The following is a 136,576-nucleotide window of genomic DNA, read 5'->3' as shown; positions in this document are numbered from 1 at the left end:
TGCCACGTTTACATGTTCGGTTGGGACCACCTTTTTAATTAATCGTTTATAATCTGTCCAGTCCCGGCCCAGAATCACTGGGTGTGGTAGCCTTTCCATCACCCTCACTACGAGGTGGCGTTTTATCGGACCTACTGATACAAATGTTTTTATGACTGGGTATGTCGCCGTATCTCCATGGATTCAGGAGATAGCCACCTGGCCTTTTGGCTGCCACAACACACCACGTAAGAGAGTTGACTGAATTAAGGTCTGCTTACACCCTGAGTCCACTAATGCCTTTGTACTCACTGTCCCTAGTACCGCATCAACAATACAAGGCCCATCCCGATCATTACCCCGTTTCTTGCCCACTTCCGATGCCAGATAACACATCGCCACGTTGCACTCCATTGCCGAAGGGCACAGCCAGGTGATATGTCCGGGCTCTTGGCACCTGAAACAGATAGGAGGGGCAGTGGGCACTGGGGCTACATATCTGTCCTGCTGCTGATAAAGCAGCAGGCCAGGGGCTTCTACTCTATCCCAGCTGGGGGCCAACTGTTGCCTCCATGGTAGGGAGGTTGGGCGGCCCATTGGGGTCGGATCAGTCCCCTGCTGCTCGGTGGAGAGGGAGAGGTCAACAACCCGGCTTTAGCGGAGATCACAGAGTCCTCTGCCACTTTGACTGCGGCCTCCAGGGTGTCTGGATTATGCTGCCGGATCCAGGCTTAGGTCTCAGCACCGACCACATGGCAAAACTGCTCCAAGACCATAGCCTCACCCATTTGCACCCCTGTCTTCTGGAGGGGACTGAGCCAGCGTACCATGTGGTCGCGCAGCCTTTTGTATTCCCGGAAACGCACCCGATGGGTTTCCCCCATGATGTTGAGTTGCCGGAGGATGGCCTGCTTGACCAGGTCGCATTGGCCGGCCTCTTTGTTGGTCATGGCCTGGTAGGCTGCTTAGACCTCCCCGATTAAACAGGGGCCTAGCTGGCTAGCCCAGTATTCCCAAGGCCATAACGTGGTGGTGGCCATCGCTCGAAGGTGACCAGGTATCCCTCCAGGTCATCATTTTCTACGCCCTCGCCTTAGGGGGCGTTATCACGGGTCCTGTTGGTATGTGGGGTGCGTACCTGATGCCGACCTTTCCTCTCTCTCTTCCTCTCCTCTGTATCCCTTTTATAATCCAGCACCTCCAGCAGCCGGGATAGTGTAGTGACGTCCATAATCCTGTGTTCTGACACCATGTGTGACAAAGTGGTTTGCAGTGCGCAGGTGTAGAGGTGATGCAGTGCTCAGGAATAACAAGAGAGTTCACGGTGAAAAACAGCTATTTTATTTGGCTGGTTGCTTGAAAGCAAAATAATAAATAACTACACAACGAGGTGTATGGCACAGTTAAAACCACAGGGTTCAGTCCCGAAATAATAATACCACACACTATACACACATGATCACAATATTCAACAGTGAGTGCTCCTAGTGCAAGTGGTGAATTATACAGCAATTAGTGAAACAGTAGAGCAGTGTAGTCAGGGGTTGGTGCTAGCTGATAGCGACAGCTCACGGATTTTAGTTGTCTATAAATTACAAATGTGACAATTAATAGACAGACAGAGATTACACAAAACACTCACGGTTATTTTTCATTTGCACGTCCTTTACAGGTCTTTTCACAACCATAACAAAGGAACAGATTGCTTCACCACATCCCCTGATATACCCTCAGTCACGCCCCCTTGGGTAGCAAATGCAATCGCTTTTCCTCCAATCTGCAATTGCCACATTGCTGACCGCATTAAGGTGAGGACTTCTGGTATTGTGACTCCGCTCCCTTTCTGGATGGCCGACTTCCGGCTTTCCCTGGAATGAATTGCCAACCCATCCAGTCCGGGGCACACTGTTCCTGTTATACTGCGCCCTCACAGATCGGGAAGGAGATTTATGACTTGGATTCACTCGCTCTCTGTCACTACTGGAATTCGCAACTCTAAACAGTGATCAAAATCGGCCACCTATCTCAGCCTTTTAACAGCATTCTCTTTCTCAACTGTTTCCCTTTTTTCAATGAAAATCAAAATGGACTAAAAAAAAGGTTATAATGAATAGAAAACAAATATAGCTGGATTTTTAAACTTGTGTATAACAAATAAGCCATATATATAACAAAGTTAAAGGACTGAAAGCATCAGTACATGGGCATAGGTACAGTCTTGTTTTTTGTAATTCCTAATAATTTATAATAAGTCATGTGTAGGGTATGTGATTGGAACAGAAATAATTTCACTCAGCTTCTATTAATCTGTGCTTTGTAGTCTTCTAGCCCAAACTGCACTAGATGACATCTTATAACAAGAGACATCTTGGGCTCCCGAGTGGCACATCCAGTAAAGACGTTCCGCGTGGAGTGACAGCGTGTGTTCGTCTTTTACCCTCCCAGTGCAGGTGGGCTGAGCCTAAGAAATAATTGGACATTACTAAATTGGGGAAAAAACAATACAAAAATAATTGGCGACAACTAAATGTAAAAAAAAGACACCCTAAACACTTGGTATTAACTAATAGTACAGCAGAACTACCCAGCAATTTTCAATGGCGTCTGAAGCAGGCCCAGACCATTTTGTTTGTGCCAGTGTCTGCTGAAGGTCTCCTTTGCAGTACAGAAGGCAGTAACATGCATTCGTCCCAATAATGGGTGGGTGCACATAAATGCTTTTTCTTACTGTATTCACCCAGACATTTTCATGCAACGCCTTTGTTATGCCACTGAGACTAGGTTGCCCTTTACCAGTTACAATCCACCTCAGTAATTTTCACACTTGAATGTGAATACACGTTAACTTCCAGTTTGACGCACTACTGTCTTACAGTTAGTTCCCCAACTTCCCATCTAGACCTAATCACCTAATCCAATATGCAATAACAATATGACCTCCACAAATAATGCTTCACATGGTGTAAAAAATATATAATATTCAACATTTAATGAACTGATATCACAAAAATACAATATATTTTATTATTATTTATTTCTTAGCAGACACCCTTATCCAGGGCGACTTAGAATTATTACAAGATATCACATTATTTTTACATACATTTACCTATTTATACAGTTGGATTTTTACTGGAACAATCTAGGTAAAGTACCTTGCTCAAAGGTACAGCAGCAGTGTCCCCTACCAGGGATTGAACCCCCAACCCCCCGATCAAGAGTCTAGAACCCTAACCACTACTCCACTCGTGTTGTTTAAGTTTCTGTCATTTGTTTTATGTTTACATCATGGCAGCTTTTTACACTTACACTTGCAGCTAGGTCTTTATTAAAGGTCTTTGGAACATGCTTGTCATGCCTTTCCATACAATCAATGCAAGATCCTCCTGCACCAATATTTCCCTTTGTTTCTAAACCTTTTGCAGCAACTAACCCAGGGGAACTATAATGTTTGCAACTGTCACTTTTAAGAATGAATTTCCAGCAGCTCACAGCGCCTCTGTGACTTGGGAGCAGATTCGATCTAAAATGAAGGCGGCATATGCATTCTGAGATACTGCAAGAATAATGCAGTTTTCCAGAAAATTAGGGCAGCGCAAAAAGGACGGGGACACATATTATTTATTAAATGTATTTATTGAATAATCACATTGTGTGTATGGTCTAGATTATTTTAACACTGTAGACAAATGTTTTTTGTTTGTTTGTTTTAAGTTAATTTAATCTCAATTAAAAAAATGACAACACAACATGGAAGATAGTAGCCCTTTGAAGGGAGGGGCAGGGGATTATATAACATAAGTTATAATGTTATCTATTTATAAATTCACATTTATATAAGCCTATTATAGTATGGAATGAATGAATGTCTTTTGCGGTACTATCATTTTGTTCTTTAAACATACCATTTATCCCTCCTTATCTATTAACACATTACATTTAGATCAGCATTTGCTACATATTATGGAATTTAGTGCTGCTAATGGTATACCATATTATTAATTTTACTTTTGTATGGTTCTCATCTCAAGTAAAGCCTGTAAGAAATTATAATGTATGGGTTTGAGTGTGGGGCACTGCAGAATTTCATTATTTTAACCTTCACTAACCATTTTAGTTTGGGAGTCTGTGCACTTGAAAAATAAAGGCATTCATATCTAACTTTTACTCCATACAGGTCATTGTATTATTCTAATGGGAATACGTATTACTTACGTTGAAAAAGAAAAGAACATTTTGACTGTGTTAGACAACAAACAAGACCATGTTTTATTTGTGACCAAATCCACACTTAAATTAAAATACAAGTACACTTGGTTCATATACAGAGCATTAAACAGATCTCATAATACAAAACATGTCTTTGTTAGGTACAATTATAAAACACTGCCTATATAGATTATTCTAATGAAAATAATATTTAGGGGTGCTTTGCCACTATATATTATATGTAAATCCTCTTGTTTAAAGTCAGATGAAGCCAGATCACATCTTAACACAGCATTAGCTACACTGGTCTCTCCATGTCATATCAGAGAGTATAATAGAACAGAACTTTATATTGTGTGTTTAAATAAGAACATCAAAATGGCTGGAAGATATACAAATAGGTCTGGGAAACCATACCTGGTGATGAATTTCAATAATATCCCAAAAGCAAAAAGGCGCACGTGGATCTGTTCTAAAGCATATGTTCAATTTTAGAAGACATTTAACAAAGATATAGTCATTTTTACAGAAACTAAAAAATAAAAATAAAACAAACAAATAATCAAAAAACAAACAAATAATTGAATTAATTAAAGGTGGCCTCAGCTTTCCACCTAAACACAAAAATAAAATGAACAAATGAAGAAATACAATCAGTTTGATATTGCTGAAACACAGACAAAAAGGTTTGTATTGTTTTTAGTATAACTATCATTTAATAGTTATACTAAAGTTTTGAAAGTATGAAATACATTCTTATGGTCAGAGTTCCAAAATAGTATTAAGTAACATTTGTTATGCTACCAGTAATTTTGAAATGAAAACACTTTCCATAAAAAAATACATCAGAGCTACAAACCTGTGCTTTGCGACAGTTCTTGTTATTTTCTTTTAATGCACACAAATGTGTTTTATTTATTTATTTTTACATAGAGGCTTTAGTGCCTAAACATTACGGCTATATTTAGCAAATATGCGCGCAGCTGTTTCTGTTCGGGTAAAAATGACAGCGTTAACGCATGGAAACATGATTTAGAAGTCGGGTCGCATGTGTGGGCTAACTCACATCAAACAGAATCATGCACCCAGCCAATCAAATCACTGTGGTGGGAGTAAGGTTACAACCAATAAGGATTTAACATTCTCTTTAAGAACACCTGTGCATCTGCGATAGCAAACTGAGGGCATTTTGAAACCAAAAAAAAAAAGAATTAAAAATGTCCAGCAGCCCAAGTGAGGAGGATGACCAAGCCCTTGAAAAAGGCTACGATTTTTTTTTTAAAAAAGGAATCTGTAAGGCTTTGTTTGACCTGCCTGGCACTTGTAGCATCTGCAACTTCCGCCACTGGGGCTTCAAGTTCAGCATCTGCTTCCCTCAAACCCTGTAATCTTTCCTCTGTAAGTTCAACATCACATCCATTATGGAGAGCTATGTTATGTAAAACACAACAAGCCAGGATGACATTGCTAACCTTCTGAGGAGTGTACTGTAGCGTTGCCCCAGAGCATCGAAACATCGGAGTCATATTTTGAGGATTCCAAATGCTCTCTCAATTACAGTACGAGCACATTTAAAGGTACGGTTATACCTCTGTTTGGCAGTGGCCGTGGGATTGAGCAGCGGTGTCAGTAGCCACCGCTTCAGTGGATACCCGTTGTCCCCTATCAACCAGCCTCTCAGACTGTCATCCCGCTGAAACGCAGCTGCCACCTGCGAATTAGCGAGTATAAACGAGTCATGAGCGGAGCCAGGATAGTTTGCATACACGTTTGTGTTGTAGTTGTTGGCATCACACACTACTTGCACGCTGACAGAATAGGTCCCCTTACGATTTATGTAGAGCTGCCTTGGTAATGGCTTCCAGGACACAAGAAAACCCATACCTCCCAAGAAAACCCTGCTTTGTCTTTTGTTGCAGCTTGTGAGAGAAAGGGAAAGGGATAAATTCTCCTGACCGCTTTACTAAAGCTGTAGTTACATCTCGCACTGCACATGATACAGCATGTAGCTCATGCCTGCAGTATAACCCACAGTGGAAAGTGCCAGTTGCATAAAATGTTAGTGCACTGGATACCCTTAGTGCTACAGGCACAGTGTGCTCTCCGCATGTCTCCTTCCAGGTCAGCCTGAAGCAGTTGGCAGATGTCAGTGATTATTTGTCTGTTGATTATTTGTCTCCTCCTCCTCCTCCTCTCTTTGTCGGGCCATGTAGAAATCCAGTGCGCACTCCATATTTATTTTATTTCTCTTTTTTCTCTCTCTCTTTTTTCTTCCCTGGTAGTTTCAGCAGTAGGCTATTTATAGTCGACCATGTAATTTGCACACAGTTTAGACCTGGTTTTCACATGTCAATTGAAATGCAAACGCTAACACTGTTGGTGGTTTGATAAATCACAACATTTGTAGTTAAATGAGGACACTCCCCTAAAGTTCAGCACCATGTCCAGCGCTAACGCTGATTTGCTGGCTGGGTACTAAAACACTGTTGCTAAATCATATAGGTGGGCAAAGTCTGTGCGCCTGATTCTGGTGCGCTAACTGATTGCCTTAGGGTTTTGCAAACATTACTAAATAGGGCCCCGAATGTATGATCTCAAGAACCACCATTTCATTCTCTTTTTAAAAGTTGATGTTTCCTATAGATGTGATTTATTGACCCTCTTGGCCTAAATGCAATATAGACCTGCAACTTACAATTAGGTATAACGTCTACAAGGATTGGTTTGCTTTCTATTCCAAAAGCAAATGGAAAAGTCCAGCATCCATAACTCATTCATGCACAATAACTAACCCGTGTTCTTTACAAATGAATGGGAAATAAATCAATCAATAAATAAATAGATACGTTTTTAAATCCACAATAAACATGTTCTTTATTCACAAATTATGGAATAATTGTTGGGTAAACTAAACGTGCATTAGTGTAAATAGCTTATTGTATCTTAAAAATATAGCGAGGAGGAACATATATTTTGTTCCCTCTAGGATTCAAATTATTTTTTTTTCTGTTTTTCCAAGGTTCGTTGACAACAAAGGTCCTTAATGGTTTTAGAAGATTTCTTTATAAGGGTTCTATAGGGAACTTTTCTGAAGATTCCAGATTTCCTTAACACGTGTTAAAAACATTGCATTAAAAATGTAAGTAATTAGTAATCATGCAAAGATTCAGTGAAGGAACCATACATATTGGTTCAGTGTTGAACCAAATAAGGCACCAAATGTTAACACATGAGACACAAAAGAGTTTAAAGTTCTCTGAACATCATCATTTCGTATCCCAAAAGAAGCATACATTGTACCCTAATGGGAAAGTACAGTTACTATATCTTGTTATTGTTGATCTAAGAGGATTTGAATGTTAAGATCTTGGCTTTCAACTTTCTATTTAAAAGAACATTGGATTAATATTACCTTGTCAGAGCTGAAGATCTATTGTGAATTAAATCAGCAAACCATACGTTTTTTTTTTTTCTGTCTCCAGCCATGTTACAATCTTTCGTTGGGCGTTTTTCTTCATTTTAGTAGGATGACCTTATTAGAAAGTCTCCCATAAAGGACCTAGGCACGACCAAGGAGAACTATTCTGACAACCATTCTAAGACTTAAAATGTAGGTGTTTAAAATATTAAGAATACAAATGAAATATAAGGTTCACAAGAAAGTTACGCGAAATAAAAAGCTGGTTCTTTACATTATTTCATATTTTACAATCTTTCTATAGTTTTTGTTCCACGGCACCAACAACTATAAAATATTCAGCAGCATAGAATCTGTTGTAACTGTAGGTTACCAGCTGGTTTGTGGCAGGTGGGTTACTCTGTTTTTTCATTCTTTCCATCTTTGGACTGTGTTTCCGATGTTTTCCGCAAGGGTGTTTTTTCAGAGTTGGAATTAATCTGGTTGGAGTCCGGTGTGCCGCCATTTTTGTTTGCTGAATGCTTTTCTAAGTAGTTGAGCATTTCGCTTAAAACAGTTTGAAAGGTGCTGAGTGCTGCACAAATTGCCGGCGTTCCGAATCCATGTGTTATCAGGCTGAAAAATAAATAAAAAAATAAAAAAAAACACTTTTACATTTTCATTATTAAATAGTCTTTTGTGTAAGCCTATGCAGTAAACTATATAGCTGAACAGGGATGTACTGTCAGAAAATTCTAATACATACATACATGTTTTTGCAAAATGCTGCAAAGGTTTTCAATGTAATTGCTAAGCATTTTGTTTTACATTTACCGTGTAAAACCTAACCTAAAGTAGCCCGCCATTATTATCGGCTGTAACGGTTCAAGAGGGGGAGGGGTCACTTCTGTAGTGTTCTGCAAAGTATGCTACGTGTATCTATACAATTAATATATACATGAGTATTTGAATAATTCTGCAGCTCAGTGCAATGTGCCTTTCGATGTAACCGTAGCATACTGGTTTGCAGTAAATGGCTGTACATGTACAATAAAATACTGTAAATTGGTAAATGGAAAATTAGACATTTTAAGAATGCAATACTGATGGATTAATATTGTACCTAAAATGTGTTAGGTGTCTCTGTATATCGAGGTCTAGGATTGGGGTTGGTCTAGAAGATCCAAGTGGCGACCTGTCCTGGCTTAACAAGTCCTGAAATTCTTTACAAACCTGTCTGACGATAGATGAAAAAGGAGACGCAATAATTAAAAACTGTATCACAACATATTAATCGTCAAAAAAAAAAAAAAAGAAAAAAGAAAAAGAAAAGCGCATACTTGGTCGCTAATATCATTTTCTTCCGGGCTGTCTGCTCCTTCTGTTCGATGTGCTGCCTGGCTAAAGTCTCACCCACTGCCTTGGTTGGAAACTCTGTTTCACAGGTGTAACCAAAATCCCGAGCTAAATGAAGAGCTTCACCTTGAAACAAAAGCACAAACAGAAATAATAATAATAATAATAATAATAATAATAATAATAATAATAATAATAATAATAATAATAATAATAATAACTGAGGTATGTCAACTTATAAATTCCCCGACTTTTTTACATCACTTTCATAAGTTTAATTCACAGCAAATATTACCCCAAAACTGTAAAAGCCTATATAAATGTATTTACCTTCTACTAAGGAAGTCAGTAGAGTGACGTTTGCTGCTTTCCTCCTTCCAGCTGGTAAATTCAGACCCAGTCTGTCCAGTTTTTCTCTTAAACAGCGACCTCCATTTTTTGATTTGGCTCTATAAATAAATACATAAATTATGATTATTCGTATATGAAGGCCTATAACATATGTATGTACACACACTCTTACGTGGACATAAGACGTTTTAGATTTATTTATTTATTTTTTTTTTTTAAAGTGGGTTTGTCTGTCAATATCACATTTTCGCTGCTGGAAGTTAGTCCACTTGTTCAATTTAATAATCTTCGTTTAATTGTGTATTCAATGCTAAAATAATCAAATGCAAATAACAATACAATAGGCTGTAGTGAATAATGTTCCAGTTGGAGCACAGCGAAAATATAAGAGGGAGCATCCTTCACCTGTCCGTTACCAGTAGCGATATTAAGGTTTCATTAAGGTTTTAATTCACAGAATTGAAAGGTTTCACGCTAAGAAAACTACATTGATAAATCAAACGAAAGTTCTTATTATCAGAGTAAGCAAGCGGTAGGCCTATACGTTGGGGTTAATGATCAACAATGCCCCAATCCAATCGTTGGCCATTTTTAGAAAATGGAAAACATTTTGAAGTAGTCCTTAAATTTTAAATCAACAAAGAAAAAGGGGAGCCGCACAGTCAAACATACTCCTAAAAGTTTTTAAAATGTATTGAGAAAGAAACCAAACCCTTCATCAGGGTATGTATAATTTGTATAAATCTGAAGATTTTACGGTTTAATAGATATATGAAGATAATCCTTTAAGCAAGCTGTCTATGTGTTAAAACCGGTAGCCTAAGTGTTCAACCCCAAGCAGAGGTATGCCAAGACGTTTTGCAGTGTAGGCCTATACGTATCTAAATACATGACCTTGCACAATATATAAAAAGCATACACGTATTTCTTTATTTTGTACCTTCTCAATATTCCTCCCAAAAGAGATGCATTGAGGCATTCTGGCGGAGAGAGACGCCTCTTGACTTCAGCAATCGTTACTTTATATTTTGAAGTTGAACTGAGTAGGGATAAACGTCCAGGCACTGAACAGAACAAATCAGTTGGATTTACGACACAGGTTCCTCCTAAAATGAAGAACAAAATATAATGATCACAATATGCAACTGAGTACGGGCAACAGAACACTTCCTACATAGAGTAACACAATATTGTAGTTTCCCAAGGACAACATGTAGTTCTGAAACAGCTTCCAGCAGCCAACATGTAACTCGAGTTCCATTACTGACGATCTAATATGTTCCCACCTTACTCAAAAAGAATAGAAATACATTGCTTAGCAAAATTAATAATAATAATAATAATAATAATAATAATAATAATAACAATAATAATAATAATAATAATAACAACATTTAAGATTATACATAACTGCTGGGTGTAATATAATAATGTGGATAAGAACTGACGTTAGATCAACAGAAACTAAGCAATATCAATAAAACAACATTGAGGTTAATGAGATGCTTAATTTGAAGTAATCAAAGCAGAGACCAAAAACTAGGCATTTAAATCAAATAAGATCTGATAGTGGTCCAACCTTAAACGTTTTGATAAAAAAAAAAAAAAAAAAAGCAACATAGTGACATTTGGCCCATGTCTTTTTTTTTTCTTTAAATCTTGATGGCAAACTCCTAAAAAAGCATTTGATTCGCTTTGTGATCATTCAGCCTCGCTGCCCCAGGCACATTTCAGCAGCTTAAATACTGCCATAGCCTCTGGGCCACGAAACGAGGACCAGACTACCGGCAATAGCGCTTTTTCGATTGCCCTTGGCAACATAAAATACAAACTACTTTGAATCAAAACATTTTGGGGGAATTAATATGATCTGAACTCTGCATGCTTTAAAAGATCTTTGCTTTGTGAAACCGCTTAGAGGTGACTGACATTCCAAGGCGCAGGCATTAATGCCTAGCCTAAAACAAAACCATTCAAAAGAAGATATCTTTTACACAATTAATGTTGTACACATAAATAAACACAGAACGTAAGAAGTGCGAGGTGGTACATTAAAGGATGAGAGTATACCCTGATCAAATTCTTAAAACCTAAGAGGGATATCTAATGATTAAAAACACAGACGACTTCTCGAAATAGGAGCCTCGTTTCTTGAGCGATTTCTTTTGAAACAGGGTATCTGAATATTCAACGAAGGCAAAGCTCCAGTCTGTATGAACAACATTAATATGATCTCTACTGAATTTGGGACTGAGAGACATTAGCATATCAAAGCAGGTGCCTAAGGCTAGAGAAGCTATCGATACAGGAGAACTAGGTAAAGCAAAGATTATTGGTTCTGATGGTTAGTAGTGGAGCTTCGGGCTAAATCGTGCACACCATTAACTGAAAGTGATAGCGCGGGGATCCCAGCATCAATCCACAGCAAACACAACACATAGATTGTATAACAAAACTTAGAGCCAAAGAAACACGTCGATTTTGAACGGATAACACTGATGTATACAACGTTTGGATAGCAATTGTATTTCAGTGTTTATTTTCTGGTTCACAGACCGCGATTGGCAATAATCTTGGACTACCTAATTTTACCAGCCATCTTGCATGAACTTGAGGGTTTTTTTCCTGTGGTTTTATACACTTATTTCTATCTATCTATCTATCTATCTATCTATCTATCTATCTATCTATCTATCTATCTATCTATCTATCTATCTATCTATCTAGGCTAAGAGGAAATACATCTGACAATTTTCAATTATTTTAGATAGGCTATTTATCACGATGTATTGATTTCATATTATAACACATTCATCTTGCTATTGAACATTTTTTGTTATGTTGGCCAATATGTTGTCAACTTGTCAATAATAATAATAATAATAATAATAATAATAATAATAATAATAATAATAATAATAATAATAATAATAATAAATAGAATGTACATCCCAAGTAAGGTAACATGTAAAAGAAAATATATTTGGCTTATAAGTAAATAATATAATTCACGATATTCACTTCGTTATTTAACGGAACATTCGAGATATATGTAGGCCTATCCAAGCCTATAAACACGATATTGCAGCATTATTATTATTATTATTATTATTATTATTATTATTATTATTATTATTATTATTATTATTATTATGTATCCCGCCGAATATATAATTTGTTCCAAAAATATAAATATTTCTTGTAGCAGCTGTTTCTTGTAACATCCCTGTCTGATCAACCCGATTTCAAGCGCGCGCCCCACCCTACAGAGCCAAAGCACCTTCACTGGCATTGTTCTCTAGCACAGGCTTTGCAAGCCAGAACTCTGTACCAACTGTAAGAATAAGCGATCGCTACATAAATACATACAACGATAAGTAAATAAATAAATACATGGAAACGGTTTAATTGTATTATTTAAAGACTTTATATTATTATGTGTTTAAACGCAATTACAATAATATACCTTGCCAACATTATTCATAACGCCGTTCATGTACCCGTAACATCATGACGTTTTTCAGTTTTTAGGCTCATGTATGTGTAATTTCTATCGTGATTTCTCATTTAACAAAGTAGGCCTGTGTCCACAAAGTTCCCCTCACCAAAAACAAAAACGGGGGATAATGTAACTTTAAAACATTTTGTTTAGGAATTCTATTTAGTCTTCATGTAGCTGTTGTCTATCAGTCCTACTTTTCAGATAAATCCTATAAACTATGCATCGGCTTATACACTGTGGATATGCGACAATTTGGCAAATTTAAACACAAAATATTGTATATAGGCCTCCCATATTTATTTACAAAAAATATTAAAAATAAAAATAACAACGTTGTTAATCATAGAATACTACATAATACAAATATCACATCATTTACTTTTGACAATCAATAGAAACATATATATTTAACTTACCTCTGCGTATAACTCCAGTTTGACCATTTAAGACTAATCCGCATTGAGCTTCCACAGATCCCTTTAAACAAACGTGGATAAAAAGTTCCATTCAGTCTCCACAATTCCATAATTTTATTCAAATAATATATATATACTAGGCAATGGTTTTTAATAATACTAAAACACAGACAAAAGAACGCGTTTGCACAATGACATTCTCTTTCATAAAATGTCTACTATACATTTTTATGGTATGCGTTTTGGTTATTTATTTATTTATTTATTTATTTACTTAATAAATGTATTTATTTATTTATTACAATTAATTATCCCCAATCAGAAAAACTAAAATTTTCCCTTTTCTGTATTTTAAATGTTTATTTGCGCCGTGTATTTAGCTGTTGCCTGTTTATATTGGCGTTGTCAGTGGTTAAAATGTGTTTTATTAGTTAGAGTAAACATATTCTTTGTTAAATAGAAGAGGTCTGTGAGAGTTAATCCTCTAAATAGACCGTGACCAGTTGTAAAGTGAACGTGGTGAGAGGCTACGCATACTAAAAACTGTTCACAAAAAAACTTTTCTCTTCTCCTTATTTCTCGTCTTTTACACCATATTGACGCCGCCTTGTAAACCTTTTTAACAAACTGGGTTCATTTTCCTGTTTTCCGAGGCTAAAGTGATTATAAAATCAATATACAAAACTCAGAGATCAAGCATAAATTAAACTGGTGACGGCGAAAAGGTATGACAGTTTCTTTTGTTGAGCATGGCAAATCTTTTTAGGAGGCTCAAAGATGCAACTTTGGCCCTAAGACTGCTTGCATCTGTTCATCTGCTTTTAGCGAGCGGAGGTTCACTTTCAATTCTACGTTGGAAAAATATATTTACATCTGTTGCATTTCAAGAGTCCCGGTCATGTATTTTGTTTTATTTTTATGAATATGGAAGCGACTGTGTTCGCTATGCACATTGGAAATCGTTTGTTATCAATTAAAAAAAAAAAAAAAAAAAAAAAAAAACAGTCAGATGTCTTTACAATATAATGTTAGTTTAGTTAATCTTTTATGTATTATTCTCCTACGTCTTGTCTAATTAAGCGTTCTCGTTTGATAAACTACGGTCGGCAAGTCAATCAAAACCATATAAATGTACACCGCAAAAGTAAATAATATTGGTAGAGCTATTATTTACTCTAGTTTTTTCTTTTTTTCTTGTTTAGGCAGAATGGGTTTCATCGGATGACATTGAATAAATAACCAGTTGAGTGACATTAAGGCGAAAATTGGATAAACTACGGTCCTCTTTTTGCAGAGGATTTTCCTTTTGTCCGGTCCTTCACAATCCCCTAATCCCTTCTTTTGGATGAAAAAAGAAAACTACGCTTTATGCTGGGCAAAGGAAAAAAAAAAAGTACAGATACAAACAAAATCAGCAACAGACGTGCTCTAAAGTATAAACAGATCTTCAGTTGTTCTGAGGAATTAATTGCAGCTTTCTAAAACTTAACAATCGGAAAACAGGTCGCCTCGACAGACGTTTATATTTGAACGGATGTACCTTTTGTACAGAATATCTGTAACAGAAAGTTTATTGAAACGAATCGCTTTCACTTTTTTTTTTTAAAAAAACTGATCCCACGTATAGCGTTTTTAAAGCAATATAATAGTCCCAGGGTATACATTTAAATACTAAAATATTTAATGCATAAAGCGTTGTTATTTTGAATTAGATTAACACATATATAACCTATACATGTCGGAAATATTCGAAAATATTAATATAATTCGTTAAATGGTTGTTTTTGTTATTGTTAAAAAATATTACGAATAACTTATGTTTCCTGTTGTTTGTATTAGCCTGTTCGTAAGTGTTAGGCGTTACGTGTCAGATCAGAAAGTGAACAGTTTGTATAATAATTCACTGTAAGAGGCTATAGACTACAATTATTATTATTATTATTATTATTATTATTATTATTATTATTATTATTATTATTATTATTATTATTAGTTGTAGTCGTAGTAGTCGTAGTATAGCATTAAAGGACAATACTAGATAGACTTAATAATGTTTTTGCTACTTTCATTTATGAAATGTAAATGCATTCCTCTTCAATAATTTCATAATTTTGCAGATGCGTTAAATAGTTTTGTCATATATTATGATGATAATGATGATTATTAATATTATTATTATTAGGCTACTATTATTGTTATTGTTAATACTACTACTACTACTACTAATAATAATAATAATAATAATAATAATAATAATAATAATAATAATAATAATAATAATAATAATAATAATACATGTATGTATGCATGTATTTATTTATTCATTCATTTGTTTATTTTCGGTTTCAGCTGTTCTGGGAGGTTATTTACCTGCAGGTCTTCGGCTCCCGTTGGTGGCAGCCCCAAACTGGATCCAGGCAAGAGTCTCTGATCTGGGTGCATGCCATACTGAGACCCATGACTCATTAGAGACAGATCATGCCGGCGGTAGGCATCCAGACACCCTAACTCTCTCCTCTGCTCATCTAGACATGAGGATTTTAATGCTCGGGCGTTATGGATGTTAATAAAATCTGCAGGTTCCCCATGGTGGATCTGCTGGTAGTACTGTTGGGAATGGTGAAGACTGTTCAGTGAGTAGGCATCTGGGTTAACAGCCGGGTGACTGTGTTGGAACTCATAGTGGAAAGACTGGTGATGAAGTGGTGTATACTGGTGATTAGCGGAAAAATAGGGGGAAGCAAACTCTGTGCCCGTGGTGGAGTAAGTTAGTGGAGACGTCGAGGAATAGGCGACAGACGAGTTGGCCACGGATTCCAGGCACCCAAGCTGCATCAAACGGTAGCTATTTGATCCATCGTGACGTATCTGAAAGGAGAAAACAAGAAAATCTGAGGTATGTCATTTAGAATACCTTGCAGCTACCAGTGTGCAATCTGTTTGCTGTGAAAAAAAAACGAATTCTAAAAAAAATGAAATCCAGCCTTCCAAACAAAACTCAAATCCCGCTTTAACATTACCTGATGGACGTGTCATATATCTGAAGCGTGGAAAGTACACGAGTAAAAAGCACTCTATGTATGACTCCAAAAGCCCTCAAGAAAATTGCACATGTCCATCACTCGATTTGAAGCGATTTAAAATACCATGCCATTCTACTTCATAATGTAGCTTAAAGGTAAAAACCAATAGTAATCCCCTCAGCAGCTTACTGTAACAGGTAAGTGATGCTTCTGAAGAATTTTACATAATAAACCCTTTTAATTACCGTGTGTCTTTCATTGTGTTACCTTAAAAAAATCCAGACAACCCTCAGAGAAAATCTGCGAGTGCTATTAGACAACATTACCTGACTAGTGCATAATGTCTTTCTTAATCTTTCCAAAATGGCTATTTATGGTTCGCGGGATTTATGAACTGTTCGTTATGGCAACTGTTGTACAGTAAAGAGCGGCATTCTTGGCGACAGATGTCATAACGAATTTCTCTTTTTGTTTCTGTATTTTATCTGAAGCAGATTTTAATTAAGAATAACGTTTAATTAAATACCTCCGCGTCGTGGACAAGTCCTGGGAAGGCTGTTGACATGTTTGCGTTCCAATAACCCGGTTTCTTGAGCTATCAAATAAATAACCTTACAAATCCGAAACAGAATCAAAAATAAGATTTCTTCCCTCAGAGTCCTTCAAACCTGGATGAAATAAATTTCCCCTCTGCTCAAAAGCAGCTCCCTGTTTCAGATTTTGTACTTGCTGGGTATTTCTTTAGCTGATGTCGTAGGTCCCTTGGTAATATAGAAGTTTTGAGAATTAAGCATCAGCACAGAGAAATAGAGAAATGGGAGGACAATAGATGGAAGAGCTTCATCCCAGGAGACAAGGAATAAATATTGTATCTTCGCCTAATAAGGAACCAAGTGCTCTTTCAACATTTTTATGAATTTTTTTTTTCGTGGTCATTTCTTTTTAGCTGCTGTATTTTCTTTGCAACGACGGTGCAGGTTTCTTCGTGTTATTGAAGACAAGGCACAACACGTATATTACATTTTGGGATTTTCAAAAAAAAAAAAAAAAAGTAAGTTCTTCTTCATGGAAACATTAATTGTAACAAGTTAGTATAAATATATATGTGTGTGTGTGTGTGTGTGTGTGTGTGTGTGTGTGTGTGTGTGTGTGTGTGTGTGTGTGTGTGTGTGTGTGTGTGTGTCCTTTGACACATAATACTTTTTTCTGTCTGAAGAATACTCTATTTGCTGTGTTTTTCGATCAAAGGCTATTTAACAAAAGTAAATATAATCTAAATTTAATTAAAACGGCATGCTGTGTTACACAAATGCTTTATATACGTTTCCATAACTGAACACGTTGTATTTTAAGAGAGTGACACTTATTTTTGTGATGTTTTGCTTTTATTTTATTTATTTTTTTTGCAATATATAAACTGTTTTTAGATAGTACTTGCATGATTTAAATTAGATTATTAGTCTATATTTAATTGTAAATATTTGTATTTATTCAGCAGTATGCAATTAACTTTGTATTTTAAATATAATGACCACGCCGAAAATGTACACTTGTCAACATACCATTTACAAAAGACACACCACAAAAGCACAGAATATATATATATATTTATATATATATATATATATATATATATATATATATATATATATATATATATATATATATATATATATATAATGAACTGCAAATCTGTGGACCTGAGGAAATATGGAGCAACGACATTATATTGTTTAAATATTCTTTAATTGGAACTTAATTCGGCTTGCTTTTGTGTGCTTACGATCCTTTTTGTATCGAGCAGCAGGCGACCAGACATTAAACTTTCTTGTAAAATAGAGTCTAAGCTTTTTGCGGGTTTGGTCTCTGTTCATGCAGGCTAACAAGAAGTGTCACCCGGCCCTCTTTTCTTTGTAAAGATCGACAATGGCACACGACTAGAATTTAACTCCATTGTGTGAAGTCGAAGTGTGATTATCCAGGCGTGCGCGGGGTCATCTCTCAACACTTTCCAACCAATTTTATTAGCTCGGTAGAGTATTATAAGACATAAATGACAGTGTGAACGGAAATACACGGCGTGTAGAGGACATTTCAGAACCGTTAAAACGAACAACAAACAGGGACAAAAACAAATATAGGTCTATATTTAAACACTTCAATTTTCACCTGGTCCATTTATACCTTTTCTGCACATACATCTTCTATTTATATGGAGCATGACGTTTGTGTTGGCATTACCCAGCGGTCCTTCATTTCAACAGGAAGTTGCGCTAATCAAGAAATGTTCGAGGTCAGCAAATACATAGTTCTAGTATTTAAAACTCAGAAATCACGAATACCTGTGTGTGTGTGTGTGTGTGTGTGTGTGTGTGTGTGTGTGTGTGTGTGTGTGTGTGTATATATATATATATATATAGGGAGAGAGAGAGAGAGAGAGAGAGAGAGAGAGAGAGAGAGAGAGAGAGAGAGAGAGAGAGAGAGAGAGAGAGAGAGTTTTGTTATTGTGCACAAAACGTTTTAAAATATGGAAATAAGATTAATTTTGCGCTGGTGCTTATAACCACAGTAAAACATAAATAAATAAACAAACAAACAAACAAACAAACAAACAAACAAACAAATAAATAAATAAATAAATAAATATGTATTTAAATTAATTAATAATACAATTTAAATAAACTATTGTGCCAAATAGAAATTAGTTACCCATTGGTCTTTTTTCAGTTTAATGCAAACGTCGGTTCTGTATACAAAGATTTCATCCTTGCCATATGCACAGTACTGGTCAGTATTCCCTTCCATCTGTTAGGTTCGTCTGCCATTTCACATTCTGTTATAGAAAATAGACTCGGATAAGCGGTTATCTGCATACTGTTTTGTTTTAATGAAGTGTTTTGCAGCTTGATGATTATAAACCCACGGTGTAAAGAAAAAAAAATGTAACTCGATTGTTTAAAGTAAATAATATATCCTATTGTTTCTGGGTTGTGTTTTAATGGTACCAGGAATTCTATATTTTACACAATAGTTTTGCACTCGTTTCAGTTTCTACACTTCTGATGTTTCTCAAAAGGAAGATTGACTTTCACTTGAAAGAAAAATGCTGTCAACAGATTCAAAAGCATTGTCAACACTGATTCGTTTTTTTTAATATGTTCTGAACTAAGACGACTGGCTTTGTTGCATACAACTGTAAAGATAAAGCCTATCGTATCGGTGTACTGCGTATTGTTTTATATTATCTGCGCTTTCATTGTAGTTCACCCACTTACGAGGCAAAGTTGGTGTATAGAAAATTTTAGTCTTTCAAACAACATTTCATAGACCTCTCTGAATGAGTGTGTGTGCAATATGTAGGTTTACAACGTATTACATCTACAGTCATTACTTAAAACCCTTTAAATTCTAAACACATTAATACAGTAATATTAATATTACTTTGTATGACAGGAAATGTAAATAGTACATACATACATACTTGCATTTTACTCCGAATAATTAAATTAGCAAATATAAACTTTTTAAATGATCTTCCTTTAAGTCTATTACTAAATATTTGATGCTTGATATTCAATAGCATGTTAGTTCGATCATATTGTTCAATTGTCTATCTTACAGTGACCCCCCCTCCCCCTCCGACCTCCCTTCCCCAACACACACATACACGCTTCCCCGCCCCACCCCCTATTGTGCGCCATCACAATCATAAACAGCAATATCATCGTGGTGCTGCCTGGTGCATGTTTTTCTTATTTCATACACAACAAATAATTGCATGTTCATTCAGTTACCATTTTATTAATGTTTAAGCTATGAAGTCAGTTTATTTCCACCTTCTTTCTATCAGTCTAGATATTGGTTATTGGCTGGCTTATCCAATTGATAGATGGATGTTTCATACGGGCTGTAGGCTGATGTAATGGAAGTATCTATCCCAAATTATCTGGGAAAAGAACATCATTTCTAATTATCATATTACGGAATACCTGAGCTTTTCAACTTTTTCCAAGTTGAAAACAATAACATCCCTTGGGATTTCCCACAGACCACTACAAACAATATGATACTTTAGATATTTTTTGAGAAACTATTATGTTCATTAAAACATGATCTTTGTAACCTCTTCAAACTTTTTTTTTCAAGAAAAAATACATTTTAGAGCAGCAGGGACTTACATTTTAGCAATAGGCCTAGGAAACTGATTCATTCTAATTGCAAAAAATATATTGGAACATATGGATAATTAACATCCCGGATGTGTGTGGAGACGTGTATCTTATTTGTTGAGATGTTGTATATTACAGCATATTAATTGTTTGGGTACCTACCTGTGGAAATGTGTTTTATTGACTCATTTAAGGAATTTGAGATTTATTTACAAATCACAAGTAGTCAAGGAGCCACTAGTTGCAAATCTGCAATGTTATCTGTTGTTTGTCTAGAAACAACAATAGCAGAAACTGTTTTCAAATAAAATATGTATTTACTTTCCAACATGGGCAGGTGTTTAGTTTGTAAGAAAGAGTAGGGCAATTCCTGCAGCTTGCTATTAATAGCAACTCTCTATTTGTTGTTTTGTATGCAAGTTGCAGACAATAACCATTTTCCTTTGCTCCACCGTACACACTAATGATCCATATTGTATAAATAAGATACTTGCATAGTATGTTTGTTTCTAGTTGTAAAAAGGGTAAGCTGTAACCGTCGCATTTGTTTCTGAATTGGCCATTTGAATGTCTCCAGCTGCTTACAATAGATCCAGACTTCAGTCCTCTATGTGCGAGCGAAACAAGAAGTGCTTTTGCTTTGTCCGCCCTTTTTTTTTAAAAAAAAATCTGGGACTCGTTTCTATATACCAGTTCGATTTTGTGTCAGTACGACGTCGGGAGCAGAAAATACGATAGAAGTAGCATTTCCATATAACGTTGCCATGTTATCTGTCGTATTCACCAATGTACCAGGCGTTTAATTACGACAGGAGGACCGAAGTCATTCCCCTCACTAAACTTTGAAACACACGGCTGCTCTAATATATGCTGTGTAGTGTATTTAAGACGTAAGCTGAGACAATTACAGCGACAGAGGGCATCAGAAGATGGTTTCTGATGAAGAAATGACAGTGAATCGCTTAGTGACAGACGTCCCAAATAGTCCAGTGACCCTATGTGTACCAGGGTGAAGGGTCCACCCCTTTCCACTTTTTCTTAGCTTGATCCCATGTTATGGCCCGCTAGAAGAATTTGTTTTATTTACAATGTTCAGTTACACGGTTTGGCAATTTTAAAAAATAATATTGCCTTATTAATGTGGACTTCTTCTAGCAGTGTCTGTACGCTAGTTGTGCTCGTATAATGCTTTCTTTGTGTTGCGTTTCAGTAGGTGCCAGTAGTGATTTGGCTTTCTGGTTTGTCTCCTAACACAACCCACAAGTTCCCTTAATAATTAGGCTCATTATATTTAGTTTTTTAAAATGTGTTGCATGTGTTCTAACACATTTAATAATTATTTAGTTAAATATTAAATTAGACTTATTAAATACCTCTTTAGTCTATGTAACACAATGATGTGTCTATGGTGCAGTTCCAAACGTGTTCATTACATGGGGAGATATAAAAAATTACATATACAGCATAAATTAGATAGACAATCCGGAGTTATCATTTAAACCTACATTTTCTGTCTCGTACATGTCTAATGATTACGAAAATGTGATTTCCAAGACCATTAAAATACATTTCTTGTGTTGCATGGTTCATGTATTTTCAGACATGGATGTGTTAGCTTACCCGTCATAATGAAACACGACACCAACTATTCGACTGGAATATAGAAACAGGTGATAACTGATGGAAATAGCATAACTGGTCTAAAGACAAATATATTTGAACATACGATAAGTATTTCGCAAAATAGAAACGAGCCCCAGGACTAGAGTTGGGGATCGGCTGATCCCGAACTTTGCTATCTGTATTTTTCTGTTGCAATTGGTACTAACAGTAGTTAAGGTACTAAGATGGTACTAAGATGGTACTAAGATGGTACTAAGCTGAGGGGTCATTCACAGATAGTACCTTACTAGATAATACTCACCTCAGTACAGAACTAATGACTGCATTTCCAATTTTGTTGCAATTCACCAATTGTGATTTTCCCCATTGGTGATTATTTAAAATCTACACGCCAATACATACCTAGTTTTCCAGCATGTTGTCACCTGTGCTTCTGATTGTCATAACAACCCAAAGTATTGACAAATCTAACCAACGATTTTCATCTCAATAGTTCTCTCACTGTATTTTTTGGTAGCAGATTGTCAGAAATGTCACGTGTAATACACATTGTGCATAACCAAGATTCCCAAGTTTCTACATATGTATTTTTGCGCATAGGATATATATATATATATATATATATATATATATATATATATATATATATATATATATATATATATATGCGCCTATAGTGTATTTATGTAGGCTATCGTAGCTTATTTTTAATTTTCCGACAGTTTAGATCGCGCTAATTAAATTATATAATATCAATCAAATAATCGGTCTACTTATAAAGTATGTTTCAGATCTGACAGTATTACTCGCAGTGAATAAAACATACCATACAGTGCAGCAATATTTACACAGCTGAAGGCTACAGCTGGAGAGAGGAAACTTGTTTTACAATTGTTATATTTCTATATTAGAATACTATGTATATTGTAATCTATGTCCTCAACCTTAAAACCTTAAAAATTCCGGGAATAGTGTTAACGTCAAATGTAACTTTTGCTGCAAGTACATTTACAGTAGACGTTATATATATAATAAATCAAAATAAATACAATTTAGATTTTTTTTTTTACCACTTAACTTCTATGTTTATACATTATTGGATTTTATAGTTATAGTTACGTTATGTTTCGCATACTTTCTGAATCAGAGAGACTTACAATAACTAAGCCCAGATCATGAGCTTAGACACAGATCCTGCAACACGTAACAATGCATATTAATGCATTACCGTACATAAACAGTAGTCAGACAATTAAATTAAATATTAAACTGCAATTTCTGTTTACGAAATAAAATGCATTTTGAATTGGTTATTATGAACAGTGTACATGTCGTTAATAGTTGCCTTTGTCCAGACTGATGTACAAGTGAATGCAACGGAAAGGACCTGTTCATTCAAAACCACGCAGCCACGTTCCAGCTGCGCGCCAAAAACAAAAGAGCTAAATACTGTAGGTCCTACTAATTAAAAAGGCCAATCTGCTCAATCCCACTCGTGCAGAGACTAACGGAAACTGCATATGCTTTTATTATTCATTCACTCTATAAGTCTTCATGAGGTCGATTAAAAGCTTTTCGAGGATGAGAGATTAGTCATTGAAAGGTGAACAGTTAGTACCGTTTATTAGCACTTCAACAACATATAAGAAGGTTTAAAAAATGGTTCTTAAAATGGATTCAAAATTGGGTCTACAGAAAATGTAACATACACTGATATTTGTATGTTACCGCTCATTAATGGAGCGGTAACATGTATTACAGTAGCGTATTACAGTAGCCTATATTTAAAGTATTGCAAACGGCACAAGTGATAATGCAACAGATGCCTGCTGTGCAGAGTAGGCTTGTCTTCAGAGATGTGCAGCACCAGCTGGCATAAACTATTGATTACACATGGGGACTTTTAATCTATTTTACTTTGGCTAAACTTGAATCTGTTTTAACTTTATTCAGCGAAACAACATTTACCAAACAGACATTACCGCGACATACTGTAGAGTGGCATGTGCTTCAATAGAAAATACATTTTCAGACAGAGAGGCTGATTGTAGGGAGAGTTCCTTTTTCTAAAAAAAACAGCAACACACAAAGCTTTAACTCATTAGCTAGTTAACATTACAGGTTTAGATTGCTGTTACTGTATTTAACAATGCTGTAGAAATGTGTCATACATAGCCGACACAACTGTACTACAGCCTTACCCATTTTTTTAAAATTGATTATTCAATGACCCGATGTGAAACGTCAACGTCTGCCCATAATATTAATGAGAATATAAATTACATTGGAATCACGTGTTACACCTGTGAAATCAAGAGATACTGCGCGCGCAACAGGTCCAGTCAGTGGACTGGGATGCTGGGCCCCGCCTTCAGGTTTAAATAGTTTAGTAAAATCAGTTCACGTTCATATTGGACATTATACATTGGGATGCAATGGGGGTGAAATATAATACAAACAAAATGATCCCAATAAATAAATAAATAAATAAATACGCAGAGACGCACGCTGAAACATCTGAGGACTGTACAAATGTTTTTGTTTTTTTTAATTGCATTTTCTCATTGATACCGTCAGCTTTTTGTTTTTTTTTACTAAATATATTTTTTTATCAGACTGATAATTGGTTGCCTTTTAAAAAATAAAGACGAGTTTATGGTTATCATAAGGAAATTATTGCAGCAGCTTGTGCTAAAAGCATGCATTTATAAACATACTTCACATTATTTTATTCCAGTATGCCACTGCATGGAAGATATGTGTGTTTGATAAAATTTTTAGTTATATCTGCCTATTATTTGTTTTTATCACATAATACAATGTTATTTTCAATTTGACCTGAACAGAAATTCTCATGATGTTAATTTTAAATCTTTTGTCTTTTTACAGGAAATATCTCGAATACCAGGACCAGTGCCATCTTAGTATTCTGACATTATTGCTCCATATTTACTCTTTTTTAAAATATTATTTATTTATATTAGGCTAGCCCTGTTTCTGAATGAAAAACCAATTACAATGGACTAAAAAAACACATTAAGCCACATTATAGTCCATAGTTGAACACACATGCAACCCGAAGACTGTTATATAGCCAACAAGGTGTCTTGAACTACAAATGAAGCTTTAAAATGTACTGTATATCTCTTTACTGTGCATCCCGTTTTCTATCAACCTAGTTGCATACTGTATACAGATAACACTTTCTTTTTTCTTTCTTTCTTTCTTTCTTTCTTTCTTTCTTTCTTTCTTTCTTTCTTGCAGTGCAATTTTCAGCCACCAGAGTGCACCTTGATGTGTGTTTACATCAAGGACCCTCAGGCTACAACCACTAGGGATAGGATTACCTATCACTGGAAAATGGATTCCAATGCTACTTATATTAATGACTTGTTACCATAATATGTAATATGCCACCAACATTGGTTTCTGACTAGTTCACAGCTAGACTTTACTAGATGAGTCAGAAACATAATGTGACATGTTACAGTGAAATAAAATTATAATAAAGTTAAAGCAACATTTATATACAGGGTAAACATAACAAGGTGTATTAGTCCTGTTAGTTATACTGTAATAATATACATAAGTGAATTGCAGCAACATCTGGGTTTTGTCTACATTGGTGGATAGATGTATTACCTCAATGTATTCTGTCTGTTGCAAGTGTGACCATTTTCAGTTCACTCATAATAAGGTAACTGTCCTGCACTATGAAAACCTAGCCCATTTCTAACTTTTGCTGCAACTGAAGGCAAAATCTTTTTTTTTTTCATAGTCAACAGCAAAAAAGACTGAGACACAAAATAATTATCAACATTTTACCCAGGCTTCCTTACTAATAAGTGGCTTGGCTATCCAACGATACATTTTACAAGTAGGCCTACTTGTCATTCCCTACTGCATTCTATGTATTTCTTCACAACAAGCAACTGTAAGCCTTCTGTGTAGGTCTTCATTAAACAGTGACATCTCAGGAAATCAGTATGGTGCTCTGGGATTGTTTTTTCTGTTATTACATGGAAATGTATTTCTGGTCTGAGGGTTTTCATCAAGCATACACCATGAGAAGATATTTGTTGGGAAGGGATGTAGCTTTCCTTAATACTACCTTTGCTTCCCTGGTAGCAATACATACATGCTACCAGTAACAGAAAGGATGCTGGACCAGGTCCTGCTGTCAAGAATAATGGCAAAAGCGTTGGTTATCTACAATGGACTTGGGAGAAGATTAGGATAGCCAAGAATCAGCAAAGAGCATGTCTTCATATGATTGATAAGTATTGGTTGGGTGTACAAACCAAAGACTTCTAGTGTGGATCAGATTTGACAAAATCGGAAGAAACAACAATTTAAATGTTAAAGATTTGAAAAACTTGGTTGTTATTGACCAGCAATAGACCATTCAAAGCTAAGATATATAAACACCTTTATACTTTCAATAGGTTGGAAAATAGAATGGTTTAGTGCACTGGCACAAAATGACTGACCTGTGCATATTGGTTATTAACAAATACAGCTAAAATAGTGCAGAGTTGATGGGGTTGGAACCTACATCAATAGAAGTTCTTTGGACAGCTGCATTAAGTAAACATTATCTTTTGCAAATTGTATCATGATTGTTAGGTGACACATTTATTTTTTAGTTCTTTATGAATACTATTTGTTTGTTCTTCATTATACTGGTATTCTAGGTTTTTTGATTGGTAGACTTCAAATTTATTTGTAAAGCAACAACAAAGGAAAATCGATGTTAAAAGAGAACCACAGGTAGAGATCAGAGCCATAAGCAACCATAGAGGCCTTGTTTTAGCACCAGTAATACATTCTTTATCTGGACTGATCATCTCATCTCTAATTGATGAATTCCACTAAACAATAAATCAAAGAAGGCCCATTGTGATAATTAATTCAAGCCTGTGGAGATAAAGCAACAGAAATATGGAGAAAAAGAGACAATGGAGAAATATTCTCTTATGCCATGCCACTCAGTTTGAAGATAGTACAAATAAGTGATCTCAGAATGATTTATTTTATTTAAAATAAAGAAGACCACTGGCATTTATTTGTAGTTCGATTAACATATAGGGCCTGTACAGGGTGATGTTACGTGTGTGGGTTGTCACTGAATAATGCTGAATCAGACACAAGCAGTGGGTGCTGACACGGCGCACAGGTACACAGATTTATTAACAACACAGGCTGTCACTGGGGTACAAGCAATGGTAGCCCTAGCGCAGATTTAATGAAGAAAACAAAATAAAATAAAGCTAAAAATAAAGGTTTGCCCACAAATGGCGAGTGCTAGTCCTACTAAAAGGAACGTCCCGCTCCAGGAACCTACTACACTACTAACCTTCACTGTACTTAGTTTGGGATTAAATCCCCTAAATTGACCTAATTCTGGGCTCCCGGAGTCCTGGCATCCTCACGGCGACTCCTGCCTCTTCAAAAGACCTCGGCTGGGCAATGCCTTCACAAGCACAATCTTGGAGTAGAAGGGTTTCGTGTAGTAGTTCTCTTCATGGAGCCGACACTCTCCTCCTCGACGTCAACAAGCGCAAGCTTTCGCTCAGCGTCCGTCTGTGTAGCTATGGCCATGCAGTAGCCTCGAGCTGTGGCACAGATACTTTTTAAGCTCTGTGCAGCCTCCCTGGGCATTCCTCCCAGCCAATCCGGACCTCCTGATGAGCTCAGTGCCGGGAGAGCCTAACTGCTCAATTGGTTGCCCAGCAACACGTCTCCTGTTCCCCGTCACAGCTACACACATTTGAGCAAGAACCAGCATCAGGGCTCTCCCTGTCACAAGGTCCTTTTCACAAAGCCAGTATCTGAATAGTTGTTGTTGTCTTATTGAACAGCAGCATAGAGTAGTTTATCAATTTCACACTTTAGTAAATTAGAAAATCAGACATCAAAGTTATTTGAATAACTAAATAACTCATGAGTAAAAGCTTTGTGAACAAGCGAACTGAAGTGGTGACTTTGCCAAAACTGGCAACATTACTGACCCATTTAAAAGAGAATGCCTTTATGTATAAAGTTTGGTCGTATCATGGGGTTTTGGGACACATTTGTAACGCTGTTATTTTATTGTTAACTTACCTGTGTTTCAATATGGCTATGCTTCAGAGCGGAAGGTCCCGGGTTCGCGTCCCACCTCCGCCCGTGAGAAACCCCTGTTTGCGGGAACCGAGGATCGCCACAATACAATAATAAGGCACACAATAACGAATCTCAATTATCGTAAATACAACAAGAATAAAATCAATCAACAACGAAAATAGGTATAAATTGCATTACAATGATTGACTACATCTACACAGCATGCCTTTCAGCCATGTTTTGTAATTTGGATTCTAAATTAAATCTCTTCCCAAACTATAAGGATATTTTAAAAAAACATTTTATAAACACTATCGTTTCATACCCTATTGTATAAAGATATCGTTCCCATCAAAAGGTACGCACAGTTATTATAAATCAGCTCAAACATGGGTGGTGCTGGGCCCACATTCCAGAATATTGGTGGAGCCCCGGGCACCACGGGCCTATACAACCCAGCACCTATGATTACACACCATCTTGATTTATTAGCATAAATGAGGTCAATCAGAGGTACGTGATTGACAAGTGACCATTTTCATATTCAAGTACAATTTAGCTTCCCAGTTTAAACAAATGTTTAATGTACAGGTCAAAAGACAGGGAAAACGGTAGATAGGTGGGAAGACTAGGGCAATGTGTTCTGAGAGTTACCTGGTAGCAGACTGTGTTATCTGTTGAAAATAAAGCAAATAGTTCTTCAACACACGGAGGTGTATTTGCAGTTATTTAAACCCATAAACAGGTGTTATGACATGGTGTGAGAAGTGTACTGCAGCATCCATAAGTGTTAACTGCGACTTTCGCAAAAAAAAAAAAAAAAAAAAAAAAAACCATGAGCAGTGCCGGAGTGGAGAGAAAGTAAATCCAAGCTGAAGAACAATGCCGGGGAGCAGAGAGAAGCAGCAACAGCCGCTACAGCCTCCTGAGCCCTCTGATTTCTCAAAGCCACAAGAATGGAAGAAATGGATCCGGAGCAACCTGCATACATCACAAGAGGAAAACCAGGTAAACACGCTAATCTATTGTATGGGAGATGACAGGGATGATATTCCTAGAGGCTTGAATATGAATGAGCAAGAACGAAAACAGAATGAAAGCGTGAAAAAAGGCTTTGATGGATACTTCATAGTGAGGAAAAATGTTACCTATGAAAGAGCCAAGTTTAATCAGAGAAAACAAGGAGATGGAGAACCGGCGGATTCCTTTATTACTGCACTGTATGTGTTGGCTGAGCACTGTAATTATGGAACACTTCATGACGAGCTCATACGTGACACATTAGTAGTCGGCCTGAAAGACAGAAAATGCAGCTCGACAAAGATTTAACTTTAGAAAAAGTAGTCAATATGGCCAGACAGTCTGAAGAAATTAAGACAACAGACTAATCTAAGAGGTGATACAAAAGAAGCAGCCCAGGAGTCATGCTCTGTTTATTTAGTGAAGTTTAAATAAAAGTTTAGCAAACCAAAACAACAGCACAGCAAGTTCAGTAAACAGCCAGCACAGACCAAGCCTGAACACAAAGCCCCAATACAGAAACAATGCCCCAGATGTGGTAAAATGCCTTCACACCTGAGATGGCAGTGCCCAGCAAATGAAGCCACCTGCCACTTATGTGGAAAAAAAAGGCCATTATAAGAAAGTTTGCAGGTCAGTGTATGAAATCCAGGAAGAAGACAGCATTTCCCTAGGAACAATTGAAGCGGGAGATGACCCATGGTTGACAGAAATATGCATTCAAAATGCAAAGGTAAAGTTTAAAATTGACACAGGCGCAGATGTTACAGTGATTCCAGAACAGACCTATCGTGTCTTACATCCAAAGGATTGCATGCTAAAATTGCGGACAGCCGAGAAACCTTTACTAGGCCCAGGTCGGATGCCACTAATGCTATACTAGGCTATGGAAGACATATATGTTGTGAGAAACCTTCACACAGCATTGCTTGGCAGACAAGCTATTATAAAACTAAACCTAGTTTTGTGTTTAGATAGTATAGATGGCCAGACGCTCAAAGACAGATATCCAAAGCTGTTCAGTGGACTTAGAGCAGTACAAGAGCCGTACAAAACAAAACTTAAACCAGATGCTGTGCCTTACCTCTTAAGACCCCAAGAAGGATTCCCCTTCCATTGATGCATCAGGAGAAAGAAGAGCTCCATCGCATGGAAGACATAGGCATAATCAGCAGAATTGAGGAACCAACAAACTGGTGTGCAGGCATTGTTGTAGTGCCTAAGAAGACAGGTGCTGTACGTATATGTGTGGATCTCACTAAGCTCAATGAATCTGTGTGTCGGGAGAAATACATTCTTCCATCAGTTGAGTAGACCCTAGGCATGCTGGCAGGTGCAAAATTCTTCAGCAAACTGGATGTGAATATGGGATTCTGGCAGATACCCTTGACAGAAGAGTCAGCTAAATTTACAGCCTTCATTACTCCTTTGGATGATATTTCTTTAACAGGCTTCCATTTGGAATAGCGTCAGCACCAGAACACTTCCAGAATCAAATGGTGTCTGAAGTCACTGAAGGTCTAGAAGGTGTTGTGTGCCATGTGGATGATGTGTTGATTTAGGGGAAAGCACAGGAAGAGCATGATGTTCGCTTATGCACAGTGTTGGAGAGAATCCAAGATGCTGGCATCACTCTCAACTGTGAAAAATGTGACCTAGGAAAACAGGAAGTTAAGTTCTTGGGCAACATTCTCACAGACCATGGAATCAAGCCTGATCCAGAAAAAAACAGTTGCAATCCTGGACATGTTGAGTTGAGAGGTTTTCTGGGAATGGTAAATCAGCTGGGAAAGTTCATTCCTCAGATAGCAGAAAAAGATAAAACTTTTCGGGATTTGATTTCAAAGAAGAACCAATGGTATTGGGATGTCGGTCAAGACAATTCCTTTGCACTGCTAAAAAAGGAGCAAACAGTGTTAGTGCTGTATGATCTCAATAAACAAACTAAACTGTCAGCAGATACTTCTTCGTATGGTTTAGGAGCAGTTTTGCTTCAGCAACGAGATGACAACTGGGAGCCTGTTGCTTATGCTTCACGATAGTTAACGCCCACTGAGCAATGCTATGCTCAGGTGGAGAAGGAGGCCCTAGGCCTAACGTGAGCATGTGAGCGATTTCGTGATTTTCTCATTGGCAAGCATTTTCACATGGAAACAGATCACAAGCCTTTGTTGAGTTTACTGGGTGCAAAAGAGTTAGATGCGCTCCCTCCCAGAATTCAACGTTTCAGAATGCAACAGTTGCAGTGCTTAATTTGTAAATCAGGAGGTCCCGGAACACATAGTGACCGCGAGAGGGGGGGTGTTCCGGGGGGCTCTGAGGTACCGGAACACATGACTAAAAAGTGACAAACACAATGTACAGACGTGCTCAAATTTGTTGGTACCCTTACAGCTCATTGAAATAATGCTTCATTCCTCCTGAAAAGTGATGAAATTAAAAGCTATTTTATCTTGTATACTTGCATGCCTTTGGTATGTCATAGAATAAAGCAAAGAAGCTGTGAAAAGAGATGAATTATTGCTTATTCTACAAAGATATTCTAAAATGGCCTGGACACATTTGTTGGTACCCCTTAGAAAAGATAATAAATAATTGGATTATAGTGATATTTCAAACTAATTAGTTTCTTTAATTAGTATCACACATGTCTCCAATCTTGTAATCAGTCATCCAGCCTATTTAAATGGAGAAAAGTAGTCACTGTGCTGTTTGGTATCATTGTGTGCACCACACTGAACATGGACCAGAGAAAGCAAAGGAGAGAGTTGTCTGAGGAGATCAGAAAGAAAATAATAGACGAGCATGGTAAAGGTAAAGGCTACAAGACCATCTCCAAGCAGCTTGATGTTCCTGTGACAACAGTTGCAAATATTATTAATAAGTTTAAGGTCCATGGAACTGTAGCCAACCTCCCTGGGTGCGGCCGCAAGAGGAAAATCGACCCCAGAGTGAACAGAAGGATAGTGCGAATGGTAGAAAAAGAACCAAGGATAACTGCCAAAGAGATACAAGCTGAACTCCAAGGTGAAGGTACGTCAGTTTCTGATCGCACCATCCATCGCTTTTTGAGCGAAAGTGGGCTCCATGGAAGAAGACCCAGGAGGACTCCAGTTTTGAAAGAAAAACATAAAAAAGCCAGACTGGAATTTGCTAAAATGCATATTGACAAGCCACAATCCTTCTGGGAGAATGTCCTTTGGACAGATGAGTCAAAACTGGAGCTTTTTGGCAAGTCACATCAGCTCTATGTTCACAGACGAAAAAATGAAGCTTTCAAAGAAAAGAACACCATACCTACAGTGAAACATGGAGGAGGCTCGGTTATATTTTGGGTCTGCTTTGCTGCACCTGGCACAGGGTGCCTTGAATTTGTGCAGGGCACAATGAAATCTCAAGACTATCAAGGCATTCTGGAGCGAAACGTACTGCCCAGTGTCAGAAAGCTCTGTCTCAGTCGCAGGTCATGGGTCCTCCAACAGGATAGTGACCCAAAACACACAGCTAAAAGCACCCAAGAATGGATAAGAACAAAACATTGGACTATTCTGAAGTGGCCTTCTATGAGTCTTGATCTGAATCCTATCGAACATCTATGGAAAGAGCTGAAACTTGCAGTCTGGAGAAGGCACCCATCAAACCTGAGACCGCTAGAGCAGTTTGCTCAGGAAGAGTGGGCCAAACTACCTGTTAACAGGTGCAGAAGTCTCATTGAGAGCTACAGAAAACGTTTGATTGCAGTGATTGCCTCTAAAGGTTGTGCAACAAAATATTAGGTTAGCAGTCCCATCATTTTTGTCCATGCCATTTTCATTTGTTTTCTTATTTACAATATTATGTTGAATAAAAAATCAAAAGCAAAGTCTGATTTCTATTAAATATGGAATAAACAATGGCGGATGCCAATTACTTTTGTCAGTTTCAAGTTATTTCAGAGAAAATTGTGCATTCTTCGTTTTTTGTGGAGGGGTACCAACAAATTTGAGCACATCTGTAACTATAACCTGTGTTAAGGTGTCATCTGTAGCCTTGGCTACAATGCTTGCTGCCGCTATATGGGCCTTGGTTCGGGCATGTTCAAAAACCTTTTTTCTGAGGGCTCTTTGTTGTTTTTTTACGTCGGAGCCAGAGGACGTTACTGTACATTCCACACACTCTTTGCTAGTTTCATCCCTCCCTATGATTAATACTTCGAAGTCATCTTGAGTAAAGTCAGCCAAATTACTAAATAATAATAATAATAATAATAATAATAATAATAATAATAATAATAATAATAATTGAGATATACACCTCATTTCCAAAATAAATAAATACAAACATCTACTGGTATTGTAACGTTATTGTACCCAAGGTTTAATTATATAACTTGTGATTAGATATTTGACCTTGAGGAATGAATGTATTTTATACATGACAATTTACAACTACGGTTAAATATTTTATAATTTAATAATGACGGCGATTCCCCTTAGTCAACAAGGTGACACGTAGTATCAGCTCCGATACAACAACCTTTTAGGAGGATATTGCACATTCCAATGGATGACGTTCTTAAACGTCGATTATATTTTACACGCACATTAAATATACATTTTCTAAATGTTATTTTACTGTGTTGAACACAAAAAATACTAAATATATACACGTTTAAACTTTGTTTATATAAAATGTACATGTTGCGGTTATAGGTGTGCTTCAACGTGTGATTGATCACATGACTAATCCCAAAGATTTACTGGATAGAAGAGGAATTGGGGCAAACAGCGTTTTGCTATGTGTTGAATAAATACCACGGATTAGTTCCACAAATACCACTCGTTCGAGGCTCTCTTTTTTGTTGTTGTAAAAAACAATGGGTGACTCCAAATGTATAGAAAAAAAAAACACATAAGAAATGCAATTGACTATTTTTTTTTAAAGATTAAATTAAATTAGATTAGATTGATACTGATGGCTAAACAATGCTAATGGTTCAAACTGTTATGTTATCTCCAGTATTTTAAATATATATTATTTTTTTTTGTCAAACTATATTTAATTTAATGTTTATGAACCAAGTCAACCAAATATAGATTCTCCCTAGCTTTTGTGATGTGTAGTTTGTGAACGACTCGTTCTTTCCGGTTCAAATAAACCTACGTAAACAATCTTAATGCAATCTACATTGATTGGTTTTGTGTCATTGAATCAGTGAATCAAATGAACGAAATGAATCGAGTCACCAAACTGAACTGAATCAAATGAATCGAGTCACTAAAAATAATCGAACTGCCCAACACTAGTCCTCCCCGACCCCGTCCCTCTCTCCCGCCGAGTCTGACTCACTAGTAGGTCTACTAGCTAGTGGAGGATGTGCCAGTGGTGATGCTGAACTGGCGGGATTAAGCGCAGACAGCGCTGCTTGCTAAGGCATCGCCATCAGGAGCAGTTTCCCCCTCATTTTTGATTTGGCTTTCCTTTCCCACGACATGTTTCAAATTCAGTAGCGACGACTAGCCTAGGCTACGTGACGTGATCATGTAGGGATCTCTCACTAGCTGACCACCACTGTTTCAAGATCAGTTACTTACCTCGCCGGCCCGCCCCATAACCTCTATGTACAAATAAGAGAGCAGGTCTGGAATCGGGGTGGCAGGATAGGATGCGCTTTTACGGGTGGCGGGAGAAATAACGAGGAGGCAGAAGCAACTTTAACTCTGATCGCTTTTATTAGACTGTTTACAGTGCAAACAGTGGAAAAAATAATAAATCATGCCGCGAGAGGTACCGGATCCGGACAAATTAGGTGCCGGAACAAAAAAAGTAAAATCTGAGAGGTGCCGGATCCTGTTCCGGCAGGATCCAGCTCAAATTAAGCACTGAACTGTTGAGATATTCATATTCAGTTTCACATGTGCCAGGTAAGAACCTGACCACAGTGGACATACTGTCATGCACACCTCTAGCAGTGAGAAACACCTGTACTGAGACTGAGATGATGAAGGACACCAATGTCTATGTAGACTTTGTCATGGAAAATCTTCCAGCAGGCAAAACGTACCTGAATGACATCAGAGTTCATTTGAAAGAAGTGTGTGTTCTCAGGCCATGACATTTTGCATCAAAGTTGGCCAGACAAGCAAAGGCTTGACGAAGCTTCGAAGCTGTATTGGACAGAGCGGGCGTTCCTAACAGTGCATGAAGGACTTCTACTAAGAGGAACCAGACTTGTTATTCCTGCAGCAATGAGGAACAACATCCTAACTATCATCCATGAGGGACATCAAGGTGTGGTTAAGTGCAGAGAACAAGCAAGACAAGCTGTATGGTGGCCGGGTCTTAGCCAGCTACTCAGTGAGCTAGTTCTGAAATGCAGGACATACCTCAAAGAACTCACAAATCACACAGAACCTCTAATGCTATCTGAGCTACCTCAAAGGCCTTGGCAGAAGTTAGGAGCAGATTTGTTCAAGCTCAACAGCAACAGCTACCTCATTTTAGTTGACTGCTTCTCTAGATATGTCGAGATAGCTAAACTCACATCAACAAGATCATCAGACGTCATTAGTTAAAGAAGGTTTACTGTAAGTCAATCTTTGCACGTCATGGGATTCCAGAGACTCTTGTGGCGGACAACGGACCGCAGCTTTCTGGCTATGGCTTTGCTACATTTCCAAAAGATTACAGTTTTAGCCATGTAACCAGCAGTCCCAAGTTTCCACAAAGCAACAACGAAGCCGAACAAGCTGTTCAGACTGTGAAAAACCTGCTGAAGAAAGCTAAAGACCCATACCGCACACTTTTAGTGTACAGGTCTACACCTTTGCGGAACAGCTATAGCCCAGCTCAACTGTTGATGGGACGTCGACTTCGCACAACATTACCAACCCTTCCTTGTTAAAGCCAGAGCTTCCAGACAAGCCTACTCTTAAAACTAAAGAAAGGGAGAAGAGGGTGAACGACAAGAAATACTTCAACAGACATCACAGAGTCCAGAACCTGAGTAAGATGATGACAGGAAGCCAAGTTTGGGTGACCGACACCAGAGTACCAGGAACTGTGATTTCTAAGCATTCAACTCCATGTTCATACTCGGTGGATGTGCCTCAAGGTAGGGCAGCAGTGTGGAGTAGTGGTTAGGGCTCTGGACTCTTGACCAGAGGGTCTCAATCCCAGGAGGGGGACACTACTGCTGTACCCTTGAGCAAGGTACTTTACCTAGATTGCTCCAGTAAAAATCCAACTGTATGAATGGATAATTGTATTTAAAAATAATGTGATATCTTGTAAGAATTGTAAGTCGCCCTGGATAAGGGTGTCTGCTAAGAAATAAATAATAATAATATTTTATGTTGCAATCATAGTGCCAATGAGTCCACTCACCAATGACATCACCCAAGCTGACAATCAGCAAGAGCAGTTACAGTTGACAAACACAGTTTTGCCATCATAGTCTAGTCCTGTAAACAGGCTTACTCCTGTGACAACCCAACCGAGGACAAGATCAGGAAAAGTAAGCATTAAACCTCAGAGAGTGAATCTTTAAAGGCCTGTTAATATATTGGTGACTACTACATTCTTGTTCTCAAGAAAGGGAGATGTGGTATTAGGTTAAATGCAGTGTTGTGTATTAATATATGTTGAACCGGATGCTTAATATACAGGTTAAATGACAGGGGAAATGGTAGCCGGGGGGGATTAGGGCAACGTGTTCTGAGAGTTAGCTGGTAGCAGACTGTTGAAAATAAAGCAAATAGTTTTTCAACACACGGAGGCATATTTGCAGTTATTTAAACCCATAAACCAGTGTTATGGCAGCCGGTAGGGTATGAGGAGAATCAGTTCCCGTTGGGTTTTGCCTCTCTAACCCGCATGAGTGCCAGAGCCAATGCAATGCTCCCTCTGGAATCCACAGCAAAGACCAGCAACTTCGTACAGCCAGGATACGAACATGCGCTCCCCTGGATGTATGACTCACCCTGCATACCATGCGGCCGTGCTTTTACCAGGGGAGCCACTCAGAGACCCTGTCTGCTATTTTTAACAATCTGCAAAGTACTGAAATGCAAAAGAGTAAATAATAATACTAATACTACTACTAATAATAATAATAATAATAATAATAATAATAATAATAATAATAATAATAATAATAATAATAATCTCTGACCTGGAAGTAACATAGTTAAAAGTAATGCATTACAAAACATTGCAGGAGTTTCACCACCATGGAACAAGCGTAAATTATAGAACATTATAGAACAAAATGTGACATGAGAGCTTACCAATGGATTGTAGCTATTTACAGGCTCTATGTTCCTGCATGTGGAGTTGCCATGGTAACACATTAATCTTGTAGTTGAGGAAACTTGCAGGCTCTCTGCAAGCACATTGATAAAGCTAACAGCAAATGAGAATTACAAATTAAAATAGTATAAATCTAAACATGTCATAACACCTGTTTATGGGTTTAAATAACTGCAAATACGCCTCTGTGTGTTGAAGAACTATTTGCTTTGTTTTCAACAGATAACACAGTCTGCTACCAGGTAACTCTCAGAACACATTGCCCTAGTCTTCCCACCTATCTACCGTTTCCCCTGTCTTTTGACCTGTATATTAAACATTTGTTTAAACTGGGAAGCTAAATTGTACTTGAATATGAAAATGGTCACTTGTCAATCACGTACCTCTGATTGACCTCATTTATGCTAATAAAAACAGCTAATATGTTTTTATTAAAAAACAGCTAATATGCATAATGCTTTTCTTTAACAAACACATTGACATCTTGATTCAAATTATGTTTTATAAGTATTTCAAATGCTTTTCCTGACATGCTATAAGAGAATCTGGAGCACTATCAGAATTCTTATCAGGGAGCATCCAGCATTGTGTAAGCTATCAAGGATTTCCTTCTGGAAAAACCTGATGATGGTGTCTTGCATGTGAGAAATCATGGCTGCAACTCTATGGGCACAGCAGCCCACACAACTCAACACAACTCATGCAACACTGAACAGCTGTATCAGCAGGAAAGTAAATGACCTGCATCAGCTTGATATTCTATCCAAAGAGAATTTGTCTAGGATGTTACGTACAGTGGCTTGGCAGGACTTTTGCACAGACAAGACCCAGGTGTGCATAAAATTATCAGAACACACTCTTGGATATTCTTGCCAAATGAATACTTGTGTAAGGTTTTTTTATTTTAAATCTACTGCTTAGCGTTGCTCTGTCTCTGTAGCTTTGCACACAGCCAAAGATGCCTGCCTGTCTGAAGAGTCATGATTAAAAAACTGTTTCTTCAGAATTTTCAAGAGCAGTTGTGACCTCGGGCGGATGACCCTTGTTTATGCATGAGTTGTTTATTTAAAATGCTGATTTTGATCAATAGGTGCTAACCAGAATCAACCCACATAAAACTGGTTCTAATCACGGGGCGCTGGCTTGCACGCCTCCAAGAAAGGGGGGCTAACTGTGTTATTGGTGGGAGTAGAAGATTACCATTACCTGGGGTGTGTAACCTGGCCTGTATATTAATGTTTGTAAACTGTATTTCGTTGAAAAAGAACATCAATTAGGTGCAAAAATCAACAAACGACATGACTAATACAAAACAATAAAAAAAAAAAATCATAAGTAATTATACAAAACAAATTAAAATCACACAAAAAAAGAAAAAACACCAAGAAAATACCCAGTGTGTGGAAACAGCTGTTGACATTTACCTACAGCTTCTGCATGTGATTGTGTTCTGTACTGTCTTTCGGATTTGCTTTGTTCCCGAATTAAACTGTTTTGATTGAAGTTACCTGAAGAAGATTGACTTATTATTTTTAAGAAGTAAAGAAACCTTCACTTGACACAGTAAAGTACAGGATATTGTCGATAATATAAACCAAAAATATGTGAGGATTTTTAACTGGCTTACTATAGTTCTTGAAATGCATTCTCTGTTTCAGTTCCAAGATTATAAGCTTATTGTGTATCAAACAGTGAGATAACAACCACTGAACTAGTAGCATGATTGGCTACGAGGATCTCCTTTGGATCCTTACTGGTGCAGGGGTCTTATTGAGTAAGAGTAAGAGTAACAGTAACAGGATATCACATATTTTTTGTCATTAGTAGGTAGCCAATGTTTCTGTATTTTTAAGTGGCTACTTGAGGAGCTGTACTGCTCCCAGAGAAAGGTCTAAATAGTCCCTCCTAAAAAACAAACTCAGAAACCCAACCCAGTCCAGACTGACAGTTTTTAGCCTTCTCGCAATTCCAACATAATCAAGTCAACTTTCTAGTTACTTTTTATCCTTCATTTTACCTAGCACCTCTTCTCTGTCTGTTGACTTGAAGAGAAGCCTCAATGTTTTCATTGAAACTGAGGGCTTAAACTAGTTGGCTACTTTTGAACAAAAATATATCAAATCTGGCATCAATTCGAGCTGGATAAAGCAGCAAACCATTAATTCAAGCAAATCAAAGGGTGAGTCCTATTGCTAAGCCTTAATGAAATTTCAAACCCTTTTAGTTAATTGAAGAATAATTCCAATAGGTCAAAATAGACGCACACACCTTATGGTTATAGATATCAACTGCAGGTCTGACCCCATTCCCAGTTGAAATGCCTTGGGAGGGCTCAGCTCAAATTAGGAAATAAAGGATATTTATTTTCCATAGTTATTTTACATTATTGACCTCCATTGTACTGATTTTTCTCTGTAGCTTTCTCTGTAGCATGATATGGTACCATACCATATCATGAGTAAAATAATATAAAATAAAATAATGTAATATATTGTAGTGCCAGGGCAGCAGCCACACAAGGTCCGTTATTGAGACAGGACTTAAAAATGGACTGGGGAGCGCTGTGCCTGTCTATGTTAGAGCGTGTAGGCTTGAGACTGTCAAGTGCGCATCCCTCTCTTTCGCTCTCTCCCTATGTGTGCAGTCTTGTTTTACTTGCTAGTTTGTTCGAGTCTGCTATCTCCTTGTGTGGTTTCAATCCACTATCTTGAGCGAGTGAGCAGAGCATGGTGGCGCTATAAAGAGCACTGTCAGAGTGAGTGTAGTGTGTTTGTGGTATACCTGGTGTTAAATCTATTTCAATAAAGAGCTCCCTAAAACCTGACTCCTGACTGCTTCTTCCATTCTTCCACCTTCCTCCTACTGAACCTGCTGGATACTTTATTCCTTTGAATATAAGACACACATTTTAAACTATTTATTTCTTCTCAAACATAGCTTGCGTCTTAAATTCGAGTATAGTATAGTGTTGCGTGTACTAAAATAGTGTACAAAAGACGTGACTACCCAAACACACAAACAGCAACGTGACTGACTGCTGAGAAAAGACGAACAAAGACATCGCTGCCCGAATACACAAACAGCAACGTGACTTATTGACGAGAAAAGATTAACCAAAACGTTACTGCCTGATCTCGAATCATCCATACAGGCAGACATTTTCAAAGAAGAGTCATTAGCTTTCTGAGGCATTCGAAGAGACGCTTTTACAATTTCAGGGTTTCGTTAGGCTCTGTTCTAACAAACAGCACCAGCTTGGACAGATCAGAAATGTGTATTTTTCGACATGCCAAGCAATACCACAGTTCACAAATTGGGAGAAAAAGAGGTGTGAGTAATCACGACTGGAAATGAGAAGCAGCGCATAACTGTAATGCTCTGTGTGATAGCAGACGGCTGCAAACTGCCTCCATATTATTATTCAGCAGACGCCTTTATCCAAGGCGACTTACAGAGACTAGGGTGTGTAAACTATGCATCAGCTGCAGAGTCACTTACAATTACGTCTCACCCGAAAGACAGAGCACAAGGAGGTTAAGTGACTTGCTCAGGGTCACACAATGAGTCAGTGGCTGAGGTGGGATTTGAACCGGGGACCTCCTCATTACAAGCCCTTTTCTTTAACCACTGGACCACACAGCCTCCATATGTGGAATTGAGGTTGTGTCTTTGCATATTTGCAAATGCATATTTATTTGATGTTTTATTTTTTCCTCAAATTGAGGGTAGGAAATTTGGGCTGCATCTTAAATTCAAGGGGGTCTTAAATTGAAAGGAATACGGTATATATAATTAAATAATCATTAGGCAAATCAGCTGTCGTCTATCTTGCAAACTAAGAATTAACATTCTCCCTCTGCTCCATGTCTTGTAGATTTTAAAGAACTAGATACCAGCATGGTTTCGGTCTTATTGTTAATGTACAACCATCATCTTAGCATGTGGTGTTGACAAAGCTAAAACAGATGGGCAAATGTCTGCTGGTGTGGGAATCTCTACCATAGAGAAGGATTTCATGATAAAATAAGAGTATGAATTAATATATAATGTATCACAAACACACATCGCCCCAGAGATAAGATGGGAGGTTTCTGATGATAATTTTAATTACAGTTCTAAACCTAATTAAAAAAGGATACTGTTTCTCTGAGCATTAACATATTTGACCATTATTCAGCATATGTCTCCACGAAACCTACCCCAAAATATCAAAAGCTTTTGATGCCAACATATATCAATAATTTTATCATAGATTTACTTTGGCAGCTTTGCAAATTAACCCACAGTTATTATTTTTTTACAGTTCAGCAAACCAGCCCACCAAGTTGATGGTTAACAACTGTTTGGAGCCTTATGTTGAGAATGGGTTGTTACAACATAAGGGAAATAAACCTTAATTAGCCCTCGTTAACAACTGGGTTATATAAAGAACAGGATCGGTATCAAGCATCAGGACTGTTAAAAGCTAAAAGTTACAAATGCACCGCTGGGACAAATAATATTAAATAATAAAGTACAAAAAGCAAAAACACATTTAATTGTTAGATTTGTTGAACAATATAAACTTCAAGAGGACATCGGTCCTTATGTAAAATCGACCATGGTTAATTGAATTGTAAATGAAAATCCCATTGGGTGTCTTCCTATTTCAGAAATGAAGCACTAAGCAAGAAATATGTTGTGAATGTAGTTCATGAATCTAAAAACAGCTGTCAGTTTCACTATATTAAATATCTTCTTATTTTTTTAAATGCTTGTTCAATTGCAAAAATTTCCTGAGTCATCTGTCATCTAGGCCTACAGCCATGTAACATAATAATGTAACATAAATCTAGAACTTACCATGGCCGTAACTAGCTGTGAGGACACAGAGGTCGTGTCCTGGGTTGTTTTTTGCATCATCAATGCTGATGCTCATGTAAAAATTCTGGTAAAGTACAAAACACTCCTTAATTTTCTGTTGTGGTTTGCACTGTAACGTAAATTTGGAGGGTGAATAGTAAATTCCAAGCAGTCATATAAATACTGCCAGCTATAGCTTAAAACCTAAGTTTGACCTTGGTGGAATGTCAGCTCTGGCTATGGTCCTTTAGTCAGTAGAGAAAGAGAAAAAAAACTAGGCATTCTTATATTTTAGAATCTACAAAGAAAGAAAAGAAAAATGTGATAAGTATCTATTTCTCAAAAAAAAAAAAAGATCTGCAAACCAGTATGGGGTTTCAGGTTGTTGCTGGCCTACATAAAAGCTTCTTTTGTGTTTTTTGTGGAGTTTGCTTAGACTGAGGTGTAGAGATGATTTTACACAGTTTGCTGTACTCAATTTATCTAAATAGTGGAGAATCTATATAGTGCACAATTATCACAATATGCACTGTTACCTCAAACATGTAACAGTGCATGGGAGTGTCAAGTGTATTTCTGTCAAATAAATACCAGGGTCCTCAAATAATGATTTAAGGATCCTCCACTGCTTAGGACTATTGAATAGATGCCAACAAGTTATGGACTGAACATCAGGTTTGATCCCTTGATTTTCTAGACTGCAGACTCCATTTCTAACCCCTTAGGCAATGCATTAAATATTTATACAGGAGGTCAACCTAATATATATATATAATGGATATTTGAAATTGCATTATAAGAACCATAATTTAACAAAATAATGTAAATTCACAACATTTCAATATTAATAGCCTGCATTAAATCCTTGTTTAAAAATAAAATAACAAGGCTCTTTTTTATTGTAGTCTGCTCTTTGGGTCTGTAATACATTAGATTCATCAGGGATTATTCATTATTATAGATTTAAATTTCATTGTAGATCTAACATTCATGATAGCAGATTGTTATTAGGATCAGTAATGCACAATATCTTCTTTTCAAGGAACAAAAAAGATCATATAAATATCGAACTTGTGCTGATCCCATATGAAATGTGGCTATTTCATTCTGTACGTACAATAATCTACCACTTTCTTTGACAAATACAAACATCAAGGGAAGTACAGTAAAATGCCAAAAGGCTTATAATCTCTGACACCAACTTCCAACCCCTAGAATGTAAGGCAATTCACTCCCTAATGCACCTTGATCAAAGACAACAGTCCAAGAATATCTTAGTTTCATTAACTCAACTTTGAAATAACGAAACGATTACAAAGTAACAAGAGAAAGGTACAGGCCTAGCTTGGTGGCTGCATTGACTTATTCTGCTGGACTCTAATTACTGTATTTCAGATGTGACACCTTGGCAATAGAGATACAACAGGTGTAGTATTCTTACCAGGCAAATAATCCTCATCCTTGATGATCAAGTGACCACTTCAACAATGTGACAAAAGGGTCAGATTCACTGAAAAGCTCCAGGGGTCTGGCAAACCACCAGCAATCACAATTAGGAATGCAACACATTTTCCATAAACCCCTGAAGCCAAATTCAGTAACCTGCTGTGCTCGTAGACTATGAACTCTCTTTCCTTGCCCTCCCATTATTATGTATGACCGTACTAATGAGGTGAAATGGACCTGGACTTAGTCCCAGTACCATAAAACTTAATCATATCATAACCACATTTTTTGGGGGAAAACTACATTTTATTATGACCACGGACAGCCACCTTTATGCATGGCTTTTGACCATGGTCACTGTTAGAACATCCATAGTCCATGAACAAACACTGCAATTTCTATAAAAATAAAGAAAACTCTTTGATGTCTCTTGGGTTTGTTGAATTTTCTCATTTAATAATATTAATTAGCTATCTAACTTTTTTTCTGGATAAAATCAATCAATACCAACTGTTGACTGGAAGACGGAAAGGAGCTTTAGACTTTACAGTACTTTCTATTATTTTTTGAGAACCTGGAATGTTTATGGAAAACAGGCCCACATTAGGTATAGTGGTAGCACTACTGGCTCTGTCTGTTTGAGCAGACAACTATTGCCCAAATATATTAAACTTTACTGGTAAAATGTAACTTACTTTTGCAATTGAATGCTGTTTGACCAGTACTAGGTTATAACATCGAGCTCAGATGCCAGGAAAGTAAGAATCTATTATAAGGTAACACTTTATTTTCCTGTCCACTTTTTATAGTTAATGAACTGTTAATAACTGACTTTTGTAAAAGTGTGTTTCTTGTTAGTTGAATGTTAGATGATGGTTAGTTAATACATTAACATGTTTATTATTTTCAATTTGTTTAAGGCATTTGCAGACAGTACTAGTTTATAAATATGTATTTAAACTGTGGAACCATTTGTTCAAATTCACATCAGTAGTTTATATTTAATATATATTTATGTTATGGTAAAAGTCAGAATGCTGGCAAAACTTAACATTTACTGGTAAATGTCGATATTTACCAAGTAATGCAGCAAATGTCCAAAATAAACATGATAACGCTTTACTTCGGGCATTTAAGTGCCTTTTCAATAAGCTTTCAGTAAATGTCCAAAAGGCAATATATTTCTTCATAATTCCATACTTAAATCTGTACTTAAAATAGTGTACTTTTATTTAACAACAATAACAATCTTTCTGCTAGGACAGCAGTGTGGAGTAGTGGTTAGGGCTCTGGACTCTTGAACGGAGGATTGTGGGTTCAATCCCAGGCGGGGGACACTGCTGCTGTACCCTTGAGCAAGGTACTTTACCTAGTGTGCTCCAGTGAAAACCCAACTGTATAAATGGGTAATTGTATGTAAAAAATAATGTAATTGTATGTCGAAATAATGTGATATCTTGTAACAATTGTAAGACGCCCTGGATAAGGGTGTCTGCTAAGAAATAAATAATAATAATAAGCAATATGAAATCTTCTGACACACATGCATTTTAAATACTGAATGTTCTGTGCATCTCAGGTTCAGAACACCATAAACCAGTACTTTCAATAGAAATGCATACATTGTGACTCTGACTCTTTGAAATCTGCTCCTTTCCTTGACAGCTAGGTACACTTGATGGATGTGTTTTAATTGTGCGATTTTGATATACGACTCATAAGTAGTTTATGTCTTTCTGCTTTGCTAGTCTGAACTTGGCAAAGTTTAAATACATTCTAACAAGAAGAATTCTGCTCTTCATAAAACAGATTTCACCTAGTACTCAACATCAAATCCAGTGTCAAAATAGCATATTTTATGATTCAGTAGAAGGGGACTTGTTGTCAAAAACATATCCAGTTCCCTGGAGATGCCTCACATTAATTGTCAAGTGAAAGCCCCCTCAGGCCATCACTAGGGAGGCACATTAAATGCATAAAAGGAACTTGACAGGGATCCCTGCAGAAAATGCATCTACATTTCTGTAACTTTTAATAGAGGGATGCTCTGTGCCATTATTCAGAGATGAAATCATTCCTCAAACTTTTTGCACTATATTTTAGTAATCTGGCACACAGTTTATTTCATTGTTTTAAATTCGAACCTCTATATGGTCCCGCTATAAAATACTGCTCTAATTATAAATAGCTAAAGTAAAAAATGATTAATTAACAAACATTATTAATAACATTAACATGTAGCAATAAAATATAAGTAATGCAGTAAGTACAATGTTAATATTAATGTTCTGTGTCTCTGGTAGTTGACAAGAAATTCCACTAGAGGGAGTCCAGGTAATACAAAATAAATCAGTTTGTTCCAGTAACTTTATCAGGAATTATTCTGCTAAGAAGAATTTTTTTAAAGTAATTAGGAGCATTAAAAATATAGTTTTGACAGCACATGCAACTATTGCAACCTTTTTCTGACTCAAACCAGCATATTAAAAAAATGTACATCAAAGGATTTCATGTCAACAGGATGTAATCTTTATTAAAAACAGCCTATGATAGGGAAGTTCCCTATGTAGGATTATTTTCAAGGATAACTTCATTAACATGTTTTAAGTTGAGAGATGGGTTTCATATATGTACATTGTGTTTTATATCAAATACTAGAGGCTTTATAAAATATTATTCTTGGCTATGAGAACAAAACAATTCAATATAAAATAGTTTTATCTACCTTATTATTTCCCTCAGAAACCTAAAACATCAAAAATAAAGTGTGGTAAGAGATCCTTGGTGGCAATAACCAACCATTTCAAAGCTAAATGACACATTATTGGTCTGTGTTCCCACTGCTGCACACATAGCAAATAACCCTTGATTTCAACAGCTGCTGAGGATTATTAGATGAATGCAGTCTAGCCTTCGGATATGTTCAACACAGAATTCTGAAGTATATTAATGTTGTCAGCAGGCATTGAACACAACACATTCAGCTGTCCTGAAGACATTACCATACACCTAATAGAATAAGCAAGTTGCCGGACCTACCTTACAGTGTGTTGATTATATATAAAAAAAGCTTTCTTTCTTTCTTTCTTTCTTTCTTTCTTTCTTTCTTTCTTTCTTTCCTTCCAAAACAGGTATGATGTTTTTGATCAAATAGTAACAGAGCTCTCACCTAAGGGTAGATGGCACAAGTGATTAGAAGACTGCTTAAGTCTATTGAACTTTCACCTGTAGATTTGAAATTTAAAAACTGAAAAGAATGACCATATGTAATGAAACATAGTACAAAAAAGTACTGTACAGCACGGTATGACTGATATGTATTGTAAACATTTTAAAAGTACTGTACAGCACGGTAAATGACTGATATGTATTGTAAACATTTTAAGCATGAGGAAATGAAAACAGCATGGGGGGGGTCTTTTTTAGTTGTAGTTGTTGATTTACACTGCAGAATTAGTTTACCAGTGTGACTGGGTGCATTGGTTTGTTTGTTTTCTTGTTCCAGTTAAGCAATGCAGTGATCTGCAGCTTTTAATACAATGGTAGATATTGCAAATGGTTTAGTCAAATATCATTTGAATATGATGGCATAGAGATAATAATCGATACCTTAAAAGGATAATGGAACTGCTTTTAACAGAAACCTGCACCATTCACTGGGGTACAAAGGGGTCATCTGTCCTTGAGTGGCTGAGATATCATGACAGTCATCCTTACAAGTTACATTGAAAACCACGGCATTGTATCATTTCCAATCCAACCGAAATAATGCACTGTGAATTTTAGTTTACATGCATGTATAGTATGTGTGAGTGTGACCATGTTTGTAAGTAGGATGTAATATAGTAAATCACAAGCTAGTAAGACTCATGTAATACATGCAATAAAATCCTTGATATTATTCAGTCAGTCTGTATACAAAAACTGAATTGACAAGATTTGTTTTGTTTTTATATATTTGGTTCATCATTTTTGTTCATATTATTACTGGTATACAGTGATCCCACATTACAATTCTGTATTTGGGACCCACAGTTACAAGTGCTATCTGAGCTCCACTTTATTACAAAAATGAAAGTGATGGTAAAATTGTTAGGCATAGGTTCCACTGTAAAAAATACAACCTAATAAAGAGGGAGGCACTGCAATTCCTCTAAAAAGGATACGTACAGTATAGACCTTCTTTGGGTCAAATATGTTTGTTGTTTTTAAAACATTATCCCTATAAACAATAAAAATGACTTCCAAATTTACAGAGAGGTTGTCATACCGTACAGCCCAGAACAGAGAATTGTGCATCATTATTATTATTATTATTATTTATTTCTTAGCAGACGCCCTTATCCAGGACGACTTACAATCGTAAGCAAATACATTTCATCATGTTACACTGTCTAGCTATACCGAGATTATTTACTGCTATACCACCCAGACAATTGTGGTTCTTCTGGGGATAACATGCCTGGTATACCAGTCATTCTGCTGGAATGTATTTTATTGTTGCAAGTTCCAGTTCATGACAGCTACAATCAAGAGTGGCTGCAGGCAGCTGCTTTGCTCGAGGCCACATCCAAATACGTCGGCCTGCATTAGTCCCTGGCGAAGCTGTCACCCTCCAGCTTGTGAATTGATAGCACACAGAGTCTCTGGTCCTGGCACAGTAATGGGAGCAGGGGAGCAATAAGATATTATTCAGCAGTATGAATTGAATTATATTAAGTCACCTGTAACTTTAAGTACAGGTGAATCCACCAGATGGACAGCTGTGAAATGCATTTCCTCCGAGGGGTTTTCATAGAAGAAGTTAACCGCAGAAAGAATAAGTCTTGCAATGGTTCCGTTATTTGCTTCTTGTTAATTAGGCCACTACATTTATGTGACACACTAAACATTGGTCAAGGAATTTGTAATCATTTCATAATCGGCATCCTATTCCGAATGTCAATCATAGAAATACAAATGAGAAATTTGAAATTAATGGAAGTCGTCTTATATCAGATAAAATCAGTTGCAGATAATTCTTATTCTGATTCTCACGCTTATTCTTAATTATATTCTTATTCATATTATTTTTATTAAAATGTGATCAGCCTGTTATTGTTATTTTCATTACTGGGTATTATATTACATGACCAGAGATATAAATATAAAGCAGGTTTAAATAAACACAATCCCACTGTCAAACCAAGTGACAATTACTCATCATTTTTAGTGTATTTCCAACCCAATCAATGATGCATTTAAACTTGTATAAATTAAAAGGAAAAATGTAATTAGTATGTAGATTTTCCTGAGACCTACTCTTAAAAGGATTACAGGTATATGGATGTGCAACAGTCCTCCCCAGCCAAAAGTACAATACATTGATACTTACTTGTGGCTCTTTCATCTATTCCAAACCAGGACCTTGTTCCAACAAGCTCCTAAATACTCAAATTTCCAGTTTCAAGTAAACAATTTATATCCAATGTCTAGTCATATAGCACTGCATTATTATTAAGAATTAGTAAATTAACAGACGCTTTTATCCAAAGCGACTTACAGAGACTCGGGGGTGAACTATGCATCACAATTGCTGCTGCAGAGTCACTTACAATAGGACCTTGTTGTGCAGCTGATCCAAAGGACAGAGCACAAGGAGGTTAAGTGACTTGCTCAGGGTCACACACAGTGAGTCAGTGGCTGAGTTGGGATTTGAACCGGGAACCTCCTGGTATCAAATCATTTTCTTTAACCACTGGACCACCAAGCATTAAAAATTGCTGACATGTTGTGGATGCTTCTTTAGTTTTGGGATCATTATATGTCTGGTGTCCATAGATACTTACATTTAGTTAAAGAATTTGCAAAATGCAAGAAAGAGCGTTCTTCAGGAGAGGGAACAATGAATTGTCTACCAAGTCTCCCTATAATATTGCTAGGTCGTCTTATGTATCGCTAGGTCAAATCCCACATTTTGTCTGTGTTTCTTTGTTCCTCTAGTCTGATACCACTGCAATAGTCCTCTGGGGGCCGGTGACTCTAGCCACCTCATCTTGGGGGCTTGACTGCAGTCGTACTTCAGCTCTCTGAGGGCGGGTCTCTGCTTTTTTACAAATGCACATTTAATAATATAATTGTTATTCCACAAAAGCTAATATTAATCAATAAAGTCCTAGTTTCACAGGAATACACGGCTTAGGTAACATTGGCAGGGCCATACAGTACGTGCTGGGGAAAATATCTTTAACCAGCACACAGTTGTCCAGTTTCATCTATAGGTCATAGATTTTCCTGAATTGACAGCAGCTGAGCATTGAGAATGTGCATATTGTAAGTGAAAGGGTTAAAGGGTATTATTGGGACAAAGAGGAAAAAGTTAAACACTCAAGCAGCCTCCTGAGCATTTACGTTTGGAGTGCCAAACACTGGGCTATGATCAAAGCAAACTTTTCTGCACTTAGTCACATCAAGAATGCATACAATGAGCCAAATACAAAAAACGATTTCAACGCATATCACTCAAATACATTTTCTACACAAAGACAGAAGATAGCTATCAGTTTGGTTCTTAATGTTGTTTTGCTGATTATTTTTCTTCAATAAAACAGCATATGATGGTTTGACTCGACTGTCCAACTGTATCTATTGAGATGTGAGGAGGCTGGGAGAGGATTAAAAAACCACTTGTTTCTTTTTGACTTGTCACCACAATAAAGTTGCCACTGGCTCCAGGGAGTCCTGTGTAAAGTACAGTGCCCTGGGCTATGGGAGATGGAGCCTCGATAACTGATATGAAAGGTCCCTAATTAAGCACTTAGCATTTCAAGGCAGCTATCACGGCTAGTCCACAGACTGAACTGGCGGTCCGTCACCACTGATAGGCCGGCAATATGACTAACATGAGTTGAGTCGAGTCTTTTGTAGTGCAGGCGAGGAGCCCCGAGGCACAGGCTGATCCTGTGACCCCCTCGGATTCTTGTTCCCTGCCGAAAGGAGCTGCAGATCGGATGTGACAACTTTGCAGAAGGGAAAGTTTTTTTTTAGATTAGGCTTGAAGGAAAACTTGGAGTGACAGGCTGTGGCTTGAGTGATGAAGCTGTTTGTCAGCTTTTTCTCCTTAAATCACGATAAATCACTCAAGGAGCAGTTGTGAATGGTGCATGAAGAGGGGGTATGAAAAGAAGATAAAGATGGTAGCTGTTATCCATCTAAGAATTAGTGTCATGTTTTATTTGACTTCTGCCACTTGAAGCCAGACAAAGTGATCTTCAGACACCAGTAGCATGATTGATTTCTGTATTGTTTTATTTTGGCATATTTTATCAATACCATACTTTGTGCATTGAAACAACTAGACAATTTTCATATATATCCCTGCATTCATTTGACTGGTCGTATGCTTCTTGAATTGAATTACAGTTTAGCAAGTGTATGTGAGCCTGATAGCTTTCTTGTTTTGTCTAAAGTGAATCTGCAGGAAAAAAAAACAGTGCATACTGTAACCTGCACAGTTGATATACAACTGATAGGGCCCGATTTTCTAAAGGGGTTTCATTTTTGGTGGAATCGGCAAAATCTGCAGAATTTTTCCACCTGTTAATCAGTTAAAAAATATCCACCTATTTTCTAACGTGATTCTCTGTTTTATCTGCCGGCAGATCACATCTCATGCATAATTTTCTACGGTTCTAAATGAATAAGTAAAGAGCATTCAAGAGGTTTTATCTGCCAAAATAATAGTTCCGGTTCAAATGTGTTAGCAACGGCTATACAATTGAACATTGTACCAAACCAGTGGAAAAATGCATCAAAACACAAACGAACATGCAACACAGATCTAAAGATCAGTCTATTAATTTTCCTTAAAAACACAATAGCACCAGAACTACAACAAGCCAAATATTTTTCAGTGATTGTGGATTCGACACCAGATTTAGCGCATGTTGTTCAGCTGACTTTTGTGTTCAGATTTGTCAATTCAGAGGGGAAAATTGTAGAACGATTTATTGGATTTGAGTCACTAGAGAATCATACAGGTGCAAGCCTTGCTGACTGTGTATTTGCAATGGTGAACAACTTGGGTTTGGACATCTCCAGTTGCCGTGGACAATATATGACAATGCCACCAATATGTCGGGGCAATACAACGGTCTTCAGGCTCATCTAAAACGACTAAACCCACTTATTTACTACGTTCCTAGTGGGAGTTAACAGTATTAGCAAATTTTTTTCTGGTTTCTACAGTCGTAATATGCTTTCTGCTCAGCATCCAAGTATCGCTGGAAGCAGGTTTTCTGTAATGAGGGTAGCCAGTCATTCTTGACACTCAAAAGTCTGTCAGACACAAGATGGAGCAGTCATGCAGATTCCAGGAAAGCTCTGTTTCAGAACTACAATACAATTCAACAAGCCCTAGAAGACCTGTCAAAAGATATGAACCAGTCACATGACACCCGACTGGAAGCTGCTTCCATTCAGAGCAAGATGAAACAATTGGAAACTGCCTTTATGGCACAATTTTGGGACACTGTTCTTCAACAGTTTAAAATGACAAGTTTGCAGTTACAGAAAAGCAACATTGACCTGAATACAGTTCAGTTGCTGCAATCACTTGAATCATTTGTGGCTTCCCTGTGAGATCAATTCCATACTTTGAAAATGGTGCTAAAAACACATGCAAGACTGTTTCACAAAATTATCAAAGTGATTTGACTCGTACCCGAAAACAAAAACAGTTCGCAGATGAATCGAGAGAACCTGAGACCTTACTTGAGGGGAGCCAAAAGTTTTGCATTGAGACTTTCTATGTTGTAATTGACCAGTTATTTGCTTATTATTTACAATTGTTGGGCAACTTACAATTGTTACAAGATATCACATTATTTTTACATACAATTACCCATTTATACAAGTGGGTTTTTACTGGAGCAATCTAGGTAAAGTACCTTGCTCAAGGGTACAACAGTAGCAGTGTCCCCCACCTGGGATTGAACCCATGACCCTCCGGTCAAGAGTCCAGAGCCCTAACCACTACTCCACACTGCTGCCCAACTGGGTGCCTATCACCGACTGGGTGCCTATAGGATGCTTGTTGGACATAACTGACATTCGGAAGCGGGCAGCTGAACTTGCTGCAGTTTACTCCAGTGACTTGGAACAGAACTTTCCTGATGAACTCATACAATTCAAATTCTTTGTACAGGATAAGCCAGACAAATCTCCTGCCAAATTGCTGCACGTTTTAATGCAAAGTAGTCTTCAGTCAACATTCCCTAACGTGTACATTGCTCTTAGACTTTTCCTGACCCTACCTGTTACAAACTGTGAAGGAGAATGTACGTTCTCGACAACGGCAAGGATAAAAAATGAACTGAGATCAACAATGCATCAAAGATGTCTGAATGCCTTGTCTCTAATGGCAGTTGAGTCAGAACTGGTGCGACAAATTGACTTTGACAACATTGTACATGATTTTTCCTCCCTTAAAGCTCGGAAGAAACCAATCATTTAAAACGCAGGTGTAATGGGTATATAAAAGAGAGACATTTACAGTAAGTATAGCACATGTTTAATGTTTCAAGAATGATAAACCATTGATGTATGGTGTATTGCTTTATTTGAATTGCAAGAATCACTGTAAAGGTATTGTTAGACTCGTACTAGAGGCTATCGGTATTGCCTGTATGTTTTCTTGTAGTTTACCACAGTGTACAATGTAGAATGTGTATTTAAAATAGTCAATCAAGTCACAAGACCACTAAACTAAAACATCATTCCGTTTCATGTTATTTTACATTCATGGTGATCCCATTGATCCCAATGCATCTAAATCAATTTCCTGGTTTAACAGGTCTGTTTATTAATGCATTTTGATACATTCATGTTTTTAATAGGGTGTGAGGGCCTCCAATTTTCTTTGTGCCCAGGGCCCCAATAATTCTTAATCCGCCTCTGATACAAAGGGATGGTCGGATCTTCTTCAGATCGGCTTGAGGTAAAGAGAATTGTGTGCAATGCAATGGGATTGTATTTCAGCTTGGGATTGTAATAGAGCGTTCACACACGTACACACCTGCTTCTAACATAGAATCCACGTTGAAAACCAGGGAGACTCGGTCTGATTTGCTGTCACTGTTTTTTTTTTACAGCCAGATAGTCGTTTTGACCGTGCTGAAGCAGATGCTTGGAGAGTGGAAGAGTGGATATCAGCTCAACTCCTAGATACATCATTCATAAATCCATGAAATGAAGCCCATACTCGTTACAACAATGCTCACACAAAATCAAGGAATGTGATAGAAATGTGTTTTGATGTGCTTAAGAGAAGGTTCCACTGTCTACACAGCACCTGAACGAGCCTGTAACATCATTTGTGCTGCTGTAACCATGCATTGATGTTAACCCTCCCTTTATGATAGGTCTCACTTTATTATGTCACCACATCATATCCTGAGAACATAAGGATGGCTTGAAGTAGCATGTTATTAATGAAGTGAGATAAGCCATACAAAATATTAAGCATCTCCTTTTCCCACCTACCGAGGTTATTGTGCATATAAAAAATGATTAAAATAATACTTTTAAAGTTTGTAAATAGTATCCTTCATCAAAAGGTATATGTATCACTTGCACAAAGTGTAATGTTTTTTTTTGGTTTTTTTTTTAACAACTTAATTTTGATCAGGGACAGAAAATGTACATTTATTGTCTTTGTCAAACTATTTGCATATGTACTGAAATAAGTATAAATAATGATGGAGTACAAAATACTATGGAAATAAATATTGTGAAAATAAAATGGTATTGTTTACTTTGTTCAGTGCAATACATTAAATTGTTGTTCATATAATGACAGGGAACTTGCACTGCCAGACCCAGAGGGATTGAATGGTGTACCTGAGTTTGAAGTGCCCAAGCAAGCAGGAGTGGATGAAGATGGCTCAAGAGTGATACATCAGACAATTTATTGTGGTGAATCTTTTCTCAATGTAATATTTAACAGATACAGATCATTTTCAAATAAATTGAATACATTACAAAAATTCACTTTTAAACACTAAAACATATACTGTATATAATCCTCATTGGCAACACATATGACAGCAGTGTGTATTGTTTATGATAAATACATGTATTTTCAAACACTAAATATTTTAAAAATAATTATATATGTTAATTAGATTTTAAACCAAAAAAAAGGTGATTTCTGTTTTACTATACCTGCAATTGTTTCAGATTAGGCTATTCAATTAAGAAAACAATTTGACATATTATAATGAAACTTGTATTTAATAATTTAGTACATTTTCTGAAAAGAAAATGGTTGATGTTTGGTTGCATTAGATAAAGGGGCATTCAGAACAGAAAACAGGAGGCACTTTTTTACACAGAGAATTGTGAGGGTCTGGAACCGACCAACTCCCCAGTAATGTTGTTGAAGCTGACACCCTGGGATCCTTCAAGAAGCTGCTTGATGAGATTCTGGGATCAATAAGCTACTAACAACCAAACGAGCAAGATGGGCCGAATGACCTCCTCTCGTTTGTAAACTTTCTTATGTTCTTATGTTCTTATTTGACTTCATAGCTCTGACATTCTTCCGATTTCTAATAGTAGTTTATTTTTTTCTAACTCTAGTTTTTTTAACTCTAAATTAAGCTTTCTCTACTCAAGAACCAGATTAGGATGCTGTTTCTCTCGTATCATGGCCATAGTAATGTTTCTCCCTTCTCTCTCTATCGGTTTCCCTGTGCAGCACCAGGCTGCTCCTGTACCATTGGCTGTTCCGTGAACTCACTTTCTTGCTCTATTAAAATATACAAGTTTGTTTAGTGGACTAAATACCTTATTGACTAAAGCGCATATCTATTTCAATGCGTGTTTCAGTGTGTATGCTCGTTGCAGTGGCTATTAAAAAGGTAAATAACCGATTTAAATTAATTATGTACAAATATTAATAATCGTAAAAAATAGTTTTCGTGTATCTAATAATATAATAATTGTCTACATTTCATCACAAGAAACTGCACTGCAGCTTGTGTTACCAGGTTTAACTTTTATTAGTTTTCATGATCACTTATACTATATTTAGTTTTTATTTATTTTTTCTATATACTTACCTTTGATGTACAAACGTTTTTTTGTTCAAAGCACTCTGATTTATTTATTTTTTCACATCTGTGTTTCTTTATTGATTATTTGGGATTTGTACACTAGTTGTTTTTCACACGTTTTTCCAGGAATCCCCGTGTAGCATGCAACCATTTGGCAATTAAGCACCGGGACTTGATAGGGAAACTATAAAGGTAGCCGAGGCAAACACACAAAAAAAAAACCCCCAAAAAAAACCCAAAACGGACGTACAGGGGAATGGGAAAGGACACTAACCGGACGTACATAATGAGACACAGAAGGTAATATGATATCATGCAGAAAATACAAATGAACCAAGGCAGAAAGTGTAACACCTCAAAATAAATTAACAGGAAGACAGAAGGAAAGCAAGAACAAGGAACAGGATAAGAAGTAAACATGAACACTGACGTGGACGTGCTGTTTTAAACTATTTATAAGAAATGGAACCAATTAATCTAAAATAGGAGGGAGCACTCCAGTTATTGCAAGTTCATTCCATTCGATTTTCATTTCGAGACCAAAACACATCCTGAAGTCTAATGCTTCCAAAGCCTTCTAACTTTAATAAAATGAGATACTGTTTTTTGACATTTATCATATTAAGAAAAAAAGTCCTGGAGGAGCCATTGCATGTTTAGAAAGATGACTTTTCTTGAATCTCCCCTGGGTAATTCTTACATGCACTTGCCCAGAAACAGCAAATGATAATACCCCTTTTAAATGCAAATATATTATTTTATACAGAGAGTATGTATTTCTTAATATATCTAAGGAATACAAGCAGAGACTTTAGCCAAAGGGTTATTAATGAGATTACTTAAGTTCTATTTCTCTGCTCTAGAATTACATTTCACTAACATTAAAGTTTAATAAAACAGGCGACCCAGCTGGAAATTCCAGTTATTTCTGGTTTGCTGGTGACCAGCAATAGTTATTTAAGAGACCTGTGGATATTAGAATCATGGCATTTGTGTGTTTTGCTGTGAAATGAGCAATACCCTGTTCAACACCGTAATGTACCAGGTACCCTATCTTGAACATCGTAAGAAACAGCTTTTCAAGTATTTGAGAAAAACAAATGACACACGGCTGCAGGTGAGGGGAGAGAAAACATATATCAATATTATTATTATTTATTTCTTAGCAGACACCCTTATCCAGTGCGACTTACAATTGTTACAAGATATCACATATTTTTTTACATACAATCAACCCTTTATACAGTGTTTTTTTACTGGAGCAGTCTAGGTAAAGTACCTTGCTCAAGGGTACAGCAGCAGTGTCCCCTACCAGGGATTGAACCCACGACCGGTCGAAAGTCCAGAGCCCTAACCACTACTCCACACTGCTGCCCAATAGCTATAGTCCATTTATTCAATATACTGTGAAATGCAACAACACTAAATATGGGAGATGCAACTGTTATGCTCTTAAGTGCTTAAATGATTTGTAGTTTAATAGGTATGCCCAGTAGAAGCATATGGACCTAACAAACGAAGACAATCTTTCTCATTTTGTCAAATTATATACCCAAAGTAGATCTTTTAGAGGTTTTTTTTTTTAAGATGTAGGTCATATTTTTCCTCTAAAATGAGCAAGGCAGAAAACTGCTTTTGAAAGGGTTAACAGATAGAGCAGAGAATTATTTTTTAAAGTAATAAAAGGAAAACAAACTGCTTATGTGAGGCAACTGTTTTCTGGTACTTGGGTCTGTGTCAAGCCATGGATGTGGAAAATTAAAGCGATACTGAGAGGAGAAATGAACCATATCTAATACATCTCTGGCAGTAAAACAGCCTCGCCACAACAGTAAAACTGCGGCTTACATCAGGAAAAAGAAAATCAAACTATATGTCAATTCCACATTGTAGGACATGAAGTGTCCACACACAATTTATTATAACTATTCAGTACCATTTTATTCCAATATTTTATTGTTATTGGGATGTGACCATTTCAGAAGCTTTGGAAGAAACACATATAATGGCTTCAACAATGTTTTTTTAGCAGTTATTTTAGACCTATTAGCAATGCTATTGTGTTTTATTATATGATAATGCACTTGTGCCAGCGATTTTGCACCTTTATTATTAAATGATATTAAGTCAATCTGTTTAACTTATATATTGCAAATTGACTCAGTTTCAGTCGTGTCATTATACATCTTTATCAAAGAGTTTAGGCCTGCAATCGCTGTGTAAAGCAAAATGGGTTTCTAATGCGAGTAGAAAAAAACCCTTTATATTATCGCGTAGTCATATACTACATACATTGGGTATCTAATATGTGAGCAGAATGAAAACCAGTGGTTACTTAACTCACAACAGGCTGCTGGAACTATTTTTGATGGCCTGCATAAGATTGCAGTGCATTTAATATCATCTACTTTTCCCTTATATTTAATATGTTGTTTATTATCCAGTTGTGTGTGTTCTGTGTAGTTCTCGTTAGTCTACTTGGATCATTATTTGCCATTCTAACTGCAGAAGCATATTCGTGTTGCACAGGCTTCAGTTCACAATGTGGCAACTGCAGGCTTCAGAGCAACACTGTAATCCTAGGCATAATTTATGCGGGGGATATGTTCCCTGTTGCTTTAACGACATGGAAATGTCCCCTCACATTGAAGCAATACTAAAACTTTTATTCCTCAATAATCTTTTTTGTATAATCACTACTCCGTGTAGTCTCCACTGAGACCCTGCCCAGTGGGAAATCCAAACAACTGAGGCAGCGTTTGTGTGTAATGCATTTTGGGCGATCTCAAGCAGAGAGGAGAAAGCATAGGCCAGTAGTAAAGAATTGTTTCTACAAGTTTTTTTTTTTTTCATTGTGAAATGTTTCAATCGTCATACCATTTCCAATCTTTTTTGAACACTGGGATCTTATTGTCGTAGAGTGGCTGTGAATACCCCCTCCTGTCCTCCAAAGAGGAAGATCACAACCACAAAGCTGCCAATCTGAATTAAATTTATTTTATTTTATTAATATATGCCCCAGCTACAGAAACTCCCCCACTTTTAAAACCAAAGTTATGCCACTGACTGTAACTATGTTATTATTTCACATAAACTGTTAAGAAAACTTGGTAGACATTTTGGTTACAGCTCAGTATGATAAAACATAACAACTATCTTTCAAGTTCTGATGAACAGCTTCCTAAATACATTTTTCACCAATGCCACCGACTCAACTTTCTGTAACGTGGTGAATTTTCTAAATGCTATATAATCTCATTTATAATTGAGTCTGGGACCCATAACTGTTTCGGCTAAGAACAGTGCACTGTGTGTGGTGAACAAGAAAATAAAGGTTGTATTATTTATTATTTTCTTTTAAGAATTTTTGGCAACAGTCTAATATAACATGGATGCAGGATCAATGGTGATTTATTCTCTGAAGGGCAGGGTAGCTACTTGGGAACTGTGGCTGATGAGAGCCTGTGAGGCATCATTACTGCCCTACCATAGATGGATGGTTTCATGATAATCCATATTAAAAAAATTATATATAATTAACAGTAGTATTGACTATAGTGTGTTCTATAGTATGTACCTATGGAATTTTTGCAGAATCTATAGAATTCTATGATACCTACTGTAGAACCACAGCGTTGTAGCATACCGCAGTGTGTACTATAGTATTGTACTATAATATACTCTACAGTGTGTACCATAGTACTGTACTATATTATACATGGTAGTATCTAGTATAGTATATACTACAGTGTGTACTATAGTATATATACTGCAAGATTATATAATAGTAGACACAATAGTACCTAATGTAGTACTTTACTATAGCATACACTGTAGAGTTGTATTTTAACAGAGCCTACAATAACTAATATTCAGTGTACTATAGTATTTCTTGTAGTAGCAGTACTGTATAAAATATTGTAGTGCATACTGTCGTACACCACGAGGTACTACAGTGCATACTATACTATTCTACAATAAGTACTATAGTATTCTGTAGCTTATTTTTATGTAGGAACAAAGCTCCTTTACATGACACACAAATTAATGCTAACTGATTTGATTATTGTTTTTTCTTGTGTGACAAGCTATATAATTTCAGTTCAGAAGAAGGGATGTCTGTCTCGTTTCCATGGCACACCTGCATACAGGCCGGTATAGCCCTAGAGGACAGAATGGCTAGAAACTAATACCATGACAAATCTGCTTGTGAGCAGCTGCTGTACCCTATTGTGAACACTGCATCACTCCGCAATCATTGAATTCTCCAAATCAGGATTCTGATGTACAGTAAGAAGCTAGTTTTTCAAAATGGTAATAATGATCAAATTCATTATGCATTCTAAGGAATTTGCCTCAGTTATTGAGAATGCAAAACAGGAAAACTTCCATTGACATTATTCAACCTATTCTGTTTTGTCTCCACCTCCAGCTTCAGTCTCATTAAGATCATTACATGTCATTTCTATCAGCTTCTTGAGGCTCTTCTCGCCTGGGGATTGTAGGGTTGCTGGTTTGCACCTCACTGCCACCAATGCATCAGTTCCTTAAGTATCAACACCTTGGTTTATGTATCAGCCCCGGTGAGGCCAGATTGTTACAGTATTTGCTTCCTCTTCATAAAAACAAAAAAGAAGGAACTACCAGTTAAACAGCTTTGCAAATAAACTGGACAATGACATTTTAAATATTACATTTCAAAAGAAGTAATTGTGCTGGGAGATTAACATTTGGGAGAAAAGGAGTAACGTCTCAGGGATTTCCTTGTTGTAACTGACTGCACTGTGCTTCAGAGAAATCATTAAAAATGCTGTTTTGATGATATAAAAAAATCCATCTTTCTCACAAGAAAGATATATTTTAACAAGTGGCCTGATAAATATTAGAATCATTTTGTGCAATTATTGAAAACTACAGAAAGCAGACATTTCTCTGGTCATATAACATAAAAAGCACAAAGCAAGATTAAGAAAAAAAACGTTTTGTGAAGAGATGGATACATTGCAATTCAATTATCTTGTGAATAATGTGAATTAAAAAAAAAAAGTTGAAATTAAAATAAATGAGAGGCTGTATATACAGTAGAACAGAACTACACAAAAGGGAAATTAATTAAGTTATTGTGACGGGGTGCCCACCTCTTGTGTATACATTATTATTATTATTATTATTATTATTATTATTATTATTATTATTATTATTATTATTATTATTGTGTGTATGTGCGGACGGACAAAAGCCGTCCGACATTATTATTTATTATTTGAGACCGGTGTCTTGTAAAATGTGCTTAGCATGGATGGGGTAAATTCTCCATTCCATTAAAACCCATGGTAATGTGGCTGGAGCCTTAATGAGGTAATTTATTAATGGGTAATTAAGGCTCCAGCCACAGATATAAAGGACCCACTCTGGGCTCATGGTGGTTGGAGAGTAGGAGAATCGTAGCGAGAGCGAATGCTATCAGCCAGCCAGCCAGCCAGCCAGACAGTAAAAGGTAGTCATTCTAAAGTAAACGTGCATTGGTGTTTGTTTTGTTTTGACCAATGTGTCCATTTCTTTGTGTGGTTTTGTTTAAACTGTTTATTATTGTTATTTATTAAATATGAGCGCAGCAGTTTTGCCCCCGAGAATATATATATTCTGATAAAAAACTGATTATAGGAACAATACAAAACAAAGTTGTTTTTTTGCTGTATTTTTGGATTTTTTATATAATCAAATATTTATTTTAACATCTCAAACATACCTGCAGCTTTATAAATCTTTTTTTTAGTATTTTATCTTATTAGAATTTCTAAGTTGATTACTGGTATTTAATATATTGTATGCACCATTTTGGCATTCTGCCAGCTGTCATCAGCTCACATACTGTAGGCTTCAGTCTTTTACGCCAGTGCCCTACAACACTGTAGCAGCTGTGATGTTTGGCACACAAAGACATTAAGAAACCTTGTCTGCAACGACACTGACCCAGGAAATTAAAAGCTTTTTACAATATAAATCTGACTAGGATTACTTCCCAAATGACTCATTAAGACCCCTTTAATGAATTAGATATTAATTGAATATTGTGGCGAAGACTTGTCATTCAACAAATTATGTTTCAAAAATAAGAATGAAAGCAAAACCTATAACAGAATTTCCGTAAGACTGGATACGAAAAAACAGGGTAGCAGATAAAGAGGACAACATGTCCCCACTGTGAAAAAGATGGAAGCTGACATGTCAACGCAATTCTTTGTCAGGAGTACAAGTCTGGAAGAAGAGAGCAGAGTTAAAAATTTAATCTGCAAAGCTATTTGGAGAGTGGATAGGCCTTGACAGCCTCCCTTATGGATTAGCAGAACAAGCAATAGTCGAGTAATGGGAGGAAAAAAGCTGTTGCAGGAAACAGAATGAAATTAAGCTTTCCTGACAGAATCCGTTTGCAAAATGAGTTTTAAAATGCAGCATGTCTTGTACTTTTTTTTCTTAAATAGCCATTAATTCAAAAGTCTCAAAGCAAAATCGATGCACTTTTATTTTAGTGTAAAATCTCAGGTCCACAGAGAGGCTTGTCACCTTGTTGCTCATCTTTTATTGATCTGAGTTTTCCAGAAACTTAAAATTAGGATAGTTTCTTTGTTCTATCACAAAACGTGGGCCGAAGTCCCTTGTTAAGCCAAATGATTACATGATTCTTCAATACACTACATGGACTTCAAGTAGAATAATGGAATGCTTTACGTATTAATAACTGGACTCTATGCTTTTTAAGAATGTTGTAGGTACATGTTAATAGTCATGTGTAGCAAACTACAAAGGGTCACATCATAAAAGTATTGTGTGGTTTATAATTCCCTCATTTTACTGTGTGTGCCCCATGCGGTATATGATCTACAGCATCCACCAAAAGGACTGAAATCCTCAAGCATTAGTGTATACTAAAATGTACGGTTATGACCCTCACCTTATTATATGACTTGGATTCTAATCTCCAGACAAAGCTGAGCCATCTTTTTTCTTTTTTTTTCTTTGTTTTACAGTTACAGAGTACAGTTAAATCCATTTTTAAAAAATGGAAAGAATATGGCACAACCGCGGCTCTGCCTAGAGAAGGCCGTCCACCAAAACTCAGTGACCAGGTAAGGAGGGCATTAGTCAGAGAAGCAACCAAGAGGCCAATGGTAACTCTGCAGGAGCTGGAGAGATCCACAACTGAGATGGGAGAAACCGCCCATGGGACAACTATAACCCGGACGTTCCACAAAGCTGGGCTTTATGGAAGAGTGGCGAGAAGAAAGCCATTGCTGAAAAAAAAACCATATCAAATCCCGTTTGGATTTTGCCAAAAGGCATGTGGAAGACACAGCAAACATGTGGAAAAAGGTTCTCTGATCTGATGAGACCATAATTGGCCTTAGCGCAAAACGCTATGTGTGGCGCAAAGCCAACACTGCTCATCACCCTGAGAACACCATCCCCACGGTGAAGCATGGTGGTGGCAGAATCATGTTATGGGGATGCTTCTCATCGGCAGGGACCGGGAAACTGGTCATGATTTAGGACAAGATGGATGGAGCCAAATACAGGGAAATTCTAGAGGAAAACCTGTTTCAGTCTGCAAGAGACCTGGCTGGGGCAGAGGTTCACCTTCCAGTAGGACAATGACCCTAAACACACAGCCAAAGCTACACTGGTTTAAAGTGGTTTAGAGTGGTTTAAAACCAAGAACCTGAATGTCTTAGAATGGCCCAGTCAAAGCCCAGAACTCAATCCGATTGAGAATCTGTGGCAAGACTTGAAAATTACTGTTCACCAACGGTCCCCATCCAACTTGACAGAGCTTGAGCAATTTTGCCAAGAAGAATGGGCAAAAATTGCAGGATCCAGATGTGCAAAGCTGGTAAAGACTTACCCAAAAAGACTCACAGCTGTAATTGCTGCCAAAGGTGCTTCTACCAAGTATTGTATCGTAAGTATTGTAAGTAAGTATCGTGCAGCAGTGTGGAGTAGTGGTTAGGGCTCTGGACTCCTAACCAGAGGGTTGTGGGTTCAATCCCCGGTGGGGACACTGCTGTTGTACCCTTGAGCAAGGTACTTTACCTAGATTGCTCCAGTAAAAACCCAACTGTATAAATGGGTAATTGTATGTAAAAATAATGTGATATCTTGTAAGTCGCCCTGGATAAGGGCGTCTGCTAAGAAATTAATAATAATAAAAATATTGACTCAGGGGGGTGATTACTTATGCTACCAACAAATGTCTTTTTTTGGTTTAATTAACTTTTGTGGCACAATAAAAAATATTTTGCACTTTCAGAGTGTTAAGTATGTTGTGTAAATCAAATGGTAAAAATCCCAATTAAATCTATTTTAATTCCAGGTTGTAACAATACAAAATGTGGAAAAGTCTAAGGGGGGTGAATACTTATGCAGGCACTGTAAGAAAAAAGATTATTTGCTGAAAAAGTACATTATGACAACAAGCATTGTTTTGGTCTGAAATGATGCAGCTATAGAAAAAATATTTTAAAAAATATCTACTAGCAACTTATTAAATATAAACTTAATTTTACAGACATGGGCTCAATGCTTGTCTAATAAAGCCAGAGAGCCCTATTTAAAACATAACAAAACAGATGTATTTCAAAGAACAAAGTGCTAATTACAATTATCATTATTTGACGATCAAGGACAATGCTTATAACACGTACAGTCCAACATTAATGTGAATTAAACACACTTGAAATAGCAAGGGTCAATTGCTATATGAATTGCAATCATTTTATTTTTGCGATAACTGCTGATTCTATTTTTTGTAAATTATTGTATTTAAGTGATCTGCATTTTTATTCCTTCAAAATGTGTGTCACACATCCCTAATTTCATATTTATATCTTATTTAGATATTCTGTCAATGTTCCTTCATTTACAGTCCGAACCATACACCACACACATCAGTTTGCAAAATGAGTTTTAAAATGCAGCATGTCTTGTTCTTTTTCATAAATATTTTTTAATTTAAGTCTCAAAGCCAAATCAATGAACTTTTATTTTAGTGTAAAAGCTGAAGTCCACAGACTTATTTTTTTCCAACAATGTTTCACCTCAGGGTTGAGGCTTATACTGTTGCAATATGAATAAATGCATGTTTTTTAATGGACAGTCTTATTTTAGCAATCAAAAAGGGGTGCATATGAATTTCATTTTCAGCAAACAAAAGTGCCTTATTTTATTATTATTTCATAAAAACAATAACATGTTTATATCTGTTTTGTGTGTGAATAGAGAGAAAAACAAAGTGCAGTAAAAAAAAAATAATAATAATACATTATTGTTATTATTATAAACCATTAGCTTATCTTATGCATGGCGTAGCAATCAGATCAATAGTTTGCTGGGAAGCATGTGCAGCCTATGCTGTCCAGACACTACACCATTTTAACCCTAATTAGCAGCTGCTCAGAGCTGGAAACAGGTGCAGATCCGGGCCCAGGCTGGGAAGGCCTGCCTGTAATTAGCAGGGAGAAAAAGGGGCAGATATTGGAAGGAATTTCAAATCTCACTCCACTGGGGATGCCATGCTGACCTCAAAGGCGTAGTCACCTGAGATCTTAGGCATGCTAATGTAAATTATGCAAGCTTTCAAACAACATGGCTGCATAATGAATAGAGACAGAGGACTGGAACGGGAAACTTTCAACAGCTTAGTGTATTGGAAACAGCTCTGTAGCAGTACGATGCATGCTGATATGTTTAATATATTATATATATTCTGTAGAAATATTAAAAAACAACATTGTTACTGTGGCATCTTACTATTATTAATATAACAAATATAATATTATCTTACTGAAAATGGCAAGCAGGCAAATATGTTGTAATTATCATTACCATTGTTTACATATACAGACACATAATATTACTATCAAACTGTACTGTAATTTGTTGATCTTATTGTTTTTTTAAACCAACTCAGTGTACTGAAAAAAAAATGTATCACCCCGTATTCACCAATAGCCATATAGGTTTTCTCTGAGTCTAAAGGCTGCATTTTCAGCAAGTTAGAAACACTACACAATATATACCAATATATGTGTACAAATTAAACCACAAAGACAACATAATACAAAAAAGAATGTATTGTATGTAGAACACACCACAAAACAATTCAATTGTTGCAGATCAAGCAATTTATTTTCAAATTGTTTCCGTAAGAGATTAATACATCAAGTGGTAGTGCAGTTCATACCAGAGTTTCTGTACAGACAAGGGTGCTCCTGTTAGCCTGGGGTTTTCATACTTAATGGGGTGGGGGTACTATGTTTTACCTTTAACAGAGAGTCTGTAGATTACTGTTGATTCTGATAATGTCAAATCTTATTATAATACCATAAAAAAACAACTTAATTCCCCCCTTACCTGGTGTTGTAAAGTTGACAAATATATAATCAATTTATTACCAATTTATTACCAATCAATTTATTACCAGTGCATTTTGGAAACTGATATAAGATCAGTATTTTGTAAAATCGACATGCATTTTTTTCTCCTTTCAGTAAACTGGAGTTTAAATGTACATCCCTATGTTTCACTATTCCTAGATCATTAAATTATACAACTTTTGGACATATAATTTTTCATGCATCTAATCTGTTCATTGCTATGCAACACATATGCTTTCTCACATATCAGACTGGTTATGATTTAAAATGAATATGAACATTTTACGTTTGCCTTTTCTCAGCTGGGGTCCAATATTCCTGTCAACTGTGTTTTAATTATTATATATTATTGCATTACCTCTAGATGGACGAAATGCGAGAGCCATGCTGAAAAACAGGTGTTTAAACTTACTGGAAATTATTTCCTACAGTAAACAAAATACATTTTAATGAGCTGAGACAATGTGCAATCTGGAGGTTTGATCCAATTTATTAAGCACATTTACTTAGTGGGAAGCAGGTTTTAAAACCTTAATCCAATGTTCATTAAAACATTTGTTCAGACCAAGTGAAGTAGGTCCAAACATACAGAGAAAAAGCCATTACTGGTGGAAGCCAGCCAATTCAACATAAGGCACAAATTGAATTTCATGCATCTGTTTATAACATATGCATCACAGTAAACATTAAAATGACTACCTTCTAAGTTTACCAAACAACCCATCTATCTATATAATGTAAATCCTGCATCCCCACTACTCATCGCCACCCCGACCCGACTGACATCTGTGAGAAATGAAATACAGATCATATGCCAAGGTTAAAGTGGGTGACCCAGGGGCCAGCATGGCAAGATGTGCAGTAGCCATATAATGCTATTAATTTTTGATATGAAGCAATTAGAGGATAGTGTTGTTCTTACCATTTTTAGTTTTATGGACTTTTTTTGAAGAAGAAGAACCAGCAGAAGCAGCTAGGTATGTTGTTTTGTTGTTTGATCATTCGTGATCTGCAAGCTAACGGGTTACAACGTATCAATATACCAGTGTAAAAATGGGAGTTTATTAGAGTTACACTGCAGTTTACACCTCAGAGTTTCAATATTGTATGAGACTTATATTGGGAACTATACCAGCATCTACAGCTTTGATGGCAGTGGTACTTTTATACATGAATTACTCCTTCCCTTTTCAGAGGTAAACTCCAACCTCAGGGATATGGTTTAATGTCTGTTAACCAGAGCTGGGAAACACTGAGGCCTGGGGTAAGCAATCCTTCTGTTAGCAAGGCCCTCCTCAACCTAAGTCCACAGTACGAAAAGAGCCTAAGTCCGATTTAGGAGAACCTAGATGTGCTGAGAATCAAAGCTCTTAACATATTTTACTCAGCAGGATGCTTGTGAGTATCCACCAATCCTCACGGCTCATGAAACTCCTCTCCTTTCACTCTGATAAAATGTATCAAGATTAATCAGTAAGATATTATAATTTGTATATGTTTATATCCCTACCTGGCCAAAAAAAAAACAGACAAAATCCTTCCACAAAGTGCATAAAGGACATTTTTGGCACCCCATTCTGTCTTTAGCACTGCTGCAAAATATCTTTCATATAGATGCACAACCAGGGGTGCAATGGGGCTGGAGTGGACCAGTGTCACTTTGTTACATTTTTTGTGGTGGTGTGCTGTTTTTTTATTACCTCAAGCCAACATTTTATTTAGGTACAGTAGTCTCCGTGTATAAGAACACCTCCTAAGAGAACACTTTGCCTAAGGGAACACCCTTGTGGTGAAACAGATTCTTCCCATTGTAAATGCTCCGCCTAAAGGAACAGGAACTTCTTGGCAGCGATAGCGATTCGTTCACAATGGATACAGTACTGTTTGTAACCTGATAACTCAACATCATCAAACTTAAATTAAAATGGTTTATTGAGTCTTTTCAAAAGCAACTTATCATCTCAAGAGAGGCACACTGATTGGTTTATTAAATCTTTCCAGAACCGCCGTCATATCATTGAATTGTTTTGTATTCTGATTTCCACGAGTGCACATCATCTCTACAAAATAGCATGTAAACAAAAGGCAAAACGTGCCGCTGTTTCTCTTGCTACAAAAAAGTTGGATATTGTTCAAGCTCTTGAAAAAAAACCTGAATCAGACACAAGTCGCCAAGCAATTTAGTGTTTCCTGTTCTGGTGAGCTGCTTCACCGTTCTGTTAAATAATGTGCATGTCTTGTATATTGTTGCTGCATTTTTTAACATGTGTAGGGGTGCTGTGTTAGTTTAGTTTGACAGTTTATTAACATTAGTTTGTCTGTTACTTTATTATTATTATAGTTTATTAACATACACCTGCCTATTGCTTTTCTTTTACTTATTCAGTTCATTTAATATTTTGATGCATGTGATTCATGACAAGTAATACATATTTATTTATGGATTCATATTGTCTGGTGGCTAACTCCTGTCTTGAGAACACTTCGGCTATAAGAACACTTCACTTGCTTCCCGAGGTGTGTTCTCTTAGCTGGAGAGGACTGTCTGTATTTGTATTTCATTACTACAGACACTTTTCATGGATCCCGAATGCAACTCACATTCATCAAGAAGCATGCATAGCTTAATACTACCTACTGTCACTCACTGTCAGGCAGCTCACAATTTATACACCTCAGTTAGACAGCACAGGTAATGAGCAACATATTTTAGGGTTTTTACTTTATTACCATACATCGAAATGCCCAAAGGCTGTGAAAATCAACTTAGTTCATCCAACGACGGGATATCAAGAACCTTTCAGTTTTCACCTTCTTATTCATGCTATATCGCAGCTATTGCAACCCATAATGAATTGTACATCCTGTCAACACAGCCTTTCACAAACACAGGTGTACATAAAGCACGTTATTTAATATACATTAGTTGTGCTCTAATATAATGAGGGCATTTGTGTTTTACTATCTGACCGAGAAGAAGTCTTAAAAAGATGCTATCGTTTTCTTTTGTACCCATTGGATTATAAAAAGCTTTTTGATTTCTTATGAAGAAAAAGTTGCATGCAAAATAATGGTAAATGTATTATTATTATATTTCAAGTAACTGATTTTAAAAGTTTCTGTTTATTATAATAATAATAATAATAATAATAATAATAATAATAATAATAATAATAATAATAATAATAATAACAACATGTTGCTAGGTTTCTGAACAAATATAATTGGGGTATTTTTGACAGATCAAACACACTCATCAATTTGTATCCCACACACTGTAGGAGCAGAAGGTTGTCCCAATACTTTTATATGCTAAATAGCGAATAGATACTGTAAAGTACAAATGGACATAAGAAGGTTTACAAACAAGAAGAGGCCAAAAATATCAGATCTCCAGTGAGGTCAATATATTATGCTTTTATAGTCACAAGAAGGAGTCATCATTTCAATTATAGAAATAGTGTTGGTTAATACATGACACTGTATATAATACTATAATACTATAGCTTTTTCCTGTGGTTTAGATGAACACATGGCTTTACATATCTCTAACCTGATTGTAAGGTTTAATATTATTTGCTTGAAGGCATAATATGTATCTGTAAATCTTAGAATATCATTTCCATTTTAATAATCTTATCCCTTTGGAAATCTCCATATATACATATACACTAACACCACTGTGAATATTAAACAGTACTTTTGCACAGCATGCAGGTAAGATTTGTTTTGTTTGTTTCAGATGGCTGATTTATGTAAGTTAACCCTCAAGGGGGACTACTTTTCAGAATTTTTATGTGATTTTAAGGTCAAAACATTACCCCAAAGACTGAAAAGCTTTGTATTTTCTACACTTGGGATGTTCTGATATTTAGGTTTTATGGTAATTAACACAGACTTCATTACAAAATATTGACAGCATTATGATTTTCTGCATACCGTAGGTTAAAACATAAAGTTTTAATCATGTATTTTACAATACAGTATGCCGGTGGGGTGCGTGCATGCTTCTGTGTGTGTATGCGTGTACCGGCCCTCCGTTCAGGAGAAATGGGGAGATTACTTGCCAAAGAGATACTATTAGCCAAAGGAGTTTTAGTTGAACTAAAGTAAGAAGTCAAGTGTGTCTGCGAAACCTTTAGGAGTTAACTTCCTTAAGATATGTTAGGATAAATGTATGTTGTCATACCATCGCTGTGAATTCATGATGCTATTACAGACATATTATGCTAAATGGTGTGACAAAAGGATCACAGATTTTCCCCAAAAAATGGAACAGAAGACTAAGGTACCTTTCCTTCTCACTCTTTTGGCCTATACTGGGAACTAAAGTTGTTTTGAAGACAAAAAGGCAATATCCATACAATGACAAGTTTAATCTTTTTTGCTATTAACTTTAGGACATTAGGATTCCAAATCGGTATTCAATTTGATATACAGGACACTTTTGCTATAAAGGGACGTACAAAGGCTTCTACTGACAGCATAGTATAGCAACCTGTCAACGAATGACTCACAACTCAGAGCAGAAGTGGCACCTTTTTAAAAAAATGAAAAACAGGACAAAAAAGGAAAGACTAAAGCACTGTCATATAATAGCTATGACAAAAGGATGCATCTGGTGAACTTGGAAACAGACAGCTTGTATCTGCTCGGAACACTATTATCACCTGCTTGTATGCTGTAGTTATCACAAAAAGTTTACAGTAATGGAATTCTGACCAATACTGCTAAACTTCAGTGTGACCTACAGTCATTTAAAAATACCTCATCCCTTCCTAAATTAGATTTAAACTGTAAAAAGCACACACTTCCTGCTTGATGCTGTTTTTGTTCTCACCCCCTATTTAAAACTCACTCTGGTTTGGGCTGACGTAGCCCACCCTCTCTCTAACTCTTTTCACTTTTTTGATGTAACTTGTCGGCATCTGATATCCAACACCACCAGTCTAGTTGGCTTAAGGCTAGAAGTAGCACAGGAAGAGAGCCGTGGCTTCGTGGACCCAAGTGGTATTGAATGAGGATGCTCCATCTAGTGGAGAAAAGAATATTGCGAGGACGAGCCAGATAGGACACTTTCTGCATAATCCTTACATCTGTATGAGTCTAACAGTTCTTAAATGTATATGAATATAAAGCTTTATTGACACTGAGTGAAAAAAAGAAACAAAATACGGTTGTATTTCCAGGTGAGTTCAACTGAGCCATACCAGTGGTGGCAAGCCATACAAACTTTTTGTTAAGGTACTGAACTGTATAAGCAGCAATGCTGAAAAAAAAAGGCTAGGATTAAATGTACAGTAAGTCTTTTAGATTTAAAAAAAAAAAAAAAAACTTTGTATATTTCATATAAATGTAAACAAATTCTATAGTAATTACAGTAATTGGTGTGAGGACGTTCCGCTTTTTATCTGAGGTTTAAAGGTTTAAAACCTTTCTTAGTTATATATATTTTTTAGTGCACATATGGAAATGAGTATGGTATAGAAACTGGTCTCCCAAGTGGAGACAGGGCATATATCCTTTCTCAGAAGTCTAGATCAAGGCAAGTCAGAAAGAGCAGGAGAACCCAGCCACCAAGAGCCAAATTCTTTGATAACTGGCAGGTACAGACTCCTTCTGAGGCATGAAAAAGAATGCTAAATGATCTCCCTGACAGAATACATCTTCTGTTTGTTTGGTCTGGACCAGTTTTGCTACAGGCTGAAGTAAAAATGTCTGCTGCTGCCACCCTTACTGTACATCACTGCTTAGCAGCAGGTGAGGTTATTAAAGGAAACCCATTCCTCTGGGATTCAACCCATAGCTCAGGAAACCACACCTGCATTTTCAATGTAATTACATAATCAAAATGTGTAGATGAGGAACTACTTCAAACTATTTTTGAGGAACCTTTATATATATATATATATACACACACACACACACACACACACACACACACACACACACATAATGGTATTTTAAATACATTTAAACACATTACTGGTATGGGGATTCTAGAACAGTGCCAAAGACCTAAAATGTGTATGTTTAAAAGCAAATGAATCAGCGGCAGAAGCCCATTTCTCTTAGCTCACCTAATACATATGGATGGTATTTTACTATATTTAGATTTTGTCTTACGCTAACACACTTCGGACCAGGTCATGCTAAGATAAAGAGACTTTTCAAATCACTGAACATCGTCAGGGTATCTGTAGATCTCAGTGCAACCGGTTGTTGTGTGTTTAAGTAATCATTCCCTTCCTTAAACATAAATTCACTGACATGCATAGATTTAATACATCATATGTCCTTTTCCACAAGGGATGGCTGTGGTATACCATGCATGTAAAATACATCTTTATATTTCCAGTCAAAATAATTCCTTATTTAATGAACTGAACATATGCAGTAAATAGCCACATCTTCACCCGAGTATATACACTTTCCTACAGTACTATATATATATACTGTATATATATATATATATATATATATATATATATATATAGTAAGACAGCAGGGAGGGGGTTAAATCCTCGCTGCAGAGAAACATGTGCGTAGGCACATTTGGGGTTTAGTTTAATTGTTTTATTGTTAATTATCACCTGTACCTGGCTATTATTGTAAATTAGAGCCAGGTGCAGGGTATTTAAGGATAGCAGTTAGTCTGCGTTTAGTTTTAGTTTTTGGCAACAGGTAAACAGCTTAGCTGTCCTGTTTTTAGTTTAGGTTCCAGTGCTTATGTTTAGCTAGTGCTCAAAGAGAGCTAGGTGTTGGTTTTGTTTATTTTGTTTTTGTATTTTGTTCATTAAAAATAGTGCAACCACGCTTTAAAATCCATTTCTGGTGTTCTGGGTCAGTGTTTTTAAAGGGGCAACAAAGCAGAGTAGTAGCAGTTTTGTTACTATATATATATATATATATATATATATACATATATATATGTAGCATCAGAGTGGGTCATAATATCATTCTGTGTATGAAAGTAACAGAATTGAAATATACAGTGGAGGATTTTAAGCCATTCTCTGTGTCTACTTGGTTTCTGGTCACAAACTGGTCACCGACAAAGAATGCTTTTAATAAGAGTCATAAACTAACTGCTGAACAAATGGCTTATTTTCACGATCGCTGAATGACTCTTTTGGCTCCGCAAGCCAGACAGTTTTGGGTACTTTGACATATAGGACAGAAAACAGTCCATCTCATAAATCCAGCCGACTGGGGCGGAATAGCGGACCAGTGGAGAAAAAGGGGCCTCATCAGAACGAGAACAACCAATGAGAAACATTCCACGTGAACTCAGGCACCGCCCAAAATAACCAAACTATCCAATCACAGGGGTAAAGAGAACCTTACAAATGCTTGAGCACGACACTCAAATAGGGCTCCCGACACGAAATCCAAGGTTATTGATACAGAAACAAGTCTATGAACTGTGACAAGCTGAAGATCCAGCCTGCGACCAACTGGAAAAGAGTGGTAAATGCGTGGTAGTCTTTTCTGTACTGTTTAGTTTAGTTAATTCTTCCTTTCTGTTTTAGTTTAGATGTTGCACCTTTAATTTTTCCTTTATTTAGTTTTATTTCTAATAAAACTATTCCTTTATATACACTAGAAACGTTGTCTAGTGTGATTATTCTGATAGAGGTTGGGTTCTACATGACTTGAATTCAAACAAGGTATTTTATTATTACAATTTAAACTAGTCCAAATACAAATATACCTTGCACACTATACTGTATATATATATATATATATATTGTAACAAATCAGGAGAGTACTCCCGTAAATGACTCTCCTTTTCTTCCACCGACTGGCACAGACACAACGAAGGTTCAGGTAAGTAAATCTTTATTTACAATATTTACACCAATTATCACTTTTTCTGGGTTGAGTAAAGCCCTGTACGGGTCAGTAACTAGCTCACTTCTTCGTCCCTCACTAACTGATTCAGAAGTACCGAGTCCAGCTGGCCGAGGCCTTTGCAAGTCCTTTCCCTGTGGAACGTTCCGGCTACACAGGTAAGTGTGGACCCGGTGCCTTCTGCTGGAGTCTCGGCCCCACAGTAACGATCACGCAGCCTCCCTCGGCTGGAGTCTGGCCGCAACACAGGTAAGAAGAAGGAACGCCCACTGCCGGAATGTCTCTGTAGCCCAGGTCAGGACAACGCAGACTCCCTCTGCTGGAACTGGCTAAAACACAGACAAGAACAGAGAGATCCTCCTCCCCCTGTTGGAGTATCCTTAAACACAGGTGACTGGAAAGAACAACGTGGACACCCACAGCTGGGTATCGCTGTAAGACTGGTAATAATCCACAAGAATGCAAATGGAAATTGTATCCTGGTTGTGGGGGTGAACCCCTGCAACCAATGGCTCAGTGCTTCACAGAAACACGGGGTGTCCCAGAGTTCAAACACAATATCCTGGTTTGTGTATCCCACCTGTGCAAACTGCAGTTCCTGTCTGTACCATACAAGCCACGTCCCAAAACTCCAGGCTGTTGCCTCCGTTGTTATTATTACAGTTCGCTAATTGTGCTGCGTCTTCTTGCGCGCTTCCCTCTGTGTCCCGAGACAAACAAACACCCACATACAAACGGCAGCTGTGACGGTTCCCAACCGTCACGGAAACTGCGGAATTGTTTTAAATTCGTCGCCGGTAAACAGCGTCTCTTGAGCGGTATTTCATAAGAATAAATTAGACTTTAACAAAACAAAAAACTACCTCACAAAGAGGATAAACGCCACAGTAAAACAAAATACCGCTTTACTCAAAACGAAACGTTCACTTTACCTTCCAGTAACTCGTAATACAGTTTCAATTCTCTGAGCCCTGTTCAGCAGTACGCACGGCGGTGCTTCCCCTGGTCACCCCCGTCTGTACCGCTCCACTTCCCTTTATACCCAGAAACCCCGCCTTCCTTATTAAAGGTAAGGTTCCTGGGTTGTATAGTTTTTCAAATGGCGTCGCCATTTCTTAAAGGCGACGCCGCTCTTTCTACAATATATATATATATATATATATATATATATATATATATATATATATATATATACACACACACACACAGTTACCTCCAAAATTATTGGCACCCTTGATAAAGATGAGCAAAAAAGCTGTATAAAATAAACAACACATATATGGGAAAACCATATTCTTTTATTCTAATACAATTGCTCAGAGAATTTTTTTTTTATTAATAAGTAATAAAAAATGTTCTAAAAAAGATAGATGTCAGAATTATTGGCACCCCTAAAGATTCTTATAAATAAAATCAGACAAAATTAAATCTGCATTAACATTTTACTTCTTTAAGTTCATCTCAGTCTTAAGGAACTGTATTGTGGCCTTATTATTATTATTATTATTATTATTATTTATTTCTTAGCTGACGCCCTTATCCAGGGCGACTTACAATTGTTACAAGATATCACATTATTTTATTTTATTTTTTTACATACAATTACCCATTTATACAGTTGGGTTTTTTTTTTTTTTTTTTTTTTTTTTAGTGGAGCAATCTAGGTAAAGTACCTTGCTCAAGGGTACAGCAGCAGTGTCCCCACTGGGAATTGAACCCACGATCCTCCGGTCAAGAGTCCAGAGCCCTAACCACTACTCCACACTGCTGCCCTACTACTCCACACTGCTGCCCACACTGCTGGCCTTCCATGGCTTCCTGTTTCACTGGGGTATAAAAATGAGGTAACACGCATATGAAAACCATTTGTCATCCATCATGTGGCAATGTGCTTCACCCCTGTGTGCATTTCTGTGTTGTATGTTGCATGTGCTGTGTTAATGTTGGTGTATAGGCATTGGTACACGGGATATAAACGGGTCTGTGTTTCATGTGTGATTTAAATGTAGAATTGTATTTAGGCACGAGGATGGCACATCACTTCACGTGCATTTAAAGTATATAATATGTGAGCACGAGGTTGCACATAATTAATTCACGTGCTGGAATTCAAGTGAATAATTAATTAATAATTGAATCCCAGCACAACAGTATATATAGGTGCACGTTTCACTCACACGGGGTTGTGTGTTCGAGAGTGGAGAACGGCTGTGGAGAGGAGAGTAAAATAAAGTAAACAAAAATAATAGGTATTTGTTTGTTTAAACTCACCGTGTTTGTTTGTCTGTTTTATTTGGCCTCAAGTGCCGTGTCCTGTTTTCTGTTTCAAACCTTTTTATTTGTTTATTAAACACTGAGCGCTGCCGCGACTCAGTTTCACTCATCATTTCACCTCATCTGTCCTGTGTCTGTGTATTCATTTCCTGGTTCTGACGTCACCACTCAGCCAGCCGTGTGACATATGGTGTCAGAGTGGGATGACAGCGGCCCCTAGCGTCAGACCAGGGAAAGTGCATTTTTTTTGTTGAGGTGTCCTTTTCGGGGAAAAAAAAAGGGGGCAATGGAAGACAACACCATCAGGCTGCGGGACTGGATCCTGGACAATGCTGGGCTGGAGGCCCAGTCTATGCCCATAGCCATCCGAGTCCTGTGGCTGATGGACAGGGAGCAATGGGAGGCGTATGAGAGGGAACACACCCCAAACACCTTGGAGGAAGGTGTGGAGTTGGTCCTTAGCTACCTGGAGGCAGCTGTAAACAGAACAGCAGCCCAGGTAGTAGGGCCACCAGCAGAGGGAGAATGCCTGCTGTCCCCACTTCCACCAGCAGAAGAAGAATGCCTGCTGTCCCCACTTCCACCAGCAGAGGGTGAATGCCTGCTGGTATCACTTCCCCCACCATCACGAGGAGAGGAGCCGGAGCTGCCTCTGCCTCCACCATTACCACCAGCAGAGGAAGAATGCCTGCTGGTTTCCCCTTCAGAGGCAGAGCCGCACCAGTCCCCTGCAAGAGAGGCAGAGCCGCACCAGTCCCCTGCAAGAGAGGCAGAGCCGCACCAGTCCCCTGCAAGAGAGGGAGAGCAGCACCAGTCCCCTGCAAGAGGGGGAGACTACATGCTGCTCCCACCTCCGTCGCCAGGAGACTACACGCTGCTCCCACCTCCGTCGCCAGGAGACTACACGCTGCTCCCACCTCCACCGCTTCCACCACTAGGAGCAGAGCAGCAGGAGCTGCCTCTGCCTCCACCACCTCCACCAGGAGCAGAGCTGCCTCTGCCTCTGCCACCTCCAGGAGCAGAGCTGCCTCTGTCTCCACCTCCTTCACCGCCTGGAGCAGAGCAGCAGGAGCTGCCTCTGCCTCCACCACCTCAACCGCTTCCACCAGGAGGAGAGCAGCAGGAGCTGCCTCTGCCTCCTCCACCAGCAGAGGGTGAATACCTACTGGTTCCGCCTTCGTTGTCGTGGGAGGACTGTTTGCCCCTCCCACCTCCACCAGCAGAGGGTGAATACCTGCTGGTTCCGCCTTCCCCAACATGGGAGGACTGCTTGCTGCTTCCACCTCCACCACAAGAGGAGCTACAGCTGAGTTTCGCTTCGCCCAAGGATGCCAGCCTCGCTTCGCCCAAGGATGCCAGCCTCACTTCGCCCAAGGATGCTTGCCTTGCATCGCCTGGGGCTGCCTGGTGCTCCGCATCGCCTGGGACTGCCTGTTGCTCCGCATCGCCTGGGGCTGCCTGTTGCTCCACATCGCAGCAGGAAGTACTGTGGCTGGAACCCCACCAAGGGGAGCTGCCGGCCACGAAGAAGTGGGAGGAGGTCTGGAGACCGCCAACCCCAGCAGCAGTTTCGCTGCCGGAGATCGTGGGGGAGGTCAGGAGACCTGCTCCCACTGCAGCACTTTCGCTGCCGGAAGTACTGTGGCTGGAGCCCCAGCAAGGGGAGCTGTCGGCTTTGAAGAAGGGGGAGGAGGTCCGGAGACCACCAACCCCAGCAGCAGTTTCGCTGCCGGAGATCGTGGGGGAGGTCAGGAGACCTGCTCCCACTGCAGTACTTGCGTTGCAGGAGATACTGTGGCCGGAGCCCCGGAAGAGGGAGCTGCCGGCTACAAAGAAGGGGGTAGGTCAGGAGACCACCCCCCAAGCAGCCTTTCCGCTGCCAGGACTGCCCCGGCTGAAGGAGTCAGTCTGGGAGCTGTCAGCACGTCTGCTGACAGCATGGCCAGTAGCAGCCTGGCTACTGGCAACATTGCCACCTGTGGGCCCCTTGAAGCCTCCGTTTCTTGCCCAGGACTTTGTGCTGGACTTTTGGGCTTTTAAAGGGGGAGGTGGCCGTTGAGGCCATGTGTGCTGCGCACAAGGGGGGGTATATGTGGCAATGTGCTCCGCCCCTCTGTGCGTTTCTGTGTTGTATGTTGCGTGTGCTGTATTAATGTTGTTGTATAGGCATTGGTATACAGGATATAAACGGGTCTGTGTTTCATGTGTGATTTAAAATGTAGAATTGTATTTAGGCACGAGGATGGCACATCACTTCACGTGCATTTAAAGTAAATAATATGTGAGCACGAGGTTGCACATAATTAATTCACGTGCTGGAATTCAAGTGAATAATTAATTAATAATCAGTTTCACTCATCATTTCACCTCATCTGTCCTGTGTCTGTGTATTCATTTCCTGGTTCTGACGTCACCACTCAGCCAGCCGTGTGACACATCACCATGGGGAAAGCCAAAGAACTCACAAATGAAAAGAGACAAATGGTTGTTGACCTTCATAAATCAGGCAATGGGTACAAAACAATAGCTAAAAAACTAAATATACCACTTACCACTATTAGGGCAATAATTAAGAAGTTCAAAACCACTGGAACAGTGGTAAACTTGCCTGGTAGAGGATGCAAGTGTATCTTTCCCCCACGCACAGTGAGGCAGATGGTTCGGGAGGCAAAGGGAAATCCAAGGGCCACAGTTGGAGAATTACAAAACTTGGTTGCATCTTGGGGTCACCAAGTCTCCAAATCTACAATTAGACGCCACCTCCATGCCAATAGGCTATTTGGAAGGGTTGCCAGAAAAAAAGCCTTTATTGAGAGCAACCAACAAACGTAAACGCCTGGAGTTTGCTAAACGGCATTGGCACTTCGATTGGAACCGAGTGCTATGGTCAGATGAGATGAAAATAGAGCTCTTTGGCCACGCACACCAGCGGTGGGTTTGGCGTCGAAAGGAGGATGCGTGCGCAAAAAAGAACCTCATACCTACTGTAAAATATGGTGGTGGATCTTTGATGTTATGGGGCTGTTTTGCTTCCACTGGTCCTGGGGCCCTTGTTAAGATCAATGGCATCATGAACTCTACCCAGTACCAGGACATTTTAGCCAAAAACCTGGTTGCCTCTGCCAGGAGGCTGAAACTTGGCCGCAAGTGGATATTCCAGCAAGACAATGACCCCAAGCACACATCATAATCCACAAAGAAATGGTTAATTGACCACAAAATCAACATTTTGCAATGGCCATCTCAGTCTACGGACTTGAACCCCATTGAAAACCTGCAGTTTCAATTGAAGAGGGCAGTCCATAAGCGCAGACCGAAGGATATCAAGGATCTGGAAAGATTCTGTATGGAGGAATGGTATATATATATATATATATATATATATATATATATATATATATATATATATATATATATATATATATGAGTAAGACCAGTACTATTAAAGCAATAGTACTGAACGTATAACTCGTTACAGTTCAGTATTGGTTCAGTGACACAGTTATATGCTACAGACAAATATATTATTCTGGCACACTTGACAGTTCTGCATTTTAGAAACAAGTGCTTGAGTCTTTGATCTCTGGCAGTGAAAGTCAAGAATTCCTAAACAGACTCTTGAAACATGCCAAGTGTTTCCAAAGTGCACATATGATGACAACATAATGTATTTGTAGCAGGGGAGACCTGGACTGACTATCTGGCACATGCGTATTGCTGCAGGTAGAGGGCAGCAGGCTCCTATGATCCGCCTGTCAGTCATGGCGATGACACGGAGAGGTGGGGAAGAGGGTGTGTGTGCTTTCCCTCTCTCTGAGTGGCTGAGAGGGGGGCTTTGGGAAATTGCTCGGCCCTTAAGAAGGGTGCTTTAGGTGCACTGGGGTGGCCGTATTGGGGAACACACCGTGACCCTGACCGCAGACTTCAGGTGTTAAAAAGGAGGAAAACGAGGCAAGTCTGGCTGGGGATAACAGCCGACCTGAAAATAATTAAAAGAGAAATCAAAATAAAATATGTAGCTACACACCCAAGGGGGTGGGTTTAGTTATACGGGGAACTCCGGCCATCCCAGTGTAAAGCAAGCTAGCGTAGGACGGAGGCTCGTGCTGACCAGCTTAGCGGCAGTGGGGGCACTGCGTAAGCAGAACTTTTGTTTGTAGTTTTATTACTGTGTTTTATTTTCCCTTTTTCTTTCGCCTTTGGTTTTCATTATTATTTACGAGCACTTGTTGTGCCCTTGCTTGTGTACCTGTTGTGGTGCAAGCCGTGGTGCTGGTTACTGTCGCCAGTATCCAGTCCACGGACAACAACACCATCTCCTGGACGCCATAAATCAGTGCGCCTGAGCGGCGTTACAAATAAAATACTGTCTCCTGGTGTCAGTGAGTTGCCCACCACCCTTCCACAGTATTTTATTTATTTATTTATTTATTTATTTATTTATGTATCATTGTGGCAAAGTGGTGAGTCAATACAGGTGCGTGCAGTGCAGAGTGGATACAGAAAAGACAGACAATGATTTCCAGGTGCAAGCGTGTTTATTGGTTTATTAACAATGTCCAGAGCCTTATGGCGAACACCTGTAAATAATAATGGTGGAGTGATACAGCGGCGTGTATCACTCGGTAATTGTAATCCCCGGGTTTGACCTGTAACCAAAAGTCCAGTTTATGTACACCAACACTAAGCACAAAACAGAAACACAGGTTGATGCTGGCTTTCGCTACAGCTCTGGATCGTGTTATGGGTAGTCTAGTTTAAGACAAACAGACAATTACAACAAACACTAACACAAACAAGACAAACCTCACGATTTTCAGCAAATAAACACAGGCTCCTTGTAGGTTGTATCTAACCATTTACCAAGGAACAGATCACTTACACTACAACCCCTTATATAACCTCCCCCATGACCCTAGGTTAACGAGCGGATACGCTCCTCCAATCCGCAGATGCCACGCCGTTTCCCGTCCGGGTCATTGAGTTTGGGAACCGTAGCTCCACCCCTTTTCTAGATGAACGACTTCCACCTAACCCAAGTAATAAATTGTCATGCCATTTAGTTAAGGATACTCTGTTCCTTTTACACAGCGCCCTCACAGGTCGGGAGGAAGATCTAACACCAAGAATCATTCGATCTCTGTCACATACAGGAAAAGCTTCCTCAAATATATGCATAGATAGAATACATTTTGCATTGCCATCTGTCTCAAAAGTCAAGAAGACTGTTTTACAATGGTGCACTTTTAAAGCAATAACAGAAATGCTGTAGACAAAGGGAGCTCCAGAGTGGTGCATCCAGTAAAGGCACTATGCGTGGAGTGCCGGATGCACCCTATAGCCTGGAGATCGCAGGTTCAAATCCAGGCTATATCATTGCCAACCATGACCGAGAGATCCCAGAGGGCTGCACACAATTGGCCGAGCGCTGCCCAGGTAGGGAGGGCTTAGGTCGGCAGGCCAATCCACGGTTCACCGCACACCAGCGACTCCTGTGGCTGATAGAGCACCTGTGGGTCTGCAGTGGAGCCATTCAGATCTGTGTTGTCATCCGGCATTATAGGTCTGATGGCTTCACTGTGGATCCCCTGTGCGAAAAAAGACGGCTTGGCAGGGACACTTTGCAGCGGTGAACCGGGATTAGTAACACAATTTGCGATTCCAAATTGGGGAGAAAAATTGGGTAAAATCATTGGCAAAGACTACATTTATAAAAAAGAAATAAATAAAAAAATAAATGATATAGGCCTAGTCCTTATTTGCATAATATGAAAAAAATAATATGAAAACTTTAGTTATTTACTAATAATTAAGATAATAGTCAGTTACTAGTAATGAAGATTAATCATATTTGCTTTTTATAATATATGAAGGTGTGAGAATGAAGTGCAAGCTTTGCCCAAAATTTTTCAAATAAACTTTGTAGTGGTATGTATTAACTTGCAGCACTTCAACCATCTAAAATAAAAGCACAACTTTGAAAAATGTCTATCAGTTTTATTAATAAAACTACTCTTCTGTTGATCAGAAAATAGACTAATTCTTGAAGTTAAAACATACTACTCTAAGCTTTTGCTTATATGGTTATTTTGACAGAAAGAAACTTAAATTATCAATAAAAAAAATCCTTATAATTATTTGTTTTCTTATTGAATACAAATAATGTGATTTAACTTCAGTTGCAAAATGAAATAACTTTTTTTTTGTTATTATTTTTACAATAGGCTAAGACTCCCTATATTATTTTGGCGATCTCGGTTAATGCAGGCAGGCGCATCACACAGGGTGAGGCAATCCACACACAGGCAGAGGGTGGGACCTCTCGCACTAAAGTTTGGCGCTGATACCGCTGTACAAAACAGCAGGCTCCTTTTGTACAGCAGTGTCGGCACTATGCTTTAGTGTGAGAGGTCCCGGGTTCGCACCCGCCCTCCGCCTCTGTGTGGATTGCCTCGCCACGTGTGATGCACCTGCCTGCGTTAACTGAGATCGCTACATTATCACCGAGTCTGAGTTTCCTTGGTCCATCCAACATTTAAGTAAACAAGTAAGGGAAGTGTAACAGGGCGAGGAGCCCTGTACATGTATTTATTTATAGAACGGGGTACCCCTCCGCTCCTGTGCAATTTATTATTTTGTATTTGTTTTGTGGTATTATTATTATTGTTATTGTTATTTATTTATTTATAAATATGACGACATAACCTTGTTTTGTTATTGTTTTATAAATGTGACGGCAAAGCCGTATGTTTTGTTTATTTTCATTTAAATGTGTCCTGGCAGAGGCGAGGTCGTCAGCTCGTCCTCTGCCAGTAGTAAAAACAACTTGTGCAGATTGTGGCCGAGGGGTAATGAGATAATTGATACTTAACCTCTCGGCCACAGTAAATAAAAGCCTGCAGCTGTCTGCACTCATGGTGGGTGTTCAGAAGTGGAGAACGAGAGCAGTGTGAGCGAGTGGATTAAACAAACCTAAAATATAAATAGGAACAGTGACAGCAACTGCCCAGCCTGTCCTACTGTTTGTGTTTAGTGTTCGTGATTATTTTGTTTCAACTTTTATTTTCACACTGTATGTTTTTTTTTTTTGTTAAAACCTTTTATTTTATTTTTGTTTGAAAAAAAGGAAACGGCTCAAGCGCCACTGCACCGCACCTGCAGTGTTTCTGTCACAGGAAGATAAACATGTAAGTTATCAAATGCAATTTTTACATAATGTATTAAATATATTATTATTCAATGCATTAGTAAAATAAGCAATATAACTGGAAGATGGATTAAAATCTGCTGACACAGATAAAAAAAATGGATAAGAAAGCTTTGTTGAGAAACGCAGCATGGCTGCTCTTTGATGAGCCCAACCATGAAGCATTTCTGAAAAAAAAATGTCTGCATTTTATGTGGCTTGTGATCTGTACCTGGAAGGTTATTACAAGAAGAGAAGTAACTGGATTAGCAAAGAGATGTGTTGCTCAAATCCAGAACACTCTTAATACATTTTAAAGTGATCAGTCAGTTAATTTACATTATCCACTTAATGTACTATAATACCATAGCTGTGAAATAATCAATAGAAAGTGCTCTTCACTCATTGAACATTATAACAAAAATAATTTGATTTTTTAAAAAAAATTTCAAGACAAAATTAAAATAAAATATAAGATAAAATGCATACATTTTTGTGTTATAAAATAGTGAATATTAAGTAAGTTATATTACTCAATCTATAATAAATTTGAAATGTTAATGTAGCTATTGTTTTTATCTCACCTCTGCTCTTCTGGCTTAGTAAAAGCCTGCCTGCCATTCTAACTCTCTGCTGGTACATCCAATTCTGTTTGAAGTAGGAGATTGCTGGGTTCGGCTCTAACATTCAGTCTAGCTTCACCTGCAAGATCAATACAGGTCTGTTCAAAGCTAGATTGGCTTCATAGAGCCTTGGATTTTTATTAATTTAAAATAAACTTCTTGAAACTTTCACAAAAGGGAGAAAGGAAACTTTCTCAAACAATAAAACATTCTTTGTGTGATAGAAAAAGGTTTAAAAGTCAAAAAGTTAAATGTCAATTTGTATTTAAACAGCTGTAGGGAAATTCTAAGTTTAAACCATCCTGTCCCTTAGTCTCCATGTGTGCAGTGATTTTCCAGTTTACAATGCTTTTTTCTGCTTATACTATGCATTTACTGGGGTTTTTTTTGACTGTAGCAGAGAGCAGTTACAGATGCGTGGCAGTAGATATCATTCATATATATTACAGTGCCTATAGAAAGTCTACACCCCCTTGAACTTTTTTCACATTTTGTTGTGTCAGTGCCTCAGTGTTTCATGCATTTAAATGAGGATTTTTTCCATTTATCTACACACCATACTCCACACTATTAAGGGGAAAAAAGTTTTTATTGAGAAAAATTATATATTAAATACAAAACTGAAAGATCATAATTGGTCTCCACCCCCCTGAGTTAATACTTGGTGGAAGCACCTTTGGCAACAATTACAGCTGTGAGTCTGTTGGGATAGGTCTCTCCCAACTTTGCACACCTAGATTTGGCAATATTTGACCATTCTTCTTTACAAAACTGTTCAAGCTCTGTCAAGTTCCTTGGGGAGCATTGATGGACAGCAATCTTCAAGTCATGCCACAAATTTTCGATTGGATTTAGGTCGTGGCTCTGACTGGGCCACTCAAGGACATTTACCTTTTTGTTCCTTAGCCACTCCAGTGTAGCTTTGGCTGTGTGCTTTGGGTCTTTGTCATGCTGAAAGGTGAACTTCCATCACAGTTGTTTCTTGCAGAGGGCAGCAGGTTTTTCTCAAGGACTTCTCTGTACTTTGCTCCATTCATTTTCCCTTCTATCCTGACAAGTGCCCCAGGCCCTGCCGATGAGAAACATCCCCATAACATGATGCTGCCACCACCATGCTTCACAGTAGGGATGGTGTTCTTTGGGTGATGCGCTGTGTTGGGTTTGTGCCAAACATAACGCTTTGCATTTAGGCCAAAAAAGTTCCATTTTAGTTTTGTCAGACCACAAAACTTTTTGCCACATGGCTACAGAATCTCCTGAGTTTTTTTGCATACTTCAAACGGGATTCAAGGAGGGCTTTCTTGAGTAATGGCTTCCTTCTTGCCACCCTACCATACAGGCCAGATTTGTGGAGTGCTTGGGATATTGCTGTCACATGCACACTTTGACCAGTCTTGGCCATAAAAGCCTGTAGCTCTTGCAAATTTGACATTGGCCTCTTGGTAGCCTCTCTGATCAGTCTCCTTCTTGCTCGGTCATCCAGTTTGGAGGGACGGCCTGATCTAGGCAGGTTCTTGATGGTGCCATACACCTTCCACTTCTTAATAATCGTCTTGATCGTGTTCCAAGGGATATTCAAGGCCTTTGATATTTTTTTTAATACCCATCCCCTGACCTGTGCCGTTCAACAACTTTGTCCCAGAGTTCTTTTGAAAGCGCCTTGATATTCATGGTTGAGTCTTTGCTTTGAAAAGCAGAGGGAACCTACAGGAACTGCTGAATTGATCCTGAAATCATGTGAATCACTACAATTTAACACAGGTGGAGGCCACTTAACTTGGTGTGTGATTTTGAAGGCGATTGGTTACACCTGAGCTAATTTAGGATTGCTATTACAAGGGGGGTGGACACTTATCCAACCAAGCTATTTCAGTTTTTATTTTTAATTAATTTGAAATAGAATATTTTTCACTTGGAAGTTGTGGGGTAGGATGTGCAGATAAATGAAAAAGAACTATTTTAATGCATTTTAATTCCAGGCTATAAGGCAACAAAAGGTGAACATTTTGAAAGGGGGTGTAGACTTTCTATAGGCACTGTATATATATATATATATATATATATATATATATATATATCATTGTAGCCAAAGGTTTACATACCCCAATGGAAATTTATAATTTATAGAAATTTCTCGAAAACAAATAATTATTCGTTTTAGAGAAATTTCAATATGATAATGCAGAACTCTAGAATTCTAGAAAAGTATAGAAAATGCTGGATTGTAGGTGAACAGTCAGAGAGCATAAAAGGGTTAGGCATAGGATGATTGCTGTCATTACCAGTAAGTCAATACGGGAAAAAGTAAAGAGCTGTCTGAAGACCTAAGGCAAAAAATTATTTATTGTCATAAATCTGGAGAAGGATACAAGAAGATATCCAAGCATTTGAGTATCCCAATTTCAACTAGTGTTTCTATTATCAAGAAGTACAAGACCATTGGTACTGTCACAACGCTCCCTCGGTCTGGAAAAAACAAGGTTCTTTCACCAAGAACAAGTAGAAGAATTGTGAGGAAGATTAATAACAATCCAAGGCTGCAAGTGGGACATGGTAAAGTTCTCAATGGTCGCAGGCCAAGGAAAAAGCCACTCTTAGGAAAACGTCACAAGGACAGTCGCTTAAAGTTTGAATGATGGATATGAGTTCTGGTCAAATGTTTTGTGGAGTGATGAAACAAAATACAAAATATAAAATATTCAGAGAAAAAAGGCACCTTACAGAGCGTTTAAAAGGGACCAAGAACAAAGCACACAGAAGAAGTACTTGGACCTGCAAACACAAGTCAAAAAGGAAGTTAGACAGGTCAAGAGAGAGATAGAAATAAGCATTGCTAAGGAGGCTAAAACCAATTCAAAAAGTTTTTCCAATATTATAACAGCAAAAGAACATTCAAGGAGGAGGTAAAATGTCTAAAAGATACAAATGGCAAAAACATAGATGAAGAGAAAAAAAGATATATTAAATGATTACTTTTCACAAGTTTTTACAAAGGAGGATACGGACAACATGCACCACATGTCGACCTGTTCCTATCCAGTTTTAAATAACTTTAGCATAAGAGGCAGAAGTATTACAGGGACTAGGAGCTCTTAAAATAAACAAATCCCCTGGGCCGGATGAGATCCTCCCAATAGTACTCAAATAAATGAAAGAAGTTATTTACAGACAAGAGAATTCCAAACGTAATACCGACCCACAAAAAGGGAGACAAAACCAAACCAGATAACTACAGACCAATAAGCCTGACTTCTATTATATGTAAACGTATGGAAACTATCATCATAATCTGGTCTTCAAACATCATTTAAGACAAGCACATTATTTGTTGTTTTTTGTGTGTCACCTGTAGGAAAACTGCAACAGGATGCTACTTTGCATAGCATGGGTGGAGGACTCAGTTGACAAGAGATTATTATAAATAAAATGAAAAAGGAAGAAAAGGGAATCGATACTTCAACAGAAAATCCCATAGACAGTGAGAAAACAATAATATTGTGACAAAGTTGGTGGAGGGGTTTCAATTTGATGTTTTTGTAAAGGTTGTTCTTGACTAAATGAGTTCAGTTCAGTTGGGTTGTCTTTAATGTTTTGGGCAGGGGAGTGTTGCCATGAAGCAGATATCTTGGTCGGGTCACTATTTCTATACGAGATGGGGGAAAAGGTCCAAGTCGAGTTACAGCTTCTGTGGGGCTACGAATCAACTTGTCAATTAACTACCTTTGTCTTACATTTGACACCAGTTCACTTTTCGTAACGCCTTTTTGTTATTGTAACACAATTCTAAATAACTTCTAAAGAACTGTGAAAGCCTGGCTCTATATTAAGAGATGGGATGAGATAATTGTTTATGTACAGGAAACTCCCTAAAATAAACTTTCTTCTGTCACTTTTCTGTTATCTATAGCATACTTATTTTAATATTAAGTGACGGTCAATTTTCCATCGTGTACTGGATCAATTTAAGGTTAAAAATGTATGTCTGTAGCATTACAAAATTGAGGTTATGTCATTAAATGTAAAACCAACATTATAGCCTACTTTGTAACAGACGTGATAACCCAAACTACGTTGCAGCGCAGTTATCTTAACCTCTACACCACAGTGCTTCAGTAGGAAAACTTGAAACATTTGTTTTAATTCCCGTTAGCGGCCGGCTTATTAAAGATAACATTTTGAAAGTTTTGCAAGGAAACTTACTGAGGTAAACGAGTGAAAACAACAATAACAACAACAGACACTTGTTGTAGTGGACACACTTATTGGCTCAGATTTGCAGTCTCAATTTTAATATTCCCAACCAGACCACGTGAACTCAGACCAGCGTGCTACGCATAGCGGCTGATCACGCACAGCAGGGAGGGACAGAGACCTGACAGCTGAAGCAACAGCGAGAGGAGAAAGAGACATAAACCATACACAACCTGCGTTTCCCAACATGCCCTGTTCACACAAGCGGTTCACAATTAATTCTTACAGTTTAAAATTATTTAAACACTTTCACATGGCTACATATGTTCACATGGAGAATATCTTTTGGGGACTAATTGTCATGGGGGCAAACTGTCAGCGGGACCAATTGTCATCAGGACCAATTATCGCCGAGACCAACTGTCACTGGGACCAATTGTCGGGGACCAATTGTTGCAGGACAAATTGACGAGGGCGAAGTGACATGCTCCCGGCAGTTAGTGATTATTGACAAATTGACTGTCCGCCATGCAAACCAAAAACTTTCGTGTAGAATGTGACCATCTCCGGATTGATTAATTTATTGCTAGTCCATAGATGGTCACATGTATAAAAAACCCAGGTTTTGCTGGTCGGGGTGGGTGTTCAAGTAGGAGGAATTAGAGACTGAGAGACAAGAGAAAGAACATAAAAACAATAGCTATGCATGCTGAAAGTACCAGCACGATACTTGATTTAGGTGTCAGTTATTTTGTGTTGCAAGATTTGTTTTTGCTTAAACTTTTATTTTGGCTCTGTGAGCGTTGATTTTGTTTAATTATTTTATTTTTGGATAAAAACGCGCACCAGCGCATCAACACATAATACTTGTCTGTGTCTCTGTCAGCTTCCGGGTCTGGGGGCATCACTGCCAGCCGTCCTGCCACATATGAACTGTGAAGTTCTTTGATGAATTCAAGAAGCAGATGGATTTTGATATTCTCAACTCTCCAGGCTTTGGATGCCCATGAGGCAATCTTCCATACTCTTACCAAATAAATAAAGGACAGTTCAGGCTTTTTAACTCCCATCTCAATGCATTCTGGTATATTTTACCTGTCCAGGCCTGGTGCCAGCATGACTGCTGTGTGGGGGGATCCACTTATTTAGGTTGGGCTCATTTTGGAAAAGACAAATCAATTAGCTCATATTCTCTATTTTATTTCACTGTGATGACAAACAAATAAATAAATAAAACATATGACAGCCCAATATTATGATCTATCCACACAGCATTTCCAGATTTTTTTTTTCTTTTAAATTATTATTTCCGCATTAGCAACAACATGGTGTCTGAGCAACAGCACTTGAAACGAATACAATCATACAGTGAGCAGGCCCTCTACAGAGATTGCAATAAACAGATCCCCACACACACCACATTACTGTAAAGTAACAAATGTACATATAATGCTTACTTTCAACTGACTATTCAACACTGAATATAAAAGCATACGCTCTTGAAAACAATCTGTCCACCCTACGAAGGTTTCCAAACACCAGAAGAAACTAGACATTATTATTATTATTATTATTATTATTATTATTATTATTATTATTATTATTATTATGAGTTTGTTAGCAACCATAGATGATGATAGTTTCTCATTGGTCTGGAATAATCGAATGCCCCTCCCACACTCATCCACTGGCACAGGTGAGAAGGTTTGTGTTGTGTGAGAAGTTGTAAGGGGAGCTATTCGAGCAGTATTTCATAATTTAGCACCAGTAGGCTCTCTGATGCTAAACTTTCAAAACAGTTTAGCACCAATCTTCAAAACGATTTGCACCTCTGTCAAGGATGTTTCAGTGCTCATCTTTACACATACGAATATGCATCAGGGCAGAAAGGCGTGAGGCTGGTGGGATCGATATTTGTTTTTTAAAAGTTGACATGTGCAAACCCACGCTGTGTCAGAGACAATAACAATAATTTATGAATGTTTAAGTAGGAGCCTGGGTTGCTGGTTATTACAATGTTTAACAAATCATCATACATTCTCTGTTTATTTCAATTGCCTAGCACCAAATTCCAGCCCTGTGGATTCAAAAGCAAAAAACAAAACACTTATTCACGTTATTAGTGCTGTTGAACACGTTAGCTTGACGGCACAACAGTATTTACAGAAGAATGTAAGTGAGGGAAAAAAAATATTATTTTAAGTAAAATGCTTAAGTAAATGTATTTTTTAAACGTAATTGTTCTCAAACATCGACACTTCCTCTCACCCGCGCTTGGGAAGCGAAGTGTCAGACAGCTTACACAACGCCACTCCCAATAACGACATCCCTCTTCTCTGAATGGACAGCTAAATCAAGATCTCTGCTATCATTGGTTGTTTCAAGTGTCCATTAAAAGAAAATGATTTATGTTTATGTTATGAACTGGAGTGATTCCACCTATCGCTGTTCTTTTTTTGTTCACTTACCTGGAGATCGTTGACAGATCCCAGAGACCTTGAGCTGAGTAGAAAATTGAGTGGAGTCCTGCGGCGGGTCGGGCACCCGCGGGTGACCCACACAAGCGGGTCGGGTTCGAGTCGCAATGTGAACTTTTTCGCGGTTTGCGGTTCAGGTGCGGGTCAACAAATATTCTTTTTAGCGTACTCATATGTAACCCTTTCCCAAAAAACATATTAGAAGGTTAATGTACCGGTACTTCCTGCACTAAAGCAGGCGATTAGGGAGGAGTCAGCTGACTAAGCAGTGTTCTCGGTTTGTATTGCTGCTTGTTTGATATGTTGCAAGATTACGGAAGCGTCCGAGTGCCAATAAAAAAATAAAATAAAAAATAAAAAAGTACCTCTGTAGGACTTTTTTTTAAAATCTACTTTTAATCTAGTGAGTCGTAAAAATCTGACCCGCGCAGAACTCTGATCGGGGGGTTAGGCAGGTATGGGTCACAGCCAGATAATATGCTAGATCTTGTAAGTGTGAGCACCCTCGCTGCCTATATGAAAAATGCTTTCCTGTTAACAATGTACTGACGGTATGCATTTGTGTTTTAAAACAATACGGAAGCCCGCATTTGTTTTTTTATTGTTGCACATACGTACCTGTGTACCAGTTATCCGAACCCCTGATTTATAATGATTATAATGAGAGATGCTTTTCTCATGGTGTAAGGATTCAGTTCGGGCAGCCAGAACTTTATAGTCCCAAACTACACAGAATGTGTCTCTTATACCAGAAGGTTCATAAGGGCCATTTCTCACTGTACATACATATTTTATGAAGTGATTAATGTTTGTTTTTTTTTAACATTAATTGCGCTTAAAACCAATGAACAGCACAGGAATTAGAGGCACTGCAGTAAACTTCAACAAAAGAACGTTATAATAGTAGAATTTTTTTTGGCACAGAATATATTAATAATATATTTTATGCATTATTGTAAGACTAGTTATATATCTCAGACTTAAATTCACTTGAACTGGTGAGACAACCTCTCTTGAAAGGTTTTTATTCCCGATACAAAGCATTTTTGTTATTTATTTATGTTTTAATTTTAGGAAAATAGAATTCATGGACAGCACAATTTTTTAATTAAATTTGGGATCGGGAAGTTGTGGGAACAGCTTTAACACCATACTGGATACAACTAAAAGCAGCAAAATTCCTGATTTCACAATATGCATGTAACAGATATAAACCCAAGTGGTATACAGTAAATTATGATAATGTGCATTGGATATCATACATATAATACAGTGTTTAATCTAATTATTTTCTGAGCAATTTTATGCAGTTCAGTTAACTTGCTTTCAGGCTAGATGGAAGTATAAGCAGCTCACCTTGTATGCAATTTGTGTCGTCATTTCTAGCCAGGACTGTGACAGGAGCAGGCAGATGACATGAGCAATTTTTCTGGACTTGATGATCTGCAAGCTTCTCAAACAGGTTAGTTCCTCAGGTTTGCATTACACATGGGGTATCTTCTGTATGTGGTACCATACAATTGTTTTTATCGTCTGTATAAAACTTTCTGTCTTGTAATGGAATGTTTAAATATTAATAATCAATCAATGAATTTATTTATATATAACACCTTTCATGGCAAAATATAAAATGTCTATTTTCTATAAGCTTGGAAAAAACACGTTTTTAAAACTTAAATTCCTCCAGAGTGTCAGTTTCTGACACAGGAGGCAGGGAATTCCAGAGGGAAGACAGGTAGAACATTAATGCTGTATGCTTATTACTTAAGTGGTCTTACCATTATTTGCCCTGTGGTTCGACAAATATTTGCTTATAATAAGGTTAGTTTATGTACAGTTTCCAAAAGCCCACAACCCATACCTCCTGTGAAAACAAAGGCGTTATTAGGAAAGTTCCAGTATCATTAGCTGTCTAAGTATGGCTTCTAGTGAATTAAATTATGTTGGTTCTATTGTAAAAAAAAAAAAAAAAAAAAATCCTCCTGCAGACTACTCAGTAGCTGCATTGACATTCTGGGCTGGTGGTTGACAGATCAGTGCCTGAAGTGTTGCTCTCGCTGTAGGGTTAGTCGTATAATTGACAAACCATGGGGACCAGATTTCTGGATTAGGTTGACCAGGCTGTCAAAACAACCAGGACAAACTCTCAAATCAAATTCTACTGCAAATCAGACCGGTGAGGAAAATATATACCCTGGCAGGCCAGGAGATAAGATTGTTTCATACCCGCTGTGTATTTTTTAACACATTCATTCATTCAGTTTTACAACTTACAATAATAATAAAAAAGGTACTGTTTGTATATAAGGATCCTACTGTAAAGGCAGTTAAACCTAAATGCAACATAATCCACAAAACTGCCTTTTTTAGGCTGTGAATTTACCAGTATGCAAAATGTTTCCTATATATTGTAGCACTCTTTGAAGAGACCAAAGCCTCGATTTGTCTTCATTGCTCAATACCGAATCCTAACTCACTCGTGTGTGCACCCCTAGTGACTTACTCATATAAATCATAACATACTACAGTACAGTGGATTTAATTTAGCAGGGGTCACTCCCAAAATGTATTAATCAACCAAACCACCCTTCTCATTTATTGCTGGCATTAAAGGGTGTGTACCCCTTGGATCGCTAAAATATTATACTGGATCCTACAGAAAATTCTGGAACTGCATGGCGACCACTACATATCATCATATGTACATTACTGTATCAATATCACCAGGATATTGAAATGTTTTCCTTGATCACTGCTGTGGTTTCAGTGATTAAAATACTCCATGCTTTCACTTGAAAGACAATAAATAACATGCTTTTTGGAAACGTTGTCAAGGCTGAACCACGCTCAATGGAAGCTTTAGATCCATATGGTGCTTCATCTGAAGAAAAGTGTGGTACTCCTTTCCAAGTAGGTACTTCAGACTTTGGATCCTAAATGAGATGCTTTGCTACAGTGATGCAATAGGAATTCTTTATACATACTCATATTAGAATTATTTTAACTTATTTTGAAGTGTAAACCCAGGTTTTCTATTCTCCAATAGGCATATTATACAGAACATATATGTATAGGCTACTGTGTCCCAGCAGTGTTTTGGTTATAGTTTTATAAAACTTACAAAATGAATGACGTTAAAGGTTGAATACATTGTATGTTATACAACAATAAGAAAAAAAAAATAAAGTTAACAAAAATATACATGAGAGTATGAGGACTGGTTTTGTACTGTTAAATACCATGGATGAAAAAAAATAGACTTTAGGAAATATTGTTCACTACTTATACATGCTTTATGTCAAAAAGAGAATGTTCACAATGCCTTTCGGCAGACTTTTTCAAAACAGCCGATTGAAATTCAGAGGACTATAATGGCCAACACTTACTATGCTGGTGCTGAACAATCTTTTCCTAAAATAGCACTTTGGATGTATTGACACAAGGCTTATTAGAATTCTGGTGAGCAATCATCCACACTTACAATTTGATTCTAATTAGTTCAGATATTAGGAGGACAGGCCCCAGCAGCTTTTAAATGTCACTGAGTTTCCCTTAAGACTATGCGGGTCTTCCTTACTTTGTCCAAAATGCCTAAGGGAAACCAAGAAAAAAGCCAAGAAACATCTAGTGCACCAGCATACTGTGGTCTGTCGACTGGGCCCTCCACCAGTGTCTCTGAGAATGACATTAACAGCCTCCATCAGGAAGGACAATGTTTATACTTTCTTAAGATCTCCCTCCAAGGGCATGTAGCATTTAACACATTGTCAGTTATTAAAAAACGAGATTTAAATAATTCAGTTTAACAAAATATAGAACATCTAGATGGTAATGTCTGTGGTTGGGGGACTACTATTTTGAATTATTGCCTGTTCCGTAAATTCTATGAAGAATTAAAACATCTAGAAATATTAAAAGCAAACAGGTTTTAAACACAGACACAAATTAATTTTGATTAAAAAAAGGAACTCAAACTGTTGCTACCTACCTGCAGAGTATTTTTTTGCTAAACAGAACATATTTAATAAAGAGAAAACAAGCAAATTCATCTTATTTTAAACACTGTATAGGTAAAGTATTTACATTGGGTTAATACGTTTTACACCAGAACGATTTTGACTCAACATTTCATTCTGAATACACATCTTTCTTCTAAATTAATAATACAATAATGACTTCTTAAATGTAAAATTGTACAGTTCTGTATTCTGCAACATTTACATTGTACGTTGGTATCACATTTAAATAATCATTTTGTAAGCATGCATTCCACTGCTGTAATTCCCCAATACCAAAGTAAAAAAAAAAAAAAAAAAAGACCCCAAACATGGATTTTAGGTTTGCAGCATGAAAAGAACCACTGCTGCAGTGATTAAGACTGCTGTACTTTAACTTGTCTTTCATTGTAAGGTCCATCAAATCATGACTTTAATACCATGAACATATCCAAAAGATCCTTCCACTTGTAATAAAATGATATAATATTCATGAACCCATGGGTTCCTAAACAGCAGATCTAATTGCATCAGGGCTTGTCTTTAATGACCTATACAGTGGCATATCTAAATATCGCAAACACTTATCCCACTATTATTGCCATCACTTATGACTCACATACCCAAGAGTGGTATGTTACTATACGCAGCACATATCATGTTGAGTGTCTAAGATATAACACTAAAAACTAAAAAACCCTAAAAAAAAAAAAGTGACATACAACCACTTACCATTCTGAATCGCTTCCTTTGAATTGCCTTTTGTTCCCAGTTGTCCTAAACTTAATTAGAGCTTTAAACTGATTCCTGCTAGAGGTGCAGAACCTTGGCACAGCTGGGTTTGGCTATGGATTCAGGCATGGAGTTTCCTGGGATTGCAATGCTTATACAAATTAAATCTGACCTGACCTCAATAGTGCTCACTTCTAGGGTGTCAGTAGTCAACATGGTATCATTTCCTTAAAAAAAAAAAAAAAAAAAAAATCACTTAATCCTTGAGTTGACCTTGAGATATGTGATGTGGGGAAAGTTTCCTTCTGAAGTGTTTCTTGTCAGCACTGTACCATTTATGTCCAGACCTGGGCAAATTTAGAAGAGGTAAGCAGATATTGAATTAGTGGTGGTCATTTCTAAATCTTATTATTGGTAAAGCAAGAACTATTGCTGGTGGATGAGGTAAATGGTAAATGTATTTATTTATATAAAGTTGTAGTCGGGGCTCCCGAGTGGCGCATCCAGTAAAGGCGCTCCTTGCAGGATGTGCCCTATAGCCTGGAGATCGCAGGTTCGAATCCAGGCTATGTCACAGCTGACCGTGACCGAGAGTTCCTAGGGGGCAGCGCACAATTGGCTGAGCGCTGCCCGGGTAGGGAGGGCTTAGGTCGGCAGGGGAATCCACGGCTCACCGCGCATCAGAGACCCCTGCGGCCGATAGGGCGCCTGTGGTTCTGCAGCGTAGCCGCCAGATCTGTGTTGTCCTCCGGCACTATAGGTCTGGTGGCATTGCTGTGGATCTGCAGTGCAAAAAATGACGGCTTGGAAGGAGCACGTTTCGGAGGACGCGTGTTCCAGCCTCCGTTTCCCGAGTCGGCGGGGGGGTTGCGAGCGGTGAGCCGGGGATACAGATAATAATTGGGCATGCTAAATTGGGGTGAAAACCGGGGTAAAAATAATTGGCGACGACTAAATTAAAAAAAAAAAAATGTACAGACGACAATGGAAATTTATAATTTCTAGACATTTCTCAAACAAATATATATTTTTTAAAATCTTTTGTAGCAAAAGTTTTGCTTTTGTGGATGAGGAAAAAAGTTACAAGAAATAGATGTCTACAAGTATTTATTTCAGCAATTTTTTTGCAAAACTTTTAATTCAAAAGTATTCATACCCTGACAAGTAAAATGAAATTAATAGCTAGTTGAGGCACATTTAGCAATAATAACCTCTTTTAAAACGATTAGGATATTTATCAATGAGCTTTTGGCATGATTATTTAGTGATTTTTGACCGTTCTTCAACGCAAATTTGTTCCAGTTCAAATTCTGAGGACTTTGCTTGTGCACAGCCTTCTTCAACTCATACCAAAGATTCTCAATCGGATTTAGATAGGGACTTTCACTAGGTAATTCCAGAACCTTGATTTTATTCTTCTTTAACCATTCTGAAGTAGATTTTGATGTGTGCTTTGGATCGTTGTTGTGATCGTTGAACTTAAACCAAGTTCTGTAGCAGAGGGTTTCAGATGATTGGCCAATATCTTGAGGCTGTGTGGTCCAGTGGTTAAAGAAAAGGGCTTGTAACCATGAGGTCCCCGGTTCAGCCACTGACATTGTGTGACCCTGAGCAAGTCACTTAACCTCCTTGTGCTCCATCATTCGGGTGAGACGTAGTTGTAAGTGACTCTGCAACTGATGCGTAGTTCACACACCCTAGTCTCTGTAAGTCGCCTTGGATAAAGGCGTCTTCTAAATAAACAAATAATAAAGTATGCTATGGAATCCATTTTATCATGTATTGGAACTAAATTTCCTGTGCCATTAGAGGAAAAACAGCCCCATAGAAGGATATTACCACTTCCATGCTTGACAGTAGGTATGGTGTTGTTTTTTTTTGTACACCTCACCAAACTTTCTCCAAATGTAAGACTATCAGCGTGAACAAATAGCTTTTTAAGAACATTAGAAAATTTACAAACGAGAGGAGGTCATTCGGCCCATCTTGCTCGTTTGGTTGTTAGTAGCTTACTGATCCCGGAATCTCATCAAGCAGCTTCTTGAAGGATCCCAGGGTGTCAGCTTCAACAACATTATTGGGGAGTTGGTTCCAGACCCTCACAATTCTGTGTAAAAAAGTGCCTCCTATTTTCTGTTCTGAATGCCCCTTTATCTAATCTCCATTTGTGACCCCTGGTCCTTGTTTCTTCAGGTCGAAAAAGTCCCTTGGGTCGACATTGTCAATACCTTTTAGAATTCTGAATGCTTGAATCAGATTGCCACATAGTCTTCTTTGTTCAAGACTGAATAAATTCAATTCTTTTAGCCTGTCTGCATATGGCATGCCTTTCAAACCCAGAATAATTCTGGTCGCTCTTCTTTGCACTCTTTCTAGAGCAGCAATATCCTTTTTGTAGCGAGGTGACCAGAACTGAACACAGTATTCTAGACGAGGTCTTACTAATGCATTGTAAAGTTTTAACATTACTTCCCTTGATTTAAATTTAACACTTTTCACTATATATCTGAGGATTTTGTTGGCGTTTTTATAGCTTCCCCACATTGTCTAGATGAAGACATTTCTGAGTCAACAAAAACTCCTAGATCTTGTTCATAGATTCCTTCTTCAATTTCAGTATCTCCCATGTGGTATTTATATTGCACATTTGTGTTGCCTGTGTGCAGTACCTTATACGTTTCTATATTAAATGTCATTTGCCATGTGTCTACCCAGTTCTGAATGCTGTCTAGATCATTTTGAATGACCTTTGCTGCTGCAAAAGTGTTTGCCACTCCTCCAATTTTTGTGTCATCTGCAAATTTAACAAGTTTGCTTACTATACCAGAATCTAAGTCATTAATGTAGATTAGGAATAGCAGAGGACCTAGTATTGATCCCTGTGGTACTACACTGGTTACCTCGCTCCATTTTGAGGTTTCTCCTCTAATCAGTACTTTTTGTTTTCTACATGTTAATCACTCCCTAATCCATATGCATGCATTTCCTTGAATCCCTACTGAGTTCAGTCTGAGAATTAATCTTTTATGCGGGACTTTGCAAAAAGCTTTCTGGAAATCTAAATAAACCATGTCATATGCTTTGCAATTATCCATTGTTGATGCTGCATTCACGAAAAAATCAAGCAGGTTAGTTAGACACGATCTCCGTTTCCTAAAACCATGCTGACTGTCTCCCAGGATACTGTTACGATATAGGTAATTTTCCATTTTGGATCTTATTATAGTTTCCATACATTTACATATAATAGAAGTCAGACTTATTGGTCTGTAGTTACCTGGTTCGATTTTGTCTCCTTTTTTGTGGATCAGTATTACGTTTGCAATTCTCCAGTCTGTTAGTACAACCCCTGTGCCAAGAGACTGTTGCATGATCTTGGTTAGCGGTTTGTAAATAACTTCTTTCATTTCTTTGAGTACTATTGGGAGGATCTCATCCGGCCCAGGGGATTTGTTTATTTTAAGAGCTCCTAGTCCCTTTAACACTTCTGCCTCTGTTATGCTAAAGTTATTTAAAACTGGATAGGAACAGGTCGACATGTGGGGCCTATTGTCCGTATCCTCCTTTGTAAAAACTTGTGAAAAGTAATCATTTCATATTTGCTATTTTTTTCTTCATCTATGTTTTTGCCATTTGTATCTCTTAGACGTTTGACCTCCTCCTTGAATCTTCTTTTGCTGTTATAATATTGGAAAAACCTTTTTGGAATTGGTCAAAGCCCCCTTAGCAGTGTTCATTTCTATCTCTCTCTTGGCCTTTCTAACTTTCTTTTTGACTTGCGTTTGCAGTTCCAAGTACTCTTTCTGTGTACTTTGTTCTTGGTCCCTTTTAAACGCTCTGTAAAGTGCCTTTTTTTCTCTGAATTTTTTTTTTTTTTAATGGATCTATTAAACCATTTTGGCCATTTTGTTTTAGATTTTGATTTGTCTACTTTTGGGATGTAATTGTTTTGCTCCTCTAGTACTAGATTTTTTTCTGTGGATGTTTTCTCTATTTTACTCCAGTGTACTTATGTTAGTCTCTGTTTCATTCCTTCATAGTTTGCCTTTTTAAAATTGTAAACCCGCCTCCCAGGGCTTATAAGCTTGGACTTTCAAGTGTTCATTGTACTGTAATGCTGTGGAGACTTCTGCTTTCTGTGAACTACTTTTGGTGAGAAACTTTACCTGCAAGACCTTATTGACTTGTTTGAGCATGGTAACATCACCTGCAACTATCTATACCATAACTGTATTATTAATAATAATATCTATATATGGAACCTTTCATAGTGGACCACCATCATAAAGCACAGAGGTAGGCTGTGAACTGTGCATTATATGCAGAGTCACTTACAATAGGACATTGATTTAGCACAAGGAGGTTAAGTGACTTGCTCAGGGTCACACAGTGAGTCAGTCAGTGGCAGAGGTGGGATTTGAACCGGTGACTTTCTGGTTACAAGTCCTGGACTTTAATCACTGGACCAGACTGCCTATTATCAACTTTATCATATTTTTTTTGTCAATCCTGTATTTATTTCTTTGTTTATGCCACAATAAAGTGCACCACAAATTGTTTATACACAAGATCCATTTATTAACATCCAGTCGTTTACTGCAGTGTTTGTTTACGTATTTTTATAAAAGTGCCCAGCAAGGTTATTAATTATAAACTGATGTGTAGTATAGCTGTGTTTTGACAGGTTACATATTTGTTGTGCTCTCAGTTATCTTTTGACTTGAACACACACTGGTATAACTGTATACTACTCTAAATCCACATGAAATGATGAACCCTAATAAGCATTTCTTTTGCTGTTTAGCAACCCATTTCACAACTATAACCTTTGTTCATTATGTTGGTAAGAAAGGGATCAATGAAACTTTCAGATATTCACCATCGGAGGTGGAAGTCTTTGTGCAAGCAGGTGGTTTTGGACCTTGCCCGGAGCTAAAGTCATTGAACAGTTAAGGGGTTCTTGATGCACCCCAGGCAACTACAATAACACAGCTATGTGTAGCTATTTAAAATAACACTCTTCATAAAGAAAAAGAAATACATTAAAAAATAACTGAAAAAGACACTGCATATTTTTATTTATTCTTTTGATGATTTGAGCAGCTTTTTTAAAATGTTTTGGAGTTTTTACCGTGTAACTGTAGGATATTAACTCATACCATTTGTGCGCTATTAAGCCCCTTTCACACTGGCATGCTCTACCCGGGTCGCGACCTGTTGTCATGCAGGTCAGCTAAGCGTTTTCACACTGCTTTTTGAAGAAGCAGGGTCAACCTAGGGTGACAGAAGCGTGTACGCAATGCCCCATACAGCAGCAGTGCGTACATGACCACGCTTTAATCTGTTTTTAATCTGTCTCTGCACTAGACTGGCGTCCTATGAAATCCAGCTTCAGCCAACCTCTCGCAAATTGTTTGTTAGAAATGCTTGTTACAGACGCTTCTCTGGATTGATTCGTCGGCCCACATGTTGATTAAAGCAAATGTTTCTCAATCGCTCCACGCCATCCCTGCAGCAATCTGGCTCATGGTGGATTTAATCAAAGAGCCAGCTCATCCCACGTCTCACTCCTATTTGACTTACCACTTAAACTGTGACTCCCTCACAATATTTGAAGCAAACATGTGAATATTGTAAATAAACAGTTTTTTTTTAAAATCTCGCTACTTGAATTCTGGTCATTTATTTCTGGAACTTGATGGTCCCCCTCCAAAATCCTACCGCCCACACATACCATTATTTAATGTCACCCATTTACTGAACTGTCATCTCTTTATGAACGCTTTATATGGTTACTGGCATTACTTTCTTTACATTTACATCCTGTAAAACACATAGATTGATTTTAAGAATTTTTATTTACTTATTTCATAGAATTCACAAGTACAAGTAAACTAGTTATAGCTTTTGTATTTATCTTACATTTAAGGCAATTTGTTTACCATTTTTGGTGTCCCAATTGTATAACAACATTGTACACGCACATCAATTTATAGTGTGAAATCTAATTTGAATTAAAACATTGTATGTCTGAGCATCTGCCTTATTATTATTTACTATAAGGTACAATACTGCAATAAAAAAATGTTATGGAAATACAGATACTACATCCATTTATTAATTTGTTCACATCAATGATGTAATGGCCATAATTAGCCCTCATTATTATTAGGTTATGATTTTTGTTATTATTATTATTTTTATATTAGCCAGTAGTTAAGGTGTTAATCACTTAATTGTGTTTTAGATTAGATGATTGTCACTATACAGATATCTTGAGGTATAGGGCTGAACGGCAGGTGAGCCAGTTCACATAAATTCTACTTATGAACAGGACACAAGGGGCTATGCATGTTTATTCCTATTCCCTTTACCTATAGAAGTGTTGTATTCAGTCCTGTTTTTTTAACATGACCCTTTATGTTTTATTGGAAGTTATCTTTGTATTCCTGTACCTTTTCTAGTTACTAGTTGAAAACCCAAATTCTGTAGCAAAAGTATTTTAGCACAAAAGCACATCTGAAATAAAGTATGCAGATTTTTTATTTTAATTACTTTTGGCACCATCTTGCACACAGGTAGCAGAAATTGAAATAAGCCAGCAAAACCTACATACACTGAGTATGAGTTTGTTGAGAAATCTCACGGGCATCATAAGAAAGAGTTCGTTTTTTCAGGGTTGTTCAATATTTTACAAACAAACGAGGGAGAGAGATCAGCTCTTGGCAGAATGACAGCTACATACTGAGACACTTTCTTGTTAGGTTTTTTTTTTTCATACATTGTTAAAATAGTCATGAGTCCAAAGAAATTAGGCCAGCTGACTAGCACAATAAGTTTCCTTGCAATCTCACGGCTGTCAGATTACACACTTGTTTCTGAGCAGTAGGAAACAATCTACTGCAGCCACAAGCCATGCAGTTGTGTAGTTTAAATAAAGAGGCCCTTTTACAAACTCTTGTTTTCAATTTCAATTGCCATTCATATTTCATTATTTTGCCAAACCTGATATGGCAGGGATTATCTTGTTTCCAAAAACAATGCAAAAAAATAAAATAAAATTGAAAATCAACAGTTTATTTAGGGCTAAACTATTAGATGGGTCATAATGTTAGGTAGTCACAGAGCCCATATACAAAATGCATGCTTTTAGAATAATCTTTTAATCCATGGGTTTGACATTCACAAACAAAAAAAAGAAGAAAAAAAAAACATTACTAAACCACACATCAAAATTCATCTAGTTTGAACCAGTTTTGCATATATATTGTAAGCTTTGTCTAATGTGTTTTATTTTATATTTAGGGACATCACTTAGAAGTGCAAATTGGCTGGCACTTTTCATTATATAGTTTTAGTATCAGCATTTCTTTTGTAGGTACTGTTCTCAACTCCCTTCCCAATGATCCTGTGGCAAGCTTTTTAAATGCCTCAAACTAGGCTTGAAGGAAAGTCTGAGGCAAAATGGAAAGTCCTATCCTGTTATTTTGTTATTTTCTAATTGCTTACATACAAGACTTTTGCAGCATTTGCACACCTGCCAATTTTCGAAAATATAAAGTCTGGAGTTTTTTTATGGGGGGGGGGCTGGTGTGTGGCATATTTTGCCCTCTTTATCAAGGCATCACTGGGCTTGTACATTTTCTCAAAAACACTAAAGTGAAATCACCTTTATCCAAGTAAGGATGACCGGTTACCTGTCATTAATGCTTTTCCCAAATTCTTCACCTCAGAACGTCCAATGACGGTCTAGTACACAGGTTAAGGTAGCTGATTCGATTGAACCGCCATGTTTTAAAATCCTTTTCCAGCTTGATCCTTTTTAAATGTAAAATAACTATCTTCATGTAGATTTCCACTCCAAAAGTTTCAAAATGTGTATTTAAAATGAAATAAATATGGAAATAACAATAAAGGGTAGCTAGTTTTTTAAGAGGTTTTAACAGGACAAGTCTGCTTCTCATTCGTACTGTAAGGAGGCTGCAAAGCAATGTAAGTTTTGCGGGCATTTATACGACTCTAGAGGCATGCGTGGGAGAAAAGCACAATAAGGGGACTCAGGGGACGGGTTAGGATCTCATGCAGTGAACCCCATGAAGTAAGACAGATTCTTATCAAAGGTAAGTGGAAACTTATGAAAGGTATGATGCTTGTTTTAGAAAATTAACTTAACGTAATAATGTATTACAATTGGCAATCTAAATTATCTGGAGTTTCTTAAGTCTTACTGGGAGACAAGAGATCAAGCTCTTACATCGGGTGTCTCCCGACAAAATCAGGAGACTTGGCAGGTCTGCATTTGATGCAGTATGTAAAAATACATGAAACTCTTGTGGACTTGGTGTTTTTATACTGGTAAGTGGATATTTTCAGTGTGTCTTTTTTGTAAAGTACAAAACAGCACACACACACAAAAAAAACCCTGTAATGTTAAAAAAAAAAAAAAAAAAATCATTTTAGGCCATTTGTTGCCCTGTCAGTATGCCTGCATGGCTTGGCTTTGATTTTCTTAAAGTATCCACCTACATAGTCACACATATACAGCCCAGGGTCATATCTCTTCAGTGTAATAAAATCAATGGAACCATAGTCCTTTTGCCTGACAGTATTGTCATGGTATATTATCTGGTTTCGACTGTGGCTTCAAATCATAGCAGTCGTCAGTTAAATTCTCCCCTTCTGAAGCTGAGCAAAGTGTGGTAATGTCACAGCCACAGGCGACTGCCGTTCACAGGACGGTTTACCAGTGAGGCAGAGTCTCCCGGCCTGTCACAGTGTATATATCTCAGGGCCTATCTCCCTCCTAGTCAGGGGTTTTTAAGAATTTTGCCTGAAGCAGTGCGGGACGCACCAAAAGAGGGATTTTTGTGCAACACTTAGCAACATTACCACACTTCACTCAGGCTTCTGATAGGGGGAAAATGTAACTGACTGCTCTAAACATGGCAGCCACGATGTATGCCAGATAATGCATAGTGACAGTGCTGTGGTATGAAGCTGCGAAATCTATTAATTTATATTTTATTCTCTTCAGTTCTGCCCGTTAGCTGTTATCTCTTTTCTAAATACTTGTGGCATGTGATGATCAGGGCAGAAAAAAACGTACAGTATCTGACTGGAAAATGTTTATTTGGTTAATGGGTAGGTTGAAACCAGGAATGATGTCCGTGAAATACAAAACCACCAACTCCTCTTAGAAAATTATAAATGGCATAGAAAAAAATAAACATTCTTCCCTTTTTAAGTAACCTCAGAAAATTGATGTTGAAGCCTACCAGCCTGCTGGCTGTTATTTTCCCAGGATCACTTTATACTCAAACAAAGCAGAATAATTCAAATTGTCACATGTGCTGCATAGCTAAAGCTTATTTATAAACCAAATTGAATGAGTCAGATTCCCCAGCTACTATCCTACATGATAAATGATACACAAATATAACTATTAACTCTATCAATGAAATCCTTTTTTGTTTATATAAGGCAGTGCTGTCCCCATGTCAGATAACATGGACTCTGTCTCCATCGTTCCTGATTTGTTCTCATATGGACATAACACAGCTTCTATAGATATTTCACTTGCTTTCATAACTTGATGAATGTATTCATGGCCAGGGTTGTTGCAAACTGCTGATTCATACAGTGAAATTCATTATGGCTTGTGTAGCAGCCATTTTGGTTAGGTCTTGCATACCAATCTCACATATTGAATCCCGTAAAAGAGTTATGCATTTTATGGATTGCTTAAACACTGCAAGGGGTAGAACTGACTCTGCAGTATGACAAATGAATAGCTATTGAATATTTTAGAGTAGGTGGATCAACTGATTAGCACACAACTTAAAATGTTATTGGAATTCAGCTCTTTGGTGACTGATTAGGGGATGAATGAAAGAAAACAATTGCTGTTTTAAAAGGTATTCTTGGTAGACTAAAATTAAAAAGGAATAATGGGTTAAAAAAAAGTTTACTCTCTGAAGGCATCCTCTATGTACTGCTAATACTCAAAGAACAGTTATAATATTTTGTTGTGCATCCAACTCAGATTAATTAAAAATGTATTAATGATTGTCAATGATTTTTGGCATTCAAATTTCATGGCCTAATTAATAACACAGCAATCCTATAACTGTTTATGTGTAAACCGTGTTAAGAAAGGGAAAGACTATGGACATATATAATAAAAATGTGATCATTTACCTGTTCGTGGATCCTCGTTTCGCACCATCGTCATTGTCGTCCATCACCCGTAGCAAGAGAAATTAAAAGAGATGTTTTCATCTAATTTTTATTTAAATATTGTGGCAGTTGAATTGCATCATGGACACTGAAAATAAAAATAGCCTATTTATTTAAAAATAATCTTGGTGTGGGCTTGGTGATTTACGGGAACAAATATTCTGGGGACTTTTCTAACCACTCGAAGAAACAACCTCTGTGACAGCGGGGAATCAAAATACACAAATTAGCTTGAACGAATGTTTATGGGAGCACTAATATACACTATATATTTTACCTAATACACTTGAAATACAAACACATGTATTTATTTGGCTTTCAGGAAAAATAAATGCACAATATAACCTGGAACTAAGCGTTTATACCTGATGAAGTGACCATTCCAGCTTGATAAACAACATAATATTGAAAGGTAATACTTTTACTTCAAAATTCATTCTGAACGTTTCTTCTTTAATATGATGGCTAATATGACCAATTCACAGAAGATACCTGATACTTGTACTAAGAATATATCAAAATGTTCATTTTAAAAACTTAAATTCGTATTGCACAATGAAAGTCAATGCTGATAAGCCTGATAATACATTGTATTTTATTTTATAAATGTTTTACCTGAAGAAACCTACTGAGAAATCATCTTTCTCAAAAGTGCCCTTGGAGAAAATGATATCAGCAGCAGAGCAGAATCAAACCACTGAATTGCACTCAGACTTATATTAATTAATGACATTAACATACAACTTGGTTTCAGATACTACAATAGCAGTTTGAAATGACCTGAGGCTTAGGAATGGTTAATGTTATCGAATAATAGATTCTAACCTGAGGAAGCCCCAGAGAGGAACATGAATTTACCAAACAGGCTCATTAGCTGGAAACTTCAATTTTTGACAGGTATGGCAGACTTCAAGCAGATACTTGGTAAGTGGATTTACTTATTTTTACAAGGCATTTCACATGTAATTAATCTAGTCTTTAACACAGGAAAAGTTCCTGGCAGTGAAAAGATTAAATTATGTAAAATGGGTATGAAGTAGATTACAATTAAAAGCTATCTATTTAAGGTGGATGGGTTTATTGTCATTTTATGGGCAGTTCATATTTACTTTAGGCCTTTTGTTAACACATCTAGCTTGTAGGCTATTGTAGGCTTTTTTTTTGCACAGTGGAAGACTAGAATAAGAAGAGGTGTATGGATGACAGTGTGATTTACCCCAATTTATTTACAAAGTGTATGCTATTGAATGCAAATTATGTTTCTATTGGAATTACATGGGTTTTATTTTTTTTTATTTTTATTTTTTTTGGTTTTACATCAAGATACAATATATGACCACAAAACAAAATTGTCACATGGAAATTACAAAATTATTTTACTAGTCAGTGATGTATTTGGATTAAATGATTCTGGAATACTCTGGTAATTAAAACTCAATATAACAAGAAAAAAATTACTATCCGATTAAGCGACCATTGCTGCTTGATAATTGACAAAATCATATTGAAACAATAATACTATCACTTAAACACTAAAAACAAATACAGATATTTACAAACTGTGTACCCTTTCAAGTTTGGTAATCACTAGTCAGTGTTTACCTGGATTGCAATATTCTGGTGTACCACGGTATGTCCCATTAATTGCATGAATATGATCTGCAAAATACTGTTTACCTTCAATACCTCCTATGTCCCCATTCTTGTAACTCCAAAAGACCTTTCCCAACCACTGTAAAAGTTACGATATACAGTAGCTAAGTGTTCAACCCCACTCTTCTCTCCATTCAGCAATTTGACTGATGGTCATTGTTTTTTCCTAAGAAGTTGTATCCAGGGTCCCTCACTGCATTGTGTAGTTCCAGTTACCTTTACAACTATAATGATCTCCCGCAAACAGCAATTCCAAATGATTGTGTGTTGATCACATTACTGCATAATGCTCTGGTAATTTGGTAAATTGAGTGTTTAAATAGCCTTTAGCAAAATAAATGTCCCTGTCCACCAATTACCTAAAGCCCTCGCAGATATGTATAGTGGTTACATATTGGGAATGTGACTCTGTACAGTGTTTATGCAAAGATATACAATAATGTTGTATATTTTTTTTTTAACAAAATGTTCCACAAGATACTATCTTTGAGAATTTTACAAATATATATCTTATATATGCTGATATTTAGTTATCAAAAAAAAATCACAAGATACAGCACCAGCCGCTAGGGACATTTAACCCTTTCCCCTCTACTTGACATTGCAACTTAAAATTATTTTAAAAATCATATGCTCAAGCTTTATTGTGACTAAAACATCTCTGCAAAACAGCTGACAAAGACATCTTCAAATGCAACGGTGATGTTTGTGCTTAAGAAAGCTTTTTGTTTCTGAAAGTTTCAAAGGGGAGATATTGGCACAGGTTACATAAATACACAACTAAAAAAGGATGAAACAGAATCATGGTCCGTTTAAAAATAACCTGTGTAATTGCGTTGAGTGGGATTCTTGTTATGAAAAGTAAAAGGGAGTGTTTTCATGAAAGCATTTCTGCCTCCCAAGCCACAATGAGTTGCTAGATATTAGTAGCGTTAACGGAAGAAGAAAACAAGACAGGAAAGAATTGCCTTATACAATTCGACATTTTATAATAACTGAAGTTATGAAATGTATAAAACAAAAACATGTATGAAGGATGTTGGGGGCGGGGAGTGTTCATTATAACCAATCAATTACATTTCTTTAAACAAATTACAGTAATATTTTCTTATGACTATCTTTAAACGAGGAAATATTTGATAACTAATCAGCTGCATTTGTGTAACCATGTTAACTTCAAAGTAATGCACACCATGTTACAGTTTTTGTGTAGCAGTGCATGAAATGGTTCAACATTTAAAAGCCAGTCATTGTACTCTGTGTAATCTTAGGTAAATACAATTTTAAAATTCACAAAGGAATGGGATTTTATGAACATTTTATAAATATAGATTTATATATGGAAGGGATGGAAAGAGCAGTATGTTTTATAAATAGTCTGTATCAAGCCTTTAAAAGCATTATGTGCTTTTGAAAAAGTACATTCTGAAAAAAATCCATCTCCACTCTGTCCTTTGTTCACCTTCAAACACTATAAAGATTTCCTTAAACTCTGTAGAATCTATACTTAGTTGTCTTTTGTTGGCACCCAAGGGGGTGAGGAATATTGTAAATCCTCTCAGAATGTAGTGAATGTTCAGAGGTGTTTGGAAAAATATTTCGCATCTGCAGGTAAATATACAAGTAAACTATATTTAAAGTTTGCATTGTACATTAAGATAGTTGATTGTGAAGCATGCATAAATTACCATAAAAAGTCATAGTATTTTGTTTTGTTTTGTTTTAAACTTGTTTGACTTTTTTGTTAAGACATTTGGAATCCAACCACTGAAATGATTGTGTTTAAGAAAAAAAAAGAACACTTGACAAAATGAGTGCTTTACAGTGCAGTATTACAGTAGGAGAGGATGAGTGCTTGGACTCGTTACCCCTCTGGCCCGCACGTCATAACATTTCTTGATAAATAAATACAGCTTGTGCAGGGCCCCTATCACTTGAAAAGCTAATGATTATTGACTACCCTCAAGCAGGCATCAGGGAGCCTAGCCTCGGGCCCTTTCCAACCAGCCCCCTTCCCCAACATGCCGAACATTAAACACATGTTTTTTTTCTGGATTCTGCCAGCTATTGGACACAAACAAGGTAGAGGGAATCGCCCATTTAGCATACAACTCATCTTGACAGATTCCCTGCATTACACAAGAAGAGAAGAAATTAGCCTTTTATTAAAGGAGGCAGGAGAGCCTGGGGTGTTTTCGTCCTGTGACTCGCCAGCAAAAGTGCTTGCGTCAATACATGTCTGTGTCACCCGCTCAAAGCTGCCACACCAGATCGTCTTCAAGATCTGCAAACACAAGAGTCTGCTTTTCCATTGGCTTCTTTATTGGCTGTCTAATGCTCCCTTGTTAAGTGAAGTGGAATGGGGTGACGATGGTGGGGGAGGGGATGTGGGTGAACATGTCGTTTTCAAGACACTTGCTGTATGCTACTGTTTTCAATCATGGTATTTTGCATGGCTGCTCATACTTCAAAATCCTTAAATACAATTTTGTATATATTATATTTTTTTTAAAATAAAGTTTACAGTGTGTTTATATATTGGATAACTAGTGTTCCGCGTTTGCGGTTTATTCAGAATTTTACCAAATAATTACAGGATTTATTTATTTTTTTAACTGGACGTCTGTTTTTACTGATTTATATCAGATTTTTGTCTTATTTAATATTTTCCTGGTACTATTTTCTAGGAAATACACAATATTTAGATTAAAATGCTGTTTTATTTTGACTCTGACATTGTAATAAGCAGACCTACACTGTATCCTAGGATACAGCAGACATTTAGACGCCAGAGGATCAAATAACGTTCAAACGTGGTTCTCTGTCACTTCACAAACACATTATCACCTGATTATGTTGGCCAATCAAAATCTGATTATTGTGGCAATTGGTGGGTGCAGTAACTACTAGCTTGATAAAAAAATAAATTGAAATACTTGCATAAAAATATAATATTTTTAGTGGATGAGGAATGGGGAGAAAACATAAATCAGTTTATGAATATTCAAAAGAAAATGAATGCTTTGAAGTATACAAAAAGCACAAATAGTGGGGCAGAGGATGCATAGTGCTACAAATACTGCTGCATTGAGGTACATGTTCGCACTGACAATAAAAGAACATATTGAAAAATAAGTGACACATTAAACTAAAACAAGAAAGTCTGTGTGGTCCAGTGGTTAAAGAAAAGGGCTTGTAACTAGGAGGTCCCCGGTTCAAATCCCACCTCTGCCACTGACTCATTGTGTGACCCTGAGCAAGTCACTTAACCTCCTTGTGCTCCGTCTTTCGGGTGAGACGTAGTTGTAAGCGACTCTGCAGCTGATGCATAGTTCACACACCCTAGTCTCTGTAAGTCGCCTTGGATGAAGGCGTCTGCTAACACTTACGTCTGTCCTTCAGCTAAAACACTGCCTAACGCCGACAATCTTAATCATAAATATTTAGATAAAAACCGAAAATGCGGAATGGTAATAAAGAAATAATATTCAGATCCAGACCATTTAGTAAAACATGACAAACATAATTCATCATTCAGTACAATACATTTGTATAGGTTAATTGCCATATTATTATATTGAACAGAAAAAGAAAGTAGAAAATAGATTTGCTTCTAAATAAAATGTATAACCATGTCATGTATCAGTTAAGAACGTAATTTAAAAAAAACAGTTTGAGAGTCAGGCCCTACTGTATATATAATTCTTATAAATATGGCTATGCTAAATGTCTACTTGTTTGTTTGTAACATTGAGTTCATCTAGGCTGTCTCATTATCTTAAGTTTGAAGGAGGTAATCTTTTGCCAAAATAAAAGTGTACAGTAAATGATACCAATAACAATTAGTTACTTCTCCATTTTAACCCATATTCAGTCCGGACAATCTTGGGTTAAATAACCACCTTTATTATAATACAAAATCTTACAGACGTCCAAAAACATTGGACCCAAACAATGGTTGAAGAAAAAAAAGTAGAGTAGAAATCGTTGGACCATAGCTGCATCCCGGTGCCACCTGCTAATAAACAAACAATAAAATAATAAATCTTCATCACGGTGAGCAAAAAATCATATACTCCCCCCACCCCCGAGGAGAATCCCTAGTTGCTACAAATTGATGTGCTGTGTTTATCCCGGTGAACAAAAAAACAAATTGTCAGAAATAAAAAATATATGTAAATACATATATAATTACGGCCACCTACACACCTCACATTTTGTTGAATGTGTAAAAAATAAATAAAAAATAGTGAACTCCCAACGTAGAGAAGGAATATAAAACAAAAAGGCAAAAATCTCTGGGGGTCCTAGACCTTTGGCTGCTTCCCCTCCAGTTTAAAAAAAAAAGAATAAACATAGTATAATTTTACATATTACTAATTGGTGGCATCATATGAGTTTTTGTATATATAACAAAGGATATGGTACGGTTGGATCTTGGAGTAAAGTCCTTCATTAGGATACAGGTTTCAGGTGATGTTGGGCAACGAGAATGTCTATAATATTGCTCCTTATGTAAATCTCATAAGCATCTGAAGACCACCGACCAAGCTTTATGACATTTCACTGAGCGGCTGTGGTTGCAGCTCCAATCCTGAAGGAATAGCATGAATGGGTCAAGGAAGAAAGGCCCGCCTTTTGGAGAAGATCTTGGAGTCTTGCAGATAACCAAGATCTGTAGACTGGCGGGTTCTGTGCAGTTAGAAACCGCGGGTACGGAGGCATGGATCAGGGTCTGAAGGCCAGATATCTCAGCATGGAAGTGTGGGGACAGAAAACAGAATTAGTGCGAGCAATGTGAACAGTTTCTCTTTCCCTTAATTTATCCGATATATTTTGTTTAAGAAACACCAGCAGGACCTCGGCAGGTAGCTAGAAGCAGCAGAAAACAGCAAATATAATTATTACAATATTTGATGCTGTTTAAAATGTAACCATCATAATGACTGCCGGCGGCAGTTTTAGGTATGAGTATAACTGCGGCGGTTCTAGTGTTAAATGTATGAAATACGTGACCCAGAGACTGAACTTTATGGAGGTGCCGATGATGGATCCGGTAACTATTTTTGGTGGTGATTTCACCGTGCTGGAGGAACCCACGGTAGCAGAGATGAACGTCGTTTGTAGAAAGACCTCCTTGAGTCGGGAAAAGCAACCTGACAAAGTATGTTTGAGTACGGAATCTGGTAACAATTGCCAGTCTGTAGTATAGGATCTTCGGTGCTTTGGGAACCTAATTTGCCATTAGGCTGAACACTAGATCATAATACTTGCTTTTGAAAAAGATGTTTGATTCATACATGATGATGTCTTGAAGATTGGGCATAAATCCTATAGAGAGTCTTGTGCTGGAAGGCCACAGTGTGAGCCCCGCTCTGGGAGATACCCTCTGTACTGACGCTGCAGAGCGAGACACACTCAGGAGGCTCGTTCTGTACTGACGGCTGGAGCCATTAATTATTGTCACGATAGATTGGAGAGATGAATCCATAGTGCAAAAGTAAGGACAACATCGATACGACCGCCGGGGATACATAACCAAACAAATGGTGAACGGTAATTCGAAAGCACAGCAGGACTGAGTTTGCGAAGTAGGTTTATATACAGTGCCTTGCGAAAGTATTCGGCCCCCTTGAACTTTGCGACCTTTTGCCACATTTCAGGCTTCAAACATAAAGATATGAAACTGTAATTTTTTGTGAAGAATCAACAACAAGTGGGACACAATCATGAAGTGGAACGAAATTTATTGGATATGTCAAACTTTTTTAACAAATAAAAAACTGAAAAATTGGGCGTGCAAAATTATTCAGCCCCCTTAAGTTAATACTTTGTAGCGCCACCTTTTGCTGCGATTACAGCTGTAAGTCGCTTGGGGTATGTCTCTATCAGTTTTGCACATCGAGAGACTGAAATTTTTGCCCATTCCTCCTTGCAAAACAGCTCGAGCTCAGTGAGGTTGGATGGAGAGCATTTGTGAACAGCAGTTTTCAGTTCTTTCCACAGATTCTCGATTGGATTCAGGTCTGGACTTTGACTTGGCCATTCTAACACCTGGATATGTTTATTTGTGAACCATTCCATTGTAGATTTTGCTTTATGTTTTGGATCATTGTCTTGTTGGAAGACAAATCTCCGTCCCAGTCTCAGGTCTTTTGCAGACTCCATCAGGTTTTCTTCCAGAATGGTCCTGTATTTGGCTCCATCCATCTTCCCATCAATTTTAACCATCTTCCCTGTCCCTGCTGAAGAAAAGCAGGCCCAAACCATGATGCTGCCACCACCATGTTTGACAGTGGGGATGGTGTGTTCAGGGTGATGAGCTGTGTTGCTTTTACGCCAAACATAACGTTTTGCATTGTTGCCAAAAAGTTCGATTTTGGTTTCATCTGACCAGAGCACCTTCTTCCACATGTTTGGTGTGTCTCCCAGGTGGCTTGTGGCAAACTGTAAACGACACTTTTTATGGATATCTTTAAGAAATGGCTTTCTTCTTGCCACTCTTCCATAAAGGCCAGATTTGTGCAGTATACGACTGATTGTTGTCCTATGGACAGAGTCTCCCACCTCAGCTGTAGATCTCTGCAGTTCATCCAGAGTGATCATGGGCCTCTTGGCTGCATCTCTGATCAGTCTTCTCCTTGTATGAGCTGAAAGTTTAGAGGGACGGCCAGGTCTTGGTAGATTTGCAGTGGTCTGATACTCCTTCCATTTCAATATTATCGCTTGCACAGTGCTCCTTGGGATGTTTAAAGCTTGGGAAATCTTTTTGTATCGAAATCCGGCTTTAAACTTCTCCACAACAGTTTCTCGGACCTGCCTGGTGTGTTCCTTGTTCTTCATGATGCTCTCTGCGCTTTAAACGGACCTCTGAGACTATCACAGTGCAGGTGCATTTATACGGAGACTTGATTACACACAGGTGGATTCTATTTATCATCATTAGTCATTTAGGTCAACATTGGATCATTCAGAGATCCTCACTGAACTTCTGGAGAGAGTTTGCTGCACTGAAAGTAAAGGGGCTGAATAATTTTGCACGCCCAATTTTTCAGTTTTTTATTTGTTAAAAAAGTTTGAAATATCCAATAAATTTCGTTCCACTTCATGATTGTGTCCCACTTGTTGTTGATTCTTCACAAAAAAATACAGTTTCATATCTTTATGTTTGAAGCCTGAAATGTGGCAAAAGGTCGCAAAGTTCAAGGGGGCCGAATACTTTCGCAAGGCACTGTACCTTATATGTTGATGGGAACTTGCTGGTAATTGGCTTGTAGATTGACCAATGAATGTACTTTGTATTAATGATACTATAGATTTCCTGCGTGAAAACCTCACAAGCTTTATATTCTGTCCCAATGCTTGTATAATGAAACAAATGTATTCTTAACTGGGATAAGGAGAGTAAGTACGCTTCCCCATAGACGGGTCGTCTCGACAGTAGGCGGAAACCGGAAGTCGGACATTTTGGAGGAAGCGTGTAGCTGCAAGTGCTCGGAACAACTCCATTGTGTTCAGCTGCGGGGCAGGCAGCGATTGGGTAGACCAGTGCCCCTTGCGCTGAGAACGTAACCTACGGCTGGAGTGTTTTGTTACATGTTTTGTTACGTGTTGTTTGTTGTCTTTCAGAGGAGGAGTGACCTGTCGCCACATCACCAGTGCGCATCACGATTTCCCCAGATTAAAAAGAGCACTGTTTCGTGCACTGCGGACGTGGGTTGGATTACTGTGTATTTTGTTTTGGGTTTTGCAAACCCGCAGTGATACCCCCCTGATACCATTGCTGCTAGAGGGGTGGCTGTTTATTTTTGCATTTAATAAACACAGACGTTTTTGGGAGAATTACTGTCTGGACCGTCAGTTTGTACACTGCACCACTCGCGCTTGACCACACTAATCAATAATTAATTGTTTCACAATTTATGATGACATGATATACTGTCATTTTCTTGGTGCCAATAGCTCTTTAGCTCTCTTTGATGTGAAACTAAAAAATATTGAGGGATAGAGAAAGAAAAAAAACAGATGTTAACAATTTTAAATTTGTTGGAGGAAGCTGGTTAACCCCTTAAGTGTTTTGCCCTGAGGACATACATTAAAAGTTAATTAGCACCACATGGGACAAGCACCTCAAGGACAAAGTTAATGTGAAATTGTTATCAATGAAGCATGCAGAAGGTACAGTGCATCTAGGCGATCATCTCTCTGAGTGCTACAGAATTTGACAATTCCACATTGCATCCAAGTTGACACCATCTTCCTGCCGAGCAAATACTGTATACAAAATGAAGTGTAGGATGCAGTAAAGCATGTATAATTGATGGCAACTTTCATTTTAAGAGCACAGGGAATTAAACTGTAATGTTATTTATGAGAAATGGGTTTCTGGTAGATGTTATGGATGTTTTGTTGCCTTCTGTATGCCTACCTTGCGTCTAAAACTGGAAAAATGTAAAGTTCTACCCAGCTCCAGTGGCTTCAGTATACTCTACTTCAAGGTCAAGTGCAGCATAAATCGATTACATTTTTATGTGCCAAATTTTAATAAGTAAGAATTGTTTGGTTTTTTTTCTTGAAAAATTGCCTCTCTCAAGTGGGATGACTAACAGCACTAACAAATATCACAGAATCTGACTCAAAGCAGGTGTAAAAATGAGTAATTCAGAAATGTGTATATGGAAACAAAAAGCTTCATGAAGACTGTGAAACCAGAAACTATATTAAAACATGTATCATATTTATTTGAATACTTACAATAAAGCACCTTTACAGATTCTTACATGTTCTGTACGAGTGTAAGTTATGTACGTGGTGTGCTGTATCCATGGTTAATAGTATTCTACACAATACTATGATATTTTTGATTAGTAGTTTATAAAAGGTACATGATATACAATGGATGTAACCCAAAGCAGCTCAGACATGCACATTATACACAAGATGTGCATTATATTCGATAAATTACAGTTAGTGCCTCATAGCATGCAATGGTAAAGATATGAAACCCCAGTAAATATGTAACACAGAACATTCACATTCGTAGAGTTTACTTTTCTCACTTAACCTTTAAAAACAAATCAATGCAGTCCTGGCTACCCTTGCTTACCTTACAAGCTATTCACAGTGATAACAGCAGTGAGTTCAGTTTGTTCAACCCATTTTGTATTTTCCTTCTGTTTATTAAAATAGAGTGAACCTGAGCAACTCAAAGCTTATTGAAGAAAATTCAAATAGAAAACCTCATAAAAATTGCAACACAACTGACTCCGACACTGGTAATAAAGTACAACGGGATCCTCTAGTCACAGTACCAGTGGGACTGACAGTACTGGTAGGTAATGACACATCCCATTGAAACTAACTCGGTTAACAGAAACTGGTCAGTGATTTTATATTTTAAAGTGTAATTATTTAAGACAAGTGTCAGTAGCAAGATGCATCTTTGCTGTACTTAGAAGGAGGTTTTGAAATCTGTTTGAAGTCAAACTAATCTTAATAATCGTATACTACCTTATGTGAGTAGTCAGATATCTTCTTCTGTCAAATTGTTTTATTTTGGATGAGTCAATGGACTATAATCTTCTTTTGAAGGAGAAGGGATGGGTTTTTAGACATCAACACATATTGGAGGTAATGTTCAGGGGCACACCTACACCATTCATTATAAAGATTACAGACACAACCCTGCTGGCAAGGACAGACATCTGTTTTGATGAATGTGACTATGGGTGGTGCTGTTCACAGAACACAGATGTTCAAGTGATGAAATTGTGACCCTCAATTTAATTTGTAATCTAATCTGATGTTAAGTAAAGATTTAATTTAACACTTGGAAATCATTAAGTAACTTGTAGCAGTCAGACAGTGAGTGGAGTAAATGCACTTAAAACAGCCTTTACTCATAAGTAGGGTTCTTTTTTTTGGTTTTTATTTTTGATCACGTGATGTCCCTTTTTTTGAGCCAAATCCATTCAATGAAACTCTTGGAAAAGTGTTGGGGGGCTCCCGAGTGGCGCATACAGTAAAGGCGCTCCTCGCAGGATGTGCCCTATAGCCTGGAGATCGCTGGTTCGAATCCAGGCTATGTCACAGCTGACCGTGACCGAGAGTTCCTAGGGGGCGGCGCACAATTGGCTGAGCGCTGCCCGTGTAGGGAGGGCTTAGGTCGGCAGGGGAATCCACGGCTCACCGCGCATCAGCGACCCCTGTGGCCGATAGGACGCCTGTGGTTTTGCAGCGGAGCGGGCAGATCTGTGTTGTCCTCCGGCACTATAGGTCTGGTAGCATTGCTGTGGATCTGCAGTGTGAAAAATGACGGCTTGGAAGGAGCACGTTTGGGAGGACGCGTGTTCCAGCCTCCGTTTCCTGAGTCGGCTGGGGGGTTGCGAGCGGTGAGCCGGGGATACAGATAATAATTGGGCATGCTAAATTGGGGTGAAAACCGGGGTAACAATAATTGGCGACGACTAAATTTATAAAAAAATAAAATAAATTAAAAAAAAAGGAAAAGTGTTGATTTTTTAAACAAGTTCACTTTTGTTTTTTCTACCATGACTTGATTGAGACTATGATTCTGTTTCATTGATATGTAAAAAAAAAAAAAAAAAAAAAAAAGGCAGCTCCTTATTTTTAATTCAAACCGAACGCAAACAGTGAGAGAAGTTAAATTGATTTAATTAAATCATAATTAAGAGGAAACTATTATTTTATCAAAACAGGTTATAACATTTTTGCAACAAGTCATTAAGATTTTAAATCCAGGAAAAGCAATTGAACTGAACTCGCTTTTTGTTAGTTAGCTCAATATCCTTTAAAGAGGCATCACATGACCAAAAAAAAAAATAACAAAGTGCCCAACTCCTAGCCACTTTACCAGTCCCCTAATCCATTACAGTTCTCATAACATGTTTGTGATATCTCTAATAGATTCGACAAATTCTTATAACACATATATCAAGATTTTTCTTTAACCTTGTTTTATTTTTTTCGCTGGGACAGAATTTCAGTTATTCTCACAGGTGTTAATCATAAACAGCAAGTGTAGAATGCCATGAGGCAGAGGGCAGTTCAGAGGTGGCATCTTGATCCCATTTATTGACTACCATTAGCCCAATAAACCTTGTATTATCCTTTTTCTACAGAAGTAAACACATATTCAATTAGTATATATTTTTTAAACACAAAGAAGCAGCTACTGTCAAATTGTTGTGTGTTCACCTTGATGCCTGTTGAGAACAAACTGCTACATACAGTTCTCTCCATGGTTTTGTAAAATCTGAACTTACATTTTTGTTATCTGACTGCTGTTTTTATCTTTCAACCTAAAATAAAGATGCTTTGTATGTTATACTGTGTGTCTTTAACAGTGCATGCTGATTCCCAAAAAGCTGTTGTCCCATAAATTTATGGAAGAATTCAAGATATATTTTCTTCTTGTAATACTGTATAATTTAATATTCAAGCCCAAAACCAAAGCATGAATGGTTAGCAAGCATTCCACACCTACATATCCTCATTGTTGAAAGTGTGAGGATTTAGATCCATCACAGTTGATCAACAGAATGGACAACCCTGGTTATAAAACCGAGCGAATATAATTCCTACATAACTGTCAAAAACCTTGGAATGATTTTTGATCCAGATTTTTTTTAAACTTGTTTCCCCTCCATTACCTGGTCTTGTTATCTTAGAAATACTTGTGTATTTGTACCAGTTGTTGACATTGTGTTTATTTTAGTGTTTAGCCTGCTTGGGATACTGTAAATAAATCACTTGTATTTTTACACACTGGAATCTTTTCTTATCGATCTAGAATGTATATGCCTGACAATGCATTTAAAAGGAATCTGATTTTTTTTTTTCAACCTACTAGTTTGTTACTTTGATTAAATAGGTCAGAAATTACTTTTCCTACCTTTGTGTTATTTATTGTTTTGTCCTACACAGCTATATTAGTATTACATAACCGCTTTAATAAGCTTTAGGTACTTTTCATATTAAAATATTGCAACTCTCAAAATGTTGGAAGATGTTAAATGGCAACCTGACGTAAATTAAAATGAGTTTAGATACATAGGGCAGGATTTAAAAAAAAAACAGAAAAACAATGTTATTGTATCGAACTTATGGTATAGTAATGAGAGCTTTAGTAGCAAGTGATTTTCAAACAATGTGTTAATTAAATCAACCTGTTCATGCTTTGAAATTGAGTCAATGAGGTTATTAAATAACGCATTTCTCAATAAAAAGCTTAATTGTCGCAGGTCACATACATCACTTCCTGTCTCAATGACTAGAAAAGAAAAACTTGTTTATCAAAATGCATGTTAACGAGATCTAGAAAAATTAATGGAAGCATAATTCGCTGTTATGGAAACTACTAGCGTACACAGAAACGGTTCTCCCACCAGCGAGCAGAAGCCAAATGGAAATAAAAAATAATGTGAATATCTATTTTGTGTATAATTTGTAAACTTAATTTAAAATTGTGCATTTTGTCATGCAGAATCTACATTTATTTAGAACACTTCACATATAAAATGCTGATTTACGATTTACCTGACATGTGGGTAAAAATTGAACAACATGGATTTATTAATAATAATAATAATAATAATAATAATAATAATAATAATAATAATAATAATAATAATAATAATTTAAACCCCACTAGGCATTTAACCTCATTTGGGGGGATATTTTGCCACAGCTTACTATGTACAACTCTTTTAATGAGCATTTTGAAATTTTTTTTGGTTAAAAATAAAACAGATACCGTAAAACAAAAAAAAAGCCATCCATGTACAGTACTGTGCAAAAGTTTTGGGCAGGTGTGAAAAAATGCTGTAAAGTAAGAATGCTTTCAAAAATAGACATGTTAGCAGTTTATATTTATCAATTAACAAAATGCAAAGTGAGTGAACAGAAGACAAATCTACATCAAATCAATATTCAATAACACTATGTAACACAATTTTTGTTCCTGGGTAGTAAGTGTTATTTCCTAATTGCTTATGCCTCAAAAGTATAGAAAATGGCTATTATTCCCCACAAACTTTGCTTTTGTGATATTTTGAAATGTACCTATTTCCAAAGAGAAAACGGGCGAATTTGTGTCTTTTCGTTCACATAGTCAGAAAAAAACAACATATGAATCCAATTAACATGTATTTATACTAAAGTAATACAAAAATGACTACAAAAGATTTAGAAGTGAGTAGTTTTTTGAGATTTACGATTATACTGTAAATCACTTTCATGAATCAGCCCCCAAATGTAGTCTCCCATCATGTTCTTGTTATACTGTCCTTGGTAGCGGCGTTCAAAGTCCAGTATATCCTGGTGGAAGCGCTCGTCTTGCTCCTCCGAGTACGCTCCCATGTTCTCCTTGAATTTATCAAGATGAGCATCAAGGATATGGACTTTGAGGGACATCCTACATCCCATTGTGCCGTAGTTCTTCACCAGAGTCTCAACCAGCTCCACATAGTTTTCGGCCTTGTGATTGCCCAGGAAGCCCCGAACCACTGCAACAAAGCTGTTCCAAGCCACTTTCTCCTTACTAGTGAGCTTCTTGGGGAATTCATTGCACTCAAGGATCTTCTTTATCTGTGGTCCGACGAAGACACCGGCTTTGACCTTTGCCTCAGACAGCTTAGGGAAGAAGTCTTGAAGGTACTTGAAGGCTGCCGACTCCTTATCTAGAGCTCTGACAAATTGTTTCATAAGGCCCAATTTGATGTGCAGTGGTGGCATCAGTACCTTCCGGGGGTCCACTAGTGGCTCCCACTTGACGTTGTTCCTCCCCACAGAGAACTCGGTCTGCTGTGGCCAGTCCCGCCTGTGGTAGTGCACCTTGGTGTCCCTGCTGTTTCCATAACTACAAATACTGAATTGTCTAGGTAGTCTGTAAGAAATTAACTCTGGTCCTGTACACTCTGTATCAACGGCACCACAGACTGTTAAATTTCTGTTTAAAGGCGAGTTATAGACTCTTTCATTAATTAAAACCCTCCTTTTCCAAGTGCAAACTAACTCCTGATAAATTATGACAATTTACATGGATTTACTTTTAAATTCCCACGCAAACAAAAGAAATAGTGGCAAGAAGCACTACTCATTAAAATATTAGCATTATTTCGTAAATCAAAATAATTTCAGAAATCACATTAGGACAATTGTTTAATAACAAAATAGGCATAACTACTGCTTGAAAATGCCAAATCCAATGCTACATACCGATTTGTTGATTAACACTGGAGTTATCAGTTACAACCTTTTGAAAATCCTGCCCGTAGAGTTTTAAGCTTTAAAAGCATATATGTAATGCTGTAAAGAAATCCTGTATTTCTCCCATAGGTATTTGACATTTTTTACAGTTATTCTAATTTAAAATCAGAACATAATAACCCATAGGAATCACCCCCTAGATGATAATATCTTCAAGAACAGTTTGTCCTCGACACTGTAAGAAATACCATGCTCACTTGGTTAATATTAACGCTTGCTTTGGGGCTAATCCACCAATTTTAATAGATAAAAGCGAATTTATGGAATACTGGTGATTTCTGCTGTTAAATCCACTCATATTAATATTCAAATGTACAGCTTTACCTAAAGATATATAAAAATGCTAATTATCTGTTTGCATGGTAATTTATAGCCATCAACTATTGAAAACTCCACATCCTGTGTTGACTTCCATTGACTGGTTGCAAATTCCTTCCTCTCAAAGACAATGGAACACAAAAGAAAATTAATCTACAGAAAAAAATGGTACAGTATATGTATGTAAATGGTTATATAGAGGACTTGTTTTAAAAAGGGCCTTTTTTAAATATCAGAATGATTCAAACCTCTTCACTCTTGAACATTTAATAGAGAGCAGCGAAATAAAATACTGTAATAATAGGATAGTAATTATAAACTTGCAAATTGCAACTGAATTATTGTGTTGGGCATTGTACCTATTTATTTATTACTATATATGTACTGAATATCACAATCTTTTTTTTCTTTTCTGGTGGCAACACAACAATAAATATGTTTGAATTAACTATAACCTCTTATCTAGAATCCTTCAGAATGTGCATATGATTTTTTTTAATTAATAACAATAAAACATCCAATGTGAACCATGCCACACCAAGTTAAATAGAAACTGTTAGCGAGGGTCAAAAACTTTTCTGACACTTAAACTGTATTCACAGAACGTCTGATTAAATACAACGATGTTTCGGTATACGCCTTTTTCAAAATGTGAGAGATGGTGTGAGGGTTAGGTCGAAAGTGATCTGGCAAAAAGGCAGCTAATCGGGCATTTCTTGAAAAAAAACAATGCTATTGAGTACTTTAACAAAAATATAGAAAAATAAATTAATCTTCACTTTTGTCTGATTTTGATAACACCCTTCTTAAGCCCCAGCCTCTACCAGACTGACTAAACAGGCTAGTGGCAGACTTTTATACACGCCTGCATCATTGAAACCAAATGAAATAATGATTTAATTGATTGGACTACCAATCAAGCTCCACAGCTTCTTCATTACCAGCTACATTCTCACATGGAAATTGAGTATTTAAAGCCAAGCATAAATGGAACACATTTAACAACAAAACGAACCCCAGTATTAGGGTTACTATATGACTCTGTGTGTACTAGGACACTTTGGGACAGTTCAGGCTTTTCAATTCACATTGCAATACATTCTGGTATGTTTTACCTTTCTCATATACCTTTCATAGCAGGACTGCACGTACTAGAATGCATTTGGTTAATGTCTCTTTGTCTGTACACATTGTCTGTACACAGGATTTGGTTAATGTCTCTTTGTACACAGGATTTGGTTACTGTCTCTTTGTCTGTGCACAGGATTTGGTTACTGTCTCTTTGTCTGTACACAGGGTTTGGTTAATGTCTCTTTGTCTGTACACAGGATTTGGTTAATGTCTCTGTCTGTACACAGAATTTGGTTAATGCCTCTTTGTTTGTACACAGGATTTGGTTACTGTCTCTTTGTCTGTACACAGGATTTGGTTACTGTCTCTTTGTCTGTACACAGGATTTGGTTACTGTCTCTTTGTCTGTCTAGATTATTTGGTTACTCTCTGCTGTCTCTTAGATAAGGTGGCACACACAGTGTAGATGTATTCTGTCCCTTGATCTACCTTAGAAGTCATGCTTTTCTTAGTAGATATCACATCTTTATGATCCTGTATTTTAAATTCATGAATAAGAGATTTTTTTTCAGCTACACCTCAACAGTAAAACTCAACTGCTCATAGAATATTGGTGGTTTAAGTTATATGTAATGGTAATTGCACAGTAACTGCTTAGAGGATTCAGCCAAGAAACAACATCCTAAAAGTCTAATTTAGTTCAGTTATATGATTTTTCTAGACACAATAAAAAGTGATTTCTTCAAGAGGCACAATTGAATTGGTATGTCAATTAGGTAAATTGTAAATTGCTACAATATGTAGATGGGATAAGAAAGAGAGCTATATTAAAAGGCAATGAAATTTAATATAAAGGAAACTGATTTAGAAATGGGAGAACTATTTTAGCAAGAAATATAGAAATAGTAAATAACTATACGGTAAAGCTGTATCTATCATTAGACTGCCATTTGATTTAATATTTCACTTCTGAGTGTTAGTGGTGTAATGATTAATGCTTATAATTCTCTTCATAGATCCATTTTTAACAAAGTGGTGGTATCTCATTTATATATGAATAGTACCCTGTATGGATTAGTCTGGTGTATTTAGTACAACTGTGGCCAAAAGTTTTGCATCATAATCAAACATAAGGCATAATTTTAAAAAAACAACTGTATGAACCTAATTTACATATTTTATTTAACATCATGTAATCAAATAAGCTACAAAATGATGTTTCAAAAGTCTAAGGAAGGCATAATAGTATTTCATTACAGTATGTCATGTTAGATTTTGAAATGTCCATTTTTTTAATTGTCGGTTTTTCATTAATTATCTGGAAAACTATAAAAGCGGTATGTAATTCAATGTGTTAATGTAACATTATTCAGCAGGTTTCATTCGACTTTATAAAGTAAATTAGTTAATTCTAAAACCTCTGGCTATAGCTGTACATCCATAACACCGCAATAATAGGGAATTGTCTCCCATATAAAACAGATAACAGTTTTATAGACGGAAATTAAACAGCTTTTGAAGATATGTCACTATTACATTGCAACTCGAAAGTAGTTTTACGTTAACTGCCTTTGTTGATTCTCAGCTGAGACATCCTTGTTGATAACTTTCTTTTTGATGAGAGCTTTATTGCCAGAAAGATGGGATTTAGAAGAACATTAAGCCATAAAGTCGGACGTGGAGTGTAATTCGGGGCAGCTTCATGGCAGCCTGCCCCACTGCAAATGCACCTTGTTTTCATTTTCCAATTTTTTTAGAAACAAGAAGTAAAACCATTTCCAATCTGGCCTGTGTAATAAAAATAAATAGGGAAGGCATTCTGCACATTCCTCAAGAAGTGAGATTGTACTTTTGATACTGTTAGCCACTCATCTGAGACAAACACTTTGGTATCAAGTAATAGAAATATACAAGTTGCATATTGAAGACTAAAAATATAGTCTGGTATACAGTGGTATTAAAAGCAATGAGGTTATTTTAATTAGATGGACTGTCTGAGGTCAAGCAAGATACATATCTGTTCATAATGCTCTTTAGGGCCATATTTCAGCTGTTTTTGCAGTTATTTCCTGTTCATACACCTGTCTAAGGAATCCCCCTTGAAGTTTACTGTGGACACTTGAATATACTTTACCAAACCTCTCTGGCCTTTACAATGTGTACCTATGCTTTACAATGTTTTCCCTATGCTTTAATACACTTTGCTATGCTTTCATTAATCTGGGCCACTACTTTTTACCATTTCAATGAATCTAGGTGGTGGTGTATCTAAATAGCACTGTTGTTTAAATCATTAAAAGGGGATCCATCAAGCCATATTGCATGTCAGACAGGAATACACTAAAGACCATTTAGACCCTGCAGTGTGGATAGACTCCCTTAACATAAGTTAAACTTGGAAAGAAATTAGACTAAGGATATTATTTTATCATTTATAATGGTTACTCTGACAAATGTCTTATAATAAAACCTTGATCATACTACAATGTAACTGTAAAAAATGTAAAACTTTAGTTTGTTACAATCAATCAATTTGAAACACTGAGCAGTGAATGGTTAAGTTGAAATTTCTCATGTTTTACAATTGTGATTTGATTTACAGTTATCAATATTTGTCAAAATAATGAATTTAAAATATGCTACAGTGTGATCCACCAGAGCCTCACCTGGCAGTCAGTGGAGCCCAGGTTTGCATCGTATTTTAGGTCAAAAATAGTACCTTCTACCATTACCTAACTATATAAACTGTGTAAGGTAAACCTTTTTTGTTGGTTTGCTTTTTGCAGCTATACAGTGAAGGTCTGGCATGAAACGCAAGGCCGGAGGGACATTTCAGGCCCTCCAGAGCAACCCAGACTTACCAGTCTGTGCAGGGAAAAGTCACAGGGAGTTCTTCAGCAGACTCACCAGTCTGTGCAGGGCAAAGTCACAGGGAGTTCTTCAGCAGACTCACCAGTCTGTGCAGGGAAAAGTCACAGGGAGTTCTTCAGCAGACTCACCAGTCTGTGCAAGCGAAAGTCACAGGGAGTTCTTCAGCAGACTCACCAGTCTGTGCAAGCGAAAGCCACAGGGAGTTCTTCAGCAGACACCAGTCTGTGCAGGGAAAAGTCACAGGGAGTTCTTCAGCAGACACCAGTCTGTGCAATGCAAAGCCACAGGCCACTTCTCAACTGTACAGCAATAATACACTGCAGTAAACTACTGTATTTACCTCTCTTTTTGATCAATTTCAAACGCATTGTATCTGATATGGCAGCCTAGCAAACAATCTCGTGGATTAAACATGCTCTGCTTATGGCATCAAAAACATGCCACAAACCAACCAGAGAACTCCACATGGTTGTCTAACTTCACAATTGTTTGAGTACCATAAATACAACTACCTCTTGCTGTCTCCTCATACTTGATCTGACCCATTCATTGAAACCTGAACTTTCAGCTTTTCATCCCGATATTTTATTGATGATATCAGCATCTGTATACATTTGTGATACAATAAGTCTATTACTCCATTGTTCAGAAATTTAAAAAAATCAGAAATAGTTGTAAGGGGATGGGGAAATTTAAGTGGGAGGGGGCACACTATTTGCTGAAGGGTCAGTGAGCAAACTTATTCTGTACCCAAATAATAGAAAACTAGATTCAAATATAGACAGTGTAATGTCAACCTCTGCTTCCTCAAGGGGTGCAGTTATGCTATGCATATTTATATATGCAAACACGATATGAATCATTTTATGAGCATTTTTCTCTCCAAAGGTTACAGTCTATTAATTAGAGCAGAACAATTAGCACTGAAGTTTTTTTTCGTTTTTTTTTTCTGAAGTGTCTCTTTTTACTTAAACTAGATATGGAATTTCAGCCATCTATTAATTCAGAGAAATCCATAATTAAAACTGTAATTATGATTTGTGATTAATTGCAACCTTTTAACATACATATCATTCCTAACAGCAGTACTTCTGAGACGGTTTTCTACTGTCTAATATGTAGATGATCCTGCTGGATTTATTTAAACAAAATGAATTGCTTCCATCATTCCAACACTGAAATCCCATATTGAGAACAGATGAAATTTAGAGAGCACTGGTATAATTAAGAGTGGGTATATCTAGCGTGGGATTTTTTTTGTTATCTCACTCTAGTGGGATAGCATGAGTGGATAACATGAGTGTGGTAACATGAATGGATAGCATGAGTGGTATAACATGCTTACTGGGGCTAGTTTTGAATGTGTCTTTGTTTATATTACAATCCAGTGGTGTGCTGCTAAAATTCAGGACGGAGCTGTGTGTCTGTAGTTCAAACAATACTGCCACCTATACGGTGTTTTATAACAACTTTAAAATGTCTGAAATAATTTCAAATTTCTATTGTTGTTTTGTTTTGGACTCCCGATTTTCTTGAGATCGAGTTTAGTCAAGAAATGCCAGTTACCTATCTGGCTGCATCTGACTTATCTGAGCAGCCTGTAGCACTTTCATTAAAACCGGTAAAGATAGCAAACAACAGAAAGGATGTAAATTGACAGACTGAGCTCAAGGTTCCATCTAAAGACAGTTGCAAAGAGGCCATAAACAAGGTTCAAAATTAATCTGGGTCAAAGCATTGTCTGTTCACAATGAAAGTAAAGGAACAGATTGCTTGGCCTCATCCCCTGATATACCTTCAGTCCCGCCCCCTCCGGTAGCAAGTGCAATCATGTTTCCTCCAATCAATGATTGACACATCGCTTACCGCATTAAGGCAATGGCTTCTGGTACAATGACTCCGCCCCCTTCTTGGATGGCCGATTTCCCACTGACCCTGGAATGAACTGCCAAACCATCCAGTCCGGGGCACACTGTTCCTGTTACACAGCGCCCTCATAGGTCGGGGGGGAGATTGTTGACTTGAATTCATTCTCTCTCTGTCACAGTCTGTCAATTAATCGCACTCTGTCTTGACCTTCTCAGCATAACGTAATTCATTCCCTGCTGCACTATTTTAATATACTCGAGTGCATGCAACACAATACATGCAGTCGACTTTTAAATAGAAAGTTAGTCACGGAACTGCATTATGGAGCAAAACACTAAAAGTGAAGAACTTATGAATGGGAAGTTATTTTTTTCTGACAGTTCATTGAATAGAAAGACTGTTACTTGTACCTAGTAGAATGCATCTAGTCTGCTGTACCACCTCCGTGCTGTAAACACGCCTTCACTTCTCAAAATACACTTTCTAACAGTTCTTCTGCTACAGGCAGCAATAACAGAACAACAAATGAAACCCGTCAATTTTGACACAGTACTTTTTTTTAGAAATTCAGGATTTCTGTAAATCTGTGAATCAAGCTACATCATGTCAGTACAATACAGGGTGTCCCACTTGAAAGTAGCCCCAGGTTAAGTATTTCAGTTAGATGTTGGCACTCAGTCCATGTTCATGTTGGAAGTGACATTCCTGTATAACCCAAGTTTGTAATAACGAGGATTCCTGTACATGTCTGTGCCTGCTCCATCTATGGAAGGTCATCCGGGTCAAAAACTTGTTATTTAATACGCGTTTCATATATTTAGTACAAGTATTGATTTGGACCAATCAGAAATACATGAAAAACGATGTTCTAAATAAATGTAAATGAACTACGCATTAGGTGCTGGTCATTTTACAGCCAATCACCTTTGAGATAACATATTTTTAATTTGAAATGAAATAAACTTTAAAAAATCAAGAAAAAGGAAAATTGCAAATCATGGTGGCAAGAGACTTTCTTCTACGGATATAGATTTGTTGAGTGCTGCCGACTTCTTGAGACAGACAATGTTGACCGTGCCAAAGTTCAGTTTGTATTATCAATGTACACAAACTTGATTTTTTTCTAATTATATTTGTCAGTTTTACACAAAAATATTGAGTTACCATAACTAATATTAGATTCAATGTCAGCTCTTTCAACACTTGTTTAAAATGACATATTAGATACAGTGCAGCGAACACTGAATTAAAGTGATTTCTAAGGCTCTGAAACCACCATTTGATGCTCATCTCAGAGTGGCCGGGTCTATCCAACTTTTATTAGACTTTACCCAGTGCCAAGTCCATATACCGCCACGGATTGGGCCAAATTAGTACATGTAATAATTACAATTACAACACGTGCTAAAGTCAGATAACACATTTTTGACCTAATTTGTCTAATTCAAGAAAAATAATTACAAAACAATACCTATACACAAATCAGAGCTCATAATATTATAACATAAAGATGCACAATTATTATATAAAAAAATGTAAATGTTATATAAATGTTTTGAAATATGTAAGTTCCAGTAGTCAAACCCAATTGGACTCTGGAGAACAAATTATCTCAAAAAGCCTCTATCATCGCTGGTCAAGCCCCATCTATCCTCGCTGTAGTCTGCTTCAAAGCAACTATAACTCTGTAATTTATTGGTCAGGAGTGAACCAGTAGTAAAGTCGTTGTAAAGAAGGAGACAAATAAGGAGGGGGGTACAGAGACAGCAGGGGCAACTATGCCCAAATTAAACCACCATTGCTACACCGTGTAGTAGTCCGACTATGCCACTCTAGAAGAGCAACTCAAATTTAGAGTTTTCCAATTTTGCTCTAATTTACCAGCACAGCTTATTTTATTGGGAAACAGCAGTGCAGGAACCACAAGAAAGGGGAGGGCAAGGGAGTGTTTTTATTTATAAGATAAAATATGCTTTTTGTATTTACAACCAGAGATTATATATTTACGTATGTAAATTGATTATTTTCCAGGGCTTCCTAATAATTTAATATGTTAACGTAACGTTATTTAGCAGGTTTGATTCGACTTTATGATGCAAAATTAGATAATTCTAGGGTGATGTAAAACTTTTGGCCATAGCTGTAGATTTACCAGGGGCGGATTTGTTACAGGGACAGACTTATTTTATGACACCGTAACCTCCCTTTCAAGCAGTGCTGACAGGGGCAATGTCACCCTACTCCACAGGCTGGCTATAGGAGAATACTCCAAGAACAAGGGTAAAAAGTACCTGCAGAGCCAGACTGGCAACTACCACAGGCACGGTTAGGAATGCTTTTTATACGAAAGTGCTTCAGTGGCATAGGATCTGTATCAATTTGAAACTGATCAGCTGGTGGGCTAGATTTTTTGAAGTAGAAAAAGTGTTATCACAAACTGTGTCCCAGTCAGGATTTTCACCCAGCTCCCAATCCCAATTTCCGGCTGCCACAAAAGGTTTGTATGATTTAGATACTAAGTGACCATATACAGTGGAAACAATGTGCTGTGGTGTTTGCTTTCATTTTCAGTGGTTTTAGGTTCTGTTGCTCCAGTATTGAGTGTCCCTAAAATCTGCCTTTACATGGCTGTTAACTTGCTTTGATCTTGAGCAAGAAACCCTACATGCTGGCCTTGAACAGACAGATTAAGAGAAAAAATATAATACCATACATCCTCACTATAACAAACCTGTTGGGGTCCAAGCCTTTTGTGTTCGTTATATCGAGAGGTTTGTTATAGCAATCAAAATGAATGATAAATTGTTGGAATAAGTTAATCAGATGAGATTAGAATTACATGTACCTGTTCGTCTCATGTATGCAGTATTCTGCCTTTGAAGCTGGACTTTTATTCAAAAATCAATCTGACATGAATCGTTTCAAAGTGCACCAAATCTTAATCCAACATGCAAGAATCCCAAACTGAGCTTTTATTCCAAATCAACCCGACACGAAATGTTCATCAGTTCCTCAAGTTTTTATTTTGTTGTTGTTTTGTTTTGTTTTTAAATCAATTTTGCCACATGCTTTCTGAACAAGCCAAAAAACATATGCCTGCGTTACTTTGTTCCAGCTTTGTTGCTACATGAAATAATTTTTGTTTCGGAGGCATAGTTACACAGCTCACGATTTTTATTAAGACAAAAGAGTCGACTTCACTGCGGAGGTGGCATCCTGTGCGTACAGACCGGGATGTTGACAGCGTTTATATCTTTTTTATTTTTTTTTATTTGGGGGCCAGGTTTGTTGTAGCCAAAGGTTTGTTATAATGAAGGGCATTATAGTAAAGGTGTGCTGAACCTCAATATTGTAGCAACATAACCCAAAGCTACTCATAATATTTGCAAACACCATGATATAGTAAGTAAAATGTGAAAAAAAAAGAATAATTGAAGCTAATTCTGAAATAAAATCAATAAAAAAATTGAAATAAAAACCGCCCACATTGCAATTCAAGAAGGTAAACTGCAAATGCATTTCTAACCTGTAATGCAACACTGGAAAGAAATGCCTGCACTATCTTAATTTTATTCAACCATGTGAATGTTGTCTTTCAAAGTATTCACTTGATAGTTTCCAGCAGCGGCCTTGGTCCAAAAACCCTGTAATAATTGTCTTCTTCCATGCCAATGACTTATGTAGGTGTCAATCATGTGGAAGCTCCCAGTTTACACAGATGAAAGAAATTGCCTTAACGAGAACACAATTACCTTACCATTGGCCTCCACCTGTGAACCATTAAAGTTGCTGTCACATTTTCTGGATAAATAGGGCAGCAGTGTGGAGTAGTGGTTAGGGCTCTGGTCTTTTGACCGGAGGGTTGTGGGTTCAATCCCTGGTGGGGGGACACTGCTGTTGTACCCTTGAGCAAGGTACTTTACCTAGATTGCTCCAGTAAAAACCCAACTGTATACATGGGTAATTGTATGTGAAATAATGTATAATGTTATATCTTGTAACAATTGTAAGTTGCCCTGGATAAGGGCGTCTGCTAAGAAATAAATATTATTATTATTATAATGTAGTAGGCTGCTGTTAATTTTATTGATACCTTTATCATATTGTTGCACTTTCCTATTTTCTTTCTTTATCAACAATCTGTCTTCTAATTTAGACCATTTTAACAGTTTAAAGCTCTTTAGACCATTTAATTTTTATTGAACTTTATCTACTTAGTGCTTTTCTGTGCTCAGGTTATTCCTCTTGCTTAATTCTTTCCTCCATTTTACCTTAGTAGAATACTTGTACTACATTTTACCTGTATTACGTATATCTTATTAAGAGCTTTCTCCACCCAAAATTAGGTGAGTGGAAACTGGCTTCTTTCATGACAGTAAGACAGTTTTATGGTAATGTAAACTTAGTTTAAAGTAATATTACTTTTCTATGTTTTGAAAATAGATATGTAACTGGGCAATTAATTATTTCACCTTTGGTAATTCCCACTTACACAATGAAAATGATACCCCCACTGTGTTCAATTGGCTTTTGATAGCTAGAATGCTTGTGCCAAACTCTCTTATCCATTTGGTAAGAAAAACCCTGGACTGAGCCAAAAATACAAATTAAAGGAATATTTTAGAACAACAAAAAAGACTGACAGAAAGAGTCTTTAATAAAAAAAAGCCACTGTCATCTAAAGTATCTATTTACTTACTTGCACAACATTATCCAAACATCTACTGTATAAGTGCTCATCTAAAACATGAATTAGCATAATACTAACCAGGAAAACTTGTAAATTGGTTTTGGATTGCTCTGTTAGGAGCTCTGATAAAGACACTGACACTTGCATTTTAAAATTCTAATTCATGCCTTGTCATACAGAAGTATTAAATATACTGAGCATCAAAATAAACTTATCACTATTATAACACATTTATTTTCGAAAAAAATAAGGTATATAAATGATGGACATTGACAATTTTTTTTGCTTTCTTTTTAATCACTCAATCATTCATCCTTGACCATGACACGCTTGAGTGACTATGACTGAAGCATATGCACTTAATCACCTAATTAATGCGACAGTTGATTGGACACTGGATATGGAGTGATTTCAGCTGTTGAATTGCAAGCTTGAATAAAAGCAATACAGAAAATCACAGAAAAAAACAGTCTGTCGAGAGCAGCGCCTTCGTGCAATTGGCATGTTGGAGGCTGGACTAGGACAGCATACTGTGGCTCGCCGTCTTGGGTGCTCACAGCCAATAATTTAAAACCTGGTGAGACGATATAAGCAGACACACTCTGTCAATGACAGACCACGAACTGGGAGACCAAGAGTCACAACACCTGCCCAAGATCAACAGATCATTTTGCAGCATCTTCGTGATGTCAGTTGTTAATCAGTACAATAAAAAAAGTCATTGCACCTGCTCTAAAACAGAGTTTGTCATTTTTCGATCACATCTAGTGAATTTTATCCAAATATAAGTGATAAGTTTCTTTTGATGTTCAGATATAAGTGATACGTTTCTTTTGATGCTCAAATATAAGTGATACGTTTCTTTTGATGCTCAGTATACAAAATAAAATGTATGTATATTAAATCTCTACGTATAGGCTACCTGCCCTCAAACAAGATCTCAGACAGTACTGCCCCAATACTTATTGGAATATAGTGAATACAGTACCAGTTGATAAACCTGTAATGTGAAATTTCTTTATTTGCGGATTGTTTTAAAGATATTCCTTTTCTTCCTGCTAGCTTTAAATATATGTGTACATTTCAGTATGAATAATTATAACAAATCCATGCCATACATGACTTCATTGAAGAAGTATTTGAAGTCTTCCAAATAAATTACAGTACCTTCCATTTTACAAAAAAGAGTGGTGCAATATTTATTAAGCTTCAGAGAATTTCTATTTGAGTGTGAAAAAAAAACCTCCTTGAAATTTTCATCAAAAGCATTCAAATTAGACTCTCCCCAGGTCAGCTAATGAGTTGGCATGAGCTGGCCCTCACTGCAGCAAGTCTCTCATAGACAAGATTGAAGATAGTTCCCCATGTTTCATCAAAGGAAAAGCTCATTAGCAGAGCTTTCAGGAACTGATTTGATTATAGTTGCACTTTTTAAAGTGAAAAATATTTAGCTCATTAGGATGATTATGATTCAGGGTCATCGTTTGAAGCTGTGACTGTCAATATAAGATAATTCGCCCTCCATCTTCCTTTACTTCTTTATTCCTGGGCTTTAAAAATGTCTGGCTTTTTGGTCTAAAAGTTCTATAACTATAACTAATTTTTCAATTTATTTTCAATTATAAACACTGATCAGAAAAGGGAGGAAGAACAAAGAGCAGGGTTGAGAAACAAGCCATTGAAGAGTATTTTTAGAGAGGTGGGTATTCCACTTTTTACAGATATCAGAAAGAATCCTTGAAATAAAAGTAATTCTTGAAGGGATTTATTTATCTTCTTGCTGACATTTACAACAGTTGATAAGGCACCTTTTTCTAAAGGCCTTTCATGCAACATCAAGTTGAATTAGGAAACTAAAGTACAATCTATATACAATGCCACTCTAGGGAACTGTTTTCAACAGGCATTTGGTATCTGCCCTGGTCGTCATTCATTAAATAATTACAAAAGACATGCAGTGTCATACTTTATACTGACATGATGATGGGTTTTCTTTTTAAGAGCTATTCATTTTATGTTCCGTTGGCTGAGCTTCATCTGAACAATATATGAGACGAACCCTCCAATTACTGGTGATGATGGTTTGATAGCCTGAGGTCTGATCTATGATCAGAAGGAATGAAGCCCTGCTACGTTGAAGACAAACAGTGACAGGACACCAGACCTCAGTGTACACAGTTTAGTCTTTTTATCAATATAACTATTTGAAGAACACAATCAACCTTGTCAGTGTAAAATTGTACAGACCTGGCAGTAGGTAGCGTGTTTCAGAATGTTTTCTTAAACGTTTAGCTGAAGATAAGCAGAAAACCAAACGCTGGTACAGTAGTGGTTACAATTGTGTCATAAACATGAAGTGAAAAGATAACGGGGGCAGTTTTCGAAGGTTTTTACCCTATAGTGTAGGACTCCATTTTAACTAAACACCTGCTGCTTAAAAGAAAAGGAAATAAACACATTTAATTTAGGTTAATGCTTTTTAAGGGTAGTTAGGATGTTTAATATTACATTTTGTAACTTGGTTTTAATTTACCCTTTGGAGTAAAAAAAACTTTGAAAATCACGCAATGTTTTTGTTGTCTTTATTAGAAAATCTATGAAAATGTGTGTTTTGCTGGACTGAATAATGTTTTTTTCAACACATCAAGACTGTATCAGTTAGGTCCTTATCAGATGTATCTACAATAAAAGTGAAACATTTAAGTATAACCCTTTCAATATGTATCAGTCACACATGTAAGATTGCGTAACAAACCTTTAATCCAACATTTTCAACAGAGGCAAGAATGAGTGAGAATAATCCAAACATTTATATATTTAGCTGTACAATAACAACAAGCATAGAGCATGTTCACTTAGATTCTGATATAACATATGCAATAAAACAGATTTGTGTTTCAAAAAACATGTACTTAAGGACATGCCACAGACAGCAGGCAACACAAACAGATCTCCATGCTGTTTGTAGGATTAAAAGGCGTATCTCTTTGTGGTACCAATAATGCAAAAATTGATTAAATATGCCATTTTAAATGTTATCTGTAATGCAAACTCTTTACAAAAACGTGTCTAAAAACATATGTGAAATGGAAGGGGCAGTTTATTCCGCGAGTTTTATAACTTACACCTACCTACTATATAGTGTATTGATGCAATTTCCACTGATAAGTATCTATCTATCAAGGGTTAGCAGCCAGGAAAGCTGGTCTTACTTGACATATTTAGCAATGTTAAGCACTTGGCAAATGCTTGGTTTCTAAAAAATGCCCCAGATGGTTAAACTAGCAAGTATACACAGCTAATTTCTCTGAAGAGAGGGATCCAGGAAAGCCAATGACAAACCTGGCACTTAGGGCTGGCCCCAGGCAGTCATCATGGTAGTATGTTTCACATAGCCTCACTGAAAAAGTTTCCCAATCAACAAGAAGCTTAATGGAAGTGAACCCTGACAACTGATGCCAACCATGTGTAAGTGATATCCTTCCTGGTATACCATTATGCATCATTCCCTAAACACAAGGTGTAAAGCCTCCTGTGGGAGCAACAATGTTAAGATTCCACAACATTTCTGACAGGTGGCTTACCATCCTCAAACTTTTCAATTAACAGTGAGACAATGGCAGTGTCAATACATATTATGGCTTAAAATGCAATACTTTACCAGCACCATTATGATTAGCTGGATATTCATGGCAGTTGACCTAGCAGCTCATACCACTAAAAGTCCAACTTGTTTTTAGAAATTCTGTGAACAGGGTGGATTTTACCAGTGTTGAACAGAGCTACAGACACTTATCGGCACCTGCATTGGGTCACCCTGAGGAGGCAGAGCCGAGACACCTCAACTGTCACTCCGTGACATATTGTTACATTCTTCTTTCTATATTCTTCTATTTCTTTGTATTCTTTTTTTTCTAGCATTTTGATTATCTTTAGAGGAAAACCAAACTGTAAATCTGCTTGCTTGTTAAACTCATCAGGAGAAACTGATATAC

At 37.3% G+C, this 136,576-nt stretch overlaps 1 protein-coding gene and 1 long non-coding RNA gene across 4 annotated transcripts; one reads left to right on the top strand and one right to left on the bottom strand.

Moving 5' to 3' along the window:
• Window positions 1-4,224: 4,224 nt before the first annotated feature.
• Window positions 4,225-16,924, bottom strand: LOC117402373 (transcription factor AP-2-delta). Of its 2 annotated transcripts, none has more exons than XM_034003445.2 (8): window positions 16,760-16,924; window positions 15,581-16,078; window positions 13,211-13,271; window positions 10,233-10,398; window positions 9,272-9,390; window positions 8,926-9,067; window positions 8,709-8,822; window positions 4,225-8,221 (listed from the first exon to the last, which is right to left on the bottom strand). In XM_034003445.2, exons 1-8 carry the CDS (start codon window positions 16,796-16,798, stop codon window positions 8,002-8,004), a joined length of 1,359 nt encoding a protein of 452 aa, XP_033859336.1. In that variant the 5' UTR covers window positions 16,799-16,924; the 3' UTR covers window positions 4,225-8,001. The 2 variants fall into 2 exon arrangements, with proteins under 2 accessions (XP_033859336.1, XP_058879711.1); XM_059023728.1 differs by lacking the exon at window positions 16,760-16,924 and adding an exon at window positions 16,501-16,571.
• A 66,423-nt stretch (window positions 16,925-83,347) lies between these two features.
• LOC131737093 (uncharacterized) lies at window positions 83,348-115,307 on the top strand. 2 transcript variants are annotated; one of them, XR_009328665.1, is made up of 5 exons: window positions 83,348-83,567; window positions 92,244-92,319; window positions 106,143-106,232; window positions 106,575-106,744; window positions 115,103-115,307. It is a non-coding gene; the product is annotated as an uncharacterized LOC131737093 (long non-coding RNA). The 2 variants fall into 2 exon arrangements; XR_009328664.1 differs by lacking the exons at window positions 83,348-83,567; window positions 106,143-106,232; window positions 106,575-106,744 and adding an exon at window positions 90,873-90,994.
• The last annotated feature ends 21,269 nt before the right edge of the window (window positions 115,308-136,576 follow it).

The sequence above is a fragment of the Acipenser ruthenus genome, chromosome 5 (assembly GCF_902713425.1).
Source record: "Acipenser ruthenus chromosome 5, fAciRut3.2 maternal haplotype, whole genome shotgun sequence".
Taxonomy (NCBI): Eukaryota; Metazoa; Chordata; class Actinopteri; order Acipenseriformes; family Acipenseridae; genus Acipenser; species Acipenser ruthenus.
The sequence above is the reverse complement of the archived record's forward strand: the minus strand, read 5'-3'. Positions and strand labels throughout refer to the sequence as shown.

Coding starts and splice junctions, on each gene's coding strand:
- LOC117402373 (XM_034003445.2), bottom strand. CDS start 16,798: ATGTCAACAGCCTTCCCAGGACTTGTCCACGACGCGGAG. Junction 8,823..8,925: donor AAAATGATATTAGCGACCAA/GTATGCGCTTTT, acceptor ATCTATCGTCAG/ACAGGTTTGTAAAGAATTTC. Junction 8,222..8,708: donor AGACACCTAACACATTTTAG/GTACAATATTAA, acceptor TTTATTTTTCAG/CCTGATAACACATGGATTCG.